General features: G+C 31.8%; 4 protein-coding genes across 7 annotated transcripts; 1 reads left to right on the top strand and 3 right to left on the bottom strand.

Moving 5' to 3' along the window:
• Window positions 1-6532: 6532 nt before the first annotated feature.
• LOC142333317 (TOG array regulator of axonemal microtubules protein 2-like) lies at window positions 6533-13445 on the top strand. The gene is made up of 4 exons (XM_075380339.1): window positions 6533-6715; window positions 8758-8906; window positions 11488-11652; window positions 13307-13445. The coding sequence occupies exons 1-4, from the start codon at window positions 6533-6535 to the stop codon at window positions 13443-13445; spliced, it is 636 nt and encodes a 211-aa protein (XP_075236454.1).
• Window positions 13446-23478: 10033 nt separating this feature from the next.
• On the bottom strand, window positions 23479-31143 carry Hou (GID complex subunit 8 homolog protein Houki). The gene is made up of 4 exons (XM_075380073.1): window positions 30924-31143; window positions 29687-29883; window positions 27074-27271; window positions 23479-24085 (listed from the first exon to the last, which is right to left on the bottom strand). Exons 1-4 carry the CDS (start codon window positions 31039-31041, stop codon window positions 23909-23911), a joined length of 690 nt encoding a protein of 229 aa, XP_075236188.1. The 5' UTR covers window positions 31042-31143; the 3' UTR covers window positions 23479-23908.
• Window positions 31144-38938: 7795 nt separating this feature from the next.
• On the bottom strand, window positions 38939-88138 carry LOC142333234 (adenosine deaminase-like). 3 transcript variants are annotated; one of them, XM_075380217.1, is made up of 9 exons: window positions 87995-88138; window positions 76855-76916; window positions 66120-66245; window positions 63959-64092; window positions 59524-59721; window positions 53040-53152; window positions 48066-48235; window positions 44937-45063; window positions 38939-39035 (listed from the first exon to the last, which is right to left on the bottom strand). In XM_075380217.1, the coding sequence occupies exons 1-9, from the start codon at window positions 88010-88012 to the stop codon at window positions 38961-38963; spliced, it is 1023 nt and encodes a 340-aa protein (XP_075236332.1). In that variant the 5' UTR covers window positions 88013-88138; the 3' UTR covers window positions 38939-38960. The 3 variants fall into 3 exon arrangements, with proteins under 3 accessions (XP_075236332.1, XP_075236333.1, XP_075236334.1); XM_075380218.1 differs by lacking the exon at window positions 66120-66245; XM_075380219.1 differs by lacking the exons at window positions 66120-66245; window positions 76855-76916; window positions 87995-88138 and adding an exon at window positions 64906-64964.
• Window positions 88139-92887: 4749 nt separating this feature from the next.
• Window positions 92888-141586, bottom strand: LOC142332954 (adenosine deaminase-like). 2 transcript variants are annotated; one of them, XM_075379671.1, is made up of 9 exons: window positions 141203-141582; window positions 130297-130358; window positions 125657-125782; window positions 116815-116954; window positions 111907-112113; window positions 105786-105898; window positions 102240-102409; window positions 97771-97897; window positions 92888-93096 (listed from the first exon to the last, which is right to left on the bottom strand). In XM_075379671.1, the coding sequence occupies exons 1-9, from the start codon at window positions 141254-141256 to the stop codon at window positions 93007-93009; spliced, it is 1089 nt and encodes a 362-aa protein (XP_075235786.1). In that variant the 5' UTR covers window positions 141257-141582; the 3' UTR covers window positions 92888-93006. The 2 variants fall into 2 exon arrangements, with proteins under 2 accessions (XP_075235786.1, XP_075235787.1); XM_075379672.1 differs by lacking the exon at window positions 111907-112113 and having other exon boundaries at window positions 141203-141586.
• Between the last annotated feature and the right edge of the window lie 2593 nt (window positions 141587-144179).

Raw genomic sequence — 144179 nt, 5'->3', positions numbered from 1 at the left:
CCCAAACCGTGCAGGGCCAAGGAGGTAGCTTTCTTACAGAGGATGTCTTTGCCTGGTCATACACAAGAGTCACTAGATCGGGACACTGCGATGAAGCATGAAGGACCCTTGAGGTCGAGGGGGTGGGCACTTGAGGGTGGAAGGGGATATGCATGGGGGCATGCTCAGCTCGACTAGAAATAGGGATGGGGAGGGTAGCCCTCCTGGGGAAAGGCTTCACGGCATCCAGAAGCGGAGGTCGTGTTGTTTCATTGAACCAGTTAGGACCCCAGCAGGAATGTCCAATGGGTTGACAGTGCTGATGGGTGGTGGTTAGACATCGCCGCGTCACATAAGGTCAAACAAGGCAATGTCTTTTAGGCGGTTACAGTTGGCCTTGGTTGTTAAAAAAGGATTAAAAAAATATTGATATACCCAATGGGTTGGGCTAGTGGTGAACGCGTCTTTGCAAATCAGCTGATTTCGAAGTTGAGAATTCCAACGTTCAAATCCTAGTAAAGGCTAGGCATATACATATATAATGGTGGCTTTTTCTTTTCTTTTTTTACCCAAGACCACTGAGTATGATCTAGCAGTGGTTAAGCATTGTGCATCCTCAGTGGTTGCCTGGCCACAACCTCCCGGGACCCCACAGGATCCAGTGATGCCGTGCCCTGCAGGGGTCGCTCACCCAGTAGGCTGGGACTCTATCTTTTCTTTGTTCTACCCCTCAAACCAGTTCCCCTCCAAGGAGGGGATCTAGCCAGGCCTCCGGTCTTTTCAATTTTCCCCAAACTCAAGGAGTCCCCGGTCAATCATCAAGAGCAGCCCACCTCACTGAATCGCCCTCTAATGAGCAGGGCTGCCCTTGTATGAGTGCCTAATCTCATCCCATCTATTACTTCTGTATATCAAGTGCTCTACCGAGTCAATTTCATTACAGTGTCGGCAGCCTGGGGTCATCCGCCTACCAAAACGGTGGAGGTAGACCCCAAACTCATTTGTGTGAGATGGAAGCCCACCTCTCCGTATCTCCTGTTTATCCATATATTATTGACTTGGAGAATTATACTTCTGGTCCAGCCGCCAGTGTCTGATGTTTCCCACTATGCCTGCCACTCTTCAAGCATCTGTCGTTTAGCTTCACTTGTAGGTATCCCACAGTTAACTTGTTGGAGCATCAGAACCCTAAGCCCAACAGGGGGTATTCCTGCTATGACTTCTACTGCATTTTTTGATACCATCTTCTTTGGTGGTTGGGTTTCAATTAACCACACATCTCAGAAATGGTCGATCTGAGACTGTACAAGACGAATGAGGATGATATGTATGAGTGTAAGTGAAGTGACTTCACTTACACTCATCCATATCATCCTCATTCATCCTCTGAAATAATACCTGACTGGGATTCCCAGAAGCTAAACAGGAAAGAAGAAAAGAGAAGAAGAGGTTATATTGATATCATACAAAGTTCAAATACAGGGAAATGACATTACCTAAGCAAACTTAACTTAACGCTTTCTAACCTTAAATAACATAAATACAAATTATATATAATTTGTATGTAATTTATAATATTAATTTACTATTTAGAATAAATTAGGTGGAATGTTGCTATGTACTTTAGTCCTCATATACCACATACTAAAGTAGCACCAAAATTCTAATTTGCTCTTCTTTAATTTCATAAAACTGAATAAGATATAAGTAAGAAACTGATTTAGATTTACTTAACGGTTATATTAGAACCAAATACAGTGTACAATCATGCATTACGGCAAGATTTAATACACTGATGATTCCAATCCCCAAAAAGCAAGATATATTAAATTGTCAAGGTCACAGTACAATTAGTTTTAATTTTAAATTCAGCAAAGAGTCTTTGGTGAATTAATAAATTAATTGAAAAAATGGAACAAATAATCAGAAAGAGAAGAGGGAATAATTACAGAGAAGAGTTTATTATTATTGTAGTTAAAGAGTTATATAGAAAGAGATAAGGAAGGTGTGTGTGTGTATGGACATGCATGTGTGTGTGTGTGTGTAATATGTATGAAAAGATCAGTGGATTAGAAAAATAAAAGAATTATACAAAATCAAGAAAACAGCTATAAAGCAGGGGAAGCACAAATTGAGTGTTTGACCTAGGTACAGCAGTGACGCTCCTGGGAGCTCCTATAGGGTGCTGCCGCCTATCCTTAACCTTGTTTAATATGTAAGTTAATATGATAAAAAATACTCTGGAAGAGGATGAAGGGATTTATGTTAAAATAAGATGTGTAAGGTTAGTAGATGACATGAATTTTTTTAAGAGATAAAGCAGAGGATATTCAACAATGTTTTTAAAATTAGAAGACATTACAATAGAATATGGTAGGTAGGAAGGTGAATGTTAAAAAAAATAAAATTCCAGTGAATAAAATAAGCCAAAGAAGACTGAATGAAAGAGTGCAGATGCATAGGAAATAAGTTAACAGAAAATTGCAGAAGTGAAGATGAAATAAAAATCAGTAAAATGGCTAAGGAAATGTTTAACAAGAACAATTATTATGTAGTAAGATGAAATTAGACTTGAACTGTTAGAAAATTTTATGTTTAGAATGTACTTCTGTATTGATGTGAAACATGGAAATGAAGAAATAAGTAAAAAGAAAAGAAAGAAGCATTTAGAATGCGATACAGAGATGACTAGATAAAATTAAGAACAGACAGTGAAAAATTAAGTAACAAGTAGAGTGAAGAAGAACTGAATATTAATAAGAGAAATGTTTAATCAATTCAGGATAGGAAACTTAATTGGCTAGAACAAGTCATGTGTGGAAAAGGATTAATTAAACGCTTTTAGAAAAATCAGTAGCAGATGTAAAAAAGGAAAAACTAAAAAGTGTAAAAATTATAATCTAAGAAATGGATCTATCAGAAATTTAAGTTTAACAATCAGTAGACAAAAATGGAGATGGACATAGTGCAAGGGATCAACCTCAATCAGATCATATTACAATATAAGATCATATTACAACAACATGATAAGATAATGTCTGAAACCTTTGTTAATTCTAATGTAGTAGTTTTGCACTTACAAGCTATGGTACATCAGTGAAATGTAATTCAGGAAGTAACACACCATATAAATGAAAAATGCATTTTATATAGAGACAATACATCCTGCATGTATCTTCTCTTCTCTCAATACCAATAGTTATCAAGAGTTTAACGATGTGTTTGTACACATCATTAATGTGACAATTACTAAAAGACTTTCTTTCATTTATTCAATAAAGATTCTTTTATGCTTTCAAAGCAATCTAATCTTGTTACAACAATCACAGTAGTTTTTAATTTTTTTTTTAAATTGCATGAACTGACAGATTTTGATTATAATTGATACAGTGAAGGATTGTTTCCTTTCAGACCGCAGTCTGCTCATTCTGGTGGCGATTTTTTGTGTAATGATAAAGCTGACTTTATAGAATTACTTCCACCACCATTTACTCTAAGAAATCCGGCTGAAGCAATGAAATATTCAATGATGCAACTAAATAGTGAAAACTGGTAAGTTTTTATACAAGGATTCATACATATGCATAAGCCTCTTATTTATAATTTACTTTATGACAAAATCCTTTGTACATTTGTTATAAAATATAGCATACATTAAATATACAAACATTTGTACAATGTTATAATGTTCAAATAAAAAATCTGATCTGGACACCACATGAATTTCTTGTGCACCTATTAAATTACTTACATATACACATTTTTTTAAAATGAAAAATACATAAAATTTTATTACATTCTTTAATTTTTTCATATTGTTTTCTTTTTTTTATTATTATTGAATTATTAATCGTTAATTGTTTCACAATGAGAGATTAATAATTATTAATAAATAAATATATTTAATTACAAAAATAAAAGTAGATGAAGTCTGATTCAAACCGATGTGCCTTCCCCTAAATTACAAATATTTCATTAATTAAAATTTTATTTGGTTATAACTCTTGAACCAATGGAAAATAAGTGCCACATATGACATATCTTTGAAAAGCTCTCAATGAGGGCTTATTACTATAGTTAAGAAAAAGTCCAAAATCTAGTTTCTTTTTTATTTTGTTAACTATAATTTTTTAACATCAAAAATTAATTTAAACATTAGGAAAACATTTTTGAAAGTATATGTTTGGAGCATAGCTTTATGTGGAAGTGAAGCTTGGATGATCAGAGTACCTGAGAAGAAAAGATTAGAAGCTTTTGAAATGTAGTGTTATAGGAAAATGTTAAAAATCAGAAGGGTAGATAAAGTGACAAATGAAGAGGTGTTACAGCAAATTGATGAAGAAAGAAGCATTTGGAAAAATATAGTTAAAAGAAGAGACAAGCTTGTCAGCCACATATTAAGACATCCTGGAATAGTCGCTTTAATATTGGAGGGCAGATAGAAGGAAAAAATTGTGGGGGTATACCAAAATGAAACAACTAGCACTAGTTAGGGAATCTTGGAGAGCTGCATCAAACATGTCAAATGACTGAAGACAAAAAAAATTGTGTCCAAGCGATAACATGAAAGTGTTTTTCGCCCTGAAAATCAAAAAAAATAATTTCAAACGAATATATTTCATAATAAAAACATGTTAAAATTACATACTATTCAAAAATGTTTAAAATTTCACTTACAAGTTATAAATATTCTATATGCCCTCCATCTATTGCACGGATAACATCAAGAAAAGCTGAATTCTTCATAAACATGTTTACAGACTATCTTCTATTACAGAAGTTGCAGCAGCTGTGATCCTGGATTTCAGCTCATCCAAATCAACAACTAATGATGGAACATAAATACTTGGTTTCACATATCCCAAGAAAAAGTTACAAGGTGTAATGTCCAGGGATCTCGGGAGCCAAGAGAATAATAACCCTGAGCGAGTGTACTGTCTTGGGCTTTCGTACACCAGCGAATTAGTGACCAGTTAATGTTTTGAAACCAGTTAATTTTGAAAACTATGAACTCCATTAAGTTAATGGAGCGAAGCCTCATCTTGCTGAAAAATTAATTCTTCTGCATCTTGTGGAGAAAGCCAGTTCTTAAGCATCTCAAAAAAAAAATGGTCTGTTACTGTGTTTCCCTTCAATAAAGAAAGGATATAAAGTTTTGTAAGTGTAACAACATGAAAAAACATTAATTTTTGGTGAATCTTGCTCCTATTGTACAATCTACGAGTATATAGTAGTCCCCTATGCGAACATTGTAGCATGAAACTTTACTAAAAATATCAGCTTCATCACTAAAAATAATGGCAACCTTCATTGTCTTCCATAAATCTAACAGCATATCACAGAAATATTTGTTTTCTTTTGCCACATGAAGAGCTTGTACCGGTTGTAATCGGTATGGCCTGAAATACAAGTGGTTGTCTTAACACACCACAAACAGTCATATGAGGGAATGCAAGTTCTTGGCAAGCCTGTCCAGTGGATGTTGAGTGAGATGCTGAAAAACTCTTCAATTCAATGTAAATTTTCCTCTGAAGTGCTTGGAAACTCTGTACTCTGCCCCTTACATAAACATCACAATTCTTCAAATTGTTTATATCAAAGACAAATTTTCTTAGCTGATTGAGGATCACTCCTGAAATGCTCAGTGAATGGGGACTGTCTTGTCAAATTGTAGAACACAAAATGCCTTCTTTTGGATAGATATGTTGTTTACAACCAAGGTTAGCGTATGTTTGAATGCTAGTATTGCAATGTGGCGAATGATATTTGAAACTCTAGGACTGTTACTTTCAATTTGAGAAAATTTCATTTACTACCATGGGTGGTTGCATAGGTATATAGTTTGAAATCTGGTTATTCTTTTTTATACATGTTAAGTTTGGAATATTTAAGATCTTTATCAAAATGTATGCCAATGATTTCAAATGAAGCTGTTTGTTATGGATTGGAATAGTGGATTTTTTGTTGTTGTGTTATGTATATATATATATAAATTATCTCTTGTAGTAAATGAATTGTAAATGTTATATATGTATACGAGTAATTTATAGACATGATCTGATCAGGAAATTTATACTGTGTTTTGTGTTGTGGGAGATTGTATTTCTATATAGAGATACAGGTAATAGTTTTTCACATATAAAAAACACTTTTGCAATTCTGTATGCATCTGGATTTTTACATTTATTTGTTGTTTGGTATCCTTTTAAATCAGTTTACATTGTGGTGAATTATACTTTGTTTTTTAATTGTTAAAGAGACAATATGATAAAGCTTAGTGCTTTTGTTAATTTACTTTGAATATTTTGATGTGAGAAAGATATATTATCTAGTTTAACTGTATTTTGTGCAATTTGATAATAAAGCTAATGATTTACTAGTAAGTTTGTGAAATATAAAAGAAATCAGTATATATAACTTTTATTGTGTTTATCTGATTTGATTAGAATTATAATCTGTAAAAAGCAAGACCAATAATATATTTCTTCTGCTATATATGTGTAAGACATGACTTGTGCGTGTATAAAACATTCATTTTTTTAGGGAAATAGTAATGCAAGGTTTTGGAACGTTAGTTCAAGTATCCAGGACTGAACCTCTTTTATTGGAGCCACATATGACTAAAGTGAATCAAATGCTATGTACTTTATTACGTACAACGAGATCGCATGTAGCAAGGTATGCATGTCAAGCTTGCAAAGAATTGTTCCGTACAATGCAATCAACCACCCGTCCAGTAAGTACATATTTTTAATATATTTTTGATTTATGGATAGATAAGTGGGATAATAAATTAAATATTAAAATTTGTTAATGGTATTGTTTTAAAGAAAATAAATTTTGTGTCAGATTAAACAGTAAATTCCATGCCGTTAATTATTCAATATAGAAATTCCAGTTTGGAAAGAAAACTAATTAAATCTGGCAGAAATGAGGATAATGACAGTCATAATAAAATCAGATTTTAATTAAACTTTAAAATCATATGGAGAGTAGAATATAGCAGTAAACATTAATAATAATGAAATTTGTAATTTTGAGATATAGTATTACAGGGAATTTCTTAAATTATTTGCTAAGTCAGTAATTTTCCCTTCCAAGTGTTCACACTGTACATAGTACATTATTTTCCTCATGTAATTTATTTTATACCATTTAATCCAGCCTCTTTATATGGCTGTAATTTTCAAGCTCTCTTTCTCTCTCTCTTATGTATATATATATATATATATATATATATATATATATATATATATATCCTTATGACTGTAATATCCAACATTACTTAGAAATGCTTCTTTTTTTAAAAATTATCTTCATTATACAGCCAGGAACATTTATTATATATGAATATTTTTATTTCAGGCTTAGGATAGGACGATGTATTCTTTTAACCTGTGGATTCATAACTATTGCTACCTTGGTTACATACAGTTATAATCAGGCAAAAATCTCCCTGTTTATATTTTAGATTACTGTTTTAATTTTTGGTTCTTAGGAAATGATAATCATATTTTAATTAATTGATTGATCATCCTTTTTATCACTGATCACTTTTCTTAATTCCCCTTTCTCCATAATTGATTCTATGATCTAACACTGATTCTATCAGATCTAACTCTACTAGGTTCTCTCTTTGCTGAGAATGCTTAGACTTGAAGAGCAAGTACATTATTGGAATCTTGATGAGGAAGCTTGTCTATGGACATCTTGATTCCCCCCCTGAGGGGAGAAGATCCCACCTCGTAGCGTGTCAGGTCGCTACACCACCCCCTCCGTTCCTAGCCAGTAGTGGCTTTAACGGAGAACATCTTCTCGCCCTCAAACTGATCACGTTCCACAGCGTTCAGTCCGGCCTTGTGAGATGCCACCGATGCAGATGTGCCGAGGGACATCTACATCAGTAAATTCACTCTGATAGCAGATTTTAGATTTATGACTTCCGAAGAAGACAACAGACACCTAAAGCTACCACGTTGCCCTCAGGAACTAAGCTAGAAACCTACTCGTGGAAGATCGAAGACCCCGCGCCTAGTTCTAACAATTTAATGAACCAATGTAGTGAATGTCTCGAATTGGAGGCTATAACAACAACTTTCCCACTAAAAGTGTAGATCGCAACAACGAAATTTAGACCTAGTTCCCTTAATGAACCCAGCTACAAACTCAACATGAGTAAAAACTTTTACGGACTCTGGTCTGGTCCACCGGGGAGAGGAGAATAAACGCCTACTCCCGCTCAGCTCTATCATGGAGTCCCGAGTGAAATTAACCTTCGTTACTTGTTCATTACTGCCGTCGAAACGTCGCTAAAAGCCACCTAAGCAGCATGCAGCCACGCTTCGACGACTGTGTTGTGCTCAATTTGTTTATGGACAGACAGGATTCAGAGATTCCTTTTCCTACCCTGTGGGTACGGTAAGCCAAATAGCTAATTGAAGTGCCTAACAGCAGATAAAGCTCAGCTTTCTAATCTCTAAAAAAGAAAAATCCTGTCATGAGTTTCATGTATTTTTAAGAATCTCTAAATCCATTTTTAGAAATATTGATATTCTTACATCAATTTTTTTGAAAAAAACATTTGGTTATTGTATGTTTTGACTTTTTCTGATCATATATCACATCTTAATGTTTGAATGTTTGTTGAGAGTGGCCATTTACATGTAGTAGCGATTTAAAGATATTTATTTTTTAACTTTTTAACAAAAATTAAGTATATGCTAATGTAATGAATCATAAACTATTTGTTGTTTATTTAAAAAAAATCTTTTTTTGTAGGAGTTTGATGAAATAGTACAAAGCTTACTTCAGAGGACAGCTGATACAAATAAATTTATACGACATGATGCAAATGATGCTTTAGACACTATGGTTACTTACATACCACCGAATAGTTCAGTACGTGCAATTGTTGAAAAAGGACCATTGTAAGTAATGAAAAAAAGTATTATGCTGTTTGAATTTTTTTAATGACTGAATCTTTTAAATTTGTCAAATGAAAATATTCATATGCATTTAAAAGGCATGAATTTTTTTACTTTTAATTGATTTTAACTTTATTTCTCTTTATTTTTATCATCAAACCTTCAAAGTTTAACAGCAAGCCCTATCATAAAAGATAAACTTAGCATAGCATGTGCTATGCCATATTTAGCATGTGCTAAACCATAGCACATCTAATCAATCTCTACAACACAAACATACAATCTTTCATAAATATACCATTGCTTAATTGATGCAATCATACCAGTTTAAAACTACCTTTCTAGAACAATAAAATTACCGATGTTTTCAAGAAAGAAGATTACATGTAATACAGTGTTCAAAAAATGGCACAACCTTATGGGAAAATGAGTAAGTTACCATATTTGTTGAAAATAACCTCCATTAAGCGATTTACACAATTGAATAAGACTTCGCATGCTGTAACATATTGTAACACTTGTTGAAGAATTCCAGTGAGACATTGTTCAATTTCGATACGCAGTTCATGAATGGGGTGAGGATGAGTTTTATGAGAGGCATCGTTAAGGCACTTCTACAAGAAAACGTCAGAAGGGAATAATCAGATCTGGCGAGGCCACCATCCCTTTGATATCATTTGTCCCTGAAAACACTGATCCAAGAAAATCATAGTTTTGTTCACTGTATGAGCCATAGCATTGTCCTGCTGAAAACATGTGTACTCAAGCCAGTCTGCTGGTACGGTGTTTACAAATCGTTGCACCATCTGTACATAGCGCTCACTTTTCACTGTGCTGTGAAAGAATGTCCTGAAGATTCGCCTGTTTGAAATTTCACACCAAATATCCACTTTTTGTCCGTGCAGAGGAGACTCTTGAAGCTAATGTGGATTTACCATACACCAAATGTGTGTATTCTGTGCATTCATATATCCATCAAGGTGGAACTATGACATATGTCAGAACAAAATCAATCGAGTTCTTCCCAGTCTGGCGTTGCAGATGATATGAACCACCGACAGAAAGCTATATGTTTTCCAGTGTCTGCAGGTAACAACTCGTGAACAACACAAATTCTGTACAGATACATCTTTAAACACTTAATACCATGCGGGCACTACCAATGGAGAGACCAGACTGGATAGATAAGCATCACACAGACTTCTTGGGACAAACAGAATATGCAGCTTCCACTTTGATCAACGTGATTGGTCGACTACTTTTGGCTGCATCTGCCACATTACCTGTCCCTTGGAACTTGTCATAAGTCACTTGATGGAGGACTTGTTTGGTCTATCCACAACATACTTTTCTGGGAAGGCATTCTGAGTCTGGATATAATTAGTATATCTAATGTATTTGGAGACAATGAATATTTTCTGCTGAATTGTATAACCTGTTTTTTCTCAATTTATCTCTCTTAAATCTCCAACAAAAGAAGGAAACATTCTTCTACAAGGTTGCATCCCTTTTTGGATGCTGGATACTGTATGTAGAACACACCCAGTAACAGAAAAATTCATAACCCGTGAGTTATAAAATTCAACATTTTCAGGAAAAAAATGTTATTCTACCACTTTCAATACAGCTCAAAAAATACATCTTCAATCTACAATTGTACATCAAGCTAACAAAATAATATACTGATAAATACAACCACCCAGAATTATGTGTATACTGTAAACTTCATGAGTGCACTAAATACTAACTCTGATCAAAATTACACATAACTTCATAAATAGTAGCTTTTCTTATTTTTTTTCATCACGCACTCGGCAGCACTTTATTATTCTGATTCTTTTCCAGTTTTGTGTGATGTAATAGATATAGCACAAATGTTTGATGACGCGTAATCTGTTGTTGGGTAGAGGAACTGGGATTTCTAGTGATTGAGAGTCAGTACAATGTTATTATTGCAGATACGCAGTATTCACATAAAGACTTAATGGTGGTGGAAAACCTTTTTTTCATATAGGAATAAGCTATTGAAGAATGTTGTGTAGAAAATGCAGATCTCTAGCTTCTTATACTGCTTTAATGATATTTTTTTGATTGGATATTAGTAAGCTAATGTTTCATCCAATTAGTACGGTCAAAGTAATATTTTATACTTTAATATTTTTTTTTTATAAAAGAAATTTTTAATCACAAGGAATATAGAAACTGCGAGAATGACATGAGCACTTCAAAATAAGCAACAAATGAACAGACAGATTTAAAACATTACACCTTTAATGAACTTATTCTGTTAACTTTAAAGAGAAATTCTCCTTATATGTGGAGCTGTGTAACTAAAATACTGAGAAAAAAACCCTGACTTTAAGAATCTAAAGGTAGTTAAATGCTGATGATGGACACATATACAAGTGATATTTTCTAAAACCTTCTATTTATATTCTGAAATTCTTGAAAAGTTGGGAAGCTTAATTTTTTTTTCAGTAAACAAACAGAATTTTCCTTGAGGTAATATTTATTTACACATTCATAAAGAAAAAGATCTTTTTTATTAAATTAAATTGTAATTAATTGTTACCATTTTTTACAGCCATAAAAATTCACTGATTCGTACAGCAGTTGCGCGCCTACTTCTTTGTATTGTAACAATTATTCAAGTTCAGTTCTTATTTACATTACCTGCTTATAAAGAAACAAGAAAACGAATATTTGATGCTTCAGCTGTGCTTATAAATGATGCTAACATGGCTACAAGGTAACAATTTGCAAACCTTCACACATAATTTGATTGTACTCCATTTCTTATTTGCATTTTGAGTAAAAAGTTGCAGTTTTAGGTTCATAATCTCAATCGGGGATGCTCCAATAACACCTTTCAATAATAAATTACTGTATAACAAATGTTCATTATATTGTTCTTAGCTGTGTACTTTTATGATGCAATAGCAAGTTGGAAATTTAAATGAATTTGATGGTATTTTAGGTGATAATCTGAATGAAATTGAAAAGCTTTATATTTCTTAACCATACATTTTTTCTGCCTTTTAATGTAACTTCCAACCCCTTTAACTAAATCTAAATTACTTGTTTTTTTATTTTTCTGAACGATTGGATTTTATACAAATTGGTTAAGAGATCTTTTTTTATTGGGTTTATAACCCAATGTTTATTCCTTGTTTCAAACCTTTGTTTATTCTTCTTTATAACTGTTTTTAAATTTTTTAAAGATTATTTAACAAATTTTTTGTAGATTAGACGTTTGACATTTTTGTTACTTGTACCTGTTTAGGTGATAACTTCCTTGGTTATATGCCCATAACAATTCTAGTCCTCAAAAAATGGCATCTATTCATTTATGGCTGTAACTCTGCGCAAGTTTTAACTTAATGATGAAAGAATTTCAAAAGATACTAAATTATAAATTTTATTATTTAATAAACATATGATACGAACAATTATTTAAGTGCATTATTAGAAAAGTCAAAAAGCAGTAGCATCTAGTTTGAAATTAGCTCAATTGTTTGGTAGATCAATATTTCAACTTAAGATATTAGAAAAACCAACCTGTGAGTTAATCTAGTAGTTAAATATGCCATTACAAAACCACTTATTTTTTAAGTTTAGTGTTCTAAGGTTTGAGTTCTCGTAAAGATAGTTCCTTTTATATGGATTTGAATGCTAAACTCTGGATACCAGTGTTCTTTGTGATTGGGTTTCAATTAATCACATGTCTCAGGAGTGGTTGACCTAAGTCTGTTTCAGACAAAATAAGTATATTTATACTTACAATGCAATATGTCTGTAGCTACATCAGGCCTGACAAGCCAATAGTAGTAATTGCATTTGCCTAACACACACACAGACTTTTGCAGATTTTCGCACAACCATTTGGCATAGTACACAGTTTATTATACAGTATATGTTAAACACGTTCATATACGTTCTGTAGAATTATTCTAGAATAGTTTAGTCTATGTATGTGTGTTAGCAGTAGTGAGCTATTCTGCTGCTGCTACTGCATCCTGTACCCAAAAAGTATATTTATCAGCATAATCATTGCAATGATTTAAACTCTGTTTTATAAGGAAAAACCATTATCATCCAAATCACTGTATACGAATGGAAATTGACTTCAGTAAAAAATATTTTACGAAATTTCTAATAAGGAACCACTTCATCTTGGTAAATAGCTAATTTTATTACAGTTTTCTTTCTGATCTGCATTTCAACAAAAATTAGTAAATAATAATGAAGGAAAATAGAATTAAAATAAAAATTCTATTTTGAGTTTGATCAGAGGTTCGTCTTTAAAAAAAAAAACCACCAGGCATTCTTTAAGTTTACCTTTTCTTTTACAATGTTGTTATAACACATTGACTTTAGGTAAATAAATATGTTTTTTGTTTCAGAAATATAATCAAGAGGCTATTTGAAATGTTTATAAAAGATAATAATTTTGACACATTGTTTCAAAAAGAGACTGATAAAGTGCTGCTAAAGAGAATTGATAAAGCTATTATATGTTTAAAATATAAACCGAAAAAATAAATATTCTATTTAAAATTAACATTCTATGTGTTTCATTGTTAATTATTTTAATTTTTATATAGTATATGCTTGGTATTGAAATATGATACATTGTTTTCTCAAAAATATGAAATTAAAATTATAATCTGTATCCAAAATTTTAAGAAAGCTTTGCCAGGAGAAATTTATTAGCAAATTAAGGGAAATGTATGGTAGTGAGTTTTTAAATAAATGATTCAAATATGCAAAAGGGTGTATCATGTTCAAAAAAGGAAGATTATTCATAATGAAAACTGTTCTTTTTGTAACTCCAACACCGAAACAAAAATTGAAATTCTTATGAAAGACAGTTGACTGCAGATGGTTAATGTAGCTTATTTCACCTTATCTCAAAATGTTCATGTACAAAATTGTACATGAAGACAAATGTACAAAAGAAGACAAGAAAAACAGCATTGAAAAACAAAACGATAGAATAATGCCAACTCTGCAACAGAATGGTGCAGTAATTTCAACTTTTTTCTAGAAGTTTCTGGGTTTGAATCCTAGCACGGATAGGTATTTTTTGGATCAATGAGTGGCATCAGAAAGAAACACCTTCAAAACTGAAGCCAAACAAATTTAGAACAAAGGAAGTTTATAGTAAATGTTTTCTGAAACTGGAAGACTACAGATAAGTCTCAGATTTACTATAAATTAAACAAGTTACATCACACATCACAAAATAAATTTTTAATTTTTAAAAAAATGCCCAAATTTTGGTAACCTGCCATTGCTTTTTATTTTCATTATATTATTTGTTCACAGTTGTGTCTTATGATAGAGTACTATTTAAAAAATATTGCAAGAACACCACAATAAACCATAATCCTGGCCCCAATGATTTTTATTTTTGTTTTATGTAAATATTTAAATTTAAATTTTAACCCATATAGAAAAATGTTTTTAAGAACGAGTTTTTAAAGAATGAATATTTTTGAATTGCTTTTTTTAAACATCCAAATATTATTTTATTTTTTGAATCTTTCTTGTTTTAACATTACTGTTAAATAGAATTTCAGAAAAGAATCAAACTCGGCCTCTATTGTTCTAATAAGGAATAAACATTTCAAAATGAGATGTATATATGAAAAAAGATTTTTTTCTATACTTTGAGAATTATAACTGCAATTTATGTTTCTTTTTTATTTTCTTTATGGGTAATACCCATAAATATTCATACTCTTATCCTTATATATATAATATATATATATATATTCTTATCCTTTGATAGTTTCCTTGTTTGTCTGTACAAATGCAAACGCCATGAAGTTAAACATTAAAAACATTAAGTGACCTATGGTTATTGAGACATTTTGAGGTGTTGTGGAATTATTAGGTGGATGGGATACAATTTACTGTTTTGTCTAAGACCCAAGAATTATTATTTATTTTATTCTTATTCTATATATGATGAACAGAACTACAACATTAAAAGCAATGTAATGCCACAGAAGACATCATACTTAAAATCTTTATACTTTAAATATATACTGCATTGTATAAATTGTGGAATATGTTGTTTATATAGAATCTTTCATTAAGAAATGGAAAGAATTTTAAAGGACAAGTGAAAATAAACTAAAAAAAAACTTATATAAACATGAGTTCACTTATATAAACTGTTCATTTTTGAGTTACAGCTTGTGAAAAATTTTGCTTGGATTTCTCCTCTAAAGGTGAAATGAAGCCATACTGAAATTTTTGTTACTTAAGCGGGTAAATCTGTGGTTTCATGTTGCTTTTTATTTGAAAAATTGAATAAAACAAGTCCCAGAACATCAGCTCTACTAATTAAATAATTATCGTAAAACAAAAATGGTATAGCAAAACACAACTTTTTAAGTTTAATTTAATTTTATTAAATTGCCACAAATAAAATTTTGCAGCAAACGTTTTAGAACATTTAATTTTAAGAAAAGATTATCTCAAAAATGTAGATTGAAAAGAAAGTTTACTTTTCATTTATTTGAACAAAATAGACTGAAATGTGGCAGAAAAACAAGAATTATTAAAAACTGAAACAAGAATTATTTCAATATTAAAAAATATGTAAAAATTTGATTAAAAATTGTCTGCCAGAACCTGACCACTGGGGCTCAGGTCATCTCAGGTGAATCCAAAAGCCATCTGGGGGCTCCTCAGGGCCTCCCAGTGCCAAGGGGCCTACCCCGTGGCTACAGAACTCGCTTTGCTTGCCATTCCCAATTTGTCATGGCGACCGGCACCCTGGACAACCATAGAGCTTGGTTTGGATGCCATTCCTATCTACCCAGAGGGCTCCACCCCCTAGATGCCCATACTCTACGTTATCCTCAGGGTTGTGAGGATAACACTGATATATAATAATTATATTATTCAGGCTTTATAGAAACAAAAGATAGAATAATAATAATAATTATGATAACTGAAGTATACGCATCTTTAATAAGACGAAAAATTAATAACTTATTTCTTTGACATAGTGACAGAAATATAACAATGAAGTAAAAAGAATTAATCTATTTTTTCCTCAATGAATATCTTTTAATTCACAACTTCACCCTTCTTGGGGGCAAAGAAATAACAAATATCTTTAACCTTCAAGGGAGCCTAGGGCTTGGTCAGTGGCTTAAAACCTTCCTTGGAATAACTCAAATGTATCCTGCTAATTTCAAAGTAATCGATCAATTGGTTCTCGTATGATGCGATAACAAACAAACAGGCAAACTTTATATACAAATACATTTCTGAATAACCATGATCTGTTAGATCGAATATATACCTGATGTATGCAAAAGTTAGCCTTCAACCTACTAACAAATACCATGTTTGAAATTTGAAAATCTGACAATTGTTTGCAGATATTATTCGATTATTTGAGATAGCAACATAGGATCTATGGGAAAAATTTTATACTCTATATCATCGATGAAAGTCAAAACTATGGTTTTGCTGTTTCAAATGTATTCCTCTAGGTCACCTATTTGTCTCTAGGTCAACTATCTCGAACGTCATCTAAAAAAGTGATAGTAAGTGAAAATACCAACATTTACAACAAAAACAAGATGAAATAACATCAATTTTAGTAAAAAGTGTTACTGGTGTGGGATTAAAGAATAACTACTGCAGTCCCAGGAAGATCATTGTGTAAAATATGTTCTCATATCAGAATTTCCTAAAATAAACAGCTTTTAAGAGAAACCCAATAATTAGAATTATTGACTTACTTAAATGATGTAAACAAATATTTTTGAAAAGTGTTAATGCAATTTCAAACCTACATTTTATTTAACTTTTGTTAATCAAGATGGTTTTTATCTTCAAATAGACAATATTATAATTGTTTAAAACAATCCTATACTACAAAAAATACTATATTTTGAGACTTTAACTCTTTGCCTGGTTATTAATTTTCAGTCTGGTTCTTCCATACTGAAATATAGATGCACACACATTGTTTTTCCATTCAAATTGATAAAAAACAATTTAGTATATTAATTTATTTTTTAAAGATTATGAATGAATCTTCCCTCTATGAATCATGAGACCTTGCTGATGGTGAGGGGGCTTGAGTGCTCAGTGATACAGAGTAACTGGACCAAAGGTGCAACCATATCGGAGAGGTATCTGTTGAGAGCCAGACAAAGGAATGATTCCTGAAAGAGAGCAGCGGCTCTTTCAGTAGTTGTTAAGGGCGTAGATCAGGACTAATAGCCATATCAACATCACTTAATCTTCCGAGTACTGCACAGCTGAAAGCAATGGAAAACTACAGCTATTTTTTTCCAAGAAAATGTAGTTCTCTGCATTTTCATGTAACAAAGATGATCTCCATTTTTGTTACATGAAGGGTTATCAAGGAAGGTGCCTTGCCTTCCTTGGAAAAATACTCCGTAGGTAAATTAGTCCCCCATTCGGATCTCTGGGTAAGGACTACTAAGGAAGGGGTCACCAAAAAATTAAAAAATAACATTCTATGAGTTGAAGTGTGAAATTGTTAAGGAGGAAAATGGATAGATTAAATGTAGATGTAGTAGGAATTAGTGAGGTTCAGTTAGAAGAGTTACAACTACTTTTGGTCAGATGATTTTAGAATAATTAACACAGCTCTAAATAAAGGGCAGTCAGGAGTAGGTTTTGTAATGAACTAGAAGATACGGAAGAGAGTATATTTCAAAATACATAGTAATAGAATCATTATAATGATAAAATCAAAACCTAAGCCAACAATGATTGTTAACGTCTATATACCTACAAGTGCTCATGATGATGATGAAGTAGTGTGTATATGAAGAAACTGATGAAACAAATAAACAAATAAAAGGGGATGAAAATTTAATAATAGTTAGAAATTGAAATGCAAGCACTGGAAAAGGCAAGAAAGGAAAGATTGTGGATGAATACAGGCTGGGCAAAAGAGGAGATAGACTTATTGAGTTTTGCACAAAGTATAATTTAGTAATTGCCAACACCCAGTTTAAAAATCATAATAGGAGAATATACACATGGAAAAAGCTTAGGTTTGGCTAGCCAAATATAGCCTGCCTAAACCACACCTTGAGGCGTTACTAGGTTTATATTGCATCTACAGAAATAAAAAAAATCTCCCCATTATTTTATAAGCTTCATTTTTACTAATAAAATTTTTTTCAATAAATCGTAAGGTTTTCGAGTTATTTGTGAAAAATTGTTCAATGGTTGGATGTAAAATCAACATTTTAATCATGAATAACTTAAAAAGTATTGACTCTACAAAAAATTTTTATAGAGCATTTTTTGGTTAGAATTTATTCTTCCATCGATTTCTATAGTTATTTTGAATGCAATAATTTCCACCTTCGAGAAGAGGTGGCATCCACCCCAAGGTAAAAGCACACATCAGCACTATATAACTTTTGTTCCTTGAGCTATTCCCTAATTACTGTCCATATTTCATGTCAGTTGGTTTTGTCAGAAACAATTCTGAGCGAAAAACTATCAAACATTGGACTACGAGTTTTTGGAAAATGATAAGTTTTATGATGAGGCTATCATAACTGAAAGGTTCAGTTATGTCCTGTATAATTCCGTAACAGGACCCATCCCAGGTAATTGAATATTTTCAAAAGAAACATATATTTCAATATTTTAAAACACATTCCAAGTAGTGACATTCCAAGAGTGGAGATTAAGACCTAGTATCTTTTGTCAACGGTTTCTATTTTTAGTTTTGTGGTGGTTAGTGATATTCGTTAGTTTTAGGGCTTATATAAAATGTTATATTTTGTGTATGTATTTTATTGTTATATATACTAAACCAAATGCTAAGAACTGACGGCAGATATGTAGAAAAATAGTGTTAATACTTGTGTAATATTTCATATAAGTTCCATTAATAAATATGAATTTTTTGATCTTGTAAGATGTTTTTACCTCCGGGGCCGCAGTTAAGCATTACTGTACAGAGGATGAGAGATGAATGATTTGTAGCGTGTGTGAAAAATGCCATGCCTGACCGGGATTCGAACCCGGGACCTCCGGGTGAAAGGCCGAGACGCTACCACTCGCGCCACGGAGGTCGGCAAGATGTTTTTACCTAACCTAACCTAATCTTACTTTCTGAACATACCTCATATTAGACTACTCTGATTTAGTTGAATCCTATCTATACATATGTAGCGATGTGCTTACATGACCATCCAATGTTTTAATTTTATGTTTTTAATTAATATTTTTTCTAATTACTTAAAACAATTTTGTCTCAAAAACATTTTTTTTATATTATCAATATCTGGATGTTTAATTTTTGTTTAGCATTTAAATGACCAACAGAGGCATGTCATCTTATATAATTACATTTTAATTCTATCTCCTATATAAAGTTAAAGAATTCTACATAAAAGAAGCTTTCTGAAAAAGTTAAGTAACTTGACATCCTGTATAATTACTTATTCATTTTAATAACTATATAGTGACAATCATCTACAGCTATTCCCTCTCTCCATTTTCACCCCTTTTTTCTGAAATATTGTTAGTGTGTGAAAAATATGAAGTCTGACCAGACAACAGACCAATTTTTTGTTGGAATCAAGATATTATATTCCATACACAACATTATTATCTTAATTTAATACTGAGTATACCAGAAAACCCAGATTATTAAGAAATCTATAGAATTAACCTATTTGTAATGAATTCTAAAATAATCAGATTTAACTATGAAATAAAGCTGTAATCTAGTAAAGAAACCAGTTTTTCTGTAAAAGATAAATTTGTGAAAAATTTAAGTTTGATATGACTTCTATGAAAGATTGATTGCATTCAAAATTCATTGAATTTTGATGAACCTTTCATTGAGAAGGTTCCAGATGGAATATTTATAACTTTTGAAAAACAAAGTTACAAAATTTCAGAATCTACAATTATTTTATACTACAAGGATAGATCCAGAAATAAGGTTCCCATCAATTTTACAAATAGACTGTTGTCTATTGACTGTTGTCTATATAACAATGCTGTTGCATTGTTTATTCTCATAAAAATTTACACTGTTGGAAAGAAGAAACTTTGCTCTATTTTTGTACATAATTGTTGATTGTTGTCCCAGGTTCCATGAAATCGATCAGCAGTATCCCCTTACGATCCCAAAAAAACACTGGCCATGACCGCAACCTCACAGTAATTGCTTTTATTTTTGGAAAAAATCTACAGTTTTTGTACATTTTAGAAAAGAACTATTTAAAACTAAAGACGTGGAATATTGTGTAGCAGAACAGTATTTTAGCATTATAATGTTTAACTTCACATAGAATATAATTTATAGTTCAAGGTTGGAGGTGAATCTTGTAACTTTACTGGTGAATCAACTTCTTTACAACCCCAACTTTTCATTATGTTTACTTCTTTTTTTCATATTTAAAAATTATTAAAAAATTATATTAACGGAAGCTAAGAGGAAGATCTTTTTTAATAGTATTTGAAAAATCATTGATTTATCATTTATAAAACAAACTAAAATTAAAACAAACAAAGTCTTCAGTAGTTTACATGGATTATAACTTGATATGCTAAGGTTAAATGATTAACTGCAGAACAACTAAATGATCAAGTGAAAGTAAAACTGAAAATATATATTGGTTTAATTCTAAATAACAAAACTGCTAAGAGAAATCCTCAAAACTATAAAGAAAATGTGGATGTGTGTTATGATCAATAATCATCAGTAGATTCAGAAGAAAATATAAGTATGTAAATGAAAATTTAAAAAAAAACTTAAGATTTACAGCATACTTGCACAACTTGTAAAGACACAACTTTAAAGACTTGTATCTGTTTAAGTCCCTGTACCATTTAGTTATCTTGATAATGAATAATATGTCCTTTAACACCGATATAAAATTAATATTTCAAAGAAGCACAGTGTAGCTTAAAATATACCTTGACAATACAGATATGATCAATTATGCAATTGAAAATTTTATGTTTTCATCCCTTTATGTCTCTTGCATTTTTCTTTTGTTAAATATTAGTAATAATAGTTTATAATTTATCAACTAAATTCTTTTTGACAAGTTTTATATCTATTAAAAATTAAAAAACACAACTGCCATTGCACTGATGAAAAATTGCAGATCTCTTGCGTTTCACACTTGTAAGATGGGTGTCTGCACAGTGACAAGTCTGTTGTGAAACACATCAGCATTGACGCAATTCATCCAATACAAATCTTTTTGGGCCAAAAGATTTGAAATGATCATTATCCTTAAATATAGCGACTGAGTATTGGTTTTGACAGGTCACACAAACCTGCACTTACGGATCTAGAAGAAATGCTCAATTCTTAATTGCTAAAGTAGCCCTCTGGCATAAACTACACATATGGTTGAACTTTCATGTCAAATGCATGTTTATAATCTCACATGGGGCAACAATTTTTCAGTATTCAGGTTTTCTGGCCTATCTACAAAGTGCACCAAGCATTGCAAGAATTAACTGTCATCAACTTAGAAAACTCTGACCAATTCTGATCAAATGGACTTATCAGATTTGGGCATAGGATCAATGTTGAATATGCAATGGTGGTCACAGCATTTGCTATACACTAGTGACCATATGATTCTGCTCCAAATCGATTGCTACCTTGATTAAATGCCCATATACTATAAAACTTCCCTTTGCCTATATCTTTATATATATTTTATATACACTCCCAGTAACATAAGGATTCCAATGTAACAAACACACATACACCCTAATAAATTTCTTTACTCCTTTTTTGGCATTCATGTAAAAATATATGAGTCGCTACATAAAACAGCTGTGACTATTTTTAATTTTCATTAAACTAAAATAGATTTTAATTTTTGTTTGTGTACTAATTATTTAAACAAGAATGCTCACACATTTTATCTCTTCAGATGAGAGCTGGAGATTGTGTATACAATGCATAATTTCATACATTAAAAGAAATAATCGTTTCATTAACTTGCTGCATTATTCTCTCTCCAACCTTACTTGTACTATAAAGCATATTTGGAGTAAATTTATCCCTAATCAGAGTTGCTTTCACTGAAAGTAATAATTTAATACAGTTTATACCAGTAATAAATAAGAGTGAAGGACTCATTTGTAGACCAGTTTTATCATTTGCAATCTTAGCGATCTTGGCATGTTAATATGCAACTGATATACAGTTCAGCGATGACAACCGAAAACGAACTCATTTCTCATTCATTCAGTAAGAAATTCATGCATATTCTTGGAAATGATTAAGCCATATCTAAAATTAGTCCCAGAACAAGTTTGGAAGAGGCTTTACAACTGTTCAGGTTATGACAACTTGCCGATCTCTGTGGCACGAATAGTAGTGTCTCTGCGTTTCATCCAGAGGTCCCGGGTTCAAATTCCGGTCAGGCATAGCATTTTCACATGCCACAAATCATCCATCTCATCCTCTGAAGCAGTATCTAATGTGGTCCTGCAGGTTAAAAAAAAACTACCTTTGACTGAAACAAAAATATTATAAAAAAATAAAAATACATATAAGTTTCATAGTTTTTAAATTAAAATTTAAAAAATTTTTTGTATATTATTATTATTATTATTAAGTTACAAGTTAAATGTAATAGTTCATAAATTTAAAATGTTTAAGCACGATTGGGAGCTGCTGAAATAAAGATATTCTGCCCCCTTTGTGAAAATAAACTGTACTAAAATCCTTATGGTTTCAGATCTAAGTAATTGAATAAAATTGGTCCCAGACCTTTATCTCACTCAGGTTTTAAGAAAAACATGGTAAAACGAACCTTTTTTTTCAGATAATACTATTTTAAGAGTGGAATAAAATAAGTTTGTTAATTTTACCAATAAACAAACAGAAACTTCTAGTTAACTTTGTAGAGAATTTATCAGAAATTAAAATTAATTTTATCAGAAGTAATTTATCAAAAATTGAACTACCAAAAAAGTGATACAATTTTAAACAAAACAGTTTTCATCAATGACATTTATATGAAAGTTTTTCCTTATCTTTGGCTAAAGAATCATATTCCAAGAAATTGACATAAGTTTATAAATACATTTGATTTTTCTAAAATAATTTTCACTTTGTGTGAACCCATTCATAACTGTTAATTACTTGAAAGTGAAGATTTAACAATAAAACCAAAAAATAAAAACCATACTTACAAAATACTAAAAAAAATTCAGTTTTATAAAAATTAAATTCTATCAAAATGTATGGGACTATTTATTTTTTATTGTTAATATGTATTTATATTTTACACAAATTACTTTGTATCTATGTCAATGACAATTACTTAATCAGTCAATACACAAATCTAGTTTTAAATTTAAATTTTTTGTCTTTATGATCTTACCTTTAATAATAATTTTAGAGAGCTCATTCTTCAAACATAAATCATTCATCAGGTATAATATTGTTAAAATTCCCATTAAAATAAAAAATTGTTTAAATTAGCTATAGGCATTTTATCCTTATTATAAATAATTTTACGGGTATAAATAAATTCAGAAGAATAGAAGGATATTCAAGTAAGATTTTCAAAACTTTTTATTAATTTCACTGAATTTTACAAATCAATTTATTATTTTATTAATAAATTTTATCTTAAGTTAACGTTAAATCTTTTGAATTAATTAAACTTTTAACTTATTAGTCATAAAATATAAAACAAAGGCAACATCGAATCATTTGGTTATATACTCAAAAACACACGATTTTATACTCAGCACTTACTTCACTAGTAATTTTTTTTCTTAATACAAAAAAATATACATATATATAAAACAATAGTTTTACTGTATATATACATACATACATACAATATTCTACATAAGATACAAAAGTCACCAAAAAAAAAAAAAAATGTTTATAAATAAATAAATAAATGCAATTTTTATTCGCCTTGATAAAAGTCCTGTGTCTCCATTGGTTGTTCAATTGGAGGTGGAGACACTAAACGTCATTTTGGTGTTTCAATTGTAGCTGAACCAAGATCTGACATTTTTGGATATTTAACTTTCTTCCTATCTAATTCATCTTGTGACCACAATATTAATTTCATTAATGTATACAGACGTGGTGTAGTTGGTTCTTGATGTTCCACTTTTAATATAGCTGCATTTAATTCACTTGCTATCTGTGAAAAAACACATTTATAAGTAATATGCATATTTAAAAAGTTTACTATTATAATAAAAATATTGGCCGAATTATATACAATCAAAAATATGTTTCAAAAATCTGAAATAAAGGAAGAATGATGTTTGAAAAAAATTAATGAAGAAAAAACCCAAACATGTACACACAATATAAGCCTTTCTACAAAATTTTATAAACTATTTTTGTGCTTGAACAGAGTACCAAAATTTGACGATGTTGCTGAAGAGCTTGTTGAATACGTTGCCACTGGCCGCCAACTGCCACATGTACTCAGCCAGATACTAATCTAAATGGTGACAAGCTGTGGGTTTTTTGTTACAATCTATTAAGAAAAGTATTTTCTTCAACATATAGCAAACTAACCTCAACCTAACCTAACAGTTGCAGCACACTGTGTTATAAATATTTAAATTAACAGGGAAAGGGTCAAATTACATAATTTTTTTTTAATTAACTTAGGGGAGAAAAAAAGAACAGAAACATTCAATGAACTAACCAGGTTACATCAGCTTTTGTACAGTTATTTATATAAGGCACGATAACAGAAATAGTGATTTTTTTAATTCTGAGCAATACGTCTTTTCAACTGAGTTTATTTTTTTCCATGCACTGTCTATAATGTATTTAAAAATTACACATGTTTTTGGGAGCAAAATAATTAAGACATTTTATTATGAGTGGCAATTTATTTTAGATTTGCATTAAATTTGTATTTTAAAAATGGATTAAAGTACAATTAAGAAATCAAGAAGGCTTTTGGTGAGGATGATATGTCTACATTAAGAATGTACGAACAATATCAAGAAGGCCTTAAAACTGACAGAGAACCTAATCTCTTCCAATAGCCCAACAAGAAGAAAACTATATATAGTGAGATTCTCTTATGGGTCAAGGAATATCACCAAATAATGTGATCTGAAAACAATTGTTTAATTTATTCAATGATTGCCTAATTGTGTAACAGATTGCCCTACCCTGTTGAAACCACATGATTGATTTACATTTCTCTGCTATTTTAGAAGACAAACATTCTTCAATAACTTTGACAGGCACAGTAATAGCATTTCTTCCATCACTGTCCTCAAAGAAAGTATGGGCAGATTACACTAGACATATACTTCTTCAGTCTGCATCGGTTATTAGTCTTTAAAACTAAATAATACATATTTAAAGACCGGGTGTATTTAAAACTAACTAGTTCATTTTATCCTCCAAACAGAAATTTGTCAGATGATAAAAGAGAGTTTTGGGTTATACTGATGATTTTACATAACTACATAAAAATTTCATTGCAACTTATAAACCATTCGATAAAATTTTACTGGATGATATAATAAAAATCACATGCATATAACAAGCTGCCTTATTGAACAGATAAAATACTGTGATATGATGATGCAATTCATAGTACGTTACAAATATACGAGGTCTGTTCAAAAATAACTGAACATTTTTAAATTAAGCACCACAGAAATATTTGGTGACATGCAGTTGACAGCAATGTGTTCCGCACAACCTCCTCCACATGCTCTTGGATTGTTGATTTCTCGTTTAGTTTTCGTATTATTGTTATTTGAATAAAACATCTTAAGTGTTAGAAGTGATTTTTGTAATGTGCGATTTTCAGCAGCAAAAATACAATGTAAACTTTTGTATGAAACTTGGAAAACTTTCACAGAAACATTTTAACTTTTGAAACAAGCATATGAGATAATGCTTTGAGTTGTATGCAATATTACTAATGGTTTTCAAAATTTAAAAGTGGTCATCAGTCAATTGAAGATGACCCTTGATCAGGGAGCCTTTCAACTGATGATACCCACACTCAGAAAATCAACAATCTGGTGTGTGCAAATCACCAATTGACTGTCGGAAAACTTGCAGAAGAGGTAAGCATCTCAACTGGATCATGCCGTGAGATTTTGACTGAAAACCGGAACACGTATCAAGTTTCTTACAAAGTTTGTTCCTTGTTTGATGGGAGACAGCAGAAAGGACATCAAGTGGACGTTTGTAGGCAACTTCTTGAACAAATTTATGACAATGAAACATTCATGCAAAGGATCATAATGGGAGATGAATCTGGGTTTATGGTTACAACACTGAGACAAAAGTTCAATCATCAAAAAATCATACCTTACAAAAACTGCTGCTAACACAAACTCAAATAACAGTAACACGAAAACTTAACGAGATATTAACAATCCAAGAACATGTAGTTACAAAGGAGATTATACAAAAGACAATGTTGCCAATCATACGTCACTAAATATCTCTGTTAGTGCATAATTAAAAGTGTTCGGTTAAATTTTCTGAACAAACCTTTTATAAAGCACAGTGTCTCTGCTTTTATTCACTACTTTGTTATTTTTTTAACTTTTGCCTTCATTTAAATAGAATTTTTCAATTTTAAATTTATTTCCTAATTCTTGGGTTCTTATGTTAATGAAAGATGAAAAGCAAGCGAACACCCGTCACAGTTTAAAAACAATCACACTAAATTAAGGGGTTGTGAAACAAATTGTATATGACCAAAAAGAAAAAACAAAAATGAGAGCATTTGATTATTTTCGTTTTTGCATTATTAATTTTTTAATGACAAATTTAACTAAACTCGCTTTATAATAATATTACAATACTTTCTTTCGCTGTTATGGCAATTTTCTGTTTAATTCTAAAATCGATGCTTAACTGAAAGTTGACAGTAATTTGAAATGAAAGCATTATGAATGAAGCAAACTGTCATAGAAAAACACACCAAAAAGAGAAGTAACTATCAGTTAATATTGATAAGTTAGTTAATGGATTCAGATAAGTCCAGTGTAGCCAAGCCCAAATTATCATTCTTCTTATATAATATCCGGGAGAAACTTTTTGAAAGATATTTAAAAAAGTAAATTTTATAAAATCCTGTCAAAAATCTGCTGAGGAGGCATGTACTTTTTAAATCATAAATATACTCTACCTTTTGACGATGAGTCTGATGAAGAAGATCACTGAAAGGACTATTAAGGGGTTCTTCGAATGCTAACAATGCTAAAGTTCTCTCCAATTCATTAAGTACAGTAGGATCAGATTCACCAGCTTCACTTAACTGATCTTGAGCAAACTGTAGAGCCTCTTCCACTTTACCACAGCGTATCAATTCAATTAAATGTAGTTGCTATAAATTAAAAGAACAAAAGAATTAATATAAGTCAATCTCACATTCATAACACATATTTATGAATGAAAATTTCTTACTACTTTACATTTTAACTGTCATTCACTAGCTATCGTAATTTCTGCCTTTTTTAGGACAATATCACAGTGAGTATAAAAACAATACGAGGAAGTGGTGAAAACTTCCAGCCTCACACAGCGATGGTATTAGTATGCTTAATTTCTTAATGGCATCGCATGATTCTACTCCTCGTTGGTTTACTATAAGAGTTTCAAGTTGCTGCTCCACTTAGTATAGCATTTACAGTCTGTGAAATTGGAGAATTGGGACTTCATGGAAATTCATGCAGTGATTAAATATTGTTTTATGAAAGGCTTAAGTGCAAGAAAAAAGAGCTTGATACAACATTGGAAAGCTCTTCATCAAATGCAATGCTGGGTTACAGATTTTAAAATGGGTCAAACACGCACTAGTGATGAACCACACAGTGGACAGCCTTCTGAAGTGATTATGCCAGATAAAAATAAAATAAAGTACATAAAATCATTTTGGCAGATCAATCAGCAACAGTGAATGAGTTAGCAGTCTGTAGGAATGTCATCTATGTTGGTGCTGGATGGGTGCTGCGTTTGCCCGTGCCCGACCAAAAACATTAGTTAATATTGTCAGCACGCAATGTTTTATAGCCTAAGTTTTCAATCAAAATTTTATGAATCAAAGACATTGAAACATCAAAGACAATTATAATATGATGAAGTACCAGTCTTCTCAAATTTTTTCATCACCTTTTTCAATCAAATCAACTGTTATAACAGACGGCCAACCACTACATTTTTCATTATGAATATTTGTTCACCCTTACTTACATCACTTACAATATTTGGCCCATAAAAGTTAAATTTGCTCAAATTTTAGCTGCAGAATGGGTTTTGCCATTAAAAATCTGTTTAATTCTTGTACTTCAGATTTGGCAGGATCGCAAACTGCAGCAGTTATTATAAATAAGCCTTATACATGGGCTACTTTTAAGTAATTTGAACTATTTTTTCAATCTTTTTATGGCTGAGAAGTATCCTTTCCAAAAGTAATCTCTAGAATTAAAAAAACTGATTCAATTTTATTTAGTTTTAAAATTCAGCCACTGATGAAGTCTTATTTTCAACCTCTCTATTGTTATTGAAGAAATCATAATTTACAGATTGATTTTATTATTACAATAATTATTGCATATATAACATACACCCAAATTAGCATAAAATAAAATTTAATTTTCATTACAAATAATGTTTTTATAACAAAAAAAAAAAAAAAATATGGAATCCAATTGTAATATTTGATTTATCTATGTACATTGATTAATCTTGAATGGCTGGACAGATTTTAACATATCTGGTATTATCATCGAAAAGGGGAAGATACTAAGTATTATAAATACTACTATTTCTCTAGTATTGAAATCACTCAAAATTCAAGCTTGTAGATATAGGTAATTAATAAATATAATAATCAGTCAAGTTTTTTACAAATCAAGAAATTAATTATTTATTGAAACAAGTTAGGGTAATTTACGTATTAATGCCACAGCAGCTACGGCTTTATTTAAAAACAAAGTAGTCAATCGGATTTTTGTGGAAAATGGGCCAATTAACATAGATTCCAATGGAGTTTAACATAGATTCAAAACAGTCTCTTTATTAATTTTAATAAATGGTTATTTATATTTATTTATTTTATTTAACCAAACTTAACCTACTCTCGCTTCGCTCACTAATCTTGACTAATTAACACCGTATTTTTTTGAGTATTTATTTAATAAATTCAGTAATTATTGCAATTATTTATTATTTAAATAATCAAAACACTCCTGTTAATTAGTCAAGGTTAGCGAGCATAGGTTAAGTTTGGTTAAATTATATTTATAAAATAAATAAATATAAATAACCATTTATTAAAATTAATAAAGAGACTGTTCATTTTCCACCGAAATCCCACTGACTACTTTGTTTTTAAATAAAGCTGTAGCTGCGGTGGCATTAATATGTAAGTACCCAAGTTGGTTAAGAAAAAATCTCACAGTTGTCTCTGCATCTCTCTCAATGCTTTTTCAGCGTTTGGTATAACAAATAAAATATTTCATTCTAAATCACTTAATGCTAATATCATGTAACATTAATGGTTATAGTAATATTCTTCTTTCGACAACACTAAAGCCTTTTATAACTTGAAATGTTATATATATATACATACTGGTGACATTGAAACTGTAACAATGGATATATTCAAAATAACTTTTGGTAGCTTTTATCATCTACAGTTCTTAAAAAGTTTACAGAAGTAAAAAATTGTTTAAAATATTTATTATTTTGTATGTTTATACCTTTCAACAGTTAATATCGATCAGATTGAATTACCCACCTGAAGATGAAAATACAAGTATCTATCATTGTCTAATAATTCTGGATGTAACTGATTAACAAGCATGGTCGCTTCTTGAATTCTACCACTTTGTATAGCATCACGTATCCTAATTCTGTTGTCCATTGAATCCAAATCAATTGCAGGCGTAACACCTGATTCTTGCTGAAATTTTTCTGCTGCCTCCTTGAATCCTTCTAATACAAAAAATTATATTTTAGCTAAAAATTATTATCAAACAAAATTTTAGTAGTTATTTAATAGTTAATTCTAAATTAACTTCAAATGAACACAATCAATTTTTAATTTAAAGCATAGGAAACAGACAGAAATTAACTGTAATGAAACTAATTGTGTAATTCTGTAATTAACTAATGTTTTTTGTGTCTAAAACTAAACAAAACTAAATTTTTTGCAATAACACTGTATTGTTAAAAATATATAATAAAACATTTAAAAATATTACACCAGAATTGTACATTAAACAACTATTTAAATTAAAAGACAAAATTGACATAATTTAAGTCTGATTAAAAACTGAAATTAACATTGAAACTATAACATAAAAATTAAAAAATATACTAAATCACTTATTAAAATCTCTAGTGAGAATTAGTTGTAAATATATATAACATTGTAACTGTTCACTTATTAATAAATAACAAAAAAATACCTATTTGAAAATTAGTTTGATAATTACTGAATAAATCGAAACTTTCTAAATTTGCAGATAAGGTAGAATTTTTTTATTGAGGCCAAATTTCTAACCAGCAAAATTACACGCCAATATTTGATGTATACCAACATAATGATAATACAAACTACAATGAAAATAAGCAAAATAGAAAAATTATAAATATTTGCCACATTGTCAATTTTGTTATGGAATTGTTTTGTAATTAAATGGTGGACTCTCGTTTTTAAATTCACTGGAATATAATTTGTAAGTACAGAAAAAGAGTCCACCTTTTCACAATTAGAATAAAGCAGTAAGGGTGATATCTACATATTTTAAATTAAACATAACCTATAATAAAAGGTGGGGATATGTGATTCAATACAAAAAGATTCTAAAACATTTTGGACGAATTTTTAACCAAATATGTACGATGGTATTAAAAAAAACAATGTACACTGTAAACTGAGAACGTGAAAACTTCAAAAGCATTTAATGTACTGACAAGATATAACACCAAATTTTCTACATAATTTCTAAGTGATAAATGTTGGCAGCTACCTGTAACTAAGTAGTTCATGATTAATTTATTCATTTCTCCACGCTGTACGTGCATTCCTTCTAAACGTGAAAGCCATTCTTCTTTAGAAACTGCTTCGTGTTTATCAGAATAACTCATTTTATCTAAATAATATTTAAAACTGTAAATAACCAAATGTTCAAAAACCACAGCTGTTAGTAGAGCACCATAACCAATCTCGCTAAGAGAATTTTGCGACTAACAGCTGATTATGTTCCATATTCAAGGTTTTGATTTCAGAAACAGATTTTGCAAATCTTGTCTGAGTAGAAAAGGTTCAGAAAATTTTGTAGTTCTGTTATTACATTTTTAATTTGGCAAATATTTTTAAAAGAAATTAAACAAAAGATAATAAATACATTTTTTATTCAGATTAGTACACACTATATAACACGTCGTAGTAAGATAAATTACAAATATTAAAACATAAATTAAAAGATAAAAAATAGATATGATTAAAGTTGATATTAATTAATTAAATATAAAGATATCAAATATTAAGATAAATACATTAACCCGCAATTAGTCGGATTGTGAGACAAAATCTCACCGTTTTATTATTTTATACGCTGTTTCTGCTATACGGAGAAACAGACTAAACCGTCCTAGGAATTTCTCAAGAACGAAAATAGAAGCGCTGTAGTCCTGGCGGGAAGTTGAACGCCCCCACATTGACGAAAGGTAGGGGTTTATAAGTGTACCCACCGGGTTGGTCTAGTGGTTAATGCGTCTTCCCAAATCAGCTGATTTGGAAGTCGAGAGTTACAGCGTTCAAGTCCTAGTAAAGACAGTTATTTTTACACGAATTTGAATAACTAGATCGTGGATACCGGTGTTCTTTGGTGGTTGGATTTCAATTAACCACACATCTCAAAAATGGTCGACCTGAGACTGCACAAGACTACACTTCATTTACGTTCATACATTTCATCCTCGAAGTAATACCTCACGGTAGTTCCGGAGATTAAGAACAAAAAAAGAAAGAGTTTGGATGTTTCTGATCTTCCTAATGAGCACGTTGATGACCGGAATTCTGAAATGTACTGTTTGTACACCGAACGTTAAGATAAATTTAAAAAAATCATTAGAAGTAAGTCGAACAAATCAAACTTCACCTGGTATACAAAATCTAATACCATCAGTATTATAAAACCTGAGATGAATTTATATGTATATATCTGCAGGATTATTGAATAATGTATATTTATATAAATTAATTTCTAGTATATAATCGGGATAATAGGCTAGTTGACAGTTTTTGAGAAAACGGTTGGTATTATGCCTCACAGTCTATTTTATTAGAATATTAAAACCAACACAAACGATCATTTACACGATGTATTTTGCATTTTTATAAAAACTTTTTGCGCTAAAATGCTCCAAACTGTCATGGCCTTTCGTATGATATCACGCCTTACAAAACATCAGATGTTTGGTGGAGTGTTTCAGGTATTTCGAAAATTATTACGCTAAAATGAATTCCAAGTTTTACAAGTACTGTGTAGTGCCTCAGTGTGAAAGTACTACTATAAAAACTCCAAACAAGTTTATTTAACAAACTGTATACAATTTCGCACTACTGAAACGCTGTATTGAAATAAGAATAAATATAATTTAACCACTTAACCTACGCTCTTTAAGGCTAAGTTTGGTTAAATTATATTTTTAATTTTATTTCAATATAGCGTTTCAGTGACTGCATCTAGGAACTAACTACATGGTCGATGGGCTATTAATCATTGCGAGCATATAATCGATTTTGACCAACAATACTTATACGGCAAACCGTAATATGAGGTAATAATTAATATTACGAAAAACTAATATACAGCAATGTCTATAGTTGTGTACTTACATCATTGGTTTTGATATTTCGAATTCCGCAGAGGAGAAATCACTATTTGATGCGAAAAACTTTCCCGGTATAACCACATCAATTTTGGTAAAGTTACTGCTGTTGGCTTTTACGAACCTTGCTTCCATCGCAAAGACTTGTTATCGTCGTACTATTACAGAAAATCGTATAACACGCGAAAAAATTTGTTTTAGAGCACAAATCAACAAACCACATAGACCGCCGTAAACAACAATCTGACGTTTTGCAAGACATGACGTCATGCGCTCTGATTGGTGTTTTATGTCACGTGACAAAGGGATTTATTTTTATTTATTGAAAATAATTTAAAATAAATTAACAAATTAAGTTCATTTTCAACATTTTTTGATTATCAATTGTAGAAAACAAAATTTTATTAGGTTTTCCCGTACTGTCATCTAGCCTTTTGCGAAAGTTAACTCTTGGAAGTTTATTTAGCTGTGTTTGGTGTTTTTCTTTAATAAATCAAATAAGTGATGTAATTTATAATTACATAACAATTATAAATTACAATTTATAATTTATAAGTGAATTTATAATTCTTTAGGTAATACAGCTATTTAATAAAGTTATGACACAAAAATAATTAAATGTTTCAATAAAGATTCGAAGCTTTTTTATGTAAACTGAAACTTCAGTTTCTGGTTGACCACGAACAGCTATAAGTCTGGCGTCCAGTGCAGCAACATTTCACCTGATCATCACAAATATCAGTGAGCCAGGGAGAGCGCAAAAGTGGGGTGAGCCGATCAAGTGTAAAACGCATTCTGAAGAGTAGAATGAGGCGATGAATTCATCACGCAATGAATGAGGACGAACCAGATCGAAGGATGCAGTACTGTGAATGGTTTCAGCACATTGTTGGTGAGGGAGAGTAATTTTCAAGAAAGTTTGTGTGGACTGACGTGGCGCAATTCAAATTCAACTGTACTGTGAATCACCACAATCGTGTCTACTGGGTTCATGAAAAAGCTCACTTTCATGTATTAAGGGCAGTGAACCTACCGGGGGTTGCTGTGTGGTGTGGTCTATCAATACGGTGGTTTGATTGATGCCTTCTTCTTTGAGGGTACCACAACTGGTGAGGTGTATCCGGATATGCTTCAGACAATGATTTTTCTTGCCATCCACAAAACGTGTAAGGTGATGAACGTTTTTACCTTCAACAGGATGCAAACCCCCTCACTACCATTGAGATGTCAGGTTGTACCCCAATAAAACTATACACAGATGATGGGTGGGTCGAAGAGGTGCTGTTGAGTACCCTCCTCGGTCTCCTGATTTGACATCTCTTGACTTCTACCTCTGGGGGGACCATCAAGAATGACATGTATTGACAAAATCCAGCAACAATCGAAGAGCTACGTGAAAAAATCATAGTCATGTGCTGCCATTATATCAGATAATGGCCATAATAACTAACAGGAATAGTTTGGAGCCTTGGGCATTATATACAAGATGCTGATGGCCATTTCAAACACATACCATAACCCTCTCTCGGTGCCAAAAATTGTCACATCAAGTCAAATTTGTCACAAGATAGGAACTAGCAAACAGTGAGTATATATTTTTGCACCCTTCTTATATATATGAACCCCTTACATATACAATGGACCCCTCTTTTATATATATATATATATATATATATATATATATAAAACTGGATTAAGGCAAGGAGACGGCCTCTCACCACTCCTTTTTAACTGCATCCTCGAATTTGTCATGAGAAAATGGTATGAAATAAATCCCAAAAATATAAAAATGGGTACTAAGAAAAACTCCATCACACTAAATTGCCTGGGATTTGCAGATGACCTCGCTCTTTTAACAAATAATATTCAAGAAGTCAAAACACAAATCATGAGCCTTCAAAACCTAGCACAAAAGATAGGGCTTCATATCTCTTTCGAAAAAAACTGAACTGATCGCCATAGAGCATATTACGGTAAACAAACAGAAAATTAAAATAGTAAAACAATTTAAATATCTAGGGAAAATGATAACTTATAATTTAAATGAGAAAGTGACACGGCAAAACAGGAGAAATAAAATTATTAAATTCCAAAAATTAACTTTGGTCAACATATAACAAAAAATGCCTTTTGACTAAAACCAAAACTTAATCATTATTATAAAACCGTAGTTCAGCCAGAAGTCACCTACGGAAGCGAGACCCTTTTCAAAATCACTCAGAAAAACCGAATAGATAAAATTCTGAAAATAGAGAGGAGAATTGTCAGTACGTGTATTGATAAAAAACAGCAAAAAGAAGGCCGATGGTGGATTGTGCCAAATGAGGTGGTGTATCGTCAAATAGAACCTGTTACTGATACTATGCGGAAAAAAGAATCTCTTTCTTTGGTCATCTCATAAGGATGCCGGAAACATGACAGTCAAGAAATATCGTTGAAAAGCTCTGGTTCCAAAAACTAGAAGTAGGATGGATCAAAAAAATTAGAAAAGATAAGAAAGAATTGGGAATTTCTCTGACCGACCTACAGAATAAAACTGGAAAAATTACAAAGCTAAAAGATAAAAACATTAGATTTAAACAAAAGACAAAATACAATGAAGAGGGTGTTTACAGATGAAAAAAAGAAAGCAAGATCTGAACGGATGAAGAAATACTGGGCGGCTCGGAAGAGTAAAATAACATGCTTTTTTCAGAAAAGATCTAATTAAAATTCACTTAAGTGGTCCCATGTTGGCCGTAAAAGCATAATAATAATAATAATACCGAGTAATAGGATGTAGTAAAGAAAAACACCAAACCCAGTTACATAAACATTACCAAGACTTTCATGATTATCCATTGTCAGATGACCATCCACATTTTATTAAGATTAATTTTTAAGTATGGATAGGATTTTTTCGACTTATTTTTTCTTTTTTTTTTAATCAACTTTTGATACAAAACATAGTTCTTGAAAAAAGGAAAAAATTATATAACTTGAAATTTAAAAAGTATTATATTCCTGGAATAGTAGTTATTCTAAGAATTGTTTTTATGTTGTAGCCTTTGTTCTTTATGTAATTTTTATTCAGTCATAGACTCACTACAATAGAAGGAACATGTTACATAAATTTTTATTCATTTTATTTCGGGCATATATCCTTCATGTTATAATAAAATTTATGTATATATATATATATATTCAGTTATACACAAACACAATTATTATAAACATTTAATAAACTTACAAGAGTTAATTTTGGAGTGTATCTCGCATCGTCAATTGGCCACCACCATTTTTAGTTAAGGCAGCTGGGAAATACTACATTGTTGAATCTTGGAAATATGAGAATGTTATTTTAATATACTGACATGATTTACTTTGTAATCAGAGTTTTTTCTGAATTCTGCATTTTTTTTTAACAATTTACCATATTCCCTTCCATAATTTATATACATTTTTGAATTATTTTCTCAAACATGTTTTTACCCATATTTTAAAGCCAGTGATGAGATGAATGCAATGATCGATTAAAAAATAATTTGGATCCTTGCCAAAAAACTGAATCAGAGTTCAGTATTTTGTGGACATCATCAAAAATGTAATCCCCATAGTTTCTTGACAATTAAAACACAAAATGAATTTTTCAGAATTATGTACATGGAAAAATCTGTTTGGTAATGATAAAAAAAATTGGAGAAATTAGATCTGTAGCCAATTATGTTTAAGATAGGAAACAATGTACAGGGTTATCATAAAAGAATGGTGCGGTTTTGAACATGGTTTAAATTAAAACAGAATTACTTACAGTTTATGTTTTTTATTTTTCAAATTTGTCGTCAAACAGTTTTTTACATAATTAATAAATTTCAATATGTGCGCCCTTAGTCACTCGACAAATGTCCAAACGATACACGATACTCAACTTCTCTCCAAACATTAGTTAACATTTCTTCGTTAATGGTTGTCATTAATCCTGTTTTTTAAGCGGTTTAGGTCGCAAATTTTTTGTGTATAAACAACGCTTTTGATGTACCCCCACAAGAATGAGAATGCATCTGCTGTTTGGATTGTTCTTTTGTTTCTTCAGTTTCGAAATGTACCCATGTCTCGTCTCCTGTGACAATTTTATTCAAAAAATCTTCTCCTTCATTGTGGTAGCGCTGGAGAAACGTTAGGGAGGCGTCCATTCTTATTGTTTTGTGATGGTCGGACAGCATCTTGGGAACCCATCTCGCACACAGTTTGCGGTATTGAAGTCTCTCATTCACAACGGTGTAGAGAGCCGACCTTGAAATTTCAGGAACAAATCACTCTATACAGAAATTGTGAACCGACGATTTTTCCGAATCACCTCATCCACTCGCTCTACGAGATCATCGGTTGACACTCGCTTCCTTCCCTGACCGCCTGCATCATGAAGATCTGCACATCCTGCTTTAAAGTTCCTGCACCGCTGTCGCACTTTGCTGTCACTCATTGAAGTTTCACCTTACACATTACTTATTCGTCAATGAATATCGGCCGCATTACACCCCTCAGCCTGAAGAAATCGAATTACCGCACGCACTTCACACTGGTGGAAGATGCTATTGTTGTAGACATGTTTACGTGCTAGCTGCGTGTTCAGAACTAAACAAAGTGACGCAACATGATTGAAGGCCATACTAGAGACGCTAAGCAACACATATGTGCAACGGTTCATCAGATTTTTGCACGGGTTTTTTATTTCGCGAGCGATTGGACCTTGAAAAAATAAATTACCCTCGTATGTTGGATTTAGATCAGGTGATCTTGTTGGTCAAGCTATTCTGCACAACAAATTCACATTTCAGAAAAGTAATCATCCAAGTATTGGTGAAAATTGATACTGAAGAGTAATAGGGCACTACCAACATAACATGTGGTTCATGTGCATGAACCACATGTTATTCCTTGTTATCAGAGGATCTTCATTAAAATAACTTGGTAGGAAGTTTACTATGAAATAGTAATAGTTCTTGCTATATGTGTGCTGACAGGAAATATGAATCAATCAATGAACAGGAAATATCAATCAATCAATGAACTGTTTAATGTTTAGACTTTATCGTACAAGTCTAAACACTTATTGAAAGTTATTACTAAAATCTTGACTGCACAGTGGAATGAGGATTTTGTTTGCCCAGTGATAGGTTATTGTGAATTAGTGTTAAAATTATTTTGCAAATGGTCATTTTCATTAATCAGCTGCACTTACACTTGTAAATGATATTGATATAGATGTTGCTTTCATAGAATTCTCCAGCCATATGATTAACTTCTTGAACTGTCCTGAGGGTTTTTTTTAATATATTCCAATATCTGTTCTTTCAACTCTAGCATTCTTATACTTCATAATCTTGATCGTGTGCTCTAGCAGAAAAGTTTTTGGATTCTTTCATACAGAAATGTTTTCCTCGATAAAGTTTTGTTTTATTTGCTTTTTAATAAAATCACTTTTCTCAGAATTTAATTCTCTACAAATTTTGTTTTAAAGTTTTACTAGATCATTGTCAATTTAAAAGAATACATTTTTGTTGAAACTAAAAAAAAAATTTGCTCCTAAACTCCAATCTTTCACAAAACAGAATATAAAACCACTAATTTTCGTAAATAATTTTTGTCCATATAGCATATTTTTATGTTGTAATGGACAAAATATTTAGCTAACTGTAACTCAAAAACAAATCTGTGTTTTGTATGAATTTTTTTTTGTATCATTATTTTTACGAGAGAAATACATCTATAAAGTATGGAAGAAATTATATAATGGGCTACCATCCTCGATTAAAAAGTCAACCAATTCTTTATGCAACTGATACACCCTTAGCTAACGTAAATAGATGTTTTCATATATATATATATATTCATGACACTGGTACTTTGATAAAAAAGACAGTAGCAGTCTTTAATTGAAAAATGTTTTTATTTTGTTGAAGAATAAATGTCACTCAAATCATAAATAAGGTAGCTAGTGCTAAACTTTGGTAGGTATAAAAGACTGATAGAAAGTAAAGTTGACGTTGACAGAGAAACTTAACATACTTACCCGAAACTCAGGTTTTTAAGGTCTATATTACTGGTGTACTTTAATTATCATGGTTCAATAAATTGGACATCTCAGGAAATTAATAAAAAAACACAATCAATCGTTATAAAATTTATTATTACTTTTTAATTAATTTTATTAACTGTGCTTTTTCATGTTCTGGTAGAAAACAATTTTCTGCAGCATTATTATTCTGAAAAAAAAATAATTATACCTTCTGTAATGTAGTGTAATGAGCATTACTGAATTATTTAAATTTATTTATTTTTCTATAAGATAATATTGTTTAATCTCCATTAAATAATATTTCTTTTTTTTCCATTTGGCATCCGTTATCACCGTAAGATATTACTTCAGAGGATGATATATATGAATGTACGGGATATATCTCTAAAGGAAAAACCGCTGGGAAATTTCTCTGCTTAAGGTTGGCGAACCTGTGTCGTTCATGGCCACGCTAGTAATGTACATACTGCATTGTTGTCGCGTTGTAGTATCTTTGATTACGTGTGAGTTATTACGTTATAAAATGAATAGGAAAATCGATGTTGCCGCCGACTGTGAAATATGTGCAGTCTTACGTTTTTTAAACCATCAAAATGTTAAGCTGTTGAAATTCATAGGCACTTGGTTGCTGTGTACGGTGATAATGTAATAAATGAAAAAACGTCTAAAAATAATGTGAAAGATTTAGAAAACAGAATTAATGTACATGATGAAGAACATTCGGGGAGGCTCTCAGTAATCACCGAAGACTAGTTGAAACGCGTCGATGATGAAATCAGAAAAGATCGTTGCTCAACGATTGACCTGGCCCTTATTTTTCCCGATGTTTTAAGAGCTGTTGGTCGCATTGTTCATGACCATTTAGGTTTCAGAAAGGTTTGTACACATCAGATGCCGCACGTCTTAACAGAATGTCACAAAAAAATCCGAATGGGAATTGCTTTGGAATTTTTGATACGCTACACAGAAAAAGGTGATGAGTTCCTTAATTCGATTGGTACCGGCGATGAAACATGAGTCTCGAATTACACGCCAGAGAGAAAACGGCAGTCAAGTGAATGGAATCATCCTTAATCACTAACCAGACCGACAAAGGTCAAGCCGCAGCCATTTGGACGCAAACCGATGGTGACAGTCTTTTGGGATCGGTTTGGCATATTGCTGATCGATTTCGTGCCGTGTGGAACTATTAATGCAGAAGCCTACTGCGAAACTCTACGTAAGTTACGGCTAAATAGACTGGCGGCAGAAGAACACGACGAGGTTATATTGAAGCCTGATAAATGTGTTAATTCATGTGGCGATTATATAGAGAAATAGTATAAGGTATGTAGTTTAAGAGAAATAAAAGCTATTTATACAGTTTTCAGAATAAATTTTTTTACAATGAAACGGTCTTTACTTTAGAGATAACCTTTCGTAAATGAAATGTAGTCTTGTACAGTTTCAGGTCGACCAATCCCGAGATGTATGGTTAATTGAAACCCAACCACAAAAGAACACCGGTATCCACAATCAAGTATTCAAGTATAATATTATACAGTAAAACCTCCCCAAAATGGAATTTGACGGGACCGAGTAAGAATTCCGTTTTGAAGAGTTTTTAAAAATCGAGCTAATTTATCATGAGGTCCTGTGCTATGAATCATATAAATGTAAAATGAAGTTAAACAAGGATAAACGTTTAGAATAATCCGGAAATTATACTGTATATAGAGTAAATTAACCCCTAGTTTTCAAAAATTGTTCAGTTTCACTAAAAGAGGGTGTTTTTTTATTTTTACTTTTTACAAGTAGTAATTTTTCATTTAAACGTCAATTTTAATTAGAAGAAATATAACATGATGTAACACTAGTAGTCAAGTATACAGTTTTCTGTTTCAATAATTTACTCTTGGAACTTTCATTTTCAATAATATTGCGGTTAACATTTTCCGTCGAAATTCATCGCTGTTTATGTGAATCGCAAATTCTTCCAGCTGTGCGATCATACCCAAAATGCTTCTCCGAAACTGTTAATTTTGTTTTCCGCGTCCTCTTCTTCTTCTTCTTCTTCTGAACTCTCGTTAATCTTGCTAGTTTCAGACAAAATAATTTCATCTACAGTCTGAAATTCTTCTTCCAAATCATTATCAATACCCAAATAGTCTTCAGCGTGGCCTGATGTTTGACAAATTGCTTGTAACAGAAATTCAATTTCACGCAATATTGTTGTATTGTACAAAGTACATGTATCGAACACATAATCATTATCAGTTTCCGTACAGAAACCAGCTTCTTTAAACGCATTTTCAACACAGTTATTTGTAATTTGTTTGTACGATGAAGAAAGCCATCTTAGTGTATCCAGAACGGTAATTTTATGCGTCAATTCTTGAACAGATGAACATAAATCCTTATCGGGGACTAGCAACTGCAGAATGTGTTTTCGATAATGAATTTTTATGTTTATAATAACCCCCTGATCCATCGGTTGAATTATACTACATGTGTTTGGAAGAAAGAACACAAGTTTTATGTTATAATAATTTTTATGAGGGTGACACACTGTCTAAAAACAGTAGAAAATATTTTTATTTTCACTGAACATTTTTTCATTTAAGTTACATAGCCATTTTTCCTTTATGTTAGTCGTCATCCATGACTTTTTATTTGCGTACCATTCCAGTGTAACTGGATGATATTTTTCAAATATCAAGGCTTCCAAGATTTACCTCTCACCAGTGGTTTGAGTAACGTGCCATCCGCAAAACGTCAACTCTTTCTTTGGATTGTTTACCTGCAATACACTTTTCATTTTTGAAACGCAGTGTTTTTTTGGGTAAAGCTCGAAAAAATAAACCGGTTTCACCGTAATTACCGATATTTTTTGGTTCGTAACTTGTAATTATTTTTTTAATTTTATTTTTCCAGTCGACAATTATTTCTTTGTCTACATCTTAAGCCTCACATAAAATTTAATTGTATGAAACAGAATGCCTCACACAAAATTTTTCTAGCCATCCATTAGAAGGGCTAAATGTAGTAACTCTTAACTTAGCTGCAATTTCTTTTGCCTGTTGTTGCAGGAAAGGCCCCGAGATAGGAAATTTTTTTGATTTTGCATATGTGAACAGTTTAAATAAAACTGAGTTTATTCTAAATTTTTGCTTTTAGTCTGCCATCTACAATTAGCATTCCTTTTATCTTTATTTTTTAAAATGTTATAAATTTATGTTTTTCCACAATTAAACTTTCCAGTAAGTTCTTTAACGTTCGTTTTATAAATTAAATTAATAACCTCTATTTTGTCCTTTTAACGTGAAGTATTTTTTACGGCATAATTATGATCAAAATTTTAAAAGAAGAAAAACGCACGTAACTAAAACTAAAATAATTTACAATTTTTAAAGCGTTAGATTAAACTAAAAATATAGGCACGTATGTACAGTATTTAAAAAGATAACTAACAGAATGCGAATTTACTTCTATGACAAAATGAAAACTGTAGTGCACGTATCAGGGTGTTCAATGCACTGAATAAAATTATTCTCGTAACTATACATGGGTTGTTTACATAAACCATCACCCGCTATCAAATTTTTTTGGCTTATGCTGGAAATTTGGAGCCAAGAATGCGTTTTATAAATTAAATTAATAACCTCTATTTTGTCCTTTTAACGTGAAGTATTTTTTACGGCATAATTATGATCAAAATTTTAAAAGAAGAAAAACGCACGTAACTAAAACTAAAATAATTTACAATTTTTAAAGCGTTAGATTAAACTAAAAATATAGGCACGTATGTACAGTATTTAAAAAGATAACTAACAGAATGCGAATTTACTTCTATGACAAAATGAAAACTGTAGTGCACGTATCAGGGTGTTCAATGCACTGAATAAAATTATTCTCGTAACTATACATGGGTTGTTTACATAAACCGTCACCCGCTATCAAATTTTTTTGGCTTATGCTGGAAATTTGGAGCCAAGAATGCGATGGCGTATAAGTAGATAAACAAGTTACAGTGTTGTACTATAATAATCTACTGGCAAATTGTGGGAATATACAATCTTTTTTTTAAATTTCCTTTCCATTTTATGGAACAAGATTAATAAGTAAAATTAAAAGTAAAATCTATGTTTCCTTTACGTTTCCGTATCGCAAAGTTTTCCGTATTGAAGAGAATTCTATAAAAATATATCAGGACTTGGAAACCATAAGTTTTGAGTTGGTTTCTGTTTTGTGGAGGTTTCACTGTATAATATTTCTGTCTAAACATATATGTTAATTCTATCTTATTATTTTTTAAAGTGACATTGACGGGTCATTAGACATTAAAGAATTCCAACAGCATTTAGTGAAGGGCACTCATATTCTCAACAAAAGTGATCTTAGTTTTAAAGTAAAACGTTTTAATAATTTTCTATCCAATTCATTTCAATAAATTTTTTAATATTTTTTTTGTTTTTTTTACTATAAGACGTCTGACATGTTTTTGCACATATTTGAATGAGGAAGTTGAGATTATGAATGAAATAATAGATAAAAAAATATATGAAATTCCTGGGAATTGAACCTTAGACTAAATGGTTTAGTCGCCACACCATTTGACTGATTGAGCAAAGCTGTTTAAGAGGGTTGTTCAGAAAGTTCTCAGCCTGACAAAATGAACAAAAGATTTTTGGAAAATTCTTTTTTCAGCCTTTCAATTTGATACATTTAAACAACTACTTTTTAAATGTTTAATATCCTCAATATTCACTTCATTATTTGAAGTGAATCTTCATCCAGCAAGCCATTTCTTTAGGTTTGGGAAGAAGAAGTAATTGCTGGGAATTGTGGAAGAGGTTTGAAGCGTGCGGCATGGAGTTTTGCAGCAGCAACCAAAGATGTGTGTGTAAGTAGAGCACTTTCTTTTTGGTCAGATGTGACCCTTCAATTCATTTTGGTAGTGAACTATATGCTTCCTGGTGATAGTTTCAACTTTTTCCAGGTTGTCTATGAGTACCACACCACGAGAATCTCATAAAACTGCAGCCATGAGTTGTCCAGCTGATGGAACCGTTTTCACTTTGGTGTGCTTTCACCTGTTCCCACCCACTGTTTGGACTCTGGTGTCAAGTGGTGAATCCATGTTCATCTACTGTAATAAAAATTTGAAGAAACTAAGCGGAATTACTTTTAAAAAAGTCTAAAAACCCTTAAGAATGTTCACTGAAATGCATTTTTGGTCGACTGTTAAAAAATGCGGCACTCATAAAGCAGAAACCTTTTTTTGCATATCCAGAACATCATGTAAAATGTAGCTGATATAGTCTATCAAGATGTTTGCGATGTCAGCAAGCTTGTGTACCTTGAATTGGTAATCATTTAATACGGCATTGTGGATTTTTGTGATAATTTCATCAATTGTAGTGGTTTTTGGGCATTATGAGTGTTTATCATCTTGAATTAATGTATGACGATGTTTGAATTAAACAGTGCACTCTTTTACCATCAGAAAGGATGAGGAAGAATCTTTTAAAGTGGAATTTTACTCTTTTGTAAATCTGTTGGGGTTAAACCTTTCAGAACAAAGAACTTCATAACAGCTCAAACCTCAATTTTATCGATTTTTCAGAAAATGACAAAACTTGTTCGCTTTACTTGATTGTTATAAACAAGCAACTAAATGGGAGCACAAAGGCATGAGAGTCGATCATTGCACCATCTCTGTGTCAGGCCTAGGACTTTTCAAACGACCCTAGTATTCATATCGATTGTATAATAATTATTTTACTTTGCTTTAACTCTTTTATCGGTTTATTATAAAATATGACATGTATGTTTTAGATAATTATTTTGACGATTACAAATGATAGTAAAGAAGAAACATACGAAGTAGCATTAACTATTCTTGATCATACAAATAACACAAAATCTATGTTGCGGGTTGAATAATGCATAACATAGCTGCCACGCAATACTAAACAGACAACAGAACAATTATGCAAAAAAATTTATCATCCATAAAGAGAAAATTTTAGAAATTGATAACTTCATTTTATTTTAAATATAATAATTTTAAAATAAAAAAGTAAACGTAAAACAAGTTTATACTCACAGCTTGTTTTAAACTATTTTCTGATATGCCCCATGATTGCACCAGTTTATAATCGTCAAGAATCCAAAATCCAGTCACAGTTGGGTCATCGCTATTTATTGAAAAATTAACATCATCTTCCGCAAATCTAAACAGTTGGAGAAATCATTAATAATTTAAATAGAATTATTAATATGGACAGAAGAAATTAATTCATCTCAGAGACAGATAAAACTGTATTTGGTCAGATTAAAACTAAAATGTCTATTCAAGAAAGGTATAACTCTAATGCAAATTATAATCTTGGCTAGTAATTGTAATAATTGAACTACTTTTCATTCATAAAAATCCTTTTCCCTTTCTTTATTTTCCTCATAAGTTATTAAAAAGTTGATTTTTTGACACTTACTGTTGTTTTCAACGTTTGGTAATTTATTATGAAAAGCATACTTTGCAATCACAAATACATAACTATAGTACAAGAATGTTAAAACAATATTTGCGGCCATAGTTAAATACTAAAAATTAATTTTAATTAAATTTTATATGCTTAACAATAAAATATGTACGAGGGTTTTTATTTCAAGGTCCGATCGGTGGCGAAATAAAAACGGGCGCAAAAAATCGGATGAACCTTTGCACATATGTGTTGCGCAGAGTCTCTAGTATGGCCTTCAATCATGCCGCGCCACTTTGTTAAGTTCTGAACACGCAGCTAGCACGTAAACATTTCTACAACTCCTGCCGAGTGTGAAGTGCGTGCGGTAATTCGATTTCTTCAGGCTGAGGGGTGTAATGCGGCTGAAATTCACAGACGAATAAGTAATGTGTACGGTGAAACTTCAATGAGTGACAGCAAAGTGCGACAATAGTGCAGGAACTTTAGAGCAGGACGTACAGATGTTCATGATGCAGGCGGTAAGGGAAGGAAGCAAGTGTCAACCGATGATCTCGTAGAGCGAGTGGATGAGGCGATTTGAGAAAATCGTCGGTTCACAATTTCTGTATTGAGCGATTGTTCCCTGAAACTTCAAGGTCAGCTCTCTACACCATTGTGAGTGAAAGACTTCAGTACCGCAAACCGTATGCGAGATGGGTTCCCAAGATGCTGTCCGACCGTCACAAAACAATAAGAATGGACGCCTCCCTAACGTTTCTCCAGCGCTACCACAATGAAGGAGAAGATTTTTTGAACAAAATTGTCACAGGGGACAAGACACAGGTCCATTTCGAAACTGAAGAGACAAAAGAACAATCCAAACAGCGGATGCATTCTCATTCTCCCAGTAAACCGAAGAAGTTCAAGCGAACCTTCTCCAACAGAAAGTGTACGGCTACTGTGTTCTGGGACCGGAATGGAGTTCTCTTGGTGGAATTCATGGAACTTGGCACGACCATCACTGCAGCCTCATACTGCGTGACTCTTCAAAGTTTACGAAGGGCGATTCAGAATAACGGGAGAGGAATGTTGTCATTAGGCATTTTCTTTCTCCATGACAATGCTCGGCCGCACACTGCAGCTGTAACAAAGAAGTTCCTGCAGCGTTTTCGTCGGGAAGTGTTTGATCACCCACCGTACAGCCCGGACTTGGCTCCATCCGATTTTCACCTCTTTGCTCGCATGAAACACTGGCTAGGAGGACAACATTTTGGTACAGACATCGAGCAGCAGCCGGCGTAGAAACATGTCTGAAAACACAGGCGGCTCCGTTCTATGACGAGGGTATTGGAAAGTTGGTACCACGCTACGACAAATGTCTAAATTGGAGTGGCGACTATGTAGATAAATAGCATAACTATGTAAGTACTTGTTATAAATAAAAAATTTTTTATTTACACTGTGGTTTTAATTTTGTGATCGATCGGACCTTGAAAAAAAAATAACCCTCGTATTTTATATTACTAATTTTTACACCATTTTATTCACAAATAAATTTTAACTAAAATTTGTTTTTGGAAACTTTGATTCACTTTGTTCTAAGTGAATATTTTAAAATTAAATATTAAAATTTCACTGAATATTATGAAAAATTTACAGTAAGTATCTCCTTGGTGCAAGAGCCTTTTTTTGGATGGACCTAACAACAAATTATTTTTTTTGATGGAAATAACAAATTGTGTTTTCAACACATCCAAAAAGAGATGGGTCTGTTATGGTGGTATGGTTATGGTATTTTATATAAAACAAGAGCTATTCCAAAACTGGCATCTGATTAGAATAAACTCATCGTTGTAGCAATATGTTGCTGGTTACTAGGCAAAAGCAAATCTATAAATTTGTTACACAGTTATCTGCCACCATTTTTTTCAATGTTGGTATGTCAATGGTTGATAGAACATGGAGCATGTCCGTGTTGCTCTACTGTAATCCATGTGATAGATAACATTTTTTCACTCAGTAGAATAAAACAGTGAGTTTGTTGCTGGAAATGCAGAAGAGTCTATAACATTGAAGGGAAAGAGTGGTACTGGATTAACACTGATGACTGATGACCACCTTATTCACAAAATTGAACCAATCATGCGAGAAAATGCTCATCACAACCTGAAATGTTAAATAAATCTGTAAATTTTGAGAACAACTATTATTTATACAATTATGGTAGACAGGCAGGTTTCCATGGTTCTGTAAGCAAGGTGGGTACTAAACAACTGACGAATATATAAAACTCAATAAATGGCTTTTGCCTTGATAATAAAAGGGGGTTTTAACATGAAAATTTTGACAGGGAGAATAAGATATAGGTTAAATTTGTGAATTTAAGGAACCATCCAATCAGTGGCTAGAAAGCCAAAGAAAAATGGATAATAAATTATGGACAATGTTGGGGATCGGAAGGATCTGTCTGGAACCACGTCTCAAGTTAATTGTAAATGATGAAGAAAGTTCAGAAGTTAATAATCCAAACATATTGCATAGAATGCTTATGAAGGATATTTTTTTCTCATGCCTACACACCATAGGTTACACATAGACTTTATTTGAGCGGTTCAAGCAGGAATTTTACTACAATCATCCTTATAGCTCAAACCAGAAGCGACTACCATCTCTTCAACAAAATGAAGGTGTGGCTACTCATGAGGTAATCAGAATTTTTTACTTATTGACAGGAAGACAAATATTAAAAAAACTAATATTTACAAGATTACCTGACAATAGGATGTTTTATTATAGTTTTGCAAAGTGAGCCGGTCAATAAGCTTGACCACGGGCAACACTCAAAATGTATTTTCTCTTTTAAGCATCTATTATATATTTTATTATCGTCAAGTACATGGTAACCATGACCGATTCTTTCTGTATGGAAAACATCTAAAGCCTGTAACATAAATAAAAACAATAAAATGAAACAAGAATATATTGAATAACTATAAATCTTAAGAACATAATGAAATTTTTGAACTGAAGATGTAATTTTTTTAAAAATCATGGTCGACTTATACATCGGGAATTAAATTATGATTAAAAACATTTCTCTGGTTAATGTATTAAAAAAAAAAATTTTTATTGATAACTTAACGACTTCAAAAATTTATCTGATATTGAGGACATCATCAGTACATTTCACCTACACATCCAAGATTCATCACTGGCTATTACAGTTTTAAGGAAATCACCATTGCTACTTTCCAGCTTCTTTTGTGCAATCTCAAAACAAATAATCTCCTTCTTTTTAAATGAAAGCAGCTTAAGCTGTTTAAATGGAAGATTAAAGAAAAACAAACCAACATACTTGGCATTTATACACCTAGAAAAGGCATTCAATAACGTAGACTGGAATAAAATGTTCAGCATTTAAAAAAAATTAGGGTTCAAATACAGAGATAGAAGAACGATTGCTAACATTTACAGGAACCAAATAGCAACAGTAATAATTGAAGAACATAAGAAAGAAGCCGTAATAAGAAAGGGAGTCCGACAAGGATGTTCCCTATCCCCGTTACTTTTTAATCTTTACATGGAACTAGCAGTTAATGATGTTAAAGAACAATATAGATTCGGAGTAACAGTACAAGGTGAAAAGATAAAGATGCTACGATTTGCTGATGATATAGTAATTCTAGCGGAGAGTAAAAAGGATTTAGAAGAAACAATGAATGACATGGATGAAGTCCTACGCAAAAACTATACCGTGAAAATAAACAAGCCCAAAACAAAAGTAATGAAATGTAGTAGAAATAACAAAGATGAACCACCGAATGTGAAAATAGGAGGAGAATAGATAATGGAAATAGAAAAATTTTGTTATTTGGGAAGTAGAATTACTAAAGATGGACGAAGCAGGAGCGATATAAAATGCCGAATAGCACAGGTGAAACGAGCCTTCAGTCAGAAATATAATTTGTTTACATCAAAAATTAATTTAAACGTCAGGAAAAGATTTTTGAAAGTATATGTTTGGAGTGTCGCTTTATATGGAAGTGAAACTTGCACGACCGGAGTATCTGAGAAGTAAAGATTAGAAGCTTTTGAAATGCGGTGCTATAGGAGAATGTTAAAAATCAGATGGGTGGATAAAGCGACAAATGAAGAGGTATTGCAGCAAACAGATGAAGAAAGAAGCATTTGGAAAAATATAGGTAAAAGAAGAGACAGACCTATAGGCCACATACTAAAGCATCCTGGAATAGTCGCTTTATTATTGGAAGGACAGGTAGAAGGAAAAAATTGTGTAGGCAGGCCACTTTTGGAATATGTAAAAGAAATTGTTAGGGATGTAGGACGTAGAGGGTATAACGAAATGAAACGACTAGCACTAGATAGGGAATCTTGGAGAGCTGACTGCATCAAACCAGTCAAATGACTGAAGACAAAAAAAAAAGAAAGCAACTTTGGCACAAATTTAACAACCACTCTATGCGCGCCCAAATCATCCATTACAATTTTGTGTATACAGCCAATCATAATCCCGGTATCATTATCAATTTTATGAATGGTCACCTGGTGATTTTTTTTATATTATAGTGCACATGTAGTTAATAAAATAAGGATTTTGGCTTGTTGATGACCTACTGGCATGCTGTTTAATCTCAATTAAAGTTTGGTTATTTTTAAAACGCTTACACGTTATACTACTCTTTAATTCATTATACGCCCACATCCTAATTCCTGAAAGCCTAATCTTATGAATTGTTTTGCTTTGCATATCCCCAAATTTTGAAAGAACTTGATGTAGTAACACTGTTCATTGCATTCCATTTTTAAGTACAAAATAAAACCTTAACAAACATCTGTTACATTAACACACACAATGATTGCTAGACAACAAATAATGTGATGTATGAAGTCACAAAAAAAAAACATGCATGTGCACTGTTTTAAAATATTTTACTGCTTCCATTCAAATACTTTTCAAGAAAAAAACGATCGGTTACTTGATCATTGATATTGTGCTTTTGTAAGTCTATAAAAATATTATAAGTCACAGTGTATGTTTTCAAAACTTTTCACTGATGTAAAGAAAATTAATAAAACGTCAGTTAGTGACACATCTAATCTAGTGGATGATAGTGTTTGATCTATCTAAATCATCTCTGCAGGCAATTGAAAACAAATATAGGAATTTCATCAAGTTATTCACAGATTGCAAAGATCTTAAAAGTTTTAAAATCTATTCTACGATTTATTAATGAAGACTATGCTGGTTTATTCAGTGAAGAATTTTACTGCAGTAAAACTTGTATTTATTATAACCAGTTATTAATGATTTCTCCTTGTGATAAAACTGCTTTACTATTAAACCAAATGTGTGTAAGAATAGTTTAAAAATTTCCTGCATGTAAAGACATAATAATTTATCATAAATAACAATATTTTTAATCCCATAATGAAAAGTTTTTGTATTTAACATATTTTGCTAATGCTAAATTGTTTGTTTCCTGGAAAAAATATGAGAATTAAAGGATTAGAATTAAAAATAACACCTTCATATGAGTAACAGTAGTTTAACATTGCCTGTAGTGCAAATGCTTGCATATATTTAGTTTTGTTTTATATATTTAGGTAATCATAAAATAAATAAGCTGATTGTGACATTTTTATAGATTGTATTTCATGTTTGTTTAGATTTATACTTTATTTTCCATGATTATTTCCCATCACTATATAGTACTCATTAGTTCTGGGAAGTAAGAAAAATTTTAAATGAATCAATTTCCTCTTTGATCATTATGAAATATGTAATACAGAGGAAAGTATTTTGCTTTTTAGAAATTTTTTCAGAGTACATGTTATGATTTTTTTTACAGTGTTAATTTTTATTTTTCAGAGAAATTTTTTTAAGTTTAAAATATCGATTGACTAACAAATATGTTCCCGTTTACAAAAAATGAAAGATAAGAAAAGCGGGTGGATCTTGATAAAATGAAAAAAAGGAATGCAGAGAAATGAAATAGATAACTAAAGAATATGAGCTAACATTCTGGGAATATACACAATCTTTTACCGTAAATCTATATGTGTACATACATAAAAAGACAGTAGTTTTTTTTAAAACTATTTTTAATGCGTCACAAGGCTTATACTTAGAAGGACGTAAGAGCTAGAAGTAAATATGAGAGTACTTTTTTTTTAATATCTAAAAACTTTTAGAATAAAGTTCACATTTCTATGTCTTATTGGTACACATAAAATATCAGAAAGTTTCATATATTATAAATTTTGCTTATATTGCAGATTTTTGTTATATAATTTTATATTACAATATAATTTCTAATATGGAATATATATATATAATGTTATGTAACATTGGGGACAGTAGGAAAATTAAACTGTTCTATTATAAAAGGATTACGATAGCTTTAAGTAGATCATGTGAGCTTTTATTAATCACCGTTTCTGTTGAAGTAGAAATAGTGATTCTTATAGGTTTAATACGATATAAGTACATAAAAACAATATCAAATTATAAATACATGTAAAACAACTATAAAACAATTCTGCATATTGCATTCAGGTCAAAGTATTCAAAATTTGATGCTTCTTATGAATTTTTGAACTCGACAGGATTTAAATTATTAAAAAATACATATACAAGATAGATTCAAAAAGTTCTCAGAGTTAGTAATTTCTCAAAAGTGCTTATATGAAAAATTTTAGAGTTCATTTCCTTCTAGTTTCCTTTGGCAATAGATACAATTTTTTTGCCAGTGTGAATTAAAATTACCGGAAACATTCCTAGAACCCATTTTGAGATATCATGCTCAGCTTTATTTACCTTTTTCTTTTCCCTTTCAGAACATTTTTCAAGAGGAAAAGTTAAAACCAGCTGATATCAAATCGGGAGAGTAAGGTTGTTACATGACAGATTATCTTTGACGAGCATGGGTCAGTGTTTGTCATGTAAAAGAATCTGATTCTTTATTTCCCATTTTTCAGAACATTTTCTACTTACTGCATCCCATAAACAACAAAGGATATTAAAATTTATTTCATTGTTCACTATTTGTCTGTCAGGAATGAATTCATAGCAAAAAATATCCTACGAATAAAATAAAACCTTATGAGGTAACTTTTTCTCTGCTATTATGCAAACAAAATTTCTGTGACCGCTGAGATAATATTGATTTCCTATCTTATGAGTTGTGTCTTTTCTGTGGATCACGCAAAAAAACTCCATGTCCCATTTCCTGTTATGGTCTTGCTTAGAAAATTTTGATCTGGATCAGCTAAAGTGATGAGTTTTCCTGCCTGTGTCGCGCAAGTCTCCTTTTGATCTGTAGACAACATTTTAGAAACAGCATGCTGACAAACATGATGCATGTTCATATCACTATAGATAATACTGTGGAAACTTTAAAACATTTACACCTATTGTAAACCAGTTTTCTTCATTTTCAATTTTCATATGCTTGTTCAGTCGGCATTAATATCTCTAATAATTATTTTTTAATCAAAATACAGAATTTTATATTGGTGTGTCGTTCAAGCGGTGACATTTTTCACTGTAACATACACGATATGAATCAAACACATTTAGTATTGTTGAATGCAAAACAGGAAACCTCATGAATATCGTCAACAGAAAAAACAAATATTTCCTTATTGGTATTTTAAACTGCATCGAATTATATTGGGAACTTTTCAAATCTATTTTGTATATATCAATTAATTCAAAGACTTACTCTAACGATCATATCAGGTCCTCCAGTTTCACCAGCATGTAGAGTTCTGTGTATGCCACATTTCTTTGCTTCTTCATACACATAAATGGCTTTTGGATCGAGTAAAATTTCTTCTGCAATTAAATAAAATTTTTATTACTAATAATACAAATAATGAAAAGTAAAAAAAAATGAACAATATTACATCATTTAAAATTTACAGATGTGTCTGTTAAGGTAATTTACTATAAAAATGCTACAAGTAATATCCTTGAAAAGTGACCAAATTTAATAAAAAAAACAATAATTTAAAAAAAAGAAAAGATTCTGTAACAAAAAGGAAGTTTAACAGAAAACTCAACAATATGTCAAGCCTGCAAAATTTGGGTGGTGTAATGTTTTTTTTTTTTAATTTTTGATAATGATTCCTATGTATTTTTTAGCACTGAATAAAAAAAAATCATTTTTTTCCATCATGTCTGGATTTTTCCCAAATCGCTATTTCAAAATGTGTAAAATGTTGAAAAATTGCAAAAAATGTGATACTACAAAGTAGATATAAATTTTTTTTCATAATAAATTAAAAATTAATATATTCATGTTTTCGGGTTATACTATGCATTCTTACAGCTAAACAGTTAAGTGGTTTGAAAAGAATGGGAGGGGGGTTTAGGTTGAAGACGATGAGATGGTAGGAGAGCTTGGCTAACAGGTTGTGACAAGACTTAACAAGATGTAATATGTTTATTGACAGCTATCCACGCCACTCATGCACCGTGCAACTACTGTTAGTACTGTTTCAACCATCAGTGAGCGTAAAACAAGATTTTGTACATCCTCCGTGATCAAATACATTTTTGCGGGTGGAAAATATATTTTCAGGCCATAAAGCAAACTTTCCTTTTTCAAAATGGCTTCAAGAGGCTGCAAAAATTATTTTTGTTACATTTGTGGTGATTTAATAGTGGAAAGGCAAAAAAGAAATATAACAAGTTTCGTTTGACAAGTGCACCTTACGTATTTCAGAGTGAAAATAGCAGATGAAGACAAAACTTGGGCACCCCACTACATTTGTTACATATGTGTTGAAGGACTTAGACGGTAGTCAAAAAGTGAACAAGAAGTATTCAGATTTGGAATTCTAATGGTGTGGCAAGAGCCACGAAATCACACTGATGATTGTTACTTTTATTCGACTGGTGTTCACGGTTTCAATTTGAATAAAAAAAGAATTGTCTATCCAAATATGCCATCTGCTTTATGCCTGGTTCCTCATGGTCCAGATGTACAGGTGCCAATTCCACCAGAAAATTTACCTGAAGTAGATGGTTCAACAAGTGATTTAAATGAAGATTACATTGACGAGTCCAAACCCAGAGGTAGCTGTGTACCAGAGCTTTATTCACAACTAAATGATTTGGTTTGAGACTTACATCTGACCAAAGAAAATCTATTAATTTTTGGTTCATGGCTTAAAGGGAAGAACCTGCTAGCAGCAGGCACCTCATTTTTCTGGTTCAGGTACAGAAAAAAGGATTTTCTTTCACATTTTTCGGAAGAAGGAGAATTAGTCTTCTTCACTAGTCGTACATGTACTTTTGACTTGATTTAACATTCCATACGAAAGTACCAACTGGAGATTCATAGATTCGTCCAAAAAGAAGCCTCAAAGTTTTCCTTCTTCACAACAAGAATACGTATCCATCAATACCTGTCAGCTATTCTGACCATTTAAAAGAGGATTACGATAATTTGGAATTATAAATTATTATCGATAAAATTAAAATAACAATCATAAGCGGATTACATGCAACGATCTCAAAATAATATCGATGCTCCTTGGACAGCAAGGAAGATACACAAAGTTTCCTTGTTTTTGTGTGAATGAGATAGCAGAAACAGAGAAAATCATTGGATAAGGAAAGATTGGCTAAAAAGAGCTTCATTAGAACTGGAACCAAAAAAGTTCTCATAGATCCGAATAAAGTTCTCCTTCCAGCACTGCATATCAAGTTAGGCTGATAAAGTGATTTGTCAAAGCCTTACCAAAAGAAGATAAATGTTTTAAATACATCTGTGACAAATTTCCACTTTTATCAACCTCCAAACTAAAAGAGGGTGTCTTTACATTAGAAAACTTCTCAAAGATGGTAATTTTGGGAAATAAATGGAAGTTGCAGAAAAAAAAGCCTGGGGAGCCTTTAAAGACATAGTAACTAAGTTTCTGGGCAATAAGAAGGATCCAAACTTCAAATCAATTGTTGAGAACATGCTGCAGAAGTGCGAAGATTTAGGATGTTCCATGAGCCTGAAGGTTCACTTCCTAAATTCACATGTGGACTATTTTCCTGAAAATATGGGTGCTGTTAGCAAAGACACGGGTGAGAGATTTCATCAGGACATAAAAGAAATGGAAAGGAGGTATCAAGGAAATGGATTACTATGATGATGGGGCAGACTATTGCTGAATGTTACACCAAGATGAATCCTAAAGAGAACATAGAAGGAAAAGAGCGAAACAGAATGTAAGCCATCCAAAGAAAGTTTGATAGACAGATTAAAACTGTAAGTATTTTACATACTTTGTCATTAAGAGTGGGTGAAGAGGGAGACTGGTTTCCAAAGGCATAATATAATTCATAAAAATTAACAAAATAAATTATTTTTCAAGTGTACTACAATGGAAATTAGGCTTATTTTGTGGCAATTTTCATTAGAAATTAAGGGTTCAATGACCCTGGCCTTCATACCACTCAACTGTTTAGCAATAAGAATGCACAAAGGTATAAGCCAAAAAAATGAATATATTAAAATAATTTTTTTCGCAATTTCACAATTATTCAACTTTTAACAAATTTGAAATTTGCGATTTGCAAAAAATCCTGACATGTTGGAAAAAATGAAGGTAATTTTCAGATTCAGCACTAAAAAAATACATAAGCATTAATTATCAAAAACTAAAAAAAAACACAACCATCTCAGGCTTGTGTATTTATTGTTCTATTAACTGTTGAGAGTCAGGGACTACAACTAGTGGTCACAAATATATTTCACACTTAATGCTTTTGACTACACATTAATCCCAAAAGATTCCATATCTGTTCCTTATTTTTATATGATGTTTTAAAATTACAAGAAAAACATATTATATGTTCAAAAAATGTTTCAAAAAGTAGCATGCCAAAATGAAACAAAAAACTTAAAATATGATCACCTCTAGGCAAACTGTACAGAGAAACCAATCTTTTTCACGCATTTGATGTAAAAATTTACAATCCTTTCTCTCTCTTTATCTCTTATGCCTATATTTCTCAAACCATTATGATTAGCATTTCTTTTTAAATTCTAAAAGTTAAATTTTTTCAAGTATGTTTTTCAACAATGAAAAAAATTGTACGTTACAAGATTCTGAAAAGTAATATTTAATCCACAAATATCCAATATTTTTTAAAAGAAATAATATGTAATTTTATTTGATAATTAAATCTTTGTCTTGGAAAATCTAAAAAATACAAATGATCAAATGATAAGTATGTGTATACATTTATCCCTACCAACAACTGTAATGGCGATTTTAGTTAAACATTTTTAATTTCTATCAGTAATATCATAATAATGGATTTGATTAAATAATGATTTTCAATTTTATTTTAATATATGATATATATATATATATATATATATTATTTTATTTTTTCATTTTGAATTTTACTGAAAACAAGCTCTAATTAGGAAAATTAAATATATCTTATAAGTTTTTCAAGTAATTAAGTTATTACTGATTTATTTAACTGGCTGAATTAGTGATATCTCCCAACAGAACTTAATGAACATTAGCTGTGGACAGCCAATTTTTTTTTTCCTTTGTTTTTTTAATTAAGTACAGTTTTTAGTTAAAACTATAATTAACAGAAATAATGATAAATTTCTGATATATATATTGCCACCTTGTGACATCTTATAAAGAATGATACTGTCTAAATGCTCATGAATGCTTGTTGCACATTTTTATGGTACAAATAAAGTGATATTTCTTTTTTATACAGCAAAAAAATTGAGTTTTTTTGTTTTAGATGTAGTAAATAAATATGTAAAATCAGATTAATTTTATACGCAATAAATAGATGCATAAGCTTATATTTGTTTTCATTTTGGTGTGAAACAATCTTATTTCCTTCTAAAACAGCTTGTCTTAATAAGTTTATTCTGTATAACATTATTTTGTGATTTAATATAACTTTAAAAGTGACAAATATAAAGAACAGTTAACATTTCTATAAAGTCTACAGTCAGCTACACATTTGATGGAGACAATTTCTAATTAAATTTTTTTTTACAAAACCTATTCAAAATTTGGAAACTGTAAATTCAGGATTCATTCATTTTTTTTATATTCAGTCATTTGATTGGTTTGATGCAGCTCTCCAAGATTCCCTATCCAGTGCCAGCCGTTTCATTTCGGTGAACCCCCATATATCCTACATCTCTAACAATTTGTTACATATTCCAAATGTTGCCTGCCTGCACAATTTTCCCCATCTACATGTCCCACCAATATTATAGCAACTATTACAGGATGCCTGAATATGTGGCCTATAAGTCAGTCTCTTTTTTTAACTATATCTTTCCAAATGCTTCTTTCTTCATCAATTTGTCGCAACACCTCTTTATTTCTCACTTTATCCACCCACCTGATTTTTAACATCTCCTATAGCACCAAATTTCAAAAGCTTCTAATCTTTTCCTATTTGTATATTCAGTGGTCCATCTACATTATTTCTACTACATTTCATTACTTTCATTTTGTTCTTGTTTATTTTCGTGCGGTAGTTCTTGTGTTGGACTTCATCCATGTCATTCATTGTTTCTTCTAAATCTTTTTTACTCTTGGCTAGAATTACTATATCTTCAGAAAGTCATAGCATCTTTATCTATTCACCTTGCACTGATACTGCATCTAAATAACTTAATATTCGTGCAAAACTCAATAAGTCGATCCCCTCTTTCATTTCTTTTGTCCAGCTTGTATTCATCCACAATCTTTCCTTTCTTGCCTTTTCCAATGCTTGCATTTCAATTTCTAACTATTATTAAATTTTCATCCCCTTTTATGTGTTTATTTGTTTTTTTAATTTTTTCATATACACACTCTACTTCATCAACATCATGGGCACTTTTAGGCATGTAGACTTTAACAATCGTTGTCGGCTTAGGTTTTGATTTTATTCTTATTATAATGATTCTATTGCTATGCATTTTGAAATACTCTACTCTCTGCCCTATCTTCTAGTTCAATACAAAACCTACTCCTGCCTGTCCTTTATTTGAAGCTGTGTTAATTATTCTAAAATCATCTGACCAAAAGTCATTTTCCTCTTCTCACTGAACCTCACTAATTCCTACTACATTTACATTTAATCTATCCATTTTCCTCTTTAAAATTTCTAACCTACCAACCTTTTTTAAACTTCTAACATTTCACACTCCGACTCATAAAATGTTATTTTTTAATTTTCTGGTGACCCCTTCCTTAGTAATCCCCACCCAGAGATCCGAACGGGGGACTAATTTCCCCCAATATGTTAAATAAAGGATATGTTCAAAAAAGGAAGGCAAGGCACCTTCCTTGGTAACCTATCATGTAACAGAAATGAAGCCATCTTTGTTACATGAAAATGGAGAGAGCTACATTTTCTTGGAAAAAAAAACAGCTGCAGTTTTCCATTGCTTTCAGCTGCGCAGTACTCAGAAGATTGAGTGATGTTGATATGGTTATTTAAGTCCTCCTGATCTACGCCCTAAACAACTACTGAAAGAGCTGCTGCTTTCTTTCAGGAATCATTCCTTAGTCTGGCTCTCAACAGATACCTCTCAGATATGGTTGCACCTTCGGTCCAGTTACTCTCTATCACTGAGCACTCAAGCCCCCTCACCATCGGCAAGGTCTCATGATTCATAGAGAGAAGATTCATTCATAATGGTTAAAAAATAAATTAATATACTAAATTGTTTTTTATCAATTTGAATGGAAAAACAATGTGTGTGCATCTATATTTCAATATGGAAAAAACCGGACTGAAAATTAATAAGCAGGCAAAGAGTTAAATAAAGTCTCAAAATATACTATTTTTTGAAGTATAGAATTGTTTTAAACAATTATAATATTGTCTATTTGAAGATAAAAACCATCTTAATTAACAAAAGTTAAATAAAATCTAGGTTTGAAATTGCATTAATATTTTTTAAAAATGTTTATATACATCATTTAAAAAAACATATTGTCTGGAACAGAGTAGAGACTGTGGAACAAAGGATTAGATACCACTGAAATAGTGATGCAGGCTTGGATTATGCAACATGAACTAGTTTGGATTTTTTTTTTAAGAGTTTATATACAATTATTATAACACTATCACTGGAATAGAGTACAAAAGTACATATTTAATTAGTGATAAATCTTTTGAATGGTTATATTATAAAAATAAAGTTGAAAAATAGGTCTTACCAGTAATCTCTGAACCCTGCTTAGTTGCCATATCTATTCCTACAACTCCATCATTCTTAAATGTTTTACTTAATTGCAGCACATCAATTACACCATCTGTTCCATTTAGACCACATAATATTGAACGTGCTTTCACACCAAAATCCAATTCTCCTTTTGTAAAACCACGTGTTACAGCTTTAACAGCTTCTTCTAAGGCTAAAACAAAAAAAATTTAATTAGGTGAAATATAAGAAGACCATAAACTATTAAAAAGTTACCAAGTACAGGATGTAATCGATAAAAATAATAGTTATTTTTATGAATTTTACAGGATGATCTAAATTTGAAAAGAATTGTTGCTAAATTTATTCTTAGATTTTTCAGTTGAAAAGAAATAAGTGGATGTTATGGATCTGCAAAAAATTGAAAAAAATGGTCATAATTTTAGAAGACAAATCAAAAAGAAAATTCACAAGTAGACCATGATTACTTTTTACTTCTCCCACTTATTATTTTAACTCAGAAATTAAAGATCAATTTTTGGAAAAAGAAAAAACTGGAAAGAACCTTTGACACTGGAATCTGAATATTAAAAATGGATTTTAACAGGCAAACTTCACAACTAAATTTTATATTTACATATTGAAATTCTTTAACAGAAGTTGCTTCATCTAGATTATTTTCTTCTTTTTTTTTTTTAATTAACAGATAATTTTTTGTTACACCTATTGTCAATTAGAAATTAAGAAAATCTATCAACACTACACAATAAACAAATTTTGATGAAAGATAGAATATCCTACTTGGAATGGAATCAATAATAAGAATTCAAACTTTACCAAAAAGTAAATAAGTAGAGAAAATATCGTTAAATATTGATTTTGTTTTTAGAATTACACAGACTTTTCAGTATTCTACATTTTTATAGAATGTCACACATATATTTTATAAAATATATATCTAGTAGGCAAATTGATAGTATGTGACATCAGACAAGTTTAAATATATTTTTTTAAGGATTGGGAGGTCTGGCTTTACCCGACAGGTATTTCAGCCAGTAAACTTATTGTGCGGCCACTGAGCAGGAAAAAGTCCCCAAGTTGGTCCATACACACACACACAGAGAGAAAAAAAAGAGAGAGACCAAATAACATTAATGATGGCCTATGTGAATCCCTCCCCCTCCACACACACACACACACACACACACACACACACACACACACACACACAGAGAGAGAGAGAGAGACACCAAATAACATTGATGATGGACTATGTGATGATTCTATCATCCCCATTTTGCCATCTCCAACACGGAGAATCTAGTGTCTACCAATAACAGCAAAAAAAGGCTCAAGGGCAGAAAAAATATAATAATGCATAATCTTTGAGTGCTCATTTCCTTAAGTAACATTTTTGGATTCATCATTTGGTTGGCTGGTTTTATACTGTACTTGATTTCTTTCTATTTTGCGCTTATTTTCTAATCTCAACCTGCTTACTACATCCTACATCCTCAATTTCATGTTTCATATAATCCATTGTGGGTCTTCATCTACAGTTTTCACCTTCTTCATGTTCTCTTAAGATGTCTATAGTTAAAATTTTTTACCAAACCATATAGTGTTGAACAATCCTTCTTCAGCATCACAATTAAAAGGTTCTTTATTTTTTTCTTCCTTTTCCACTGCCCAAGCTTTACTACCATAAAGTGCTACACAAAATAAAAATACTTTCAAGCATCTCTTTCTAATTTGTAGATATGTAATTGATACTAGAAAACTTCTTTCTTTCAGGAAAGTACTTGCTTGGTTGACACTCTGCTTTTGATGTGTTTTTCAACATAATGTTGAGCATACACGAGTTAGTCCTTTACTAACGCTGCTATTATAATTGTATAATATTACACTGATATATTTTTTCACATATTCATATTAAATTACTGTCGAAACTATATTCAGTCATTCCTTGTCGATCACGGTTAATTTATAAAAATCATTATAATGTGCAAACCATAAATGACAAAAAAAAAAATTTGGCATATCTGAAATAATTAAAAGATTCCAAAGCCAGAAATAATTTAATCTCAAAGAGCAAAACATATAAAATTTAATAATTTGAATACAAATAAATGTTATTTTAAACTAAATAGAAAAAAATCATTATTACCTTAATAATATAAATGTAATGTAAAAAGTGTCCTACACTAATTCTGATGTACACATCTAGTGCATTCTATTGCTCATACACAGTTTAAGATATTTTTTAGAGTCTATTCATTTATACAATGTAAATTGATATGGTATTTTATGTAAATACTTTTTATAGTAAAAATAATAACAAATTAAAACTTACGGAAAAGAACTGATGCAATAGGAGAGTATACGTGCATTATTTGATGCTATGCCACTGTAAACGGTATATTTTATTTAAAGCAAAGAACCTAATTTTTACAATCACTGACATTTGTATAAGATTTATAATTTATTGTCATATTTGTTAATTTTTAATTTACTTTATACTAACTTAGAGTGATTTTAAATGATAACGCTAACTTCCTACGCTAATTATCAAATTAATGAAGGAAACATGTGCTTGTTCCATATTGGTTAGTGGCTTTTAAAGTATTACTATCCCTTTAGCATGTCCCACTGAGGGAATATCATTGATTTCAACTAATAATAGGTAAATGTGTATTAAATATTTGTTGAAAAATGTTTTGTAAAGGATAAAGAAATAAGAAAATTTAAAACGATTGACAAAAAGATTCTATATTAATATGTTACAAAGAACAAATAATTGATACACTAAAAATGAGCTGATGACAAAATTGTAATATATTCTGGCATTAGTTATTAATTCTTATATAGTGGAAAAATAATTATACATGAAAAGAATTAGATTTCTTCTTTGAGTGGGGGTAATTTTCAATGAAGTTTTATTGTAAAATTATCATTGCATGTTTAAATAAACTAAAAAAAGTTTTAAAAATTAAAAAAAATTAATTTAAAAAAATTGTTGTCGCCTCCAAGAAATTTTTTTTTATTTTTCTACATCTACTATCTAAAATGAAAGAAACCAAAAAAAATGTACCATCAAAAAAAGTTACCCAAGATTTCTCTTTTAGATGGGGGTGAATAATGTTAAAATTTTATTGTATTATTATTACTACTAAAAATTTATTATTTCACTTTTAATTATAATAAAAGTTTTGAAAAAATCAAAAATCAATATTTTTAAACTTTGATCGGCTCCCCCCCCACCTGAATATTGTCTAAAAAATTAGGTTAAAAATATGCAATAAATAAAAAGATAGCTTTATTCATTTTTTGGGGTAGGAAGAATTTTGGGGCAATTTTTTTTTAAATAAGATTAGACAGCTTAATATAAAGTGGGGATTTTTGCAAAATTTTGAGAAAATTGTCCCCTAAAGATCCTTCCATGCTCTGAAGATATTGAACCCAAAATTTTACTAATTAATTACCTCATATATATGTCTCTGTACAAAATTTCATCAAAATTGCTTCATCAGTCAAAAATTATTAAGCTTCAAACACACCACACTTGTACATACATATGTACGTATGAACATTACTCCCCACTTGTTTTTGTTTTTTGGGGTTCCTCGGTAATGAAATGTTTAGAAATACAAAAAACCCAAATCCCATTTTTTGACTGGTTACCATACTTTCTTTCTTGCAGCTTAGCTCTAAAGCATTGATTCTCAAACATTTGTGCCCACCACCCTCATACATTAAGAATAAAAAATTTTCTAGTCGCCCAAAATTTTTAAACTTACCATCCGTTAAAAATAATAACTGCAACTGCTGTTTTTAAGATTCACTCTTAAAGACAATAATTGTAATTATTGTTTTTAAAAGTGGCATATCCTATTTCCGAGTTGGAACTTACATTTTACTTTACATTTTAATTTGAAATATCAAGAAAACATCTTTTTTTTTTAATTAGCCATCACCTTCCTAAACCGCCTGAACACCCCCAATTTTCTGTGAGCCTTCTAACCCCTCCTCCATGAGGGCCTTCAGCACTCACAAGGGGACATTATTGCCCACTTTAAGAATGAATGCTCTAGAGCCATGATGGCAGTAAAGTAAAAATATCTAGAAGTAAATATCAGACACTAACACCGTGCTAAGAAAATTATATACATATATATTTATAATTGAAAATTTTATTGGCACTACATTATACAACACAGAACACATAAACCAATCAGTGCGTGCCCCTTCACACCCAGTATGATTCATTAATAAACATAATTAGACATTAAAAACTCAGTTGATAGATCATCATTGATCAATGCTCAATTAATATCATCTTTACTGAGCTGACAATTTTCATTGAAGATCTTTGATAACTTTTGATCTAAGTTAAAAAAAAAATCCTAATTTATTAAATAAATAAATTAACAGAATGTAATTATTTATATTACCTGTCATATTAGAAACTTCTTTTTGATCTGGTGTAAAGTTATGTGGTGAGTATCTTGCTTCAACATATTTAACATTATTTTTTGACATTTCCTCACAAAATTCATATGCTACTCTTTCTGCTACTGCAATATCCCTTAATAATAACAATATAAAGTAAGTAATTAAAATATATAAGGTTTAATATATGCCCACATTCATTGTACATTATATATAGAATGGTTTAAATCACAGTGCATTTTACTGTAAAACAAAAGAAGTAATACTTTTACCGCAATTTTAGTTTCATTTTGCTCTAAATCAAGCAGCTTCTTCAGAGTTGTCATTTAAAGTGTTGAGTGTTGTGTCATTGAATGCGCAGCATAGTGTGTGTATAGGTTAGGTTTTGAAGAAGCATGCTTGTTCATGATGTATATGATTTAAATTGTTCAATCATTTAGAATATTGTTTTTACAGTTTTGAATTGCTCAAGCATGCCTAGTTTTATCGGTTAATATCTATATAACCAAGAAAAAGAAAAGACGAACCTACTGCCAACCCACCGGGTTGGTCTAGTGACGAAAGCGTCTTCCCAAATCAGCTGATTTGGAAGTCGAGAGTTCCAGCGTTCAATTCCAAATAAAGGAAGTTGTTTTTGTACGGATTTCAATACTAGATTGTGGATACCGGTGTTCTTTGATGGTTGGGTTTCAATTAACCACACATCTCAGGAATGATCAAACTGAGTCTGTACAAGACTATACACTTCGTTTACACTCATACAAATCATCCTCATTAATCCTCTGAAGTAATCCATGATGGTTATTCCCGGAGGCTAAATAGGAAAAAGGAAGGGCCTACGGTGCCTGCCGCGAAAATGTTATATGGTTTATGTTTCATTACACGGGATTTTGTTAAATGTTTCGGCCAGTCATAACTAAATAACGTTCATGATATCATGCGTACTAACAACACAAAAACGTTTACAACGAAAAGCTTCAAAATCCTGAACATTTTTAGCCATTTCTTTAGTAGTTTTTTAACACAGCTCTAACCCCAGTGTTTTTCTTCTTCTATCTCCAAACACATAATTTTAGATGAATCGTTTGAGAAGTATAAAACGTTCAAACGAACGTTCAAAACTACAAACGATGGATCGTTCGTGCACTTTATTTAAAAAAAAAGAAAAAAGTGACTTACAACAAACAAATCAACGCACCCAGCTTTTTATTGGAGAAAAGAGCTTCCTGTTTTTACTAATATTGTTTGTGCATATGTGATCTGTTTAAACGATATCACAATCCTCAACATTAAAACAAATTAAGCTGCAAAGAAATCAACAAAAATTATGTTTAAATCTTAAACACGAAGGATGAAAGCTATATGTTAAAAATTTGAGTCACTCATACTTTGATTATTCAAAATATACAACAAACACATATAAAAACAGCATTATAAATGAATAAACATAACTTTAATCATAAAAATTTTTCAAAAAACATCATGAACAAAAGACACTTCAAAACGTTATCATGAGTCACGACTCCCAGCAACGTTCTAAGAAAGTTTGATTAAAAGTGAAGCTCAATTCAGCTAAAATAAAGCGTATTGTGGTCAATTAAAGAATTAAAAACATTTATAATCTAAACTTAAACCCTGCTTTCTTATCATAAGAAACATTTTTGTCTAAATTCTGGAATTATAAGAAAGACTGGGACAGATAGCATAAATTTACAAATTTGTTAATTAACAATCCCGTACCATTCTTAGAAACCTTTTTTTTATCTCTAAAAGAAAATAACAATTTTCTGCACAATATATTTAAGCTGATAAGTGCAAAATCGATGATGGATGTGAGATTTTACCATCTGGGTAAAAATTCCTTAATACTGAAAGTTGAAATCTTCTACGTCAGGTATAATCTAAATGAAAATCCTTCTTGTATCCTGTAATAATTTGGTTTCATCTCTCTTCTTATCTTCGTAATTATACAACATTAACCAGAAATTTTTGTGTGGTAAGGATACATCTTTAACTTTATTCAGCCTCATATCAATATGAAACTCGTAAATATATTTATACTGATATTGTGTCAATTATCAACTTACAAATTAACCAATATTTTGATCAATTGACAACATTACTGGCATCAGAATTTAGAGTTAAATTTATGTATATACTTACTTAACAACATCTACAATATGACAAAACGGTGCTAGAAAATGAGCAAGATCTATTGGTTCATTAATAATCATCTTTTTCTTTAGATCTTCTAAAGTACCATTTCCAGGTACTGGTAAACATTTTTCCCTGGAAAAAAAAATGAATTACAAATATTATAGTTATTAATAAATTTAAAACATTATTTCTGGTAATATTAATGAAGATATTACTTTTTGATAAAAAAAAAAACAATGCTGTGAAAAACATCCTCATAAGTACTTTCTTCAAGAAATAGATTTCAATCTAACTTTTTCTCGCCAAATGATTGGAATACATTAGCAATCGATACTCGTGCCGTGTGTGATATCGATCCAGCTTGTTGAAACCAAACGTTGTCAATAATTTGTGGAAATCTGTAGTTTTTACGCAACACAGTTTTTCAGCACGGCGTTGTATAGATCTGATGGCAACTGTAGTCGTGAGGCCATCTCATTTAAACAAAAAAGTAAGGATCTATTATACCATATGATGACACAGCACAGCATGTGGTTAATTGAAAAACCCAACCACCAAAGAACATCGGTATCCACGATCTAGTATTCAAATCCTTGTAAAATGAACTGCCTTTACTTGAACTCTCGACTTTCAAATCAGCTGATTTGGAAAGACGAGTTCACCACTACATCAATTCGGTGGGTTTGACTTAACTTTAGATAAGTTTGATTAGTAATGATTATAAGTTGGACAAGCGCAGATAAGTTTGATTAGAATATGTTTATACTTATTAGCAATACTGCTTATATTGGAAATCTATTTGCTTCTATTTCTCTTTATTAAGCAAACAACTGTTCGTTTTCTGATTAGCCTATTGTTATTTGGGCTCATTACAATAAGCCTGAAAAATATCAGGCTGATTAAAACTTGCTAGACAATTTTCCAATTTGCCGGACGGATTGCAAACTGTCGTATGCTCTATACAATAAGCCTGATTTTACAATTCGCTATGACATATATATTATTACATAACGTATTAAAAGAAAATTCAATTTAAATCTGCGGAAATTTTTTTAAAACAATATTTAGAAATTTTCATTAAAACACCAAATTAATCGGAAATAGTATTCTTCCGACTCCTGGTCGCAAGTCCCTGTTACGAGCAAAGTTTCCCCTTAGTCCTGCTCACGATTTTAGAGCGGGGGCCGTAATCTGTAACTGTGTGTTGATCTTTGATTTCACACATTTGATCCAGTAGCGGCGAAGAGATGCAAAGAGTGACAGGAGAATACAGAAGGTCTCCAGCTGCCCGTGGCTCACTGCGGGTAGTCGTCCCTAATATCGCTTTTGGGCTTGTGCCTAATATCTGAAATAGAATGAATACAGCGAGCATTTTATTCGTATACTATTAGGTCAGTGCATCTCCGACAATGACAGATAGTGAGATAGGTAAGAAGCCTAGCCGGAGGAGGGGGCCGGAGCCTTATCCTTCGACCTCCTCGAACACTGGTCCTGACAACGATAGTTCAGAGGTAGATATAGGGGTGACCACCCGGGAGGGTATGAACCCACTTACTGAAGCGTTTTTGCAAGCCGAGGGCAGGCCTGGCAGCTATGCTCCTTTGGCCCGTGATGTTTTGACAGAACTGGATGGCTTGTCTTCCTATTTAGCAAACTCCAAGCGTACTAGTTCTGATACCAAGAGGAGGTTATTGCCCCGACTCGAATTCTTCCGTTCGGCTTTCACAGCTATCGATGAGGGGTTCGAAAATCTTGCCTCACGGCTTGAAGTAATTGTAGCTGAGAAACCGGCTCCGACCCCAATGCAACCGCGTAGATATGCTGAGGTGGTCAGGGGTAGACATAGAACCAGTCAGTCCTCTAAGAAACCAGAGGTTGCGTTTGTTAATAGGGCGGAGGAATCGACTGCGTCCAGCAGTTAGTCGAAGAAAGACCTCCAGGTTGCCCTTCGGGATGACCGGAAAGGTCTTAAAATTATGAACATTAAAGAGATCGGCATGGGGTTAGTTGTGGTAGCGTATGATACGGAAACCACTCAAGCAATTAGAGATTCCGCGGCGGTTAAACGATTGAATGCGAAAATAGACCCGAAAAGAACGCGTAAGCCCCGTATTAGAGTCTATGACATTGACCATAACCTGACCGACGAAGATGTCTTGTCCCTCATTTGGGAGCAGAATACTGATTTGGATGAGGTCGCTTTCCGGCGGGACTCCAGGTTGGTCTTTAAAACGGGTAGGCGTGATACCCAGAAATATCACGGAGTCTTCAAGGTAAGTTCAGGTCTCTTTCAAAAATTTACGTCTGAGGGCAGACTATTTATCGATTTAGGGTGTTGCCGAGTAAAAGAGTACGTGGACGTCCAAAGATATTTCAAGTGACGGCCCCTCATGGCTTGGAACGAAGGGGGTAGTGTGGCGACCGGTAACGTCACAAGGTGGGTGTCTTTCACCTACGGGGTTGGGACAGCACATCGTGCGGTAACTTCTTGTTGTAGGCGCTGATATAGCTGTGTAGGATTCTCTTCTGGCCAAAAATGAAAATTTTATTTACTAACGAATCTTAAAGTACAAACGGGCTTTGTTCAACAAAGCAACAGTTTGTTAACAAAGTGATTGTCATTGTTTATTTTTACAACCATTCGGAAGGGGGCGCATTGCTCCCTCCATACAGTTAGTGCCCCGTTGTGGCGTATTCCTGCTAGCCTATGAAGCGTTAGCACCAAAAGGACTTGAGTGGACGGTCTGAAGGGGAATTACGTCGGGAGTACAGGTTTCAAAAGCTTAGCCTCCCGCGGTCGGACCATAAAATGAGTCCGAGAGCGCTGGTAAAAACGGATTGATATGCTATTAAATCCGTCCTTAAAAATTTAAAATAACACAAAACTTGAAAATTTAGACCCGTCATTAAAAAATAAACCCTTAAACACGCCCGATACTAGAATCATCCAGCAGCAAGGGACACTGTCCACGTTCTGCGATTTGTATGGAAAAAGGGAAACTCCCGCCAACCTTGCATTCCATTCCATTTCAACCATTCGTTCAGGGAATTGACGGCTCATTATGTGATCGTTTGGATCGCAAGTATACCGGGAGATTTGTGTACCTCCTTAATCGCAGAACCTGGACAAAAGTCCAGTGCTGCTATATCTTTCTTTTATCAGGTGGGCAATTATTTTACGGCAGTTATATTTAATTTGTGTTATTTATAGACTGAATTAATTATTACGTTCCGATCCTCTAGATCGGTTGAGTATTCGCGAGGTCTGACCTCGGGAGACAAGCCGCGTGTGTGCTTCGTTCTCCCAGCGAGATACCCCTTCAGTCTTCTAAAATTACGTATCAGTGTATTAATTGCATGTGCTGACAATATACGGCGGTAGCGTCCTAAATTAGACCTTCTTTCTTTCTTTTCCTGTTTAGCCTCCGGTAACTACCGTTTAGATAATACTTCAGAGGATGAATGAGGATGATATGTATGAGTGTAGTCTTGTACATTCTCAGTTCGACCATACCTGAGATGTGTGGTTAATTGAAACCCAACCACCAAAGAACATCGGTATCCACGATCTAGTATTCAAGTCCGTGTAAAAACAGCTGGCTTTACTAGGACTTGAACGCTGGAACTCTCGACTTCCAAATCAGCTGATTTGGGAAGACGCGTTCACCACTAGACCAACCCGGTGGGTTGTCCTAAATTAGACTGGCGGCAAAATTCTCTACTCGCAATCTCCACACTGTCATTATATTTATAAAAAACGCTTTGACGGTAAAAGCAACGATGCGCACCAATCGAACTAAAGATGGCGTGAACTGACTTCTGTAAGTTATTCAGTGATGTTACTCACTCAGGACTACCAACACAAATTTCAAAATTTCCGTTAACGTGAATCACTATGTGTTTTTTTATCAAGTAAAAACGTAACTTTTACTTTCCCGACTAAATAGGTATACTGTACAACTATACAGTATATTATTATATAACCGGAAATTATGCTAATCAGTTCAAATCTTGTAAGTTGAGATTTTTTGCAAATCTTGTTGTTTTCCCTTTTGAAAAAAACATAATTTTTCCACTGGAAAATTCAGGAAGGAAGTATGTACATATATAATATATGTTTTATATATATATATATATATATATCTGTATGTTGGCCTGTCTTTTTAACATCTTTGAATCGAATGAAAAAGTTTGGATAGAGAAATTTGGAATGATGATTTCTGAATAAGGAACTGTGATAATATTTCATTTTGGTCACAGTCTGTCAAGGCGACACGAAGATATGTACCATATAGGCTCTTATATCAAAATTTTACTCAAAGATAACGTTTTTTCACATAAACTCAAGTACTTGAATGTTCCACTTAATTATTCTTCTAAGTAATAGACTATCAACGACTTCTAACTAGAAGTCCTTGATGGACAGAGTTACATAATGTTTCTCGGTTTTCTTAGAAATTTATGTGCCTCTTTGCTGGTTTTTTTTTATATAGTATTATTCCAGAAATCTATAATAATCATATATTACCAAATTTATTAACTAAACATAATCAAGTGTCTTAACAAAATATATCACTTTATAATAGTCAGGTAAAAAATTTGTCTTTTTGATTTTTAACAATGTCAATGTGATATTTAAAAAAGAAATACACAATTTTTATTTAATTTGATCAGCCCAACAAGTTTTATGTAATAAGAGTACTTGAAGATAATCCAATAAATATAAAAAGTTAATTTAAAAAATCACTTATAATAATGTTAATCAATTTACAAAACAATGATTAATAATAAAAATGTTCAAAACTTTTTTAATTTTGTTTTTTTCAAGTGCACAATACTTTAAAATCTTGTATTAACACAAGTTTTAATATATTTTTGACAATTTGATTAAAATTTCTACAAGAACCACTTAAAAAATTATATATATATATATATATATATATATATATATATATATATATTTTTTTTTTTTAATAATGTGATAAGAGTATATAAAACAGATAATTTTTTCTTCAACTATTATTTTAATAACATTTTTACTGCTTTTAGCTTTTTCTTCATAAATCAACAAATTACAACATAAAAAATTGCCTATGTGTTTATCAGTTTTTAAGTATAAACACATGGCATTTCACCTAGACTTGATAGCTAATGAATCAATCATTAAAAAAAATAATAATAAAACATGTACTTAACTTAAAACTTTTGAGTAATATTTTACAATAGTTTTTGAAAATATCCATCACCTAACTTCAGACAAACCTACCTCTCTTTTAAACATATTTTAATACAGCTCTTTTAATTTTTCAGTTTAATTTTTACTTTCTGTCTAGATAGCGCTATGTCAGAGCTGTAGCTTTAGAAGGTCCAATTTGGACATACGCAGTTTTCAGCGAATCTTGATGTTTTGACACCTAACGAACCCAAGATTGTGCTCTCCTGCCTTAAGCACAATCAGTACATTAAGGAATAGATTTACACATGATGCACTTGTTTAAGAAGTCTTAACAGCAGTTAAGAATGTAAAAGACAATGGGAAATAATATTTCTTCATATGGATACCTAGCCCAAACTAATAGAGCAGCCAAACAGCAAGGAAATCAATATTACTTTAGTCAGATTAGATAACTTTAAAAATTATGTCACACACATCATAAGAAAGGAAGTAAGGTGCGCTTATAATGAAGCTTAGTTCCATTAAGAGAACCCAATTTTCCATTTTGCGTCGAAAACAAGTTACCAATGACTTTGAGTTGGTCATACTTGTACTAGACTCATGTCTTATATGTCAAAAGAAGAACAGAGACCAATATGTGGAAGCTGTGACTTATACCCCACAGTGAAACATGCAATAGAAGAGTGCAGGTTATACAGAGACCTCAGAATGAGGTTTAAATTAACCAGAAATTTGGCGATTAATTTATCTTATAATGATAAAAGAGAGAAGAAAATTATCAAGTTTTTAAGAAAAGTCTGTCAGAGTGTCTATGACTTACTTAACATATAATACATTTCATGTTAGGATAGTCATTATCCATTTCATTCTAGGATGGTCAATAAATAGTCATTTATTGGCGTTCTTTCTTACCTTGCGTTTTGTGTTTCTTTTGAGCTTATCTACTTATCTCTTTATGGATGTGTTCTTTATAATTGCGGTCCCTTAACACTTGCTTTTTATAGTTTTGATGACATTTCTTCAGGAGTGAATTGTATGTTTTAAGTGGTAAAAGCTCTGTACACCCTTGTCATCTTTACCTCTTTTTCTACATTTTGGATTCTGTGGTTGGAGACTTTATGCTGGCAGTAAGACGACCAGTATATCTTCAGTGAGATCGTGGAGAGATGTTTGTGTACCAATCTGGGAACCCTTTCTTTTCTGTTTTATGAACGAATCTAATCCATTAACAGAATTTTACAAAATACTGTAGAAAGTAAACCCATCTTTAAATATATCGATCAAGTTTTATTCATAGCATGTAAAAGGCACCTTATTAAATTGTTTTTGGAAAAAATGACATTTAAAATATATTAAATTAAAATATACAATTATGTCAAAGACAATATCTGACCGTATACTAAACACGTTTCCTAACTTTAAGATATTAATAACAGCACTATCTTCAACTCAGTAAATAAAAAAAATTATCCAAAAGATCTTCTGCAATCATATTGTTTTAGCAGTTCAGTGACATCTGTAAAAAAAGAGTGATGCAAAACAAAAGAAACTTTTGAATTACTTTAAAAAATTATAGATTTTACTATTTATTAATTTTGTACACATACTAATTTAAATATAATGTTTATTCATTATTTATGGAAAAATAAAATCATTTAAAATTACCTAGTAGAAAATGTGATAATTGAGCAACATTAAGTCTGAATTAGAGAAAATATGTCAGAATCATTACAAGAAAACTAAATGGGGCTCATTTACATTTTTTTTTGTCTTCAGTCATTTGACTGATTTGATGCAGCTCTCCAAGATTTCCTATCTAGTGCTAGTCGTTACATATCGGTATACCCCCTACATCCTACATCCCTAACAATTTGTTTTATATATATTCCAAACATGGCCTGCCTACACAATTTTTTCCTTCTACCTGTCCCTCCAATATTAAAGCGACTATTCCAGGATACCTTAATATGTGGCCTATAAGTCTGCCTCTTCTTTTAGCTATATTTTTCCAAATGCTTCTTTCTTCATCTATTTTCCGCAACACCTCTTCATTTGTCGCTTTATCCACCCGTCTGATTTTTAACATTCTCCTATAGCACTACATTTCAAAAGCTTCTAATTTTTTCTTCTCAGGTACTCCGATCATCCAAGTTTCACATCCATATAAAGCAACGCTCCAAACATATACTTTAAAAAATCTTTTCCTGACATTTAAATTAATTTTTGATGTAAACAAACTATATTTCTGACTGAAGGCTCGTTTCGCCTGTGCTATTCGGCATTTTATATCGCTCCTGCTTCGAACATCTTTAGTAATTCTACTTCTCAAATAAAAAAATTCTTCTACCTCCATAATCTATTCTCCTCCTATTTTCACATTTGGTGGTTCATCTTTGTTATTTCTACTACATTTCATTACTGTTGTTTTGGGCTTGTTTATTTTCACGCGGTAGTTCTTGCTGCGTAGGACTTCATCCATGCCGTTCATTGTTTCTTCTAAATCCTTTTTACTCTCAGCTAAAATTACTATATCATCAGCAAATCGTAGCATCTTTAACTTTTCACCTTGTACTGTTACTCCGAATCTAAATTGTTTTTTAACATCATTAACTGCTAGTTACATGTAAAGATTAAAAAGTAACAGGGATAGGGAACATCCTTGTCCGGACTCCCTTACTTATTATGGCTTCTTTCTTATGTTCTTCCATTATTAGTGTTGGTGTTTGGTTCCTGTAAATTTAGCAATTATTCTTCTATCTCTGTATTTGAACCCTAATTTTTTTTAAAATGCTGAACATTTTATTCCAGTCTACGTTATCTAATGCCTTTTCTAGGTATATGAATGCCAAGTATGTCGGTTTGTTTTTCTTTAATCTTCCTTCTACTATTAATCTGAGGCCTAAAATTGCTTCCCTTGGCCCTGTACTTTTCCTGAAACCAAATTGGTCTTCTACTAACGCTTCTTCCACTCTCCTCTCAAATCTTCTGTATACAATTCTAGTTAAGATTTACATTATCTTATTATTATTTACATAATAGGAAATAGGAACAGGAATAGGAAATGATCTTCAAAAATCTGTAAAGGTTTAAAACAATTACATGTGTGTGTTTACACACGCACATGTGCACACGCACACACACACCTACACTGGACTATAAATATATAAATAAAACAAGTATGTATGTATGCGTCACTAAATTATTTATGTTCATTTCTTTTTCTATAAAATATTAAGTAATATTACAATTTGATTTAAACTTGAAGAATTGAACAGTTCAATTTTACTTATAGCATAAATCAACCACAGTTATTATAATTATAATTATTATCATAATTATATTTGAAATATTGACTTTTACATGAGGATTTAGATAGTAGTTATTATTGCTATTATTTTTTTAAATTACTATTTATAATAAACAGGTACACGCTTATTTTCAAGCATCTGATTTTTCCATAACAAGCTACTCAATAGAATATTTAGTAGTAATAATAATAATAATAATAACAAAGTTATTATTGCTATTTTTTTTTAAATTACTATTTATAATAAACAGGTACACGCTTATTTTCAAGCATCTGATTTTTCCATAACAACCTACTCAATAGAATATTTAGTAGTAATAATAATAATAACAAAGTTATTACTGCTATTTTTTTTTTAATTACTATTTATAATAAACAGGTACACGCTTATTTTCAAGCATCTGATTTTTCCATAACAACCTACTCAATAGAATATTTAGTAGTAATAATAATAATAACAAATGTACTACTGATAAGGAACTTGGAACATGTTAAAAAGAATACTATTACTAGAATGGAGTATTAAGTTACACATTTAATTTATTCATTTTGTAATATTTAATTTTATCAATATAGTAGTATAATGTTCTTACATTTTTTGCCATGACAGCTTTTTTTTATACTAAAAAATCCTTAAAACAAGATTCATTTTCTCCTCTCTCTTTCTTTTTTTCTCTGTCTCTTACAATTATACCATTTTATTTTTTATAAAAATGTTGAATGACATCCATTTATTTTTAGGAGAGAAAATTAGTTAGAAAACAAAAAGGTCTAGAATAAAGGTGATGAAATATGATAAAAACAAAAATAATTAAAAATTAGATAATGAACAACAATATACTAGAAATTGAAGAATTTTATTATTTAGATAAAATTACAAAAGATGAACAAAATACGCAGACTATAAAGAACAAAGAAATAAAGGAACTTTATTTCTGCAAATAAAGTAATCTGCCAGTATCAAGTATAGATTTAAGGACTAGAAAAATATTTGTGTGAAGATTAGCACTTTATTTTGGTAGGAAATGTGGACAGTAGGAAAAGCAGAATGAAAAAGAGCAATAAAGAAAATAGCTATTAGTTAATAAAATCCAAAGTTATAAGTTCATAAACCATAACTTAGTTCAAAACAAACTTTCTATTTTGATTATTTTTTTTTTGTACAATTATTACTTTATTTAGTATAAACGTGATGAAATTTAGTTAAAATAAAAAAAAAAACCAAGTATAAATGACAACTAGCTAATTATACTAAAAAATCCACCTGTAAGACTTTTTCAGAAGTGTTACTGCATCTTTTCATCTGTTGTGTTGTTATAAAAAAGAAACGTAATACAGGATTGATAATTTTAAAGCATAAATTTTCATTAGTGTGCTGATGTGAAAAGTTCTATATCTAAAGAAAACAGAAATATACTTTCTAAATGTTTCAATTAAGGTTAAACAGTCTACTTTATTCAGTTTTCAGAGAAAGAAAAGAAAGAAATGTTCCTCTTATTTGTCCACATGATTTGCAACTTATGATAAATATATTTTATTTTTTTTGTTTGTGTGTCTCCTGATTTTTTAAGGATATTTGAACATTGAATCTATTTTTGTATGTCATACAATGGCTATGTTCTATATTTGATTCTGAATGTCTGATTTGTCTAATATATTTTTGTAATTACTACAGTATAATTTGAATTTTCCTTATTATTATTATTATTATTATGTATTATTTTATCTTATTTTTACAATTTTTTTTTTAGCCAATGCGGTAATAAATTATAAAAGAAATAGCTTAAGGAAGCTATTTTGGATGAAATTAAGTTATTGTATGCAAGTTTTCATTTAATGTTTACTTTTAAATATATCAGAGTAAAAAAAAAGAATATAAAATGTGTATCAGATTTATAAAACCATTGAGTGTGTCGTTCCTATGGGTAGCTAACTTAATTCGTTTGGCATTAAGTGATTAATGACGATTGTAGTCAGTACCATGTTATAACTAACCGGCTAGAAATTACTTTAAAAAATCACACACTTATTTTTAATAATATTATCTAAAAAAATACATAAAAAATAACTTAGTTATTTGTGAAGTAAAATTAAGTTATAAAGATGTTATCTGTTTCAATTTGACTGAAATGTTACTTTTTATCTGTAAATGAATTATTAAACTAGAAAATCCAGTAATCCTAGAGTATGAAATTGATGAAAAATTTTAAATATTAAAAAATATGTATATTTAACAATAGAAAAACCGTTTAACTTACTTTAACAGTTCATAAAGTGTTTCATGTCGAACTGCTCCTTCAAGATGAACATGTAGTTCTACCTAATAAAAATTAAAAAAAAAAAAAAAACATAAATAAAATAGCCATTTAAATATTTACATACGTAGAAAGATATTTCTAAAAAAAAAAAAACAGTATAATGAATGTGTGTATTTTTGGTCAGTATGAAAATCAGCTGCTCTATAAAAATTATGTATCACAAAAAAGATGTATTCTTTCTTTCTTTTTCTGTTTAGTCTTTTGTAAGGTAAGGTTTGCAGTTACTGCATTCACTTATATACATACACGTAGATCCGGCAGCAAACTGGAAAGACTGGTTGAAATAATAATAATAATTTAATGACTGTATTATGTAGTCAATCAATAAAAATTTATAGAATAATGTAGTTGTTTAAATTAACAGAAAAAGAAACCAATCCAAGAAAAAACATTTTTATTGTATGATTGATAATTTCTTATGTAGAAAGATACACTAATTTTGTAAAGCAGGTAACACGTAAAAAAGAATTCTTTTTCTCATTTTTTTATTTTTTATTTAATAATAAAAGGGCCCTAGATGACAGCACAGATGATACATAAATTGTAAACAAGTATAAGATTAATTATTAAATAATGTTCTTATTTTGCTCATTCAAAAATTATTAAAAAATTAACTATATGTGGTGGTCATTTTATAAAAAAAAAAACCTTTGAAATTTTCAAGAATATTTATTTGTAGATTTTTACTTTAATTTTATTTTAAAAAAACAGGTTTTTTAATCAATCAAACATGAATTAGTTAAAATGTTTAATGAGGAAGATGAGTTAGATTTAATGCTATATTTAAAAATGAGAGAATATTAGAAATTAGACTCAATTCTTAGAAATAAATGGTAACAAAACACATGTCTTTTAACAGGAAATTTATATCTGTATTTATATCTTCTAGGTATCTTGGCAGCATTAAACGAAAGGTCATTAGCAAAGCCTTTATATTGTAGCTGAGCCTGAACTATACCAGTGTGTGCGTGTGTGTTGTATGTGTGTGTTGCATTATCATGCATGCTGCGTATATTCCTCTCCAGAAAAATTCTTTTCATTCAATTCACAGACTTTTTTTAGGTGGTTTTTTCCTGTTGATCATTAAATGAATATCATTTAAATATCATAAAAGAGGACACTTTCTCCTTCATCTCCTCTCTCTCTCTCTCTCTCTCCCTACCTCTAATCTGATCAGCTTAATATTTTACAATCATTTCACAGTTTTATTCAATTCACTGACCTTTTTTAGGTTTTTTTTTTCTGCTGATCATTAAATGAATATCATAAAACAGAACACTTTCTCTTTCATCTCCTCTCCCTAAAACCTCTAATCTGATCAGCTTAATATTTTACAATCATTTCATAGTTTTATTCAATTCCCTGACCTTTTTTAGGTTTTTTTTCTGCTGATCATAAAATGAGTATCATAAAACAGAACACTTTCTCCTTCATCTCCTCTCTCTCCTAACCTCTAATCTGATCAGCTTAATATTTTACAATCATTTCACAGTTTTTCTACTATTCATTTTTTATGTCACCAATACTTAATGCTTTAACTTACAGCCATTCTTTCATTACCTTAGTAAATATTTATTTCTTAATGAATATGACTCGGTGGTGGTAAAAAAATAGTTTGAAGTTATTAATAATTGTAGCCTTCATCTGACATACAAAGAGCAATTTATTGCTTTTATAGATATGATATAAGTTTTGTTAAGGTGAAAAAACATCTGCCACAGTTTTTTTAAAGTAAATACTGGTTTACGTCAAGCTGCCTTTCTCTCACTCTGTTTAAGCATTACTTGGATAAGGTATTAGAAGAATAGTGGAAAAATGTAGAAGGATGAGAGTGAAGATGGATGATGAATATATATATATTAATTTATTTAAATTAAATTTTTTGAAATGTATATCTCCTCTTTATGTAAAATCTAGTTAATTATATAATACAAACTTATTCAGCCACTCAAAAAAGTACAGAATTAAAGAATATTCTTACCTTACCTTTTTCCACATTAAAGCGCTTTTGACCATATTTATAAAATAAAATACATCAACTGTGAAAAAATATATATTGGAAAAACAAGTAGGACTTTGAATCTAATGAACATTTTAGGTCATTTAAAAATAAAAAATTGGTTTCTTGAATGTAGCAGATCATTTAATAACACTGACAAACATAATTTTTGTTTCCTAGCATGCAATACATGATTTTAATCTGCTTTTATGATGCTGAAAATAAATATGAACTCAGAATCTTTCTATCACCCACCATTTTTTAAATATTTTTAAATTTTAATTACAGGATTTTTTTTTTTTTTTTCAACATATAGTTAGTATTTTAAGCTCCCTTATTGTATTTTGTTAGCTCATTTTTTTATTGTTTAACTTTATTAACATAATTTGTAAGCTATAAACAAACAGTATTAGACAAAGAATTAGATCATATCATAGTCACAAATTATGACTTCATGCCTAATACTGAAGAGTGAGCCTTCATGGACAAGATTAATCATGTCTGTGCAGGTCAAAACATGCAGCTGAAAACAGCTGTGTTGTTTGTATTAAGCACTGGATTTAGGAATGAATTAATTTTGTTCAGTCTTATTGTTGTCTTAAGTTTGTTAACAGGACAGTCTCATAATGCCTCGAAATTGTGTAAACGATGTGGATGCCTTTTGTTATGCATGTGATGAGTTTACCATAAAATTAAATTGAAAAACCATTACACCTTTAATTAAAAAAGCATATCGTTTCTATTTTCAGTATAAATTAGGTGATCAAGATAAGATGTGGGCTCCTCATATAGTACGCACTAATTGTTCTGTATATTTAAGAGGATGGCTGAAAGGTACACAAAAGGCTTTGCCTTTTGGTATACCTTGGGTTTGGCGTGAACCAAAGGATCATTTAACCAATTGTAATTTTTGCTTAACAAGTGTGTCTGGAATTTCTAAAAAATCTAAATATTCTGTAAAATATCCTTCATTACAATCTAAGATCAGGCCTATAGCTCACAGTGAAATTATTCCGGTTCCTGAACCACCTGTGAATGTATGTTTCGAAAGAAGCGATTAAGAATCAGGCAGTACTGTTAACATTCAGTGGTCCATCTTTGTTATTTCTACTACATTTCATTACTTTCGTTTTGTTCTTGTTTATTTTCATGCGATAGTTCTTGTGTAGGACTTCATCCATGCCGTTCATTGTTTCTTCTAAATCCTTTTTACTCTCGGCTAAAATTACTATATTATCAGCAAATCGTAGCATCATTATCTTTTCACCTTGTACTGTTACTCCAAATCTAAATTATTCTTTAACATCATTAACTGCTAGTTCTATGTAAAGATTAAAAAGTAACGGGGATAGGAAACATCCTTGTCGGACTCCCTTACTTATTATGGCTTCTTTCTTATGTTCTTCCATTATTAGTGTTGGTGTTTGGTTCCTGTAAATGTTAGCAATTATTCTTCTATCTCTGTATTTGAACCCTAATTTTTTTTAAATGCTGAACATTTTATTCCAGTCTACGTTATCAAATGCCTTTTCTAGGTTTATAAATGCCAAGTATGTCGGTTTGTTTTTCTTTAATCTTCCTTCTACTAGTAGGCCTAAAATTGCTTCCTTTGTCCCTATACTTTTCCTGAAACCAAATTGGTCTTCTCCTAACACTTCTTCCACTCTCCTCTCAAACATTTATATATAAATATAATCATAAATTCAGCCTAATGAATCTGCAGACAGAATTTTATGGGGACATTCTTATAAATATTATTTTAGTTGGTAAATAAATTGATAACGAATTTTAAACAAATTAGATAACGAGTGCAGTACTGTATTAACATGTAGATAGCATGGGAAAGAAAGTTTTAATATTATAATAGTTTAAATTTAAAAAACAATTTTTTTTTTATTAATTTAACAGATATTTGTTCAAAAAAATTTTAACGTATCGTGTTATATATCGTGTAAATGTAAAAAGTAAAATTTAGAAAAAAATTACTGAAGATGGGCTTATGCTCGAAAGGGCTTTAATGTGGTAAAAAGTAGGGTAAGAATCTTCTTTAATTCTGTAGTTTGTGGAATGGCTGAATAAGTTTATATTATATAATTGTATAATATATATATATATACATTGCTGTTTGCACATGATCGCGTCATCATTGCTTCAAATCATTGTGTTTATAGCTATATGATAAGGAAATTGATGAAACCTTTATTAGTGGGTTTGAAGATAAATTATAGTAAGATAAAGTATCTCATGGCTGGTGCAGTAGGAGATGACTTGACCATATATGGGAATATCATTGAGACATGTGAAGACTTATTCACTATCATGTTCTCATATATGTTAATATAGTTCTACAGCTGTTTTATAATAAGAAGAAATACATATTATATTGTAAAAATATACTTCTTTTTATGCAATTTTTCGGTTTTTTTTTTTTTTTGCTTTAATAATGACATAAAATGAAGTTTATTTTTACAATAAATATAATTAACAGATATAATATATCTTACATAAATAAAAAGAAACAGTTATATAATTTGTTTATAATAAATGACAAGAACATGAGAGTGAACTTAACTGCCCTTCAAAATCCCAAGGATTTTTCCTTCATAAATTTAAATGAAATAATTTTAATAATCTTTATTGGTAATCTTGACAAGTTTAACAAGATAAATATAAGTATGTAACATGCAACGTAAAATGATTTAAGACGCTGTATAATAACATGATAATTATAAGATAATAATATGAAATAATGATTCTTTATAAAATATATCAGTGAAAGAAAAAGAAAAAGAAAAAATAATTTTACATATCATTTACAGTTGCATTATCGAATTAATAATTTTAAATTGTGATCACATTTGTTGTACATAATACAATTATAATTAGTAATAAATAATAATAATAATTACAGAGCTTAAATACAATAAATTGCTTATCAATAATAATTCATTTATAATAAATGCAATTATGTTGCAATAGTATGCAATATTTTAATATTGTTTTCTAGAAAATCAGGTAATCTGCTAATGTATCTATACCTGCTTAATGTACACCGGGTTAGTGTATCTAACATGCTAAATGTACCTGTACCTGCTTAATGTACACCGGGTTAGTGTATCTAACATGTTAAACGTACACTGGGTAACACACTAAATGCACACATGGTAACCTGCCAAATGTACATGTATGTTTGTGTTTTATGTGTGTGTGTGTATGCCTGTAATGTGTGTTCATTCATGTACGTAATTAATAGCCATCTGTAAATCATATAAAGAGCAATATGAACATAATGCAATAGTTATATTGATATGTATCTAGCTTGTAACAACCCAGGCTTCAGTATCATGGCATTAACCCACCGGGTTGGTCTAGTGGTGAACGCGTCTTCCCAAATCAGCTGATTTGGAAGTAGAGAGTTCCAGCGTTCAAGTCCTAGTAAAGCCAATTATTTTTAAACGGATTTGAATACTAGATCGTGGATACCGGTGTTCTTTGGTGGTTGGGTTTCAATTAACCACACATCTCAGGAATGGTCGAACTGAGAATGTACAAGACTACACTTCATTTACACTCAAAGATATCTCATCCTCTGAAGAATTATCTAAACGATAGTTACCGGAGGCTAAACAGGAAAAGGAAAAAAAAGGAAAGCTTGTAACAATAAATAAATTAACAGATTAAATCGTAACGTAAAATCATAAGATAATGTACTAAATCAAACGGCATTTGACATTTAAATTATCTAATTATTTATTTACATAATAAAATTTATGTTAATCCTTAAAAGTTGGTAAAAAATATAATGGGTCACTAAGCTGTTTGTAATTATAAAACTCTTGACTAAACTGTCAGAACCCGGATTAACCCGAGTTACAACTCCATGCTTCCAATGCACGGATGAAGTATTTTTGTTGGTGATCAGAACTAGATTTCCAACCGAAAAGTTATGGGTGGGAAAATACTATTTGTTTTGTTGTTGAAGATAATATAGATAATCCTTTGACCATCGTTTCCAAATGGATTGTATAAATTTTTGGAGCAGTTGCCAACTACATAATCACGTAATTTCAATCTTATGATAATTGGGTTTAGGTAAAGATGTGAGAGGATATCTAATGAGAAAATGTCCTGGAGAAAGTGATACTGGATCTCTACGGTCTGTGGAAATAGAAAAAATAGGGCGAGAATTAAAACAAGCCTCAATCTATGTCAACAGCGTATAAAATTCCTCAAAGTTGGGAATTGTTTATCCTATTACACAACGTATATAATATTTGACACTTTTGATTGCATTTTCTCATAAACCACCAAAATGAGGAGATGAAGGAGGAATAAATGACCAACTAATTCCTTGTGAAGTAGAAAAGGTTTGAATATTGTCTGACTTTAAAAGTTGATACAAGTTGTAGAAAATATGTCTAGCAGAATGAAAGTTAGCACCGTTATCAGAAAATATTTTAGTAGGTATACCTCTACATGAAATTGAATCTTTTGAAGATGGAAATAAATGATTATGAAGTCATATTAGAAACTAACTCTAAATGAATAGCTATAGTGGTTAAATATATAAAAAGCGCTATGTAAGCCTTATTCAGTGTTTTACATCTCTGCTCACCATGACAGATTATAATTGGGCCACTATAATATTTACTGCGCAAGAAGAGAATGTTTGGGAAGGAATCACTCTACCAAGCGATAATTGACCAAGCTGTTGGGATTGATTTTTTGCATCAAATCTAAACAAGTTAAACGCTTATGAATGATTGATGAAATTATTCTTTTTGCATTTATTATCCAGTATTTCTGTCACAATGAATGATATGTTAATAATACACCAGAGTATAAGAATCTTATGTGCTCAGAGTTAATAATTAATTTTGTAATGTACGCACTCGGATTTAATACAATAGGATGTTTAAACATGATATCGTAGGAGAGAACGTTGAAGTCTGCCTTCTACATGGATTAGACCTATTATGCCAGAGAATCCATTGTAAATTAGAATCGCTAGATTTAATTAGTAACTGTCGATACATCTTTTTTATGTCAGAGGTAATGACATAATTATGAATTCGGAATCTTAACAGTATAGGAAATAAATCTTGTTGAACGGTCCGACTAGTAGAGTATAATTAAGAGAAACCCGTAGTGGTTTTACATAACCATCAAAGACCACTTGAAGTTAATTGTTAGACTAGTTGATTTAAATAACGGGTGATGGGGTAAATAACATTTGTCTATTAACAAATCATCGGAGTTAAGTGGAATAGTCACGTTTAAGAATGGGATCATTGTTTAGCCTTCTTTCCAATGATAAAAATCATTTCTTTGCATTTATGAAAGAATCGCCTAGCCTTATATTGCTTGTTAGTATTTATATTAAAACGTTTAATGTAGGAATTAGTTCAATTGATGTATTGTTGTCCCATGGAAATATGTCTTGTTTGACTTATTTGCATTAATATTTTCAAGCATCTGTCTTCTAAATTCAAGAAATTCTATGGAATCTTTGAGTTGAAAGTTTCTCCTTCCATAATCTGGAGGTATTGTAATCTAACTTTGATGCTAATAATTGATCAACAATAAATTCATTGATATTCATTCACATATGAAGATACTTCGATGATAAATTATCCACAGATTCTCTCTTAATGGAATTTAGTTTTAAAATACAATCTGCATTATAAGATGCAATTAAATATTTATTGTCAAAACACCTTTTTAATAGATTTAGTCCCATAGTATAATTTTCGTTCGTAATTGGTAAATTTTTAATGATAGCTAACACTTCATCCATCAAGGAGGTGTGTAAATAAACTATAATAATGTTGCCAATCAAGAATATTACTTCTGAAAAATGGTAAATTAGTCGGTTATAGTTGCGTTTGCTTAGTTGCTGTAACAACATTAATTTCTTGATCAATAGTTGTTTGCTTAACATTATCTAATAAACATTGTAATTTACATTCAAAACTGTATAAATTATATTCAACCTGTAAACGATCACAAATATTCTCATCATCTTCCATTTCAAGTTGCGTTTGAATAGCATCATATTTGCCTTGCAACTCTTGAAGATTTCTTAATTTAATTCGTAAAAGATGAATTATCAATATCCAAGTTGAGAAACAATATATTTTTCTATAAAAGTACCAATTCTTGTTATAGAGGATTTACTTGATCCTCTCATTCTAATTAAATGTTCTCTATTCATTACAGTTGTAATTAACAATAATAAATATAAATGAGAAATAATTAAATTAATTATTTGTTGATAATGAAGAAATAAGTTGTAGGCTGTTGATAATTGGCAACCATAAAACTCCTTTATCGAGCCATAAATTGATATGTTGAAAGATTTTTAAGACAATCTGGTCGGTCTTTTAACTGAAGAATGTCAAAATAAATTAAATCTTCACATATCTGGTCCGGAGGACCAAAAAAAATATGTTTGAACACATGCCTTAACGCATCTTTAAGTATTCGAATACTGGTTCGCTGGTTCAATAATAGTTTCAAATAAATACTCTTTACTGTGATTAATTGTATTTTTATTGTAGTAGAATTAGAGACATTTTATTTATTTTATATTTTATAGTTCAATAACTTTCATATCATTAGGTTATTATTATTATAAAATGTAATTTAACTGTGAAATTGTAAGTTCATTGGCTCTATATTATTACAGGAAGGAAATAGTGTAAAAGATATGTCATCGAATACTTTTGGAGCAGATGGCTATCCAGAAGTGCAATTCTTAGTGGTGATTTGAAGGAAAAGCAAGTAACTAGGTTGTACAAGAGTGTTATTGAGAACATTTTATCGTACGGGTCAGAAGCTTGGGGAATTAGAAAAAGAGATGAAGGTAGGCGGTTGACTGTGGAGCGGATATCCTGCGCAGGAGTTGTGGAGTTTCTAGAATGTAGTGCATGAGAGATAGATCAGAGAAGAATTGGGGCGACCGGTAGAGTGATTGATGTTTTGGAGAGAAGAAGACTACAATGGTACGAGCATGTTCAGATAATGGATGAGTAGAGATGGTCTAGGAGGATGTTGGAATGAATTTAAGGAGTGAGGAGGAAACGTGGATGACCAACAAGGCATGGATGTCTGGAGTGTTGGAAGTGATGGTGAGAAGGAATTTGGAGGAGGAAAGTTGGTGGGATAAAGCAGTTGAGATGTGTGAGATGACCTTTGTAGCTGTAAACACTTTTCTATAAGAAGAAATATTTCTGGTCATATTCTTATCCTTCAATACACTTTCTTCATAAAACTTAAAGTAGTAAATTGCTTCTGAGTTCTGATAAGGTCATGCCAAACTATATTCAACATGTGTTTCCTTTCCATCTCTGATATGTTAATTTCTGGGCTGAATATCTCATCTATTTTGATTTACTTGACATCTTGATATGGAACTGTTTATTTGACCGAGAGATGAAGATAAAGGGAAATTATTTTTTTCTTAATTTCTTTAGTAAGGATAATTGACTTCTTGTGAATAGGTATGCCATTTTCAGAAATTATTTGTGAATTTTACCAGGTTGTCTACAACTGGTATAATTATTGACCAAAAAGGTTTTCCTATAGTTTTTTCTAAAAATATAAAAAAAGGGAAATAATTTTTTTTTAAACCAAGTGAGAAGGGGAATTGTTTTAAATTTTATCAATTTTAGTGTTTAACAGATTCTTCAACACAACAAATTGAATTTTGATAAAATAATAAAGAAATTTATCAACTGATAAAGAATTTATCAAATCTATCAATATGAAAATCTATTATAATTATTTGTTTTAATAAACAAATTATAATCAGGAAAGATGAACGAATATACTTTAATAATTTCTACAAAAGTAGCACTAAGTATTTGTTTTTAAATTAATATTTGATTTAAATATAATGCTCCAAAATATTGTAGAAATTTTTGGCTATAGGCATTCATTAAAAAAAAACAGTTTAATTTAATGTGTGTTAATTATATAATATCAAGAAATTATTCTTGGTTTTTTACTCATAAAATTATTTTAAATCGACTTCAAAAAACAGTTTTTAATCTTATGTATATATTATGTATATATATATATATATAGCACATTTTTATTTGTGAATCTTACATAATTAATAAACAAATTTCAATTTTTTTTTTAGAGGAGATTCTTATGGTATATTCTCATAGTAAATATTTTGAAAATAACTTAATTGAAAGCTTGTTTAATCCTAAAATTATTTAGTCATATACGAGTATATAATTTTTTGTTGCATCCTTGCTTAGTACTGGATTGATTTTATCAATGACATTCAACTTGAAATTGTTCTGATATTCAAAATATTTTTAAATCGTTAGAGGTTCAACTTTTAAGAAAATTAGTTGATAAACTTGAAGTGAAATAGAAGTATTTACTGGTATTCTGGACAACTGTGTCTCACACTTAACTGTTGTTTCTCTCCTATTATTTTCTTATTTTTATTTGGCATACAGGATTCTAGCTTTCCGAGTTTCGATTAAATGAATTTTTTACATAGGAGAAAGATTTATTTATTTTTATTAGTCTAAGTATATTTTAATTAAAAATGTCAAAAAAATAATTTAAAAAATTAATCAAAAAAAAGGTGGAAAAAATTATAAAAAATCTAAAATGTCATAAAAAATAGTGATATTAATATTTTTATTTTAATTTATTATTATTATACACTAACATCATATAATATTACCAATTGTTTTTGCAATGTTTCTTATTGATGGTAGTAATATAAAAGTATAAAAATATACATTTTCTCTGAGAGTAGTGATGTTTATAATATAGGCTGAGAATCTGTTTCGGAATTCCCCACCCAACTTAATTTTTTAACCAATGGGCCAATAACCGATGTATTTTTAATATCAATAAGAATCAGGTGGGAATATGAATGTATCAAAATAAAAAATAAAAATTGGTAGTTTTTCGTTTCTTCCCCCATTTTCTTCTTTGTATTCGGTTCACATACAATCGTTACCTTTGTGGAATAAAATAATAATAAAAAAAAATAATCATTTTAATTAATTATTTTGAAAAATAATAATAATTTTTGCTTTTATTACTTACTAAATTTTGATAATCCATATTAATATTAATGAACTGTAAATTTTTTTTTTTTTAATAGAAGAATATTTTGTTTTGCGAAAGACTGGTGCAGATGTTACCAGCACGTAAGTGGCACTACAAATAATAATAGAAAAATTAAAGTACAACGATCTTCTTGTAGTCGATGTACAAATGGATTTGTTTCTTTTAACGAAGTCTAGCGGCGTATATAGGAATTAAATTGTTATTATTTAGATTAAGTACTCAATAAAATGAGATTTGTTAGTAATCACTAAGTGCTTATGTATTATTAAAGTTGATTATTAATTAATACATTACTTATTAAAAAAATAATAATAAAAACATTCATTATACGTTATATAATTTTATACTTCCAAGTTTAAAACGTTATTCAATATTACTCTCTATTGGGAAATGATTTGGAACAATTAATATACACAAACATTATTATTAAGAAGCCCAAAAACCCTTTTTTTTTTAATTATGACTGCCGAAATATCTCGTTTTAATTTCTGCTCCAAGAATAAAATGAAATTATTGGTCTGCAAATTATGAAGAAAATTACGTTGTTTTTTTTGTTTTTTTGACTTGAAAACTGAATAAACCAGGTGACAGAAATGTATATTAGTTTTAAAAAAATTATACTAAATTCAAAAAAAAAATGGAATAAAAAAATAATAAATTTACCCCGAAAATTAACTTTATTAAATTGCAAATAAATAAAAGATATTTCTATGGAATTTAATTTCGAAAAAATTGTTGCAAATATGTCAATTGAAAGTAAATGCAAGTTTCTAAATTTCGTCTTTTATACAAAATAATTGTAATAAGGATAAAATCAAAACCTAAACCAACAACGATTGTTAACGTCTATATGCCTACAAGCGCCCATGATGATGATGAGGTAGAGTGTGTATACGAAGAGATTGATGAAGCAATTAAACACGTAAAAGGAGATGAAAATTTAATAATAGTTGGAAATTGGAATGCAAGCACTGGAAAAGGCAAGGAAGGAAATATAGTGGGTGAATACGGGCTGGGCAAAAGGAATGAAAGAGGGGACCGACTTATAGAGTTTTGCACGAAGTATAATTTAGTAATTGCCAACACCCAATTTAATAATCATAATAGAAGAATGTACACTTGGAAAAAGCCACGCGATACTGCAAGGTATCAGATAGATTATATCATGGTTAAGCAAAGATTTAGAAATCAACTCGTCGACTGCAAAACTTACCCTGGAGCAGACATTGATAGCGACCATAATTTGGTGATAATGAAATGTAGATTGGGGTTTAAAAACCTGAAGAAAAGGTGTCAGATGAATCGGTGGAATTTAGAGAAGCTTGAGGAAGAGGAGGTAAAGAAGATTTTTGAAGAGGACATCGCAAGAGGTCTGAGTAAAAAAGATAAGATAGAAGAAGAATGGGAGAATGTTAAAAAGGAAATTCTTAAATCAGCAGAAGCGAACATAGGCGGAATAAAGAGAACCGGTAGAAAACCTTGGGTTTCAGACGAAATATTGCAGCTGATGGATGAACGTAGAAAATATAAGAATGCTAGTGATGAAGAAAGTAAAAGGAACTATCGGCAATTAAGAAATGCTATAAACAGGAAGTGCAAACTGGCGAAAGAAGAGTGGATTAAAGAAAAGTGTTCAGAAGTGGAAAGAGAAATGAACATCGGTAAAATAGACGGAGCATACAGGAAAGTTAAGGAAATTTTTGGGGTACATAAATTAAAATCTAATAATGTGTTAAACAAAGATGGTACACCGATATATAATACGAAAGGTAAAGTCGATAGATGGGTGGAATATATTGAAAAGTTATACGGAGGAAATGAATTAGAAAATGGTGTTATAGAGGAAGAAGAGGAAGTTGAGGAGGATGAAATGGGAGAAACAATACTGAGATCTGAATTTAAGAGACCATTAAAAGATTTAAATGGCAGAAAGGCTCCTGGAATAGACGGAATACCTGTAGAATTACTGCGCTGTGCAGGTGAGGATGCGATTGATAGATTATACAAACTGGTGTGTAATATTTATGAAAAAGGAGAATTTCCATTAGAATTCAAAAAAAGTGTTAGAGTCACGATAACAAAGAAAGCAGGGGCAGATAAATGTGCCATGATAAATGGACGAAGCAGGAGCGATATAAAATGCCGAATAGCACAAGCTAAACGAGCCTTCAGTAAGAAATATAATTTGTTTACATCAAAAATTAATTTAAATGTCAGGAAAAATTTTTTGAAAGTGTATGTTTGGAGTGTCGCTTTATATGAAAGTGAAACTTGGACGATCGGAGTATCTGAGAAGAAAAGATTAGAAGCTTTTGAAATGCGGTGCTATAGGAGAATGTTAAAAATCAGAGGGGTGGATAAAGTGAAAAATTCCAGGAGCCTTTCTGCCATTTAAATCTTTTAATGCTGTCTTAAATTCAGATGTCAGTATTGTTTCTCCCATTTTATCCTCCTCAACTTCCTCTTCTTCCTCTATAACACCATTTTCTAATTCATTTCCTCCGTATAACTCTTCAATATATTCCACCCATCTATTGACTTTACCTTTCGTATTACATATTGGTGTACCATCTTTGTTTAACACATTATTAGATTTTAATTTATGTACCCCAAAATTTTCCTTTACTTTCCTGTATGCTCCGTCTATTTTACCAATGTTCATTTCTCTTTCCACTTCTGAACACTTTTCTTTAATCCACTCTTCTTTCGCCAGTTTGCACTTCCTGTTTCTTAATTGCCGATAGTTCCTTTTACTTTCTTCAAATCGATGTTGAAATAGAATTTTTTAATGATTTGGAGTTAGTTTTGTAAAATGAATAATAAATGCGTAAGATTTATAAACAAAACTTGTAGGGAATTTAATTCTGGGAAATTAATGGTATTAAAACCAAAAAAAGTAAATAAAAACTAATAAAATCGGGTTTTTATTAATGTAACACAAATATATAAAGCAGAAAAAAAATTTGTGATAACTAATTGGACAGTATACGAGGTGTGTGAGATAAGTAATGAGATTTTTTAACACTGCGAGCAACCTAGCAACGCTGTGTCTTCCGGTCTGTGCTAGACCGGTTTGTTCATCCCTTCCACATGTTCAGTACGAGTTTCAACTCCGTTCAGTCAACACATTATTTTTGACAGCGCCATCAGTGAAGTTGTATTTTTGTTGTGGGTTACGAAAATGGAGCATCGGAATTTAGAGTTGTGCTATGAAGTTTTGTGTTAAACTTGGGGAATCTGCGAGTGTGACCTTTGAAAAGTTGAAACAGTCGTATGGGGAACATTGCTTATCAAGAGCACAAGTTTTCCGCCGGTAAAAATCATTTTTGGAAGGCCGAGAACACGTTGAAGATCAACCTCGCTCAGGGAGACCTTCAACTTCAAAATCTACGAAAACTTTGAGCGTGTGAGGGTTCTTGTGAGATCAGATCGTCGTTTAACGATAAGGGTGATGAGTGAACATTTAAATGACGCTTTCACTGTACATCAAATTTTGACAGACCATCTGGACATGCGGAATTGGTGGTGGATAAACCTCACAACGGAACAGAAGGACAATCGAAGAAACGTGTGCGTTGATCTTTTTGAGAGGATTGACAACGACCAAGAATTCTTCAATCGTGTGATCACAGGTGATGAATCCTGGATATTTGAGTACGATCCTAAAACAAAGCGAAGAGCGGCGCACTCCGTCATCTCCTCGACCGAAAAAATGTCGAATGAGCAAATCAAAGATCAAAACCGTGCCAATTTGCTGTTTTGACGGTAGTGGTATCGTGCATAAAGAATTTGTTCCTCCAGGACAAACTGTTGACCAAGCGTTTTACAAAGGCGTCCTTGAAAGGCTCAGTAAAAGAGTGATTCGCGTGAGACCAGACGTTGCAGACAAGTGGATGCTTCATCGTGACAATGCCCCGTGTCACACGGCCATTTCCATCAGGGAATTTTTGACCTCAAAACTCATTCCTACGGTTCCTCAATCCCCTTATTCACCTTATTTGAGTCCTTGTGACTTTTTCCTTTTCCCGAAATTGAAATGTGTCTTAAAAGGATGTCATTTTGGAACTCTGGAGAACATTCAAAAGACTGACTGACCAGTTAAAAACCCTACAGTTGAAGCCTTCCAGCGCTGCTACCAGGAGTGGGAACAACGACTCTACCGGTGTATAGTTGCCCAAGGGAACTACTTTGAAGGGGATAATATTGTTGTTTGAAAAAAATAAAAAACTTTGGTAAGTAAAAAGTCAGTCTCATTACTTTTCTCACACACATCGTATATTGAAAGTTATAATCTGTAATGAATTGATGTAATAATACTTTAATAAAAATTTTATAAATTATTGAAATTCCACAGTAAATATTCTATCCTTTAATAATTCCAAACAGATAACATTTCATGATAAGTTATATCATTTTACTTTTCAGTAAATGCATGTATATTTTAACGGATAATCGTTAAAAAAATATTGCATGAAATTTTATACAAACTTTTTTCTTCTTATTTTTGGTTATCTTCGAAAAGTTAGCCGTGCAATTTGTAATCACTCTTTACATATTGAATACACTACATTTATAGAAATTTATAAAAAAAAATGGAATAATAACAAAAAAAGAAACGTAATAATAATAATAATTATAAATTTTCATTCAATATATTACAACGATATAAGACCTCATTATTTAAGACTCTACCACAGGATTATTTAAATTTGTGTTAGAAAGATTTTTTTTGGCATGTATGATATCGTCAGATAAGCTTGAAGCTTGGACATGGGATATGAAATTTTGTAACGTATGAAAAATGTTGAAATTAAACCAAAGATTATAGAATGATATAAAGATATGGGGAAGCAATTAACACAAACCAAATGATTGTAAAAATAATAATGATGTATTTCTTTTTAATTTTGAAGTAGTACTAAAATTTATTTAATAAACAAAAATAAGATATAAAAAATAACTTTAACTTATTGCAATAAATAATTAGTTTATTCAAATTTATACGCATCTTTTATTACTTTAACTAATTTATTTTTTTCTTGTTCCGGTAAGAAAGATACTTTAGCTGCATTCAGATTCTGAAACAAAATATATATTTAAAATTTATTATTATATATTTAAATTTAATAAATTTATTAATTTTAGTGTAAATAAATGTTAAAATAATAGTATTTTAGACGTGTTGAAGTCCACCTCTATATGGAAATGAAGTTACGGATACAGAAAATGGAAAAATGAAAGGCTGGGGAGGCATCTGAAATGTTAGATGGAGAAAATTAAATGGACAAAGTGAAAAAGAAGAAGTAATGATAACAGGAAATGATAATGGAGGCTTAATAAGAACAAATAAGAAGAGGAAAGTTACCTTGAGTATAGAAGGAATGATTAAAAATTGAGCTAGAATGATCAATAGAAGCTGCAGTAGAAGAGGCTTTGAAAGCGATCAAGTTTATACAAGGAAATGTGAGATATTAGGATTCTTAAAAGTTTAGCTAGAAATAAAAGAGAATGCAAATGGAAACAGTGCAACTGTCCTGTCTTAAAGTAGGTAACATTATGATAAAAATGATTTAGAAATTGCATATTAGTAGTAATTATTTATTTTATGCTCACTATTTGCAAGCCATCCTTTCTATCTTCTAACTGTTTAATGATTTCGCCTCTAAAAGCTGCTAAGGTAACCCCTGAAGGCTTATCTATCAATATAACCCTCATCTGCGATTGAACAACATCAGAGAATGATCTTTTAACAGGTGGTGTCGAAACAGTCGTCACCCGCTCACCCATCCCAGCTTTAAAGCTTTCTATGTAACCCTGTAGTCTATCATTTCTTTACACGGTTAACAAATGTAGAAACCTTAACTTACAAAGCCGAAATTGGATCTAGGTGGTTCTCTTCTTTCTCATGTTCTTTGAGTTTCTAAAACATTCCTCCTCCAAAAAGTTCCTGTGTTAAACATATCAACCAATTCAGTTCTCACAACCTCATGTGAAACTAAGTCTGTAGATGTCAAACACGTCTCCAATTCTCTTAAAGCAACAGTTTCAGCCTTCTTGATCTTCACGAGCAGCAAATCTGACTTCTCACAACCAACGGCAAAACCAATACCTCTTCCACAAGCCTTGTGTAGAGCTAGAATTATCATGCTCTTCCTCTACTGCTGCACTGGCCGCCCTTACAACAGTGTCTGGTGCCACCTTCTACCTACTCCCTTTCTCCTTCCTTAGTCATTGCCGCTCAAATTTGGATTGCTTCTGTGTCCGACTGGACACACTTGTCACAACACTAATCGTACTGACGGCATCACTTTCCTCCTAAACGGTCTCAATAGGCTTACTCAGTCATACTTTCTATGAAATAAGTCCATAACATTTAAATATAGACACAACAAATAACAACTAGCAACCAATCACTGACAAACTTAAGAAACCTTATTGGGTGCACTACATTCAGCGTTACTATTTTATTGCAAGGCAAGATGGTTATCACATGAGAAATTTTTTCAACTTGTTTATAAACTAAAAAATGAAATCTCCATTTTTTTAGAAGAGGAAAACCGAGAAGTTTCGAGATGGTTTATTTTTTATGGAATCGAGCTACTTGGTTAACATATTCCAGAAATTAAATACCTTGAATCTTCAACTCCAAGGAGTAAATACACATATGTTGGATACAAGTAATAAAGTTAATGGTTTTTGTAGAAAATTGGAATTGTGGAGCATAAATTTAAAGCAAAAAACATAGAAATGTTTGCAAATGTGTTAAAACTTACAAGGCTGATGAACAACATGCGAAAGTTGTTTTTGTAACCATTAAAAATCATTTAGCCATACCAGCAAAGAATTTAAAAAAATATTTTCTTGTGATGACAGCTTGGTACCAAGTTACGAGTGGGTTAGAGATCTGTTTCAAAATACTCCCAAAGGACTCTCAACTGCTGAAGAAGAAATCTTCATAGACTCTATGGCAAGTAGCGAAATCAAAAGACAATTTAGTAATAAATCACTTATTGAATTTTGAGCAGAGATGTATGATGAGTTTTCCGTATTGAAAACAAGAGTATTTTGTATAATATTACCATTTTCAACATCCTACCTTTGCGGAACTGGATTTTCTGCAGTGACTGCTTTGAAGAAAAAATACAGATCTCAGCTAAATATAGGAAAAGAACTCAGACAGTCTATTTCTAATATTAAATCTTCCTTTGAAAAATGTTTCTCTACAATGCAGGCTCAAGGGAGTCACTAATAATTATTAAACTTGTTTTTAATTTAGTATTGATAAGTTAATTATTAAATACGCTGTGCACTACTGATATAATCCTATTTGTAAGTGTATTATATCAATGTAAATGTGTATTTTATTATTTATTATGTCAGAATGTATTTTGTTTTGCTTTCCTTTCAGTATATTAATAAATCTTTTTAATCATTTTTTTTTTATATGCTTGCACCTCCCATATAGTGTTATCACATCCCCCTATGGGGGTGCACTCCACAGGTTAAGAAACACTGGTTAAACAACATAATTAACTTTCGTGGCTGCTTTGTCGATATTTTTTTGTTTCGCGAAGATATGTTGTTTCTTTTACAAGTCTTTTTTTTTAAGTTCTTGTTTTTATTTCTAATAAAATTATAAAGGATGATTAACACAAATAAGATATTAAATAACTTTTATATCCCACGAATACTTTTGCGGACAAAAAGAAACCTGTTGGTATAAAATGAACATTTAAGAAAAATTAAATTTTAATAATATTTTTATGGAGTATAATATTTTACGATTGCGAAATGTGGATAATGAGGAAGTTAGAAAAATATAGATTGGAAGTTTCTGAAATGTGCTGATATACATAAATGTTTAAAATTAGTTCAGTCAGTAGCGTATGAAATGAAAAGATTTTAAGATAAATTAGAGAAGAGATAAAGTTTAAAAATAATGTGTTGTAAAAAGAATGAAGTCAGTGACATACAAGGCATCCAACATGATTCAATTCATTTATGATGTGGATTGTAGGAAATAAAATCATTAACGGATAATAAGGGTTAGAATGTATAAAACATGATTTATTTGTATGATGTAAAAGTTCAGCATTTTAAAAAAAAAAAAATACAGACAAATACAGACATAGAAGAACAATTGCTAACATTTACAGGAACCAAACAACAACAGTAATAATTGAAGAACATAAGAAAGAAGCTGTAATAAGAAAGGGAGTCCGACAAGGATGTTCCCTATCCCTGTACTTTTTAATCATTACATGGAACTAGCAGTTAATGATGTTAAAAAACAATTTAGATTCGGAGTAACAATACAAGGTGCAAAGATAAAGATGCTATGATTTGCTGATATAGTAATTCTAGCCGAGTAAAAAGGATTTAGAAGAAACAATGAACAGCATAGATGAAGTCCTACACAAGAACTATCACATGAAAATAAACAAGAACAAAACGAAAGTAATGAAATGTAGCAGAAATAACAAAGATGGACCACTGAATATAAAAATAGGAGGAGAAAAGATTATGAGGTAGAAGAATTTTGTTATTTGGGAAGTAGAATTACTAAAGATGGACGAAGCAGGAGCGATATAAAATGCCGAATAGCACAGGCGAAACGAGCCTTCAGTCAGAAATATAATTTATTTACATCAAAAATTAATTTAACTGTCAAGAAAAGATTTTTGAAAGTATACGTTTGGAGCGTCGCTTTAAATGGAAGTGAAACTTGGACGATTGGAGTATCTGAGAAGAAAAGGTTAGAAGCTTTTGAAATACGGTGCTATAGGAGAATGTTAAAAATCAGATGGGTGGATAAAGCGACAAAGGAAGAGGTGTTGCGGCAAATAGATGAAAAAGAAGCGTTTGGAAAAATATACCTAAACGAAGAGACAGACTTATAAGCCACATATTAAGGCATCGTGGAATAGTCGCTTTAATATTGGAAGGACAGGTAGAAGGGAAAAAATTGTGTAGGCAGGCACATTTGGAATATGTAAAACAAATTGTGAGGGATGTAGGATGTAGGGGGTACACCGAAATGAAACGACTAGCACTAGATAGAGAATCCTGGAGAGCTGCATCAAACCAGTCAAATGACTGAAGACAAAAAATCTATATCAGAAATATACAAAAATATAAATATAAAATATACAAAAATCTATAAAAAAATTAACAACATAATTTAGTCTGATGATCCATGGGTGTAACACATTACAGGTACATTCATTACCCGAACAAGGTATTCATTTATCTAAGGACCATGAATAAAAAACATTGAAATAGATATTTAGGGACTTATGGAACACTATATAATTCAATCAAACAATAAAAAAATTAACAGATCTAATGGAACAATTCTGAGCTTGTTAAATTAAAATAAGATAAGAAATACTCCACAGTATAATTCTATATCTAATACTCAACGAACTGAGCCTGTGATATCAAAATATATTTGATTTATTATTATTTATACTAGTGATATTCCTGTAAATACATTTATCTACTGGATTGCTATAAATATATACATTTAGATCATTTATTTATTTAGTTCCTGTAAATCATAAAATTCAATATTCAATGTACTGTAGATTTTTACTAGAGGGAAATTCACGTTATTTACCAATGTGAATTCAACAAAATTTGGATAAAGAATATTCTTAATAGACATAATAATTAATTCATGTTCCAGCATTAATAGATATTACAATAATAATAAAAACAATAACAACGACAATAATAATAATTAAACTTACAGCTTGGTATATTTGTTGATTTGTCAAACCCCAACTTTTAGCTAAGATGTAATCATCATATAACCATTTCCCTGTTAATGTAGGATCATCAGAATTTAAAGATATATTAGCATTATCTTCAACAAATCTATAAAAAAAACAAAAATAATTCATGAATACAGTTAAATAAACAAACTAAAAACTTACATAAATGTATTTATAATATATTTATTTAATTAAACATAATGTTTTTTTGTCTTCAGTCATTTGACTGGTTTGATGCAGCTCTCTAAGGTTCCCTATCTAGTGCTAGTCGTTTCATTTCGGTATACCTTCTACCTCCTCATCCCTAACAGTTTGTTTTACATATTCCAAACGTTGCCTGCCTAAACAATTTATTCCTCCTACCTGTCCCTCCAATATTAAAGTAACTATTCCAGGATGCCTTAATATGTGGCCTATAAGTATGTCTCTTTTTTTAGGTATATTTTTCAAAACGCTTCTTTCTTCATCTATTTGTCGTTTTATCCACCCGTCTGATTTTTAACATTCTCCTATAGCATCGCATTTCAAAAGCTTCTAATCTTTTCTTCTCAGGTTCTCCGATCATCCAAGTTTCACTTCCATATAAAGCAACGCTCCAAACATATACTTTCAAAAATCAACATAATAACAGTATGAAATCTCAAGCTCAGCCAATTTCATTTTATGTTGGGAATCATACATTTTTTACATGTAAATTATTTTAAACCTGATGGGAATTGAATCCAGAACCTTCTTATAGATTGAGAAATGTCCCTGTGGGATAATTCATTTAATTTATAATTTATTATAGTTGATGAATTTATATCTTCTTGATTACCTAAGGTTAATTTTTTTTTAAATTTACAATATTTATTAATTAAAGAATTTCTCTATTGTGTTTACTACATCTCTGGAAATATAACACTAGAATTTGTTGTTAGATGATCAAGAGAATAGAGTTGGGAGACCATATCAAGAAATTGGTAATATTAAAACCTAACCGATGCAGTCTGGGCTTAAACTGCCAACCTCCAACGCTTGAAGTGACCTAATCTTTTTGTCAATAATTTTTAATTTAGTAAAATATCTTTTACTCGGCATGTTTTTCTTCTATTGGATAGACTGCAGTTGTAATATTAATTTTTCTTATGAAAACTTATTAATAACAGAAACATTTTAATTTTATCTTTAAAATCTGTTGTCAGGTTTTCTTTTTCATATGATTATGCATATTAGACCATAAAGCATCAAAAAAATCTCTTCATCTATCGCTACTTTGGATAATATTTTTCCACTTCTTTATTCATTTGTTTGTTTGTTTTCTCCAGTCAGTTTTCCAGCTACTGCCGGATCTGAGTGTGTGTGTGTGTGTGTGTGTGTGTATATAGATCAGCAATTGCATGACAATTACTGGATTGCCAAGCCTGATGTAGTTGCAGATGTAGCTGTGATGTGTGTAAAAATACCGGTAAACTTGTAGTCTTCAATAGACTCAGGTGAACCATTCCTGAGACGTGTCGTTAATTGAAACCCAACCACCAAAGAACACTGGTATCCACAGTCTATTATTCAAATCCACCATATATAAACAACTGCATTTACATGGACTAGAACTTTAGAGTTCTCAACTTTAAAAATCAGCTTATTTTGCAATGATGAGTTTAATCACTAGACTAACCCAGCAGGTAACCTACTCCATTAAATAAATAAATAACTTTTTTATTGTGATCGGTACGCAATAATACATTACACAGATCATGTTGTTAAAAAATAAATTATAAATGTAAAAACATAAATTATAAGATAAAGAATAGATGTAACAATTTAAGTATAGCTATTTGAAATAATTTTAGGGTAAATAATTAAATATAAAAAATTATTATTCAGAAGGTGCTATTGAAAATTATTTTGAGGGCAATATAAAAATATAAAAATATTATTTTAATGTAAACACTGAACAGAATAAAGAAAAATTCAGGGTTTTTTTAACTTTAATCATTTTCTCTCAGTTGTATCATTAAATCATTGTCTCTTGACATCTTAGTATCTTTTTAATTTATCATTTTGGTGTACCCGTGAGTCTTTCTCTCTCTCATCATCATCGTTAACATTTGCCTGATGGGAGGTCCCTTATACCACAGCTGTCTATTCATCCCTGATCCATCCTTTCACCTTCATTCCTTGTAGTTTCTAACCTTTATTTCATCTATTAACTTCATCCTTTTTCTTTTTCAGTTCCTTTCTCTCTCTAATTAGTTTTAATACATATATTATACATTTTATTCACTTTTTTTTCATTCTCCTTACACCAAAATTTCATCATTACTCACAATAAATCCTTCATAATTCGTTCATCAATATTATGTTTATGTTTTTTCTTACTGTTATTTATACAGTAAAATCGATTAAAGTATCACTACATAAAATATATAAAAATCAGAGTCTACGGGCAGTTTTATCCTACCAGATCACTCTCAGGATACATCAGCTTTATAGATCATGACATTTTCATCACGGATCTATAACCAACAGAAACCAAAATAATTTGAAGATAAGTCAGGGATAACGTTTGATAATGTAGACTGGAATAAAATGTTCAGCATTTTAAAAAGATTAGGGTTCAAATACAGAGGTAGCTGTAAAACGATTGATAACATTTACAGGAACCAAACAGCAACCGTAATAATCGAAGAACGTAAGAAAGAAGCTGTAATAAGAAAGGGAGTCCGACAAGGATGTTCCCTATCCCCGTTACATTTTAATCTTTACATAGAACTAGCAGTTAATGATGTTGAAGAACAATTTAGATCTGGAGTAACAGTACAAGGTGAAAAGATAAAGCTGCTACGATTTGCTGATGATATAGTAATTCTAGCTGAGAGTAAAAAGGATTTAGAAGAAACAATGAATAGCATGGATGAAGTCCTTCACAAGAACTACCACATGAAAATAAACAAGAACAAAACGTAATGAAATATAGTAGAAATAACAAAGACCATTGAATGTAAAATAGGAGGAGAAAAGATTATGGAGGTAGAAGAATTTTGTTATTTGGGAAGTAGAATTATTAAAGATGGACAAAGCAGGTGCGATATCAAATGCCGAATAACACAGCCGAAACGAGCCTTCAGTCAAAAATATAATTTGTTTACATCAAAAATTAATTTAAACGTCAGGAAAAGATTTTTGAAAGTATATGTTTGGAGTGTCGCTTTATATGGAAGTGAAACTTGGACGATCGGAGTATCTGAGAAGAAAAGATTAGAAGCTTTTGAAATGCGGTGCTATAGGAGAATGTTAAAAATCAGACGGGTGGATAAAGTGACAAATGAAGAGGTATTGCGGCAAATAGATGAAGAAAGAAGCGTTTGGAAAAATATAGTTAAAAGAAGAGTATACTCTTATAGTCCACATACTAAGGCAAACTGGAGTAGTCGCTTTAATATTGGAAGGACAGGTAGAAGGAAAAAAATTGTGTAGGCAGGCACATTTGGAATATGTAAAACAAATTGCTAGGGATGTAGGATGTAGGGGGTATACCGAAATGAAACGACTAGCCCTAGATAGGGAATCTTGGAGAGCTGCATCAAAGTTGTCAAATTACGAAGACAAAAAAAAACTATTGTAGAAATCCTTATTTTGTACTCGATTAATATCGATCAGAGACAGACTTATAGGCCACATACTAAGGCATCCTGGAATAGTCGCTTTAATATTGGAAGGACAGGTAGAAGGGAAAAATTGTGTAGGCAGGCCACGTATGGAATATGTAAAACAAATTGTCAGGGATATAGGATGGTGGGGGGTATACCGAAATGAAATGATTAGCACTAGATAGGGAATCTTGGAGAGCTGCATCAAACCAGTCAAATGACTGAAGACAAAAAAAAAGTCAGGGATAGAGAAAAAAAGATGATAACTAATTATGAAGAATTACAGTATGAGATAAATAATTTTACAAAGAAAATAATTTAGAACCGCCCAGATATTGGATAGCCATACGGCATAAATTCCTTGTAAGATAAGATACAGAGCACACCAGTCACTGAACAACAATTTGAAACTGATTGGCTCAAATATATCTAACAACAAAAATTTTTATATTCCAGAAATTAAATATTCTTTAAGATAAAATTTAGGTATTTTAAAGAACTTTATCCATCAATCCACAGAATTTTGTGTTATGGAGATTTATTGTACAGAATTATAAACTACTCAGGATGATATCCAGTGAAAAGTTTATAAATGAAAAAGAACTACTTTCAGATCTTGAAAATGATTTAATCGATATAAAAGTATATCATTTATAAAGTGTTAAATTGTTGATATTTCAATTCCTTACATTAGTTTAATTAACTTTGCATTAATCGCTATGCTAAATAATTAATAATACATATATAATAATAAATATTATTAAAAAAAAGTTAGTAGATTTATAAATAAGAAAAGATTAATATAATATTTACTGAACAATTGGATGTTTTTTAACATTTCCAGGAACAGCTCCAGTTAGTAGACTTGAATATGGGCAACACTCAAAATGTATATTATCTTTCAAACATTGAGCGTACAGTGTTGGATCTTGTATCACATGATAACCATGACCGATTCTATCACACCTGTAATGATCTTTGGCCTGAAATATTATCAGAAATAACAAATTACAAAAATCAGATACACGGCAAATCATAAATATGTTTAATATCAGATCGTTATTCATCATAAAATGGATAACATATTATCTTTTATCAGTTATTATTTTGAATATAAATAAAAAAATTATTGTTCATAATGTTTACATTGCAATCACTTCAACTAGTGAATAATAAGCAACCCCCCCACTGACCAAATGAAATGAGGATGATATTTATGACATGTAAATGAGGTACTCTTGTACAGACTGAGTCTGACCATTCCTGAGACGTATAGTTAATTGAACCTCAACTACCAAAGTTTTTTTTTTTTTGTCTACAGTCATTTGACTGGTTTGATGCAGCTCTCCAAGATTCCCTATCTAGTGCTAGTCGTTTCATTTCAGAATACCCTCTACATCCTACATTCCTAACAATTTGTTTTACATATTCCAAACGTGGCCTGCCTACACAATTTTTTCCTTTTATCTGTCCTTCCAATATTAAAGCAACTATTCCAGGATGCCTTAGTATGTGGCTTTAACTATATTTTTCCAAATGCTTCTTTCTTCATCTATTTGCCGCAATACCTCTTCATTTGTCACTTTATCCACCCATCTGATTTTTAACATTCTCCTATAGCACCGCATTTCAAAAGCTTCTAATCTTTTCTTCTCAGATACTCCGATCGTCCAAGTTTCACTTCCATATAAAGCGACACTCCAAACATATACTTTCAAAAATCTTTTCCTGACATTTAAAATTAATTTTTGATGTAAACAAATTATATTTCTTACTGAAGGCTCGTTTCGCTTGTGCTATTCGGCATTTTATATCGCTCCTGCTTCGTCCATCTTTAGTAATTCTACTTCCCAAATAACAAAATTCTTCTACCTCCATAATCTTTTCTCCTCCTATTTTCACATTTAGCGGTCCATCTTTGTTATTTCCACTACATTTCATTACTTATTTTCTTCTTGTTTATTTTCATGCGATAGTTTTTGCGTAGGACTTCATCTATGCCGTTCATTGTTTCTTCTAAATCCTTTTTATTCTCGGCTAGAATTACTATATCATCAGCAAATCGTAGCATCTTTATCTTTTCACCTTGTACTGTTACTCCGAATCTAAATTGTTCTTTAACATCATTAACTGCTAGATCCATGTAAAGATAAAAAAGTAACGGAGATAGGGAACATCCTTGTCGGACTCCCTTTCTTATTAGGGCTTCTTTCTTATGTTCTTCAATTGTTATTGTTGCTGTTTGGTTCCTGTACATGTTAGCAATTGTTCTTCTATCTCTGTATTTGAACCCTAATTTTTTTAAAATGCTGAACATTTTATTCCAGTCTACGTTATCGAATGCCTTTTCTAGGTTTATAAACGCCTAGGTTAACGCCAATGTTGGTTTGTTTTTCTTTAATCTTCCTTCTACTATTAATCTGAGGCCTAAAATTGCTTCCCTTGTCCCTATACTTTTCCTGAAACCAAATTGGTCTTCTCCTAACACTTCTTCCACTCTCCTCTCAATTCTTCTGTATAGAATTCTAGTTAAGATTTTACCAAAGTACACTGGTCTAATTATTCAAATCAATAAAAAATTAACTAATTTTTATTATGATTTGAATCTGAGAACTCTGGACTTTGAAAATCAGCTGATTTGTGTCGACCAGTTTATAAGTGATTCAAACATGTATTTCATCGTTTTCTTGGAAATAACAAAGCAGAACATACTGATCTTTTAGTACAAAACTTCTTATTTTTCCTGTTTAGTCTCCGGTAATTACCGTTTAGATAATACTTCAGAGGATGATATGTATGAGTGTAAATGAAGTGTAGTCTTGTACATTCTCAGTTCGACCATACCTAAGATGTGTGGTTAATTGAAACCCGACCACCAAAGAACACCGGTATCTACGATTTAGTATTCAAATCCGTGTAAAAATTTAGTCTGCCGAATGTCATAAAAAATAAATTTGTTTGAATGCTCATCTTCCCACAAAATTTGGGTGCTGAGAGAAAGGAGCAGGGAGAAAGCTTCCACCAAGATATATTACAAATGGAACAGCGTTACCGAGGCGGACTGGATAAATCGGTGATGAGCAACTACTATTGGTTTTTACAAAGAGAAGACCCTACTACACACAAAAGGAAGGAGTAATTTATATTAGTTCACCACTTCCAGCTTTAGATATGTTTATACAGAGTGATTCAGGAGGATAGGGCAATACTCTACTTTGTGAAATATTAAGCCGTGTTGCAATTAATCGTATGCTTGTTGCCGGACTACGTTGAACCATCTGCAGAATGTTTTCACCTTCATCAGCACGATTTGCTTGTCTTTCAAATGAAATATGAGCGCTGGGAAGTGTACCGTTATCACGAAGATTATTAAAAATTCTAATAAATTCTTTACGATTTGGTACAACACGACCAGGATACCTGTGTAGATATTCCGTAACCGCTGCCGCAGCACTTCCATTACAAAATCCATAGATGAAAATCATGTCGGCATATTCGGCATTAGTGAAGATACGCGGCATTTTTGAAAGCAAAACTAAACAGAATTTCCCTTTTTTTAACAGACTTGATTTTTATGCGCTGTAAAATGAATACAAAATTACACTTCTTAACAGTTTTCTGAAATTTTTACGATAAGAATTCGACGTAATACTGTAAACACGATTAATCAGCGAACGATTATATAACACATTACCACAATTAACCGACAACAATGAGTACTATTTAAACAAATTGTGATATAAAAAATCAGTGTTGCCAACTTGTTTTCCGTAGGTCTAAAATTATTGTACCTACTAGACACATCTGTTTTCTTTTTTGTTTCATTTTCTACTAAGTTTTCGTCGGTTTTGTTGTTAATAAGAGTCGTTTAGAATTATATTTCTTTTCTGTTGACATTATTTACATCAATCTTCTTATAATTAAATTCTCTACAATTTACGTTTACAAAATGTACGATTTATTGCAAATTTAACAACGTTATTGTACGTCAAACGTAAAAAAAAATGTGTTTTTGACCCTATTTTTGACGTTTTACACGGGATATCTTAGAAACTAAGAGATACAGTTCTGGAACCTTTTTTTCGATTTCCCAGCTCAAAAACCATACGAAACGATTGAATTTTCCCCTTAATTGACCTTCCCAGAATTTCAGAAAGCCTTAATTTACCCGGAGGAACAGAAACTCGGGCGAAATCTTTCACTCTGTATAACTCGGTAACGAAGCGTTTTCGGACATATGTTTGTATGAACTTTTTTCTTATTTTTAGCCTCTAGAATGAGTTGTCAAAGTATTACCCTATCCTCCTGAATCACTCTGTATACATTTTACAATTAAAATATATGTATTTTTTTTATTACTCTTTTAATAGCCGTTGGTCCGCTTGCTTCTCCTGCATGTATTGTTGTATGGATACCAGTTTTCCGTGCTTCTTCAAACGTTTTTGTTAATTTTTCATCCACTGGAGCTTCCTCTTTAAAAAAAAAAAATTAAAACCATATATGATAAACAGTAATTGAAATGAAAAGATAAGTGCAAAATTAAGAATCGTTTATGTTAATAAACAATTGAAATATAAATTTGCATTTCGATTGTTAAAAAAAAAAACCAGTAATTATAAAGAAAATAATAAATATAAAAACACACTTAAAATATAAATCAGTAATAGAATTAAACAAAAGTACTACCCGCATTTAGAAATAAAGGTCGTTAGAAATAAAATAGAACCTCGTATTAGGTTGCAATTAAGCAATTCCTTTACGGTTAAATATCATGTTCTCCAGGCTCCGTCAGGGAGGGGGGTCCTTTCTCAATTTTGGTTGGGCCGTGTCAGGGCCCAACCAAACTTATACCCTTTCTTATTACGGCTTCTTTCTTATGTTCTTCTAGCGTCCTGAAGGGCAGCCATACCAGAAGCGGATGAAGAGCTTCTAAACATCCTCTCCTTTTCAAAACTTACAATAAGATAAAATAACCCAGCAATTGCGACTCCCCCGGAAAAGGGGACGCATTGCTCCCTCCTTATAGCTAGTGCCCCGTTGTGGCGTATTCCTGCTAGCCTATTAAAGAGTTAGCACCGAAAGGACTTCAGTGGACGGTCTGAAGGGGAATTACGTCGGGAGGACAGGCTTTATAAGCCTAGCCTTCCGCGGTCGGCCCGTAAAATGGGTTCGATAACGCTGGTTTAACAACGGAATTGGAATGCAATTAAATCCGTCCTTAAAACACTAAATAATAATAAACAAAACTTGTAAAAATTAGACCCGCTATTTAAAATTAACCCTTTAAAAAAAACAAGCCCGATTAGAAAGGTCCAGCAGCAAGGGACTCTGTCCAGGTTCTGCGATAAAGTAGGGAGTAATAGACTCCTGCCAACTTTGCATTCCATTCCATTCCATTCCATGTTCTTCTATTATTACTGTTGCTGTTTGGTTCCTGTAAATGTTAGCAATCGTTCTTCTATCTCTACATTTGAACCGTAATTTTTGTTTAAAATGCTGAACATTTTATTCCAGTCTACGTTATCGAATGCCTTTTCTAGGTCTATAAACGCCAAGTATGTCGGTTTGTTTTTCTTTAATCTTCCTTCTACTATTAATCTGAGACCTAAAATTGCTTCCCTTGTCCCTTTACTTTTCCTGAAACCAAATCGGTCTTCTCCTAACACTTCATCCACTCTCGTCTCTATTCTTCTGTATAGAATTCTAGTTAAGATTTTTGATGCATGACATTATTTATAAAAACTAAAATTATTTTGTAAAACATTTTAAGGAAAATAAAATTAATTTATTTTTTAATAAGTGAAAAATATTTCATTTTTCTGAGACTAAAATATTTTTATTATAAAAAAAAAATTATTTTGAGTAATAAATTTAGAGTTTATATTGAAACATTCAAATCGATATTCTTATCAAAACTTTCCAAATTAGTTGTAAAATTTCGTCCTTCTGTTTTTTATAAAAATTTGTAAAAATCTTGTAGATCACTGGGAATGAGTTTTGTCGGTTCTAATAAATCTTTAATTTTAATATTTTACCATTAGATCACAATTTAAAACGTTCTAATTCAACAAATATTTCTTGAACTCTTTTTCAAATGTTACTATTTCAACATTTTCATTACTTGCCGGTTCATTTTTTAATAATTATTTTTAGAAAAATGGAACCTATATCAAAACGCGGTAAAATGTAAGAAAAAATTTCATCCATATACTTAATTCCTTAGACATTTTTTGAATCGGTTCCTGCTTTTACAAAATTAATTTCTAAATAAAATATAAATTTATTCTATAATACGTATACTTCATAAAAACCAATAACTATTTTATATCAGCAGAACTCATATTATTGTCCGCTTTGATTCTGCTTTTCCGTTTCCTATTATTACGTATTTTTATGTACGTCATCTATTCAAGTACCACATAAATATGATCACGTATTTTAGCGCCGACTCAAAAGAGCGTCCAGGAATTAATTATGTGAACGGAATTTTTTCTTACTTCTTAGCTCATTTTGATGTCGGTGCAATTTTTTTTTTTAAATAATTATCCCATGATTTTCTGTTTTTTTTTTTTTTGTCTTCAGTCATTTGACTGGTTTGATGCAGCTCTCCAAGATTCCCTATCTAGTGCTAGTCGTTTCATTTCAGTATACCCTCTACATCCTACATCCCTAACAATTTGTTTTACATATTCCAAACGTGGCCTGCCTACACAATTTTTCCCTTCTACCTGTCCTTCCAAAATTAAAGTGACTATTCCAGGATGCCTTAGTATGTGGCCTATAAGTCTGTCTCTTCTTTTAACTATATTTTTCCAAATGCTTCTTTCTTCATCTATTTGCCGCAATACCTCCTCATTTGTCACTTTATCCACCCATCTGATTTTTAACATTCTCCTATAGCACCACATTTCAAAAGCTTCTAACCTTTTCTTCTCAGATACTCCGATTGTCCAAGTTTCACTTCCATATAAAGCGACACTCCAAACATACACTTTCAAAAATCTTTTCCTGACATTTAAATTAATTTTTGATGTAAACAACTTATATTTCTTACTGAAGGCTCGTTTAGCTTGTGCTATTCGGCATTTTATATCGCTCCTGCTTCGTCCATCTTTAGTAATTCTACTTCCCAAATAACAAAATTCTTCTACCTCCATAATCTTTTCTCCTCCTATTTTCACATTCAGCGGTCCATCTTTGTTATTTCTACTACATTTCATTACTTTTGTTTTGTTCTTGTTTATTTTCACGCGATAGTTCTTGCGTAGGACTTCATCTATGCCGTTCATTGTTTCTTCTAAATCCTTTTTATTCTCGGCTAGAATTACTATATCATCAGCAAATCGTAGCATCTTTATCTTTTCACCTTGTACTGTTACTCCGAATCTAAATTGTTCTTTAACATCATTAACTGCTAGTTCCATGTAAAGATTAAAAAGTAACGGAGATAGAGAACATCCTTGTCGGACTCCCTTTCTTATTATGGCTTCTTTCTTATGTTCTTCAATTGCTACTGTTGCTGTTTGGTTCCTGTACATGTTAGCAATTGTTCTTCTATCTCTGTATTTGAACCCTAATTTTTTTAAAATGCTGAACATTTTATTCCAGTCTACGTTATCGAATGCCTTTTCTAGGTCTATAAACGCCAAGTATGTCGGTTTGTTTTTCTTTAATCTTCCTTCTACTATTAATGTGAGGCCTAAAATTGCTTCCCTTGTCCCTATACTTTTCCTGAAACCAAATTGGTCTTCTCCTAACACTTCCTCCACTCTCCTCTCAATTCTTCTGTATAGAATTCTAGTTAAGATTTTTGATGCATGACTAGTTAAACTAATTGTTCTGTATTCATTAACTGAATAAATTACATACGACGGAAATGTTTTATATTATCGAGTTTGCGATAAAAATATTTCGTGCGCAAAAAGATTTCAAATAGACCAGCATTTCAAGACAAGTCTTTATATCACAGGATTGCAAAAGAACGCCAGATCACAAGATTACAACTCCAAACTTTGAGTTTCAAGCTTTCTATAACTAGCAGGTATGTAGAAAAAATGAGTGCTGATCAAACCTGCTGTTTTTTTTTAATACTAGAATCGTTAAATCGTTAAATGCTTTCTTGGACTGACAAACTGCCATAGCCTTTACACTGTCAAAGTCGTTTATTACACCTTTAATGGCCTCGAAATCTTCATTGTAAAACACTACGGGTTCAATCTACGTTCCCCATCGAGTTACCACCGGTTCGGTAAGTAAAGACACATTTGGCAGTTTTTCTTTATAGGCCTTATTGCGAGCAAGTGCCTTAAGAAACACTTTCTTTGTTGATGAAATCAGTTTCACCACATTCAAAAATGTGGATCGTACTTTTTCAGCGAGTAGATGTACTTCGTGAGCAAAGCATGTCGCATGAATTTAACTAAGATAAAATACTTGGAGGACTTTGGCTGATTTGATCATATAGGGAGCAGGATCTGAGAAAAATGTAAACACTCTTTCATCTGTAGAAGATTCAGCAAATATTTTTTCATTCACAAATCTGGAGATCGTAGAACGATTTGTCTTTTCAAGGTCTTGGCAGGCCACCAAATAGGAAGAAGGCTGTAGTTTTATTGCTCCAAAAATTACATTCGCAATGTAAAGACCATAAATGTTGGTAACTCCGTCAGCTGAAGTCCAAATAATCCTTGAGTTCATTGCATATTTCTTCCAGAACATGTAGGTAAATTGTCGGTATATAATTTTTACGCGATGTTGATTCATCTGGTATATTTTGATTTAAACAATATTTTTGCAGAAAATCTTTGCAGGTAGGATTTATAAGTTCGTGAAGAGGAATATTACTTATAAGCAATGCTTCACATAAATCCATTCTAAAGTAGTGTTTCTGTTTACCTTTGGAAGTACTACTGGCGCTGTTATAAGGTGATTTTGTGGGCCTTTCTTTTGCAATCCTGCTTTATAAAGATTTGTCTTGACGTGCTCTCTTTCTTTCTCTTTTTTCCTGTTTAGCCTCCGGTAACTACCGTTAAGATAATTCTTCAGAGGATGATATGTATGAGTGTAAATGAAGTGTAGTCTTGTACATTCTCAGTTCGACCATTTCTGAGATGTGTGGTTAATTGAAATCCGACCACCAAAGAACACCGGTATCCACGTTCTGGTATTCCAGTTCGTGTAAAAATAGCTGGCTTTACTAGGACTTAAACGCTGGAACTCTCGACTTCCAAATCAGCTGATATGGGAAGACGCGTTCACCACTAGACCAACCCGGCGGGTTGTCTTAACATGCTGGTTTGTTTGAAACCTTTTTTGTGCACGAAATATTTTTCTCGCAAACTCGATAATATAACACATTTCCGTCGTATGTAAATGTTTCAAGATAGTCAGCTATCCTCGAAGAGACACTTTTTTCGGGAAGCATGGTACACATTAAACTTTGCACAAATAAATAAAAAATTAAACTGATGCAATGAGCGCGTCAATAATAACCTACGTAAATTTAATTGCCTAGGGGGAGGAGTACTGCAGTAGTCGTGCGCGACGCAGAATGGTATCGTTCGTCCTTGTCTAGCGCGAGACTATGTTTTACTTAGCTCATAATAATATTATCCTCCCAGAACAATAGACGCGCAGTTGCTAAGAGCGGTGCGGATAATCGGTTTGGCCGGATACAACGTAAGATTTCATTTATTAACAAGGTATCCTACCGAAAAATATTGTAAATATAGCGAAAATATGCATAATCACCACTAGATTTTTAAGGAAAATATGCAATAGCCGGTGAAATGGCTTAATATGCAAACGCATATAATTCGGTCTCTACTAATGACACATCAACAGTGTTACAAGTATTACGAATGAATTTAGTTGTCCATCTTGCGAGAGACCGCAAAAGACCATGTAATGGTCTACCGATGATATATTTTTATATATCAGGTTTGAAAGGTTTGAGACGAGATACATCGATTTTTGATGATTTTATTAACGGCGATACATATCTTTTGTAGAAAAAACTCATAACCTGACCTCCATATAATATCATCTAATGTGACGCATACAAATAGAATATCAGGCAGGATTCCCACTGTCCCTACCTACTCGCCGGACAGCGAAAAAAAGATTTTTGTCAATTTTCAGACTGATTTTTTATGTCTAAAAACGTTTTTCAATATTATGGTACCACTGAGAAAAGCATCTGCGTCGATTGCAACAAGATTTATTTCAATCGAAATAAGGGAAAAGTTACGTGCGAAAAAAAAAACATAAAAAATATATCGAATATGTAACCTGTTTTTTGAAATCTGTTAAAAATAATATTTCAAGTTCATCCTTAACAATTTTTATTTCGTGGGGAAGCTTATATCGTACGTTTTACATTGGGATTGTTCTTAAAAGCTACCGTTATAAAAAGTGCTTTATACAAAACTACAGTAAAAAATTATTTTATATGAAAATATAAAGAAAAAATAATCCATACCAGTTACTCCATCAGAAGGTTGTTTAGTACACACATCAAATCCGACTACATCGTCATATTTCTGGCATAGCCTCAATACCTCTTCACTGACATTCTCTGAGCCGGTCCAGCCATAGAAAATTGTCAATAATGTTTTAACATTTATTCCAAATTTATCGTAACCCTTTTTAAATCCTCTTATTACTGCTTCAACTACCGCTTCCAGAGCTTTAAAATACAACATAGAATTTTATATAATTGAAATTTAATTTATTCTTTACAATTAATAAATAGTATTAGGAATATAAAAAAAAAAATTGTAATCTTATTGTGCCTCATAATCTCCAAAATAATTGAGAAAATTAGCACATCCTTTATTTATATATATATATATATATATATAATATAATCTTTACATGGAACTAGCAGTTAATGATGTTAAAGAACAATTTAGTTTCGGAGTAACAGTACAAGGTGAAAAGATAAAGATGCTACGATTTGCTGAAGATATAGTAATTTTAGCCGAGAGTAAAAAGGATTTAGAAGAAACAATGAACGGCATAGATGAAGTCCTACACAAGAACTATCGGGTGAAAATAAACAAGAACAAAACAAAAGTAATGAAATGTAGTAGAAATAACAAAGATGGACCGCTGAATGTGAAAATAGGAGGAGAAAAGATTATGGAGGTAGAAGAATTTTGTTATTTGGGAAGTAGAATTACTAAAGATGGACGAAGCAAGAGCGATATAAAATGCTGAATAGCACAAGCTAAACGAGCCTTCAGTAAGAAATATAATTTGTTTACATCAAAAATTAATTTAAACGTCACGAAAAGATTTTTTAAATTATATGTTTGGAGTGTCGCTTTATATGGAAGTGAAACTTGGACGATCAGAGTATCTGAGAAGAAAAGATTAGAAGCTTTTGAAATGCGGTGCTATAGGAGAATGTTAAAAATCAGATGGGTGGATAAAACGACAAATGAAGAGGTATTGCAACAAATAGATGAAGAAAGAAGCGTTTGGAAAAATATAGTTAAAAGAAGAGACAGACTTATAGTCCACATACTAAGGCATCCTGGAGTAGTCGCTTTAATATTGGAAGGACAGGTAGAAGGAAAAAATTGTGTAGGCAGGCCACGTTTGGAATATGTAAAACAAATCGTTGTGGATGTAGGATGTAGAGGGTATACTGAAATGAAACGACTAGCACTAGATAGGGAATCTTGGAGAGCTGTATCAAACCAGTCAAATGACTGAAGACAAAAAAAAAAATATATATATAAACTAAATAAGTTAGAAAATTATCCAGATTAATAGAAAATTTTCTAATGCAATTCATTAAATCAACAACCAAAAACAAAGCAGAAAACCTCGACGTTTCGTAGAAGATGTAGGACTTTATCAAGACAAACCACAAATGACAAAAAACCACACCAGCAAACACTTATTAACTCCCCACCACCTAATCTAATAAAATCCAAAATCCCCACTACTAAAAATGTTATAGTTTACAAAAAATGATAACATGTAAAAAAATAAAACAAAATATAAAAATATTTAACACTTTCAGTGCCATGTGTATAGTTATTATACACAGTAAGACTTTTATGTGGACCATGTGTATACATATTATACAAATGAGACCCAGTTCACCAGACCAGCTCATAATCTTAAAAAATTTACCCTGGACCTAAGCAAATTTTTTTCAAAAACAAGCAATACTGATCTAAGTTAAGTAGTTTGATGTACTTAAAATTGCATTTTAATCAATTTAAGTCCAGTTTTAATGCGTGTATAAAATATATACATGTGGTCTGTGGAGAAAAATTGGTAAATGGTCCACAAATATAGCAGAGTACTTGTAAATTTAAGAACATAAGTATACTGGTTTCTGCAATACAATTATGTTTAATATTCTTCCCTAATGTAAAAATACAAAAACCGATACAACTAATTAATGATACAACAAATGACAAAGGCCAACTATCCTAAAGTTTTAAGTTTTTTTATTCTATTACTTTCACCGTTTATAGTCTAAAGTTCACTGCTTCTCAAGAAAAACAAATTATTAAATAACAAGCAATATTATAGGCCTATCAATGTACCATGACGTATCAACAAAACGTAACATACAGTATTTTACTTCAAACTATTATTTTCACTGTTTATGATCGGTAGTCGACTGATTCTTTGAAAAATACAAATTATAAGTTACCCTAAAGCGCTTAGAAGTTACTTTATTAGTTATTGTTTCTACTATAATTGGCAGTAGACTGCTGATATAAAAAAATACAAATTATTAAGAAATGCTGTAGGCCTAACTATTCTAAAGTATAAGTGTTACTTTAGTCAATTATTTCTGGTATTTACAATGTGAAGTTCACCGCTTCTTTATACACTTATAGATTTTAAAAAACACTGTATACACATAAATTTTTCCTCACAAGATAACTTGCGGTGTCTTTTTAGCAGCAGTATTTCTATCAAATATTTTAGCAAAATGTGCATAACACAATACACACTTTCCTCTTTTATTAATTTGTACAAGTTGATGGTCAGCTGGAATTATATTTGGTGGTTCCTGTGTATTATTTTGAGGTTTTAGATTGAAAATTAGAAGAGTTGCTAACATCTCTCTCAGAAAGTTCAAACTGTTCAAAAACATCACATTCACTTTCTAAATCACAAGACTCGCTTTCAGCATCGTTAATATCAAATATTGGGTCATCAGAGTCTGAGATATCGGCAAATTAACTCGAGTCACTATCGCTATTATTATTTAAGAAGTCCATAATGTCTTCAGAATTCATTATCGATTATTTGCATTAACAGCAACACACAAGCTACAAAACAACAATCATAACCACAAAATTTTACTAGCAATGCTAAATACATGGACTCAAAAAGTCAGCTGATTTTGTGTAGCTGACAGGGCTACCGATGTGTTAAATCTTACAACCCAAAGGCATAAAACTTTTACCCTAGCTCAGACCTACACATTAACCCACACAAATCATTGCTAGCATGCAGAATATTGATACACAACCTTCTCAACTTGGACAACACATGTGAGACAATATAATACACACAGCCTGGGATGAAACTGTGACTGTTTATATCATTGATACACATGGTCTGGTGAAAAGAAAATGGGAAATCTATCGTAGGCTACTGCAATAACACTGCCATATATGCCTGGTGCTGAAAGTGTTAAACAAGTATAAATAAATAAAAAAATAATAGTACAAATAATATTATATTAAAAACAACAAATCATCAGGGGAAGATGGAATTATAACTGAATTTCTGAAAAATTTAGGCCCAAATTCACTCAAACAAATTACAGAAATAATCCAAAACATATGGCAAACTGAAAAATTTCTGAATGATTGGAAGATTGCTCTAATCCACCCATTGCATAAAAAAGGCAACAAATCAGAAAAAAATAACTATAGAGGGATCTCTCTTGTACCGGTCACATACAAAATTCTATCAGGGTGTCTCTTGGATAGAACACAAAAGCAATTAGAACCTAAATTAGCAGAATATCAAGCAGGTTTCAGACCAAATAGGTCATGCCTGAAACAAATTTTTAACCTGAAAACTATTCTCAAAATACGAGCCCTAAGACAGAAACCCCTAGTATGCACATTTGTAGACTTCAAAAAGGCCTACGATTCGATAGATAGGTCCTCACTATTCCAAATTTTGGAAGAAATGGGACTAGATTCTAAAACCCTAGAATTCATAAAAAAAACACTACCAGACACAAAGTCTAAAGTTAAATTTATGGGAGAAATCTCAGAACCCTTCGACATTCATACAGGTGTGAGACAGGGTGATGGAGTTTCTCCGATGTTGTTTAGTGTTGTCCTTGACAAGGTTATGGAAGAATGGGAGAAGGAACTTAAGGAATGTGAGTTTTGGAAACCAATCCGGCTGGGCTTTCCCAAAAACAACCTTTACATACCATACCTCGCATTTGCGGATGATCTGGCAATATTGACCGATGATGAGAAGATTGTTGTCAAACAGCAGCTCGAGATACTTAAAGAAAATGCAGAAAAAGTGGGACTGCAGATCTCATTCGAGAAAACTAATAAAAGTCGACATGTTTAAAATTTTATTTGTTGTCTGTTGACATTATTTACATCAATCTTCTTATAATTAAATTCTCAACAATTTATGTTTAAAAAATGTATGATTTATTGCCAATTTAACAACGTTATTGTACGTCAAAAGTAAAAAAAAATGTGTTTTTTGATCCTATTTTTGGTGTTTTACATGAGATATCTTAGAAACTAAGAGAGATACAGTTCTGGGATCTATTTTTTTCGATTTCCCAGCTCAAAAACCATAAGAAACAATTGAATTCGCCCCTTAATTGACCTTCCCAGAATTTCAGAAAGCCTTAATTTACCCGGTGGAACTGAAACTCGGGCGAAATCTTTCATCCTGTATAACTCGCTAACGAAGCGTGTTCGGACCTATGTTTATATGAACTTTTTTCTTATTTTTAGTCTCTAGAATGAGTTGTAAAAATATTGCCCTATCCTCCTGAATCACCTGTATAAATATATGTATATATATATATAGAGAGAGAGAGAGAGAGAGAGAGAGAGTAGTGGTAGTAGAAATGGAGTAGTGGTAACGTCTCGGACGTTTATCCAGAGATATATTTAACCGATCATCCGATATTCCTGTCAGGTCAATGCTACTGATTCCTCGAAAAATATTATTACAAAAAATATCTTTAAAGAAAATAATGGTAATTTGATTAGATCAGTAATAAATTCTAACTACCTCGCTTTTAAGTGATTTGATTACATTAATCTGGCAGATCACTCCTTTCTCTGAGACTTCCTTGAAAGAGATATTTGCTAAAAATATTGTAAATACTATATTAATAAAAATTAATGTTTACCTTTTTCTCCTAATTGATTGTATAACGGAATTCCAGCGCTTTTATGCGGTGAATATCTGACTTCGGCATAAACTATCCCTTGATGAAATGCATCCTCACAATATTCATAAGCAACCCTTTCAATTGTTTCAACATCACCCCTAAAAATAAATAATAATATAGTAAAGGAAATCTTTGACAACGGTTCTGAAGTCGTGGATTAGTAATCAATAAATATAATGCGCTAGCCACTAAGAACTTGCAACACAGCAGTGTTGTCTATAAAACATTACGTTTAAAAGATTGTGCACTAACACAATAGGAACATCGACATACCTTACAATAATTGATGGAAACCATCCTGATAAGCATTCTGCTCATAAACGCCTGCAAGCGTCAGATTGTTCTCGAAGATTCTCACTTGTTCGTATGGAATATTCTTGATGAAATTACGAATAACAGTGTGAAGTTCCTGGAGGCTATAGGGGTTTCTTCGATAAATCATTACTTTTGCATAATCCCAGAAGTAAAAATCCGGTAGGCTTAAGTCCGGAGAAATAACCCCTTAGAAATGATTCGATCTTTGAAAACCTTTTGCAGTAACTTCATGGATTTGCTAGCTGTATGAGCGATTACAGTGTTTTGTTAAATCCAAGAGTTATTAATATCGTCCTCGATTACCTAACTCTTATTAATATACTAGTGAATGAGTCACAATAACGAGCTGAATCTATTGATTCTGTAATGAATATCGGGACACTACTCTCTTTCTGGATATTGGAATCCAAACTCCAGTCGTTTGGTCACGTAAAGGAACCTCATGTGGGTTGTTGGCAGATCATAAATTGAGTTCTGTATATTCATATACCCTGATAAATGGAATCGTGCTTCATCGGTTTAAAAAACATTTTTTTTTGTCTTCAGTCATTTGACTGGTTTGATGCAGCTCTCCAAGATTCCATATCTAGTGCTAGTCGTTTCATTTCGGTATACCCTCTACATCCTACATCCTTAACAATTTGTTTTACATATTCCAAACGTTATTCCTGCCTACACAATTTTTTCCTTCTACCTGACCCTCTAATTTAATAATATTCCAGTATGCTTTAATATGTAACCTATAAGTGTGTCTCTTCTTTAAACTATATTTTTCCAAACGCTTCTTTCTTCGTCTATTTGCCGCAACACCTCTTCATTTATTACTTTATCCACCTACCTGATTTTTAACATTCTCCTATAGCACCGCATTTCAAAAGTCTTGATAAAGTCCTATATCTTCTACGAAACGTTGAGGTTTTCTGCTTTGTTTTTGGTTGTTGATTTAATGAATTGCATTAGAAAATTTTCTATTAATCTGGATAATTTTCTAACTTATTTAGTTTATATATATATTTTTTTTTGTCTTCAGTCATTTGACTGGTTTGATGCAGCTCTCCAAGATTCCCTATCTAGTACTAGTCGTTTCATTTCAGTATACCCTCTACATCCTACATCCACAACGATTTGTTTTACATATTCCAAACGTGGCCTGCCTACACAATTTTTTCCTTCTACCTGTCCTTCCAATATTAAAGCGACTACTCCAGGATGCCTTAGTATGTGGACTATAAGTCTGTCTCTTCTTTTAACTATATTTTTCCAAACGCTTCTTTCTTCATCTATTTCTCGCAATACCTCTTCATTTGTCACTTTATCCACCCGTCTGATTTTTAACATTCTCCTATAGCACCGCATTTCAAAAGCTTCTAATCTTTTCTTCTCAGATACTCCGATCGTCCAAGTTTCACTTCCATATAAAGCGACACTCCAAACATACACTTTCAAAACTCTTTTCCTGACATTTAAATTAATTTTTGATGTAAACAAATTATATTTCTTACTGAAGGCTCGTTTAGCTTGTGCTATTCAGCATTTTATATCGCTCTTGCTTCGTCCATCTTTAGTAATTCTACTTCCCAAATAACAAAATTCTTCTACCTCCATAATCTTTTCTTCTCCTATTTTCACATTCAGTGAAGTAATCGAATAAAACGGACTTAAAATTTCTTACGAAAAGACTAAAATGATGGCTATAGATCCTTTAGTTATTAATTCTGTGAATATTAACGGAAACAAAGTAGAACTTGTAGAAAAATTTAAATATCTTGAACAGATCAAGATATTTAAATATCTTGATCTGTTTTGTAATCGTAACGAAAAACAAAATCGGACCGAAAGACTTAATAAATTATTTTAAGTGCTTCAAGTAACCAAAAATACTTACAACAAAAAATCGCTCTCGATTAACACTAAAATTAGACATTACAAAACTGCGGTTAAACCGGTAATAACTTACGCGAGCGAGACTTTATTTAGATTGAATCAGGAAAATAGGACCGAACCTTTGCTTAAAGTTGAACGCAGGATTCTTAGAACCCGCATAAACGAAAAATATAAACACGAAAATCGGTACAGATTATCGCCTAATAAATTTCTATACGAAAACTTGGAATCTTTAATCGATACTATGAAAAAAAAGCGAATTTCTTTCTGCGCACACTCGTTAAGATTACCGCAGGATAGGATTACTTAGAGAATTATCGATCTATTTTGGTCTTTAAAAAATCTGCCATCATGGATCAAAGAAATTAAAGAAGACATGCAAGTATTAAATTTAATTTACGAAGATTTACTTAATAAATCCGAAAAATAAAAATTTGTTATTAAAGATCCGAATACCGACTTTAAAGTAAGAACTTTTAATTATACAAAAAGGGTTTATTCAGAAGAGGATCGTAAAGCAAGATCATTAAGAATGACTAAATATTAATAGCTAAGAATTTAAAGGCCAAAAGATCGGCAAAAAAGGCTTGAATTATTCTGACTAAAGTGGTCCTTTGCGGCCTTAAAAGTAAAAAATAATAATAATTTTTTTGTATTATTTTTAAATAATACATTTACTGATTATTGCTACTGGCGGATCCAAGGGGTAACTATGGCTCCCATGATTCCTCGTTGGAATCGATTTAAGTTAACACGGTGTATTTTTAAAAAGATAAAAAATGAGTAATACCTTTGAAATTTAAAAAAAAAATACATAAATAATAAAAAACTTTTTTTTTCTGATGCCGAAAAGTAAATTTCCCGACTACCTTTCAATTTTTAGTTTTTCGTAACTTATGTAAATGGGGCTGCAAATTTTAATTTTGTCTGGGACCTGGTAGAGGCTTAATCCAGTACTGAATTACTCGTATTTTTTTGTTTGTAATCTAATCTGCGTTTGAAGGTTACATCTCCGTATACCGTATAGAGATAATCTTCAAAAAGAGAAAGTAATATTTTAATAATGCTTATAATTTCATTCTTTATCTTTCTAAGCAATACGTAATTTAAATAATAAATTCTATTTAAATATTTTCCGTTTCTATTTAAAGTAATTTAAATAGAAACCGGTTATGTATTATAAGCAATTTATTTATTAGTTAGCTATTATTATTATTCTGATTACACAACACGATTTATTTTTTCTATTTTAAAATAAAAAAAAAACCTGATAGTAATACAAAAATTTACTTAAAAAAAGTAAATAAATATTATAGTTTAGATTAATTTATTTTTTATTAGCTGAAATGTTTGTTTTTCATAGACATACATATTTTACTCCTTTACATTCTTGTCAGCATAACACTAGAACTGAGCTGCAAATATGGTAATCAAGTAAAAACTGGGGGCAACTGTGTTTTTTTGCATTTTCAAACGTTTCATGATCAGGAACCCTTCCCTGTAAAAAAAAAAAGGTTAAATGTTCATATGTACGTGTTTTGGAATGTTTGAAGATTAATTAACTTTTGACTGGATACACCAGTTTTGATGAAATTCTTTTCAATGACTAATGTATATGGAGCCATCTGCTGGTAAAATTTTGGGGCCAATATCTCTAGACGATAGTGGAAGGGGGGGGGGGTTGGGTTGGGTTGAGGGTCAATTTTCTCAGAACGTTTGCAAATATAGCCCCACTTAATATTAAGCTCGGTGTGTGCGTTCACGGTTATCTTATCATTTTTAAAAACATTTTGCTCCAAAATTCCCCCTTCTCCAAAAATCGAAAAAAAACTTTTTTTTATTACATATTTTTAAACAGAATTTTTTAATATCTTCCTAGGCATAATACTAATACAAGTGACTAACAAAAAAAATAAATAAAAAATACTTTGGAGGCAATCAAAATTTAAAAATATAACTTTTTTTTAATTTTCAAAAATTTTTTTGTTTATTTAAAAATCAATAATATTAATCGTTTAAATAAAAATCGCTTAGTAATAATATTTCAAGAAAATTTCATATAATTTATCATCAATCCTTTTTATTGGTTATATATTTTTAAAGGAATTTATTTTAACTTCTTCCATTTAACATATTGTCACGTGTTCGCGGCTCGATCAGGATATTGAGAGATTGACGAATGAAAATGTGTATATAATTTATTGATTTAAAAACACGAGTAAAACAACACAATTCATTATTAATAATAGTAATAATAATAATAATAATAAAAGTCGTCCTGAGGTAGATAATCCCCACGTCCGGAACACAACATCTATGTTCCACGTCCAGGGCGGCAACAGCTGTACTTCGTACATTACATATAGCTGGTTAACGGGGTTCCGAGTAAATTCCTCGGTTATGCTTTTTTAAGTTTGACCTGTTTCCAACCTCAGGTCACTAAACGGACTGGATTTTCGTCTACCTGCAGGAAATGGAATAATAAACGATTTTGGAAATGGACTCACCACTATTAGAGCTGGCGATGTGGCGGCCAGGGTCAATGTTATTGCAGGTGTAACGGAGACCCTTCCGTTGTCCACATGCCCCCTGCGATGGCAAGCATGTAGCAATGGTGCCCATGTATGTCGGTGCATGGGAGCTCTGAAAGCTTCGGTGAGTAGGAGACTGGAGTCAATGCAGAGACTGCGCATCCGCTCTCTGCCAGGACATATGCCGGTTCCACCGAAGAACCGGATCGGACCTCCAAGGTCAGTAGCCCTGGAGTGAGGGTGTACCCCGGCGGCTAGCCTTGCTACAGAAGGGATTAACGGTTCATGAATATTGAACAATTAAACGTGGCAGAGGGTGCACGTAAACACCCTCGTTTAGAATCCTCCGATTCGCCACAAGCGAAGAGGAAAAACGGCAAAGAGTGTGAGAAAATCAAGAAAGATGCTGATAGAATCAGTAAAGACTTAAGTAAAAGCTTATTTGGCTATAGTGTACCTAAGCCAAGATTTTTAATTATTACAAAGGAGAATGGAAACTTCCAAAAAGTTAGTCCATTCTTAATCGCAAGAGAAATTACAAATTGTGCTGGTGGTCCCGTTAAAGAAATCCGAAAGACTTTTAATGGATTGCAAGTCAAAACTATCAACGACGTGCAAAGCCAGAAAGTCCAGGCGTTGAAGAAGATCGGTGAATTTGCGGTTTCTGTCCAACCGCATAGCACACTGAACTCATCCAGAGGAGTTGTTGTTTGTCGCGATCTTCTTAATTGTACAGAAGAAGAAATTGTACAAGAAATGTCGAGTCAGGGAGTGACTCAGTGTCGCAGACTAACCGTGCGAAGAAATGGCGAAGTTGTTCCTTCGGCCTCGCATGTTTTAACATTTAATAGGCCGGTCTTCCTGAAAAGGTACGAGCTGGCATCCATCGGCTTGATGTACGAGCATTTATTCCGCAGCCGATGAGATGTTTTAAGTGTCAACGATTCGGACACACAGCAGCTAGATGTGAAGCGCAAGAAATATGTATATGTGGAGAAAAAACACATGAGGGTGACCCACGTAAAGACCCTCCAACCTGCGTTAACTGTAAAGGGCATCACAATTGTCGTTCAAGAAACCGCCCTACATATAAATTAGAAACAGCGATTCAGGAAGTTAAAACGCTTCAGAAGGTCAGTTATCCTGAAGCGAAGAAAATTGTTAATCAGCGTACACCACGACCATCAACTTCTTACGCAGAAGCAGCGGCTGCCCCTTCCACATCTAAAATTAACGCGGAGCAGTTGCTTAACAAGATGGCTCCAAGTCTTGCGACGATGATCGAAAGAATCATCGATTCAAAGATCGAGTCGACTCATCGGATGGAATAAACTAAACATGAGAAGGCTCACTCTCTGTCTGACGCCGTTGACATGAGAGACGCACCAGCACAGTTTAAATCACCGGCTAAACCTGCGATTACTAAGCCACCGACTGAAGTAAGAATAAAAAATCTTGACTTATCTAGCAAAGAGAAACGGATCACTCAGTCATCTAGTCACAAACTTAAAGAAATTGCGACATGAAAATCTGAATCTACGGAAATGGAGGTACAAGTTAGTATTGAGAAACCTCCAGACGTAGAGAATATAAAACCTGTACGAATAGAGCCTCCAAAAGCGCAAAGATCAGCTTCGGTGAGAGTATCTATTTCAGCTGGACCCAGTACTGCAGTAGAGATAGAGTCCGGCTCATCCGCCACGGAGAGTGGATCGCTTGTTAGTTTAGATTCCCTAGCAAAGATGCTAACAGCACCGACGAAACTTTCATCAACTGACGTCAGCCGCAGAACGTCACTGGCATCCAAAAGAGAGGAAGACGATGCCATGTCTGAGGCCTCAGATAGGCTGTCATCAGAGGTTGAGGCCGTCAGAAGAATGGAGAAACGGTGCAAGAAAGGATGGCCGAAAGGAAAGCCTAGAAAGTAATATTCTGGATTCGAAGTTAGAAGAACGTAAATTTTTGAACATTTTTGATTCATAGAAATGTGAATAATTGAACCTTTTTTTTTGAAGTGGGATGGGGCTAATGACCAAAATAGTCGATGCCCCTAAAAACCTCAAAAAATAAAAAATAATAATAATAAAAGTCGTTGTCACGATTGCGGTGGACTGGATACAGCAGAGCATGTGGTATTTTTTTGCCCTAGATGGCGCAACTTCAGAGTAGTGCTCAAGGATTAGTGTGTGGACAGGGCCAACAATATAATCGAGGTGATGCTCAGCAATAGCAACAACAAATTGGAATATTTCTTGACTACGATCACATCAATGATAGGAGAGAAGGTTAATGAAGAGAGGCGACGACAGATCTAATCTATAGAGACTTGGAGTTCGATGACGGGTGATCAAGGGAGGCCAGCGTCTGGAGGTGGGCGGCGGGGGCTCCTCGGAGTTGTCGCTCGTCGATCGCCCCCTTGGGATGCCTTACGCTCATACGGATTCGGATAGTAGAGTGCCTGGGTGATCATTCAGGGGCTGTACATACCACAGGGCTTAGATCCGGCCCCTGCATGATAGGAGGGAAGGTTTTTTAGCGGGTGAGAGCCCTGCACTGCCGTCAGTGCGGGCCTGACAGCGGCTGGCAGAGATTTTTCCTCCCTCTACGGAAAGACAAAAAAATAATGATAATAATAATGAAAATGGTAATAATAGTAGTAAATAACAATAATAAAACAATTAATAAAAAAGGTATAATCACAATGATAATAATAATTTTTGTGGGGGGGGGAGTGAAAATGCATTTACGCACGGAATGTTGGGCTTCCACTGATGGTATTATCCAATCACCATCAGCACACTACCGACTTAAACCACGCCCCTTTCTATCAGGACGACCTGACCGTTTAAAACATTACTTCAGACCGAGTTCTCGTATACTAGCCTGAGAAGGCCGCTATCTAATTTTCAGGACTATCCAGGTCATCTTTCATGATCCTGAGAATACCGCCGACAAATCGAGCCGCACTTTCCCGGCTGCTCAGGTTACAGAACATCATCGCAACCGCGTTGTAGGGTCACAGTGCTCCGAGATCTGCCTCTAGTGTTCCTGGATCTGCCGCCCGCCCAGCACATTTGAAAAAGGTGTGCTCGGCGTCGTCCCGTAAACCGGGGCAATAGAAGCGGTCGGGAGACGGCGCTTTCCCTATGACATGGAGATAAGCGCGGAAGTACCCGTGATCCGTTGGGTCGCGTAGTACTCCACCTCTCCATGCCGCCGTTCCGTCCACGATCTGACCGGAGGGATGAGCCTTGCGGTCCAACGTCCTCTGGTCTCGTAGTACCAGGTCTCTTGCCGTGCGAGTCCGTTCCTCTTTAGCGATGGTTTCCCGGTCTTCGTCTCCTGTAGATCGCCTGGCGCTCCCTTGTCAAAAGAAGAACGGGTATGACACCGATACTGCAGGTTCGGAAACCGTCCGAAACGCGGAAGGGACTCTCAAGGCCGCGGTGTGTTGCACTTGCGCGAGTCGCTTCCGGTTTCTTTCGAATTTTAATACCTGAGCCCACACTTCCGCCCCGTATAACAGGACGGAATGCACCGTGGACATCAGGGGTCGCCAACTGCCGGACTTCGGTCCACCGATATTCGCCGTGAGCCGGCTGAGAGCAATTACGGCTTTTAATTTTTTTATATTTTATGATTATCTTATTGTTTTGTTATGCGATATAACAAAACACGAACGGTATCGATTACAAATATACCTAAAATTACTTGTGCGATGAGTGAAATTTCTAGAACTTTATCAGAGTATTTTTTGTTTGTTTCATGTTTAAAATTTAAATTACCGGTTATCTATAAAGAAGTATTATTAATTTATTGTACTTTATTTTCTTCCTTATACATATTATTCTTATTTATAGTTTCCAAATTGTATCGTATAAAAACCTATATTAAAGGTAAATTCACCTAATAATAATTTCAGTGAGAAGTCCTCAAATACAGTAGTTGCATATATGTAAAATCAAACCGGCCATCGGTAAATCCATAAGTGACGAAATAAGTTCTCGTATATATAAATAACACGTATAACTCATATATATAAATAACAGTAATAATAAATTTGTACTTACTGATAAAGAGGAGAGTAAAACTCGTACGGTTTAAGAAAATGATGTAAATTTTTTGGATCTGAAACGACTAGACTCTTGCATAGATCTTCATAACTTCCATTACCTGGTGTTGGAATGTTTTTCTTCCTAAAAAAACAATTAATATGGATTACTATTGAAGATGGACCACTGAATGTGAAAATAGGAGGAGAAAAGATTATGGAGGTAGAAGGATTTTTTTATTTAAAAAGTAGAATTACTAAAGATGGACGAAGCAGGAGCGATATAAAAATGCCGAATAGCACAGTCGAAACGAGCCTTCGGTCAGAAATATAATTTGTTTACATCAAAAATTAATTTAAACGTCAGGAAAAGATTTTTGAAAGTGTATGTTTGGAGTGTCGCTTTATATGGAAGTGAAACTTGGACGATCGGAGTACCTGAGAAGAAAGAATTAGAAGCTTTTGAAATGCGGTGCTATAGGAAAATGTTAAAAATCAGACGGGTGGATAAAGTGACAAATGAAGAGGTATTGCGGCAAATAGATGAAGAAAGAAGCGTTTGGAAAAATATAGTTAAAAGAAGAGACAGACTTATAGGCCACATACTAAGGCATCCTGGAATAGTCGCTTTAATATTGGAAGGACAGGTAGAAGGAAAAAATTGTGTAGGCAGGCCACGTTTGGAATATATAAAACAAATTGCTAGGGATCTAGGATGTAGGGGGTATACTGAAATGAAACGACTAGCACTAGATAGGGAATCTTGGATAGCTGCATCAAAGTTGTCAAATTACTGAAGACAAAAAAAAAACTATTGTAGAAATCCTTATTTTGTAATCGATTAATACAAAAAGATAGTGTATATCAATTTTTTAATTTTACATTTTAATCTACGTAAAAAAATTGATAATGAAAACCTTTAGATTGAAAAGGAACTTTCCTTTTCTTTTGTGAAGAGGAAAGGAACGCCTGATTATTAAGTTTCTTTTTAATTGTAGAATCATTATACAGTTCTGTTACACGTAATAATTTTAACTACTACGAAGTTTCATTCGTATATATATATATATATATATATATACGAGAGGCCTTCCGGAATCTTTTGTAAAAAATTTCAAGTGGAAACTGCATTTATTTTTCCACATATCCCCCTGTTACAGTTATACATTTATCCCAGCGTTTTATTAATGTCTGGAAAGCTTAGGCATAGAAACCTTTGTCAGTACGACTGAACCTTCTAGGACAGCCCGCTTCAATCTACCGGGTTGGTCTAGTGGTGAACGCGTCTTCCCAAATCAGCCGATTTGGAAGTCGAAAGTTCCAGCGTTCAAGTCCTAGTAAAGCCAGTTATTTTTACACGGATTTGAATACTAGATCGTGGATACCGGTGTTCTTTGGTGGTTGGGTTTCAATTAACCGCACATCTCAGGAATGGTCGAACTGAGAATGTACAAGACTACACTTCATTCACACTTTATACATATCATCCTCATTCATTCTCTGAAGAATTATCTAAACCGTAATTACCGGAGGCTAAACAGGAAAAAAAAGGACAGCCCGCTTCACTTCTTTATCACTGTGGAAATTTTGACCTACGAGGGGTTAAAAAGGTGAAAGTCACTTGGCGTTAAATCCGTACTACATGGGGGATACGGTAATATTCCTAATTCCCAGCCTATTTCCTGTAATATTTGCATTGAACGTTGAGCTGTACGAGGTCTTGTATTGTGCTGCAGAAACAGAACATCCTTCGGGATCAAACCAAGCCGTTTCTTCTTTAGATTCTTATGCGCATCATGTAGAACTACGACATTAATATTCACTGTCGATAATGACATCATAGGATAAAATATTCACGCGAATAATCCATTGTTTTTTCTAGAAGACACTTCCGTCACTTTGCCTGTTGATGCAATTATTCAAAATTTCTTTCCTGATGATCGTTCCTCACGGTTTCGCTGCTTCGATGCTCTTTTCGAAATCTGGAATGAAATGAAGAATCCCGTTTCGTCACATATGGTGATATCATCCAGGAAATACTTCCTTGTCGTTGCAATCCTTCAATTCAGTGCAGACTTCAACTATTCTATGCCAGTCAAAAGGGAAAGTTGTTTTGAAACCCAGCGTGAACTCACTTTTCGAAATAACAAATTGTAGCGCATTATTGTGTTTACTTTCCCTAACGAAAGAATACACACTTTTCTAATTTTACAACAAGGTATGAGACGAGTGTAATGTATAAGCTGTTCAACTCGCTAAATATTTCCAAAAATGACTGTTGTGGGCAGGAATCCTTCACGACTGAGGATCGTCAATGACAGAAATATGGCCATTTTTGAAGCGGTTGCACCATTCAAATGTCTTATTGCGACTGAGTATCTTATCACCGTATTGTGACTGAGGTCTTGTGAATTTCAACTGATTTTATACTCTTCTTCAGTAAAAAGTTAATCACCATAGGCTGTTCCCGGTAAACGTTCACACTGGCTGTCCGCCATCTTGAATAATAACGATCTCTAAACTGGCGCGCGAAATGAGTGTTGCCTACCAGTAACTGGACCCAATTGTTAGTTCCTATTTCATTCACTACCTCCAAACTGGGATTCGATTTTAAACTTTTAAAAAAGAAATTCCAGGATTGAATTGAACACTTTTCGTCTGTGTGTATGTATGTATATATATATATATATATATATATATATATATATATATATATAAAATTATTATTATAATAATTATTAAATTAACTTAAATGTAATCTATTTAAGTTTATTTTTCTCTTGATTGGATAGAATTAAATACAGAGTTATCACAAATGAATGGTGCGATTTCAGTAATTCATTGGAAGATTGTAGGGAAATTTCTAGTTGTTATATTGGTATCCCTGAAAGCCTCCAACCCAAATTACACGCTTATAAAATCCAGATAATGCGAGAATTGAAACCCGATGATGGTGTAAAACGTTACAATTTCGCTGTTGAACTGTCGGACAGAATAAGTGAAAACGAATCATTTTTAGACGATATAATTTTTACAGACAAAGCTAGCTACATTCCACGAGAATGGATGCGTTAACAGACACAATTCACGAATACGGGGCTCTGAAAACCCACACGCAATTATCGAGAAACAACGCGATTCGCTTAAAGTTAATGTTTGATGTGGTGCGATGAAAAATCTTATAATAGGGCCTTTCTTCTTCGCTGAAAAAATAATTAATGGAGTTGTGTATCTTGACATGTTAACCGATTATTGCTTCCCTCAGCTGGATGAACTCGAAAACATTCATCGACTTCATTTCCAACAAGATGGTGCTTCCCCCGCGCTTCAATGCATCGGTCACGGACGCTTTGAACGAAAAATTTGGAGATCGATGGATAGGCCGGCAAGGACCCGTACTTTGGCCGCCAAGAAGTCCAGACCTGACACCTTGCGATTTTTTCTTGTGAGGGTACATCAAAAGCGTTGTTTATACACAAAAAAATTCGCGACTTAAACCGCTTAAAAAACAGGACAACCATTAACGAAGAATGTTAACTAATGTTTGGAGAGACGTTCAGTATCGTTTGGACATTTGTCGAGCGACTAAGGGCGCACATATTGAAATTTATTAATTATGTAAAAAAATGTTTGAGACGACAAATTTGAAAAATAAAAAACATAAACTGTAAGTAATTCTGTTTTAATTTAAACCATGTTCAAAACCGCACCATTCTTTTATGATAACTCTGTATATAAGAATCAATGTTTATTTGTCTCTCTTATCCAACTTAACTCGAGATCTATCGGACAGATTTGTCTAAAATTTTGCACACCTACACTTTGAAGCCCTGCGGTGAACATAGGCTAATTTTTTTGGACCTCCGACATTATGAAATTTAAAACACTTTATTTCTTCCTTAAAACTTATTTAATTTTCAAAACGACTTTGATTTTCAAGAAAAATTTAATTTTTAGCTAACATTTTTTTGAATCGATTAATATTGAAAAGGGCTGAGTTTTTAACGTACAGTTATTCCTAAGTTTCAATCAATTTAGCGCACATGCATATGTAATTTTTACGATTCATTCATTTACAATTTTTTACGGGTGTTTAAAAACATAAATAAATAGCCGCTTTTGTTTATCATGTGTGTGTGTAATTTAAAGTGTGTAAAGTATTTAACTGCAATCTTTTAAATTATGTGATCTTTTTTCAAAACATCATACCGTGCCTAAAAGACATTCTTCGATCGGGAGAAATACAAAAAAAAGCACGTACGATGAAAACTGTTCGTACGGCAGAGACTGAAGACGAAAGACAGTCAAGATTGGAAAGCGACCGAATACACAGCCCGATCCCGTTCGACTGAAACTACTGAGCGATATGCCACCATTACTGTATGTATGACTGACTGCACCTGCCTCCGGTTACTTGAGTAATAAATATAGAATAAAAAGATTGACCACCACGGGAAACGCAAGTAACCATATAGCGCGAGCGAAGCTGCGACTGGGAGCTAGTGTATTATAAACCTAAAAAAAAAAAAAATGTTTTTTGACACTGAATTTTATGTTTTATGGGAAAAGCTTACTGAATCTAAAACTGTGGTACGTTGTTATATTTTGTTGTAAAACTAGATTGAAATAATATTAAAAAAAGCTAGTGAAATAACTTACTTTGCAAGATCCCAAATTGTGGAATGCCTCATTGCGCCATCTAAATGAACATGTAGTTCAACCTAGTAACAGAATAAATGTATAAAATCATATCTATCTAATATATACTCCTATAATTTATAATTTAAAAAAAAAACAAAAAAAAAAGTTTATTGTAATTTGTGGAATATGGGAGCTAAAAGTAGCTATAAAGAGCTAATTAGTATTCTTGCAATGACAGATAAAAAAAAGAACATCCATTTTTTGCAATATTTTAATTATTTTGTAATGATTTGTGCTCAAAAATACATAAAATAAAAACTTAATATTAAAATGGTTTATTCTACTTTCGATGTATTAATTCAACGAAAAAATATTCAGAGAAACCGACAAGTTTCTGAATAGAGAGACCTGTCTAGACTGTCCCAAAATTTCCTGATAATTTCAAAATTTTTATTTTCCAAAACCAGTTTGTACCGAAAATTTTTATAATTTACTAAATTTTGTATAATTTAAAAAAAATTAATCCTGAAAGAGGACATTCCTCAAATACTTCCCATTTTCAGCCTCATCCATTATTCCTGTTTCTAAGTATTTTCCATTATAGAAGTAAAAATATCTTTATACAGAGTGTCCCATATAAAACGCAACCCAACCTTATTATATTGGTAGGTATTGAAATAATAAAAAGGCATGTGTAAATGTAAATGTAATTTTTATTATTACCATCCATTACCTTACAGTTAGAATAAATGTTGGAAGTGGCCGCCATCTTCTTGAATACAAGCTTCAATTCTTTTTACAGCGTTTCTTGCAAGTTTTTTCAAACTTTGTGGCTGGATATTTAATACAGCTTGTTCAATCGACTTTCAATCGTTCAAGGGTTTGTTGCTGTAGGCTTTTTCTTTGAGGTAACCCCGTAGAAAAAAAATCCACCGCAGTCAAATCTGGAGATCTTGGTGGCCGCAAGCCTCGACCGATAACACGATTACCAAAGAATTCCTCGACGAAATCAGAAGTTGAACCTGCGTAGTGCGATGTCGCACCGTCATGTTGTAGCCAGCACTGTCTTCCTCTTCCAAGACTGCGATGAACCGAAATAAAATATCCTAATATCGTTCTGCACTAACGGTGTACTCGAAAAAAATAGGACCGATTATTTTCTTCCGCGATATCGCGCACCACACGCCCGACTTCTGCGGGTGTAATTGTTTTTCGTGATAAACGCGGGGATTTTTAGCACTCCAAATTCTACTGTTTTGGCTGATTACGTAGCCATCCAAATGAAACCGTGCTTCATCTGTGAAAAATAACGAATCCATAACGTTAATTCCCTCGCGCAGAAATCGACGGAACCGTTGACAATATTGTAGCCGTTTTTCTTTGTCGGGCTCAAGAAGTCGATGAACCGTTTCAACGCGATAAGGTCGTAATTGTAATCGTTTGGTCGCCCGATGAACGGTTGATTTAGACAAATTAATTTCAGCAGTCAAACGTCTGATCGATTTATTTGGCGAGGCGAGTAATCGGTCTTTGATTTCAGTAACTATATCTGTATTCAACACCGACGCAGATCTTTTGTGTTCCTTGTTATTAACAGAACCGGTCTCTCTAAATTTTGCGACTGACCTTAATACTGATGTTTTTGTTAGGAGCCGGTTTATCCGGGTACTTATGGGGAAACAAATCTTGCACTGCAACCACCGATTTCGTACTGAAGTACGACTCGACAATGAAAATACGTTCATCTAGCGAAAACACCATCTTGTCTCTATCAATACACTGAACGTTATGATCGCATTGTTGTTACTATCGGTAGTGTTCTACTGCGTCGCCGCGATGTTCAGATGTTGGACGAGTCCAATTCAGTAACGAGTAGGGGAGTAAGCTTGACTTTTGAAATTTCATGGATGAGTGATTGATGGGTTGCGTTTTATATGGGACACTCTGTATAAAAGCCTGATTTCATCTCGGATGTTTCGTTTTACCTGTTCATGGATTCCTGTTTTATTGATGTAAACCCTCTCCTTGAGGTAATCCTATAGAAAAATGTCGGTTCTACCATATCAGGCGACCATGGCGGATATAGAATTTCCGAACCTGTCGAAATGATTTATTCACCAAATATCTATCTTAAAAGTTCCATTGCTGGTTTACCGTTTGAGAAACAGCTCGATCTTGCTAGAACGACGTATCTGGCTTCTTTTTTAACGCAGGATGTTTTGGAATATAGCTCTACACCGTTCACCAGTAACAGTTACAGGATTTCCATCTTCGTCTTCGATAAAATAAGGTCCGATGAGGACTTGAGCGGTGATTCCACACTAAATTGTATCTTTTCCGGGATCAAGTTGTCTTTCTTGAACGATTCTCTTTACAGTATTGATAACTTACGAATTCATTCTGATGAAAGTAAGCCTTATCATTTTTGATGATTAGTCGAATGAAAAATTTATTTTCTTCCTAAAACGTTGTAGAAAATGAACGACACACTGAATCCGTTGTTGAGAACCCCTACAGGTTTCAAGCGATGAACAAGCTGAATTTTAAAGGCAAACATACGTAAATGCATCAGAATACATTGAGGTCTTGACCGGAACAACCTCAACTAAACAGAACGACGTTTGATTGATGTTCCTACATATTTATCCGCTCTGGCCTGTACGCATCGAAAATTTTGCTCGGTATGGCAGAATTCAATCAACCTGTCGAGGTAAGTCTATTACAGATCCTTAATTTGTAATCAGATTGCATATAATCATCTCTGAGAGCGCGTTTCTTACATGGAAATGTCTGCGATAAATTTCTATGAGACGCAGTAATTGATCGTCGGTTTTTAAAAGAAAATTACATATTGTGACTTAGATCAACTCTGAAATTCTCCGTATCAAAATTTCCATTTTTCTGGTTATGAAGTTTGAAAACAAAAGGAAAAAGTTATTAATTTTTTAAATCGTTCAGAAACTTTTCGGTTACCTGCAGAAGAAAATTCGCAACGCTTTCAGACATTTATCGGAAAGTACTTCATTACCTTGCGCAATCATTTATTTGATTATACAGATAAACAAGTGATTGACGAAAGGGAAAATTTTATTAAAGCAAATCGGTTAACTACAATTCATATAAGTTTCAAACTCAACGAGTTAAGTTTTTTAAAAAAAGTTAATTTTTATACAATTAATACACATTTAACTGTTAATAATTAGTTAATTGCTAACTGTTTAATATCCATTTAAATAATTTTACATCATTTTGCGTACATGCTGATGATTAAATTAAATAGAACGCTAATGTGCATCGAACGAGTAATTTTATTATAATTAAAACAAAAAAATAAAGGTTGTAGCTGCAGCATTACATTCTTTCACATGTTAGGAATTTCTTGGAAACTAGCGATAAGGGACACACCTGGCTTCTGGAATTTAATGAGTCACCTGCTCTCAGGCTATTCTCAGTAATATAACTTATATAAATAATTTAAAAAATTTCTTTTTCAAATAATCAACCCCCACTTCTTAAAATGTATGTTTTTTATTCTTTATCTTCTTCTTTATCTCTATTCTCGGTTAATTAACCTCATATATAGAGCAATCAAGAAATGTCTATAATTCTTTTAAATTATAGAGCCGGACCTAAAATGTAGAAATGTTTTATTTTTTTTTAATATTTTCTTTAGCCTTTATCAAAAGGGCGTTAGGTTTATAGAAAACTTTAATTAATCAAATTTGTTAGGTTAAAGTTCGAACGAATATTCTTAGAAAATATTTTCTTAAAACATATTCTCCAAAATACATATTAAAAAATAAAAAATACATATTCTGTTTTTTTCTTTGTTTTTGACTCTAACCTTTTTAATATTTAATATTAATATCCGGTAAAGTCATGCAATATTTTTCCAGCTTTTTTTAATCGGTTATTAATTTTAATTAATACTAATTGAAAAACGGTTACTTATTTTCTAATTGAATTTAAATTATTTTTAAATGAATGAATATCTATGAAAAAAATTATAAATTACTATGTGTCTGTTACAAATTCTTGATACTGAAGACTGATATTCTTTTAAGTACGGCATTACGATTGATTTGCCGATCAATATAATGTGATTATTACTTTTCTTCATCGTTAAATTCTCTTCTCTGATTGCGTGTAACGTGACTGTTGTTTAGTTCGTTACACTTTACTTATCTTTATAAATATTATTACAGCATTATGTAAGAAGAGCTAGTAAATATTTCATGGTCATCAAGTTTCACTAAGTTAAATCTATTACCTCATCGCTACTTTGAAGAATATTCGGTTAATCGGCGAATATTTGCATACCAATGTTCGCCAATACTATCTATCAGTGGCGGCACGCGTATAGGAACTCTGGAACTGCAGAAGCCCTATTTCCACTTGATATTATCGATAACAATTAATATAACGAGTCCTTTTGTCTTTAATTCTTTCTTTATACTTGAACAATTTATGATCCTTAAGCTTAATGTCAGTAGTCATCCCCCATTTTATGAAAAAGATACAAAAATCTTTGAATGGAACTGTGCACGACATATCTTTCATTAAATTAAAAAACGGTGCGTCCTAGGCCATTTTTAACGCGATTTTGAAAGGCTAAACCGTAAGGGGTGAAATATATTTATTTAATAAAAGATTTCGCAGATCTCCTTGGTGGAATGGTAGCGTATCGGTCTTTTATCCGGAGGTCCCGGGTTCAAATCCCGATTACGATAGATAATTTTCACACGCTACAAAATTAATTAAGAAAGGAGGAGCAGATAAATGTGAAGAATACAGAACAATTAGCCATGCATCAAAAATTTTAACTAGAATTCTGTACGGAAGAATTGAGAGGAGAGTGGAAGAAGTGTTAGGAGAAGACCAATTTGGTTTCAGGAAAAGTATAGGGACAAGGGAAGCAATTTTAGGCCTCAGATTAATAGTAGAAGGAAGATTAAAGAAAAACAAACCAACATTGGCGTTAACCTAGGCGTTTATAAACCTAGAAAAAGCATTCGATAACGTAGACTGGAATAAAATGTTCAGCATTTTAAAAAAATTAGGGTTCAAATACAGAGATAGAAGAACAATTGCTAACATGTACAGGAACCAAACAGCAACAGTAATAACTGAAGAACATAAGAAAGAAGCCGTCATAAGAAAGGGAGTCCGACAAGGATGTTCTCTATCTCCGTTACTTTTTAACTAGAATTCTGTACAGAAGAATTGAGAGGAGAGTGGAAGATGCGTTAGGAGAAGACCAATTTGGTTTCAGGAAAAGTATAGGGACAAGGGAAGCAATTTTAGGCCTACTAGTAGAAGGAAGATTAAAGAAAAACAAACCGACATACTTGGCATTTATAGACCTAGAAAAGGCATTTGATAACACAGACTGGAATAAAATGTTCAGCATTTAAAAAAAATTAGGGTTCAAATACAGAGATAGAAGAACAATTGCTAACATGTACAGGAACCAAACAGCAACAGTAATAACTGAAGAACATAAGAAAGAAGCCGTCATAAGAAAGGGAGTCCGACAAGGATGTTCCCTATCTCCGTTACTTTTTAATCTTTACATGGAACTAGCAGTTAATGATGTTAAAGAACAATTTAGATCCGGAGTAACAGTACAAGGTGAAAAGATAAAGATGCTACAATTTGTCGACGATATAGTAATTCTAGCCGAGAGTAAAAAGGATTTAGAAGAAACAATGAACGGCATAGATGAAGTCCTACGCAAGAACTATCGCGTGAAAATAAACAAGAACAAAACGAAAGTAATGAAGTGTAGTGGAAATAACAAAGATGGACCGCTGAATGTGAAAATAGGAGGAGAAAAGATTACGGAGGTAGAAGAATTTTGTTATTTGGGAAGTAGAATTACTAAAGATGGACGAAGCAGGAGCAATATAAAATGTCGAATAGCACATGTAAAACCAGCCTTCAGTCAGCAATATAATTTGTTTAGATCAAAAATTAATTTAAACAGCAGGAAAAGATTTTTTAAAGTATATGTTTGGAGCGTAGCTTTATATGGAAGTGAAACTTGCGGGGTCGGAGTACCTGAGAAGAAAATATTAGAAGCTTTTGAAATGCGGTACTATAGGAGAATGTTAAAAATCAGACGGATGAATAAAATGACAAATGAAGGGGTGTTGCGGTAAATCGATGAAGAATGAAGCGTTTGGAAAAATATAGTTAAAAGAAGAGACAAACTTATAGTATGTGGCCTATAAGTAACTAGATGTTACAAACAGTCCTAAATCCAAAATTTCAACATCCTAAAGAAGTTTTTGAAATGATTAGATTAGATGTTTTTGAAATGCTGTGCTATAGGAGAATGTTAAAAATCAGACGGGTGGATAAAGCGACAAATGAAGAGGTGTTGCGGCAAATAGATGAAGAAAGAAGCATTTGGAAATATATAGTTAAAAGAAGAGACAGACTTATAGGCCACATACTAAGGCATCCTGGAATAGTCGCTTTAATATTGGAAGGACAGGTAGAAGGGAAAGATTGTGTAGGCGGCCACGTTTGGAATATGTAAAACAAATTGTTAGGGATGTAGGATGTAGGGATATACTGAAATGAAACGACTAGCACTAGATAGGGAATCTTGGAGAGCTGTATCAAACCAGTCAAATGACTGAAGAGAAAAAAAACAAAATTAATTTCTCATCCATTGGTAAGTGCATGTAGAAATCATGTACAGAACCCTTCGACTTCGTAAATCAACTGTTAAATAACTGATTTTTGACTAAAAGTAATTATTAGGCTAGCAACAAAGGAGAACTAACTAGTTCTCCTTTTTTAAAACTTAAATCTACTTTTAAAGTTCCAACTTGTACGGTTATAAATACTGATTTATCTCACTAGTTTACATCGTTCAAAAGTTTATACATTATCTTCTATTATTATTATTATTATTATTATACCTATTATATTTGTACGTATTTATAATTATGGATATTAATTTTTATAAATGCGGTGTAATGTAACTGCAGTAAAAAAAAAGAATAATTTGAAATAATTATAAAAGATTTTATGCGACAACTAAAATAATCCTTTTTGTTTTATGTAAAACCTTATCTTGTTTATTTTTGCATTTATTGCCACAATTAAAATAATTCTTTTTTGTTTTATTTCAGATATTATTTTTACTTTTGCATTTAAAATAACAATCCAATTAAACAATAAGTTTACTTTTTTTTAAATATAGTTCAAGGATGTTCCCTATCTCCGTTACTTTTTAATCTTTACATGGAACTAGCAGTTAATGATGTTAAAGAACAATTTAGATTCGAAGTAACAGTACAAGGTGAAAAGATAAAGATGCTACGATTTGCCGATGATATAGTAATTCTAGCCGAGAGTAAAAAGGATTTAGAAGAAACAATGAACGGCATAGATGAAGTCCTACGCAAGAACTATCGCGTGAAAATAAACAAGAACAAAACAAAAGTAATGAAATGTAGTAGAAATAACAAAGATGGACCGCTGAATGTAAAAATAGGAGGAGAAAAGATTACGAAGGTAGAAGAATTTTGTTATTTGGGAAGTAGAATTACTAAAGATGGACGAAGCAGGAGCGATATAAAATGCCGAATAGCACAATCTAAACGAGCCTTCAGTAAGAAATATAATTTGTTTATATCAAAAATTAATTTAACCGTCAGGAAAAGATTTTTGAAAGTATACGTTTAGAGCGTCGCTTTATATGGAAGTGAAACTTGGACGATCGGAGTATCTGAGAAGAAAAGATTAGAAGCTTTTGAAATGCGGTGCTAAAGGAGAATGTTAAAAATCAGATGGGTGGATAAAGTGACAAATGAAGAGGTATTGCAGCAAATAGATGAAGAAAGAAGCATTTGGAAACATATAGTTAAAAGAAGAGACAGACTTATAGGCCACATACATCTTGGAATAGTCGCTTTAATATTGGAAGGATAGGTAGAAGGAAAAAATTGTGTAGGCAGGCCACGTTTGGAATATGTAAAACAAATTGTTAGGGATGTAGGTTGTAGAGGGTATACTGAAATGTAACGACTAGCACTAGATAGGGAATCTTGGAGAGCTGCATCAAGCCAGTCAAATGACTGAAGACAAAAAAAAAAAAAAAAATATAGTTACATTTATCAATAAAATTTTTTTTTTTAATTTTTAATTATAAAAAAAAAATCTCGGAATTTAGGCGTCAATATTTTTTTAAGTGTTGTACCGTCATTCATGCGATCGAGTACGAGACCTGACCGAATTATTTATTTTTAAATCTTAAATATTATTAATTTATTTAATTCTACCGCTCACCTGTGACGTCATAACATAGCGGACGACTACAAAAGAATTTTTTGGGTGGAAGAGCGATTTTGCAGAAATTTTTATTCAAATACCGTTATTTTTTAATTGTTAACAGATGTATTTAAAAAAAATATGACCTTAATTAAGTGAAATCTGGAGATACTGCGGGTAACCTTGTTCAACAGCCTCACACAACCTTTTAAGTTGAAATTTTATCGGATGCACCGTTTATAGAAGTAACTTGACCGTGTTTGGTCAGGTTAGATATAAGGTGATTTAGAGGCCAACACTGAACACATACACATACGCGTATATATGCGTACATATTAACATCCGGAACATTTCCATCCGGTCTGTTTGGATTCCTTAGGTGTCAAAATGTAAAAATCCGGTGAAAATCACATATGCCCAAATTGGACAGATTACGGCTCTAGTATAGCGCTATCTAGACAGGAAAATAAAAATTATGATGTTACAAAGTAAGAAAAAAAACAGTTAAACTTAAGTATATATGTTATAAAAATAAAAACATAAATGATATAAATAAAAGTGAGTATTGAATTAAGAAGTCCCGGGTTCGAATCCCGGTCAGATATGGCATTTTTACATACGCTACAAATCATTCGTCTTATCCTCTGAAACAATACCTAATGGTCCCGGAGTTAGAAAAAAACAAAGTTTAATTAAGAGTTTCTTTCATAAAACGGTTAAAAAAGATTTAATTTTTTTCTTTTTTAATTTGAAATAATAATTTTCGAAAAAGGTAAAATGCCACCGCGAGAAATTACATCGTAATGAGCAATTAATAATCAACGCCTACCAAAAACTACTGAAGATATAGTACAGTCAATTTGTATTTTTATTTGAAAATCCTTAGCTACCGATTGATGTTTTTTTCTATATGTTAGGGGTGATGAGGGAAGCTTAACTCCAGATTTTTAACATCCCCTCCCATAGATTTTTGAAAAACTCGAAAAGATTTTGAAATGCGTTTTTTTCTGAATCTATGCGTTTTAGAGAAACGTTTTTCAAACAAAAAATGTAGAGGATATTCTCCTCTACAATTAATTTCTTTGAAGTTATGCCGTATAATTTGAAATTGAAATACTAGGTGGCGCTGAAGTTGTAAAAACGTGTTTTTTCGGGTTTTTCATCGGAAAAAATTATTTTTCGTCTGTATTGCATTTGAAAAAGTTGTTAATCTCAAAAAACAGGCAAATTTTATTTAAACAATTTTCTTGTACGACTTACCGTTTTGGAGCTGTATCTTGTGAAAGTGTGAAAATTTTGTGAATCGGGCACGCGTTCGAAACCGCTGAACAATGCCGATTTCCCCGGCTACAGTAACAATATGATCGCTGCGTTGCCATTGTAACGCTATAACTCTGGAATGTTAAATCGTACAAGAAAATTGTTTGAATAAAAGTTTTTTTTGAGATTAACAACTTTTCTAAATGCAATACAGACGAAAAACAATTTTTTCCGGTGAAAAAACACATTTTTTACAACTTCAGCGCCACCTAGTATTTCAATTTCAAATTATACGGCATAACTTCAAAAACATTAATTGTAGAGGAGAATATCCTCTACATTTTTTGTTTGAAAAACTTTTCTCTAAAATGCATAGATTCAGAGAAAAACGCATTTCTAAAACTTTTTGAGTTTTTCAAAAATCTATGGGAGGGGATGTTAAAAATCTGGAGTTAAGCTTCCCTCATCATTCCTAAAATATTGAAAAAACATCAATCGGTAGGTAAGGATTTTCAAATAAAAATACAAATTGACTGTACAATTAATAATTAACCAACGCCTACCAAAAGCTACTGAAAATAAATTGATGAATATCTGTATTCACGTTCTTCTTATAGGAGTATATAAGTGCGCACTAAGAAAGGATTTTTTTGAAATTTCGAGTTTAAAACATTAAAATGAAGTAACTATATATTTTTTTAATTACTCAGTATCAAATAGAGATAGCAATTTGATTTTTAGTATATGTTATCTTCATATGAATATATAAAAAAATATTTCTAGATTTTCTGAAATTTCAAATTAAACGGGTAAAAATGGATTTTTAAGTTTTTTTTTGTTTAAAATATACAAATTTTTGAATCCATCGATAACAAATGAAGATATCAACTTGATTTTTGGTATGTGTAATTAATCTTCGTATATTTAAAAACCATTTTTTTAGATATTTTGAAATTCGACTTTGAACAAGACATGTAAAAATATTTTGAACAGTGGTTGCAAATTCTCTTCGTTTCTAATATTTCGTTAAATGAGATTTCACGAGTTATGGAATTAACAATTACTATTCAGATAAACACAACTGTTATTGGGTTTTCTTTTGAATTTCTGAGATAGTAAAATAATCATTTAAGTTAATCAATTTTAATTTATATTATTGAAATTTCCTTAAATATTATAATTCTGTCACACGATTAAATTAATATATATATATATATATATTAAACTAACTTTTATGTTGTTAATAAATAAATAATATCAAAAATATGGAAATGTTTGGTTATTAACGAATATTATATAAAATAAAAATAGATTTGTTAATTTAAAAAAAAAAAAGATAGATTTAAGTAAAAAAATAATAAATATAATTAATTTTTACCTTTGTTGGAAATTCCTTTAAAACAGCTTTATTATTTTCTAATAGTTCTGTCATATTATCTTTTAAAAGTCAACTAGAAACGTAACGCTCACAAGTTGTTATTAAGTACAGACAGAGAAATCTGAACTATTTTCTAATCTACAGCAATTTATAGAGGAGTCTATTAGAACAAAAAACTAAAATTAATTGAGTCATGTGTATTGTATTTAGTGGAGGGAGGATTGCATTTCGTTACGTAACAACATCTATAAGTGTGTAACATAATATATATATATGTGTGTGTGTGTGTTCAAGACTACACATTTACGCTACGCGCCAGAATGCTAACAGATACATTGGAATCTCAGCAAAGTAGTGTTGTCATCATCTCACTGTGCTGTCTGTAACCTGGTATACGTAAGGTAAATAAGTCTACAGCAGTATTGACTTACTGAATTATTCTCTTATCAATTCGTAGATAAACTCGTAAAGAATCTCAAAGGTCATACAAATTGATAATGAACTCGGCCAATCTGACAAGTAACCTCGGACCCCTCAGATTGACCTGCTGTAAAATAAGAACTTATCATTTTTTTTTTAAATTTGTTCTAAAACTTCTCCGTTTCCCAAAATTCGAAAAAAGATAGCTTTTTATTTATTGAGTATTTTTAACAGATTTTTTTAAAAATATCTTCCTAGGCATAATAGTAGTGCAGGCGACCCAAAAAAATATTAAGGGGAAATATTTGTGGTGGGGAGTCGATAAAAATGTATTAATATAGAATTTTTTTTTAAATTTTCAAATATTTTTTTTTAAATTTATTTAAACTTTTAGTAATAATAATCGTTCGTATATCATTCATCCGATTGAGATGAAACCTTGGTGAGTTGTGCGCACGCCCGCGAAGTTTTCTGAATTAATTTGGACCCGCTAGGTGGCGCTGCGGTCGAGATATTTCGAAAAATTATATTTATGGTCCGATTTGGCTCATATGCAGTTACGTAAAAAGAAATATTTTTGAAAAAAATTTAAAAAGGGAAATAGGGAAAAAGGGAAGAAGGTAAAAAGGGAAAATTTGATAAAGCGAAGATAAGAAAAAGCGAAAGGTTAAATCTTGTGAAGTCCCATTTTTTTAATGTTTTATCAAACTTTCGTTTGTTGTTCATTTAATCTATATATATATATATATATATATATATATATATATATATATATATACATATATATATATATTCAAATCTAGCAATAGCGAATCATTGGCGGGTCAGCAAATATTACAATAAAATTTCCCCATAATTCACCCTCAACCTCCAAAAAAAAATAATAAAAATTTAGGTACCTTTTTACTGGTTGTATATGTTTTAGTGGAATTTTTTTTAGTTTCTTCGCTTAACATAGTAAAAGTATAAAAATCAAAAAAATTTCTTGGAAGGTATTTTTGAAGGGAAGGAAAAAAAACAAAAAAAAATCTGATATGGACGACACATAACTTCCTTGTGCGCCTATTAAATTACATATACACATTTTTAAAATGAAAAGTACATAAAATTTTATGTCATTAATTACTTCTTTTTTTGTTTTTTTTTTTTTTAATTATTATTTGTGAATTATAATTTATCGTAAACATTTTTTTACAATCAAAAGTTCATAATTATTAATAAATTGAAATATTTAATTAAAAAAAAAGTTGGAAAAAAAAGAGATGAAGTCCGATTCGAACCGATGTGTCTTCCCCTTGTAAGACCAAAATATTTCATTAGTTATAATATTATTTGGCTATAACACTGAAACCGATGAAAATAAGTACCACTTATGATATGTCGTTAAAAAGCTCTCTTTTTTTTGTTTTTTTTTTTTGTCTTCAATCATTTGACTGGTTTGATGCAGCTCTCCAAGATTCCCTATCTAGTGCTAGTCGTTTCATTTCACTATACCCTCTACATCCTACATCCCTAACAATTCGTTTTACATATTCCAAACGTGGCCTGCCTACACTATTTTTTCCTTCTACCTGTCCTTCCAATATTAAAGCGACTATACCAGGATGCCTTAGTATGTGGCCTATAAGTCTGTCTCTTCTTTTAACTATATTTTTCCAAATACTTCTTTCTTCATCTGTTTGTCGCAATACCTCTTCGTTTGTCACTTTATCCACCCATCTGATTTTTAACATTCTCCTATAGCACCGCATTTCAAAAGTTTCTAATCTTTTCTTCTCAGATACTCCGATCGTCCAAGTTTCACTTCCATATAAAGCGACACTCCAAACATATACTTTCAAATATCTTTTCCTGACGTTTAAATTAATTTTTGATGTAAACAAATTATATTTCTTTCTGAAGACTCGTTTAGCTTGTGCTATTCGGCATTTTATATCGCTCCTGCTTCGTCCATCTTTTTGTAATTCTACTTCCCAAATAACAAAATTCTTCTACCTCCGTAATCTTTTCTCCTCCTATTTTCACATTCAGTGGTCCATCTTTGTTATTTCTACTACATTTCATTACTTTTGTTTTGTAATTATTTTTTTTAAATTATTATTTGTGAATTATTATTTATCGTAAACTTTTTTTTTTACAATCAAAAGTTAATAATTATTAATAAATTTAAATATTTAATTAAAAAAAAAGTTGGAAAAAAAGGAGATGAAATCCGATTCGAACCGATGTGTTGATATCGTTGAAACCGATATCGTTGAAAATCTCTCGATGAAGGGTTATTACTGCAGTTAAGAAAAAGTCCAAAATCTAAATGTTTTGGATTTTGGGCTTTTTTTGGGAACTTTTGGTCCAGTCGATTGCAATCAAAAGGGGAGGTGCGCAATTAGATGTTACAACAGTCCTAAATCAAAAATTTCAACATTCTCCGGCTAATCGTTTTTGAGTTACGCGAGATAAATACGTATATACATATATACGTACGTAAAGATATCATGCTGAAACTAATCAAAATGAATTCAGGAATTGTCAAAATGGATATTTACGTTAAAATTTGAAA

This window comes from Lycorma delicatula, chromosome 12 (assembly GCF_047948215.1).
Source record: "Lycorma delicatula isolate Av1 chromosome 12, ASM4794821v1, whole genome shotgun sequence".
NCBI lineage: Eukaryota > Metazoa > Arthropoda > Insecta > Hemiptera > Fulgoridae > Lycorma > Lycorma delicatula.
The sequence above is the reverse complement of the archived record's forward strand: the minus strand, read 5'-3'. Positions and strand labels throughout refer to the sequence as shown.

Excerpts from the sequence above, each read along its gene's own strand:
- LOC142333317 (XM_075380339.1), top strand. The coding sequence starts at position 6,533 with ATGCAAGGTTTTGGAACGTTAGTTCAAGTATCCAGGACTGAACCTCTT. Across the intron at positions 8,907-11,487 it reads ATTGTTGAAAAAGGACCATT|CCATAAAAATTCACTGATTC; the intron begins GTAAGTAATGAA and ends CATTTTTTACAG. Across the intron at positions 11,653-13,306 it reads GATGCTAACATGGCTACAAG|AAATATAATCAAGAGGCTAT; the intron begins GTAACAATTTGC and ends TTTTTGTTTCAG.
- Hou (XM_075380073.1), bottom strand. The coding sequence starts at position 31,041 with ATGAGTTATTCTGATAAACACGAAGCAGTTTCTAAAGAAGAATGGCTT. Across the intron at positions 29,884-30,923 it reads CATGAACTACTTAGTTACAG|AAGGATTCAAGGAGGCAGCA; the intron begins GTAGCTGCCAAC and ends TTTTTGTATTAG. Across the intron at positions 24,086-27,073 it reads ATCAGACTCATCGTCAAAAG|ATAGCAAGTGAATTAAATGC; the intron begins GTAGAGTATATT and ends GTTTTTTCACAG.
- LOC142333234 (XM_075380217.1), bottom strand. Across the intron at positions 59,722-63,958 it reads AGAAGTTTCTAATATGACAG|CCTTAGAAGAAGCTGTTAAA; the intron begins GTAATATAAATA and ends TTTTTGTTTTAG. Across the intron at positions 48,236-53,039 it reads GACCTGATATGATCGTTAGA|GCTTTAGATGTTTTCCATAC; the intron begins GTAAGTCTTTGA and ends TTTATGTTACAG.
- LOC142332954 (XM_075379671.1), bottom strand. The coding sequence starts at position 141,256 with ATGACAGAACTATTAGAAAATAATAAAGCTGTTTTAAAGGAATTTCCA. Across the intron at positions 130,359-141,202 it reads TAAAGGAATTTCCAACAAAG|GTTGAACTACATGTTCATTT; the intron begins GTAAAAATTAAT and ends TTCTGTTACTAG. Across the intron at positions 112,114-116,814 it reads CAATCAATTAGGAGAAAAAG|CTCTGGAAGCGGTAGTTGAA; the intron begins GTAAACATTAAT and ends TGTATTTTAAAG.